Source organism: Pan paniscus, chromosome 12 (assembly GCF_029289425.2).
Source record: "Pan paniscus chromosome 12, NHGRI_mPanPan1-v2.0_pri, whole genome shotgun sequence".
Taxonomy (NCBI): domain Eukaryota; kingdom Metazoa; phylum Chordata; class Mammalia; order Primates; family Hominidae; genus Pan; species Pan paniscus.
In genome coordinates this window covers 24304390-24448568 of record NC_073261.2, presented here as the reverse complement: position 1 = coordinate 24448568, position 144179 = coordinate 24304390, and the positions used below count along the sequence as shown (strand labels likewise).

The 144179-nt window shown below is 36.1% G+C and overlaps 1 long non-coding RNA gene across 1 annotated transcript; it reads left to right on the top strand.

Annotated features, from left to right (window-relative positions):
• Window positions 1-33254: 33254 nt before the first annotated feature.
• LOC129397121 (uncharacterized) lies at window positions 33255-90515 on the top strand. The gene is made up of 3 exons (XR_008624301.1): window positions 33255-34008; window positions 72346-72498; window positions 90137-90515. It is a non-coding gene; the product is annotated as an uncharacterized LOC129397121 (long non-coding RNA).
• The last annotated feature ends 53664 nt before the right edge of the window (window positions 90516-144179 follow it).

Here is a 144179-nt window from a genome sequence, read left to right as displayed (position 1 = left end):
TTCAGCCACTGATGATACAGAAAATGTCTTCTCAGCTGCTCTTGACTTCAGCAATACCATATCTCTCTGAGTACTTAGAATCCACTTTCCAACAGTCATTTAGTCTTAAGAGAAGCTTTACCACTTTTCCTGTAGCTTTATGCTCTCCCTTGAACTATTATTTACCATTAAATACTATTCATGTATTCATTCCTTTTTGCTGTGAACAACATTTGTGGGTTAAAAATTGAAGTTTGAAACCAATAAAGAATCCACTTCATAGTTGTTATAAATAATAACCCTGTTTTACAACCTTGGCTCATGACTGAAATGTACCAGTAGAAAGGGTATTGATTTGTACTGGATTCCTTCTTGTTTCAGTCCCCAGATTAGTGTCAGGTTGTTCTCTATTAAAATATTGTTTTGGTACATCCTCCTGATCCTAACTTACCATACCTGGAGGATCATATAGAGCCTGCCTGGGGAGATGGGCACTGTCATCATGGATCCCAACCAAAGAAGGCAGTGGGGAGGCACTGCACTGGTCCTTGGGATGTGCTCACATTCTCCCGCATCCTTTATTGATTCCCCATAGGCTCAGGGTTCTGCTTTGCTTGTGTCCATAGTGCAATCAGAACACAGTTATTGATGATGGCAGATACCTACAGGTCTTCCTAGCTAAGCTTTAGCAGAGTTGGGGGGCAGGGGGAAAATGGAGGGGAGAAATCTGGCCCTGTCTACCCCAAGATGTATTGCTCTTACTCTCCTGTGTGGTCATTGTAAATCTAATATATCAGATGCTATTTTCAGGGGGCCTCATTAAACTGTCAGGAAAACTTTCAAGGGAATAACCAGTGTCTCAGTAAACAACATCTCATAGTAGTTGTATTTATTTCTTTATTATTAAAAAATGCAGATGAATCCACATTCAGAAACTTTTTTCATTTCTACAATTATTTCTACGACCCCAGTTAGATAATAATTATATTTATTAGCAGTACAGAAAATAATACTTTGGGTTGAAAACAAGTGCTATCCTTTTATAAATTTTGTCTATAATCTGATTTGAAAAGTTTGATGTTTCAGTATTAGGTAAGGAGGTAATGAAAATTTTTATTATTTGGTTTTATTAAAGAACAATAATTAGAGATTCTGTTTTTTAATTTCATTTTTGTTTTATTTTAGTATTACAATGGAAAACAAAATGAATAAACAAAAGTTTAGAGAAAATTATGGTGAAGGAATATAAAGAAAGATGTATTTGTGCAGTCAACAAAGACATAGTTGTAAAATGTATGAAGAATCGGTAATTTGAACATATTTTTAATTGCACTGGGCCTTTTTGAGGTAACAATGTTCTAGATAGAGAACAGAATCTCTGTGAAGAGATTCTAGTAAGTGCTACAAAGTATGTCTCTGAGATGCTGTTGCTTCTGTAAGATAATTGTAAGACTTAGATGATGTTACGTCTAATAAAATGTACAATTATAATATCAGAGGTTGATTTTGTTTAAATGATTATCTGAGTAGGAGAAACAAATATAAAGGTGGAAAATGATGGGAAATGATTGGTTTAATTTTTCCCTACTTTTTAACAAGCTGAGGTTTTGTTTATATGTGACCTTGATTTCTCTGGGGAAGAAATCAGAACCATATGGCAAAATTAATCTAAAGAAGCAACACAAACTAAAACTGTGAGAAGAAATTGCAGCACTCATCAACACAAATAAACACAGAAAAAAAATAAGAGAGTCTGGGCTCACAGCACATCTCCAACTGAACACGAATCCGGACCCTGTTTTAATGATATCAGGTAACTGGTTGCATAGGCAAATTAGATACTTAAGTCTGGAAAATATTTGGGCTTACCATGATTTCTTATTTATTGTCTTAACATAGTTACAATGAATTAGGACTTTGGAAAAAATAATTAAATCTGACTTCATCTCCTACTAAAAGTTCTAGAGCTGGCCTTCTGTGGGAGTCGATGAAATTAGGGAAGAAATTTTGGTGGGAAAGACTCAGTAGAGAGGTAAAGTTAAAATAGAAATGCATGAAAGATACAGTTAATTAACTTTCTATTGTGCATACATTTCTCTTTAACAAGTTCACTATATATTTTTTGAAATTGATACTAAATATGTTGGTGTTTTCACTTTTTCACAAAAGGTTGAATAGAGCTTTATGCCGTAGAATTCATTTTTGGAAACTCACAAATAATAGGGAGTAAAAGGGTGGGAAATTAGCTAGACACTGTTTTATTTATTTGGGATTTATAGGGACCCCTTCTTTAAGCTCATAATCCTGCGTTTCAAATTTGCTACTGAATCATGATTACTAGATGGAATTTACAGGATCCACTCAACATAAAATCTTAGTACTGCTGTGACCAACTGTGGTCATCACTACCTCCCCTACCTCTCCCCAGGCTCCACCCTCGTCCCTAGAGCCTGCCCTCCAGTCATCCTTGTTTATTCAGCCCTGAGACACTGTGCTAAGCTCTGCCCCATGGTATCTTATTTAGTTTCTACAACATTTAAATGAGATAAATACAATTTTTATTCCAATTTTACAGATAAGGGGATGGAGGCTTATGGTGGTTGAGTAACTTATGTGAAGTCACATAGCTAAGAGATGGAAAGCTGGGCTTTGAATCCATGGAGTCTAATTCCAGAGCTTGCATGCTAACCTCCAAACCCTGTGCAGTGCATTCATCATGTCTGATGTGGGGGAGGACGTGCAGCCTGGTGCTTTGGAGCAAAGCAAATGTAAATGGCCCACCTGGGGACTGAACCTATGACCTCAGCATGATTAGCATGGGGCTAACGAACTAACTGAAAAGCAGAAGCATATTATCCAGAATCCTCTCATACGACTTGATTGTTTTCAGGGCATGCTATGAAAGTTGAGAGGGAAATCTATTAATTTTATTTAAACACACACACACACACACACACACACATTTGACCACTTCAATTCTCATTTCTAGACAAAAAACTTCAATGTAGATATATAGACAAGTTTGCATGTGCATATACTTCCATATATATGCAAAAGCATATGTATGTGAATACCTGCAAGCATAAACAACTGTAGATACAAAATGTGGACCTCAACATAACTGTGCATTGATGCAGGCACCTCTATTTTTGTTCTTATATAATTAATGTAGTGCATGTGTGGTCTCTGTACGTATGTGTATAGTGACCAAAGCATCACCAATCTTGCATTTCGACAAAATTCCTGTACTTTACAGGCATTACTATTGTCACTGAAGCTCTAATGACAGAAAGATTGGACACTTTTGAAAGAGAAATTTATTTTTATGCTTTTAAAATGAAAACATAGTGTACCTTTCATTTCGAGCAGATGTGGGAAAATCTGAAGCTCTGAGCTGCTTTCTTCTTTCTGGAACTCTAAGGGTTTCTGCCTTGTGGAATGAAAACATAAAGAAGGTATTATTTGGTGCTAATTATGCACAATGGTTTTATTTATGTTTCAATCACAGAGAAACATGAAAACAGCAAGGTGCTAGAGACAGCCAAACCTAGACCCCTCCCAGGTCTCTAATTTTCATCCCTGATGCTCTCTGAAATGGAGACAATCACATGTCAAGGAGAGAAGGGTAAGAGTCATTGTGACTATTCCTCTGTGATCTCCCCTGAAAAGCAATTGCTTTATCATCGCCAAGAATTTCTGAATCCAAGTTAGAAAGGAAAAAAAAAATAAAAAAACGCTTGCCATGTTCTTAGTACCATTTGCCTTGACAGGAAAAACAACAGCATCTTGCCTCCTCAGCTTATTCCTCATCAGTGAACTCTTCCCCAAACAAGACACTCCACATCAGCCATTTGGGATCGCTTCCATCAGTGTTGTAACGAGCTCTTCTATGCAGTTTGTACTCACTGCAAAATGTACCGAAGCCAAGAGCAAGGAGTTGGTAATCTGGGCACCCACAGTTGTGATGAGGCATCTTCAGTGTAATCGTCCAAATCAAATATTTGGCTGTGCTTCTTCAGATGCGATATCTCATATTGTCACTGTTGAACTGGCAGAGGAGCGGAGCTCGCACTGGAAGAGATGCACCCGAGGGAGCTGGGGGACGGGGTAGACCGGAGGGAGAAGAGTCCTCACAGCGTGCCTCCTCTTCCTGCAACACCTCTCGCCCTTTGTTCATCTCAGTCATTCCTCTAAAGCTGCTGCACCCCTTGGACAAGGGCCAAACCTTTATAAAGCCAAGGAAGAATGGTGGAAAAGCACATACGTCTTTGTGGTCGAATTTTCCTTTAAGCAGCAAAGATTTCAAATAATAGTCCCCGTATTACTAGTATTTCACTATTATCCACTTCTAAGCTGTTATCTGTGATGGTGACATGGCGGCATGCTTTTGAAATGTACCTTCTAGTCAATGTAGCAATTTTCACATATGTTATTTCATTAGATTCTTAAGACAACCCCATAAGCTAACAGTACAGCTCAGGAACCGTTTTCCCCTTTTTTGCAGAAGAGACCCTAAGGCCTAAAAAGGACTAATAGCTCATACAAGGAGCTGGGAAGTTATCCTCAAAATCTGTGTCCACACTTCCCGTCTGCTATGCTACATTTCCAGCAGGACCGTGATTGCTTTTCACAAAAATTTACAGGTATTTTAGGGAATACTCACTCTCATATCAGAAATGTGTCACGCTGGGTGGTAAATTTTTCAGACTAGAAAACCTCTGTGGATTTCTTTAAAATTTGTCACAAACATAATATTGCTATTTATTTTTTTTCTTTTATGGTTGAGAAGGAAAATTGATTATATAAACATAGCTTCTCACTATCATTCCTGTGTTACTACTTTGTTCATGTTATGCCCAGCTTAAATGGACTGGGTTGACTGTACCTATCACTCTCACCTGGCTCCCTTGTGCTTCATCTTCTGGCACTGAGCTCTGGTTTGTTTGTTTTCTCAGGTGCAGTTGATGACTCATGCTTCTAAATCCACAGATGCACTTTCCTGTCGTGGCTATCTACTGGGAGTTCAGAATTTCACCTGTTTTTGGATTGCCTGTTTCTGAGTTTCACTCACCTTTTGATATGTACTGCTACTTTTTCTAGACCTCCTATCACTCTGTTGACTTTGTCTATTTGTTCATTATCAAATTTTTCTGATTGATAGGTTATTCTGCCTCCTGGTCCCCAGAAACTCCCCAGGTCTTCTTCGAGATTATGTCTACCTAAATAATTGGTCAATTTTTACATCCTTGTTTCTCTCAAGACCTCATGGTCTCAGTTTATTTATACAGGTTATTGTTAGTTATTCATATAAGTCAAATGTATCAACTGCCTGCAGTATAATGAACTTTATAGATTCAGATTACGATTTTTCTTGAAACTCAGGAGGGTAATTACAAACAAAAACAAGAGAAAGTAAGCCATGGTAGAGCCTTAAGCAGATAAAGGAGCTGATGTAGAGAGTATTTATGATAGAATAGTCTAACAGTTCTATGAAGAATAGATTGGCAAATATGGCAAAATAGCAGAGATCAATAAAAGCCATTTTAGTAAAACAGTGAAGAAAACAGCATGTGGGATTGAGAAAGAAAGGAAAATATGAGGTATATTTCAAAGGAAAGAGTGATAGCTCTTTATTCATTAATCCTTCATCAGGTAGTCATTCAGTAATTCAACACACATTGAGCATATTTGTTACAGATGGAATTATATGCCCTCACACCTGTGTTGAAGTCTTAACCCCTAGTACCTCAGAAAGTGAACTTATTTGAAAATAGGGTGCTTGCAGATGTAATTAAGATCAGATAAGAAAAATCCTCTTGTTTTTCCTTAAATATTGAGTAAGGTGGACCGCTAATCTTATATGGCTGGTGTTCTTATAAAATGGGGAAACTTGGGCACAGACAGATGTGCATAGACAGAAGATGAGGTGAGAAGACACAAGGAGAAGACAGGCCATCTACAAGCCAAGGTGAGAGGCTTGAAACTGATCCTTCCCTCACATCAATCGCTTGGAATGAGCCAACTCCTTAATCTCAAACTTCTACCCTACAGAACTGTGGGAAAATAAATGGTATTTGAGCCACCCCGTGTGTGGTACTTTGTTAAGGAAGCCCTAGAAAATTAATGTAACATCGAAGGTGAGAAATATTCTTCTAGACACAGGAAACATAATGGGTGGCGATGTCCCTGGCTTGGAGGAACCACTTAATTCATTGCTTAGGCAAATAAATGTGCACACCATGGTGACTGTCACTGCAGAAATATGAAGTAATTGCACCTGGGAAAACAGGCAAGTTCCACTGAAGAGGTGATATTTGATCTGGAATTTAAAGGATGGGCAGAGGCCAGGGGCAGTGGCTCACTCCTGTAATCCCAGCACTTTGGGAGGCCGAGGTGGGCGGATCACCTGAGGTCAGGAGTTTGAGACCAGCCTGGCCAACATGGTGAAACTCCGTCTCTACTGAAAATACAAAAATTAGCCAAGGATGGTGGCGCATGCCTGTAATCCCAGCACTTTGGGAGGCCAAGGAGAGCAGATCCCCTGAGGTCAGGAGTTCGAGACCAGGCTGGCCAACATAGTGAAACCCGGTCTCTACTAAAAACACAAAAATCAGCCAGGCGTGGTGGTGCAAACCTGTAATCCCAGCTACTCAGGAGGCTGAGTAGGAGAATCGCATGAACCCGGGAGGCAGAGGTTGCAATGAGCAGAGACTGTATCACTGCACTCCAGCCTGGGAAACAAGATCAAAACTCCATCTCAAAAAAAAAAAAAAAAAGGATGGGCATAAATTTATGAGGAGGATAAGAAGGTGGAAAGGGTATTCCAAAAGGAGGCAAATACGTGGGACTTGAAATGACTTAGAGAGCTACAAGAATGTGAGGGTGGCAGGAGGGGATGTGTCCTGGGAGGAAACTGAGAAATGACAGACCACTGAAGGCCAGAATGAGTGGTTCAGCTAGAAAGTGTTTATCCTAAAAATGAATATGGAATTAGGATTTAGAATTCAAATTTAGGATTTTTATCCAAAAACTAATTAAGAATAATCAACATTTTAGAATCAGATCAGTGACATGAATGCATTGGATATTTTTGAAGGATAACTTTAAGAGGAATGTAACAGGTAGGAGTAGCGAGGAAAGAAAGCAGCCTGGGCTCAGACAGGAGGCTGGCCAGGTGTCCACCGAGAGAGCCTGAGGCAACGGACTTAGGCAGTGTCAGAGAGGTTAGAAGAAGAAAGGCAAGGACCCAGGGGCATTTATGAGTACAATTAGTTTGAGTTAGAATCCGAGGATGCAGGTGGTGAGAGGGAGGAATGAGATGAAGATAATTTTAAATTAACCTAAAGTTTCAGGACTTAGCATAATGCCTGGCAAAAGCAGGGGCTCTATAAAGGTTAATTATTAACGTTGCTCCCAGTCACCCTGGTAGAAACCTAGGTGTAAACATAAGAGGCAGGATTCATTTAGAGGAAGAATTGGAAGGGGTGAGGTTGGTTTGTTCCTTTACTCATTAAAAGGTACATTGAGTGGCCAGGTGCGATGGCTCACGCCTGTAATCCCAGCACTTTGGGAGGCCGAAGTGGGCGGATCACAAGGTCAGGAGATCGAGACCATCCTAGCTAACGCGGTGAAACCCCATCTCTACTAAAAATACAAAAAAAAAAAAAAATTAACCAGGCGTAGTGGCGGGCGCCTGTTCTCCCAGCTACTTAGGAAGCTGAGGCAGGAGAATGGCGTGAACCCGGGAGGCGGACCTTGCAGTGAGCCATGATCGCACCACTGCACTCCAGCCAAGGTGACAGAGCGAGACTCCATCTCAAAAAAAAAAAAAATGTACATTGAGTATCTGTTCTCTGCTGGAGATTGACAATGGATAGAGAGTCTCTTTTAAAGCAAAGTAGATTACAGCATCAGGAATATTTTGAGAATTAGTAAAAAACACATATTGCTAATGCTAAGAATATTCTGATCTACAGTTGACTTCCACAAAAGCAAGAAACAAACAAAAAACAGAACCAGATAATTTTATGCTACATAATTTATTTCAAAGTAATTTTTTTTAACCACTCAGTTCATCTTAAAAAGCTGTCTGACTCAAATCTTGGATAACGAAACCTAACATAAATACCACACATAAAAAAGAAGACACACAACCAAAGGAGAAAAAAGAAAAACTCCAAAATAATTGGAAAATAATCGGATGGAAGAGAGATATGAAAAATCTTGCCATCAAATTTTCAAATCCAACCCACCTTCCTCCTTTTCTATTGTCACCACAGATGGGCTGTCTGGTATTCTCAGATACCAGTTTCCCCACATCATCCCTGGATGCCATCCCTCATCAAGCCTAGCCCCCTATCACTAACTCCTTTCTCTCAATCTCTTCCCATGAACATCCAAGTCTCTCCCATCTTGTAAAAAGGCTTCCCACTTTGCTGCCACTTTCATATCTCTGGTTACCTTTGCATGACCAGGCTTCTTTGAAGTGTCTACAAGGCTACTTAGTCATTCTCCTCCAACTACCTCCTTCCCTCCTGCTCCATCCCCACCCTTCACTCAGGGCAGTCTGTCTCCTGATTCCCTGATGCCACTGAAACTGCATTTACCAGAGACATACCCACAAAATATCTGAGTCTGACACAATGGCAATTCTTACCTTTCTTACTCAAGCTTTCAATCACATTTGTCATTATTGACCACTGCCTCTTTTTGAAACAGTGTTACCCTCTTGATTTTCCTTAAATTTCCCTAATTCTTCCCTTTAGAACCTTCTCTTGAGTTTTTCCCCTTTAGCAAGCCCTCAGATCACTGGTTCCAAAGCTTTAATATGAATATAAATCGCATGGGCCTCACCATAAGAGACAATGGTTTTATAGATTTAACAAGCATCGAATTTCTTCTAAGTCAGGGGATTTAAGAAAGAATACTCTTTCTTAAAGTTAGTGTTCATCAAGAATCCATCTTAAGCCATGATCTGTCCTGATTCCACTACCACCCCTACTGAAAATTTTCATTTACTCCTATAGCTTTAATGCCTATCTAGACCTTGATGGCTCCTCAAACTCTTCTTTCATGCCGTAACTACTCATGACTTCCAGAGCTGATATGCAGCAATCTACTAATTTCCCAACTTGAATACATTGATCTATATAAATCACAGCCCTCAAACTTCACATGCTCAGACTAGACTCATGATAGTCCCCTCTCAGCATGTCTTCCCTGTTTTTATATCTAAGCAAATAGCTGGTTGCCCAGCATACACGCCAGTGCCTCATCCCAGGGTCTTTGGTCATCAAGTGCTGTTTTCAAATGTGCTGCACTCACCTCACTTCAGTGACTCAGTGTATCCTTTTTCTGTACCTGACATGTTTGTTCCCTTTATCCTTCAAGTCTTTTAGATTTCTATTCCCCTGGGAACCATTTCTCAAATTGTTTAGGACCCAGCTAGATTCTTCCATTAAATTTCATACATTAATATCATAAGATATAATATATTTTATTGTAATTATTTAGCCATCTGCCTCCATCTCTAGATTGTAATATTATTACTGGGAGGGTTTGTCTATGTTTTACTCTTTACCATTAGTATCTTTCACCTATGTCTCATTTGATGGAAAGTCAATAACTTATTGTTGAATAAATGACTAAATAAGCCAACATGACAAACAAAATGTAGGCAAAAGTCCTTGCAGAAGTTTTGGCCTCTCAAGTAAAAAGGCAAACCCTCATCAGAAGAAAGCTGATTACCCTTTGTCCTATGTGGAATATGAATGTGTGCTAACTCACAAGTAATATACTTTCAAAATATTCACAAAGTTTATTTAAAAATTTTGAAGAAATTTATCAAACATTCTAAAATTTCTACATTATCTTCCTTTCTTTTGGAGTCTGGTAATTTATTTTCCTACAGGGTTCAAGGACTTCTCTTTCAAAGGCTTTGTTAGTGACTCTGGAAAGGAGTTAATACGTCTCCTTTCTTCTCATAGGATACAAATGAAAATTTTTCTAACATTTCTACTTTGAAGAAAAGTCTGTTAATCTTAAAAGAGAGAACTAAAGTTCAAATCAAAGAGTTGTTCTTTCTCTTTGTTATCTGTTGAAATCATCGCAACAATTTCTAACTAAGGAGCTATTTCATTTCTTATAGTTTGCTGAAAGGAAATATTACTAATCTTTGGTGTTTTTAATTGCCTGAGCTTCTTAAATGTCTGTGTTCTTTTTTTGTACACATTCTTGAAGACATTCATTATATTTCTTTTTCTTTTGAATTTGATTTTTTCATTTCACCAAAGTCAAATATTTCCACAAGACTTACAATGAAAATTCACCCGGACCTTGTCCTTTCTGTTTTAGTCTCCAGTTACCAGAGGCAATAATTTTCAACAGTTTCAGTTTTGTCTTATGATTTAGACTTCCATAATTTTTACTGGTATTATTATTTTATTTCTTTATTTTTCTATACTGTATTTTTAATTATTCCATTTTAGTATGATCCAGTGATTTTCTAATGTGAAATACTTAGATTTTATGCCAAATATTATTTGTGATTGCATCACTATTAGATAATTAAATTATTATTTTACAAATATGATTGACAGGTAAGCTATGAAGAATCCAACAATGCATTTTATTTCTTTAGTTTTTTACTTATTTTTACTTTTTCTGTTCAAAATAATTTTAGTTGCTATTATAGTTAATAATTTTCTATTTTTGCGTATGTGATATGGTGTGTATTATACAACTATTTTCTTTTTAATAGATTATGTTTCTATTATTTTTGCATATATCCAGCTGTAGGGATTAAATATGCTTTTTGAATTTATTACAATTCAACATAAATTGATATTCCTATCACTTCCCAGACAAAGCAAGAGGCTTAAATTCTTTAAATTGAACTATACTGTCCCTTGTGTTATTTTCATGAATTTTAAATTTACGTATATCTAAACTCCACATGATTTTGTTATTGCTATTATTGTTGTGTACAGTCAATATTCATACAGATTTATGAAAATATTTATCCTTTGTTTTTCTTTTTATTCTTTCTTGCATTTCTGTTTCCACCTAGGTTCATTTTCCTTCTGCCTAAAAAACTACTTTAGTATCACTTTTTCTGTGGGTTTGCTAACAATACATTCTGTTTTCTCTTACAAGAAAATGTCCTTATTTTACTTTTACTTTTTTAAGGACCATTTAGCTGGGTATAGAATGCCAGTTTACCAGTTCATCAGTTATTTTTATTTTCTTTCACCTCATTGCTTTCTGGCTTCCCATTTTTTAAAAGAAGTTAGTTGCCAGTCTTACTATTACTTCTTTGATAATAATGTGCCTTTTGTTTTTTATCCATCCTTGGCCTTGTCTACTGTTTAAGTATTTTTCACTGGTTTCCTGTACTTTGATTCTTACGTGTCTATATATTTTTTCTTTTATATTCTTTTTGAAAGTTGTATTAGTTTGTTTCTGGTATTTATGCTTAGGGTTTATAGTGCTTTTGAAATATGCAATTTGATATCTCTCACTAGTTTTAAAAATTTTCAGTCAGTATCTTTTCAGATATTGCTTCTATCTCATTGTTTCTTAGACTTTTGTGACTACAATAAAAAATGAATTAGATATTTCAGCATAACAAATACACACACACACACACATACACACAAACACATTTCTTATGCCCTTTTCATTATTTTTTATTCTTTTTTGTCTGTGCTTTACTCTAAGTATTTCCTGTGGAATCATCTTCCAGTTCACTGATCCTCTCTTCAGCTATATGCAATCTGCTTCTAAGCACATGTAAGATCTTATTTTTTCTAGACAAATTTTATTTAGCTCTAATTCTGTTTACTTCTAGAATTTTCATTACATTTTATTTTGATTTTGAAAATATCAATACAAATTCTTTATCTGTTTAGTATATAATTTGGTTGCTTTAAAGTCCAAGTCTGTTCACTATAATAGGGATGTGTTTCTTTTTTTTTTCTTCATTTTTTTGTTGTTGTTTGTTTGTTTTTATCTTTATTATTGGTAGGCCTTAGATTTGTCTGAGAACTTCTTTTCCATTCCAAGAGCTGATGGGGTTTGATATTCCATCATGCTTGTAAACCATTATGGGAAATCTCTGTTTAAAAATACAGAAGAGGTCACCAATTATATCAAGTCATTGTACAAATTAGAAAATGGTTAACTTCCTGGAAGGACTCAGACTTGAGGGCTTAGACATGGTGGGTCTTAAATTAGTGAGTTGATGGCTTTCTGTGAAGAATAAAGTAACTTTTCCTCTCTCACCTGATACAGCTTAAAGGCATGAAGCATGGTGAATAGAGAGTGAACTGAATTTCAGCCTGTACTCATTCTGTCAGTGAGGTGTTTTCGTGTAAGGTGCAAACTAAGAAGCATTTCATCATGGTCCCACATGTAGGTTGCCATACATAAAATGTGATCCATAAAGTTTGAATGGAACCAAAGAATTTTTCAAGCCTGTTCTGGGAATATGAGGTCTGAATCTATTTAGTCTATAAAGTTTAAAATCTAATAAACATATATACAGACATACATATATCTATAGAATATAAAATTTGATATTAAATTTTTATATAACTAACATGTAAAAAAAAACCAATGTAATATATCAAGATATTATCAAAAGCACATATAAGACACTTTTAGAAATGTTGGCAGGGGAAACTATGAACTGATACAGGTAGTTAATATCAAAAGCTCTGCCAATTTCTTTCATTCATAGGATAGTCTCTTTTGTTGCACAAATAAACACTTCCACCAAGACAATGATGACAAAAATGACAATTATATAGGAGAGAGAAAATTACTGGAGCAGTTTTGTGGACTGGATCCAGTTATAAGTGCCCATTTATTGAAGCTTAATATAGAGTCTCTACACTGAGCTTTTTAGACAATTTATAAAAGAAAATAATAAATGACCAAAATAAGCAGTAATGCTTCTTTTTAGGGAAATAGCTAAAAATTATCTCAATTTCTTGGTGAGTAGCTCACATATATTTATAACATATATTATGTTTATTCATCTTTTATTTTCTACTTCACTGATGGGGTTGCTTATACTGTCAGGGTATCTGACTGTGAGAGGGTCCTAAGAAAAATCATATAAAGTCAATAGAAGAACAGTTTTTTTGTTGTTGTTTGCTTGTTTTTTGAGACTGAGTCTCGCTCTGTCACCCTGGCTGGAGTGCAGTGGTGCGATCTCGGCTCACTGCAACCTCCCCTCCTGGGTTCACGCCATTCTCCTGCCTCAACCTCCCGAGTAGCTGGGATTACAGGTGCCCACCACCATGCCCGGCTAATTTTGTTTTTGTATTTTAGTAGAGACAGGGTTTCAGTTTTTACACTCCAGTAAGGAGTTTCTTTAAACAGCTATTTCCTTCTATTTCTTGTCATCTTTAAGAGTTGTAAATGGTCACTTCTGATGTCTGTTTAATCAAGGCTATTTAAATGAATAGCTTCTTAACATAATTTTTTAAATGCCATTTTAGAGGCAATGTGTAAGGAGATGCAAGGATTGGCTCTATACTATCATTAACTTAATGGTTTGGGTGACGTTGTTTCTCTCTGCAAGTATCTGTTTCTCCTCAGATTTCACATCAATTGTTTGTCCTTCTTCATTTCTCTGGAAAAGTTCAAGGAAAATTCTTAATTTAGATTTCATCCAGCTATTTTCTTATAAGTGTGGGACATTTTTAGCTTTCCTATATCTTCAAGATGAGCTGGAAGCCCTATATGCTACATATTATTTTTAACTTTTTCTCATTTGAAATATCATAGATTTATTTCTAGTAAAATATATTAATATTTAACTCCATTTATTTAAATAGCTGCATAATATTCTGAGTATGCATATTGCCATAGTTTATTTAATCAGTCTCCTACATATAGGCATTCAGTTTTACTAAATTATTTGTTTTTAACCATTATTACTCTTATTACTTGTTAGTACCTTTATTTTATCTATGAAGCACACACATCAGGGAAATGGAAACCAACTTTCTTTTTTTCTGTTTCAGGCTCCATATGCAAATGGACTGGTGCATGACTCAGTCGTAGAGAGCCAAACCAACTATGGCATGGAACAGATGGCAGGATTTAGAAGATTCCACTCTGTATCTCCAGCACCTAATATGATTGGTAACACCAGAGGCTCATGGTCCAAGAATAATGGAAATGTCTCATGTGACAATTGTGAAATATTTCTGGACCATTATTTCTTACTAAACCAGTTTATTGAAACTTGGAATCTGGACTAAAAGACAGACAAGCTTTAGAAGTTAATTTATGACTGAATAGATAATTTTAGCTTCCTCGAATATTTACATTTTAATGGTGCAGGCAGGAGAAAAACCCAGGAACACAGTGATATTCCTGAATTATAGAGCGGGGGACACGAATCTTGTCTTTCTCCTGATGGAAATATCTTACATTCTAAAGGATTAGAGTAAGAACCTAAGATCCTTTCCATTATGTTTCCAAAAAGGCTGTCTCAGAAGAGGAAGGGTGAGCAGTCATGTTTATCTTATATCTAAACATTCAGATTCACGTTTTAGGGGGTTACTCACCTGCAGCATGAACCCCTTACATGTAAGATGACATCTGTCTTTTATCATGTCACCTCAAGAGAAAAAATTTGGGTGCTAGGGAATTTCATATTTTTTACTACAAATAAATAGCACTGATCTGTTGTCCGCTAGAAAACTTGTGAGTGAATTATAAGTACCATAATAAATATAGGTGTAAAAAATTTAACATACACAAACTTCAAGCTATAGGAGCGGGAGAAAAAATATATAAAGATGTTATGTTGCTGACTTTGAAGATGAAGTTAGGGGTCACAAGTCAAGATATGAAGGAAGCCTCTAGAAGTTGAAAATGGCAAGGAGAATAATTTGGGGTAGCAAAGAACTGTACAATTAAATAATTTAAACTTAACTTAAACTTAAAGCTGTTGGAACTTTAAATTATCCTGAGCCACGAAGGAATGTGTCTATGCAGCCTGAGACATGTGAAATGCAGCTGCCAACTTCTGCTTTTTTTTCATAAATAATTAAGACCAAACACACCAGAGGCAAAACTACCTGGCCTCAGAAAGTAATAAGCTTCCCTGGAGTGTAGCAATCTGTAACCAACCAAACCGCTGTGGCATATTCAGCTGGTCTTGTATGGAAAATGTTGTGATTCTGCTGAAACTTCTTTATTTCTACCTATGTAAGTGAAACCTTAACTCCTCCACTCGTATGGCCATCCTCAAGCTCTGTGCTTGAATAAACTCTGTACTTAATCATATGTTCTAAATCTCGTTATTTAAGGTTGACAAAAGGTAAAAGAAAAATAGAGGGGCTTTGAAAAGCTACGACACGATTCTGGGAATCTAGAAGGCCATGTGCATGCACATTGCCATTCATGTGCATAGGAAAGACCTGAGAAGGCCCTAATCTCTCACTTCTAGCTAACTTTGATGCTCTGTACAAGCAAGATGTAAAGACTAACACAGAGTTTTAAACCACCTGCAGAAGCACTAAAGGCATTCCCCAGCACACAGACCCACCTCAGCAAAGATTGGGGAATACTGAAAAGAATTGAAAAGTGAGTATCATGAACAATTCTGTGCCCATAGATTGGACAACTTAGATAAAATATACTAACCCCTTGACAGACACAAACTACCAAAACTCATTCAACAAAACATAGATAACCTGAATAGTCCTATTCAGGACTATTTAAGAAAATTAAATTTGCAGTTAAAAACATGCCAAAAAAAAAAAAAAAACAGATGGTTTCACTACTGGATTACACTAAACACTTAAGGAAGAAAATAATACCAATTCTCCATACTTCATTCAGAAGGTAGAATGAGAGGGAACACTTCCAATGCATCCCCAAACCAGACAAAGAAATCACACACACAAAAATTACATAATCTCTCATAATTATAATTGCAAAAATCCATCAAAATATCACCAGATTAAATTTGTAATATGTAAAAGGGTTAATACACCACAGCCTAGTTGGATTCACACCAGCCCTATGAAGTCACATTTAGTATTGAAAAAACAATCAATACAATTCACCATATTAATGGATTATTTAAGAGAAAACATATAATCATATCAATAGATGCAAAAAAAGCTTTGAATAAAATTAAAACCCATTCATAATAATAACTAAGTAAACCTCTCAGTAAACTAAGAATAAAAAAGAATTTTTTTTTCACTTCACAAAGGATATCTTCAACAACCTACATTTAACATCATGCTCTATGATAAGAGACTGGATGTTATCATCTGCCATGGAAGAATGTATGTTCTAACCACTCCTATTCAACATTGTACGGGAACCTAGTTAGTGCAATCAGACAAGAACATAGAAAAAGAAAGAAAAGACAAAGCATACAGATTTGAAAAAAAAAAACTGTCTCTATTCACAGACAATACATTTGTCTATGTAAAAATAGTCCCCCAAAATCAACCAAAAAAAGCTCCTAGAACTAATAAGATTAGCAAGTTGGCAAGATGCAAGGATTCTGTATTTGGAATTTAACCATATTCCTATATAACAACAATGAACAATTAAAATTTGAAATACAAAACAGAAACCACTTATAATTGCAGGAAAAATAACAAAATAGGTAAAAGTAAAATAAATGCAGGATCTGTCTGCTAAAAAATACAAAATATTAATGAAAGAAATAAATAGGATTAAATAAATAGAGATATATACCATGCTCACAGACTGGAAGACTCGGTATAATTAAGTTGTTGATTCACAGAAATTTGATCTATAGATTCCATGCAATCCCTTTGAAAAACTCAACAAAAAATTTTTTGTGGCTTTTTTTTTGTTGTTGAGACAGAGTCATACTCCGTCACCCAGGCTGGAGTGCAGTGGTGCAATCCCGGCTCACTGCAAGCTCCGCCTCCCAGGTTCACACCATTCTCCTGCCTCAGCCTCCTGAGTAGCTGGGACTACAGATGCCCGCCACCACACCTGGCTAATTTTGTTTTGTATTTTTAGTAGAGACGGGGTTTCACCATATTAGCCAGGATGGTCTCAATCTCCTGACCTCATGATCCGCCCGCCTCAGCCTCCCAAAGTGCTGGGATTACAGGCGTGAGCTTTTGTAGCTTTTTAGAAGTTAATTTCAACATTATATGGAGAGTCAGGTGACTTACAATATGAAAAAACAACCTGAAAAAGAATAAAGTTGAAGGACTCAAACCATCTAATTTTAAGATGTACTATAAAAATATTGTAATCATTACAGTAAAATATTGATGAAATGATGAATACATAAACTGATGGATGAAATAGAGGACCCCAAAATAGACCCACACTAATACAATTTATTGGTTTTTGATAAAAGTGCAAAGACAATTCAATGAAGAAATAATATTTTCATCAAAAAGTATTGGAACAAATTAGTATACATATGTGGAAAGTAAATTTCAAAAGATACATTACACTTTTTATAAAAATTAACTCAAAATGGATCATAGGCTTAAACATAAACATATAGTAGCATAGGAGAAAAATCTCTCTAATTTGGCATTTGGCAGTGATTTGAGGAATATCACAGTAAAAGCACAAACTAGAAAAGGAAAACCAAAATTTGATTAATTACACTTGCCCCAGATTAACTTTTATTCTGTGAAAGATACTGTTAAGATAATAAAATGATGATTCACAGACTATTAGAAAATATTTACAAATCACTTATCTGATAAAGAATTGAGTTCATAATATAGTAACAGTCCTTAAAGCTGAACCCTGTGAAGCAGTAAAAAGTGAGAAAAAAATTCTGAACAGGCAGTTTACCAAAGAAGATATATGGAGGGCATGTAAGCATATGAAAAGATGTTCAACATCATGAGTCATTAGGAAAATTAAATTAAAACTATAATTTGACACCATTTCACACCTAATAGAATGGCAAAGCTAAACTAAACAATGATAGCAGCAATAAAAACCTGACAATACCAATGATCCAGGCAATAGGAACTCTTATTCATTTTTGAAGGAAATACAAAAGGATACAACCACTTTGGAAAATAGTTTAGCACTTTTCTCATAAAGTTAGACATACTCTAGGACCAAGTACTTTTACTCCTAGTTATTCAAAAGAATTAAAAACTTATATTCACACCAAAATGTGTACATGGATGTTTATAGTAACTTTGTTCGTGATATCTCAAAATGGAAAATCGCCCAGATGTTCTTTAAGAGGCATATGGATAAACACACTGTGACCCATCTATATGATGTAATTCTTCTCAGCAATATAAAGGCATAAGCTATTGACATATGCAACTGCACGGATAAACGTTCAACATATTTTATCAAGTGAAGGAAGCCAGATCCAGAGGCTACATATTGCATAATTCCATTTACAAGTCATACTGGGAAAGGGAAACTATAGAGACGATTACCCTTTCAGTGGTTGTTAGGGTTTAGGGATTGGGAAGGAGCTTACTACTACAGAGCTTCATGGATGATGGAACTGCGCTAGGTGGTATTGGGATGGTAGATACATAACCGATTGGATCCTGAGACAGTCCCATGGGACTCTACGTCTTAGATAATCGCTTTAGAGAGATATGTAATGTGATACCCCAGATTGGATCCTGGAACAGAAAACAAGGAAGTTAGTGAAAAAAAAATTACTGGAAACTAAATAAAGTCTGTGATTTAGTTAATATTATTAAATCGGTGCTAATTCTTAGTTTCGCTAAATGTGCTGTGGTATGAAAGATGTTAGCATCAGGGGACCTGGGTATATGGCATATGAGAATTCCCTGTGAAATCTTTGCAACACACCTGTCAATCAAAAAGTACTTTCAAAATAAAAAGTTAACAAATAATATGTATAACAGAATTCCATTAAAAAAACAAACTAAATCATGAGCATATTTCTATAAGTGCAGACAATGGTGTGAGAAAGCAGGGAAGCACAGGAACATCTCTAGTCTCTATATTGCTTGACTTGATGCGATGCACACAAATGAATTTTCTATGAGCTAATAATCTGTATTCTTAATCTCGAATCTATTAAGATGTAACGGTAAAAATCATAGCTCAGTTATAGCATTTTGTTCAAAATCTCTGCATTAGAATTAGATTTGACCCACCTGACCATTACTCACTCTTACTTGGACAAGTTTTCTAAAAAAACTCCATATTTTAATGACAATATGGTCACAAGAATAGCACATTTCTCATTTAATGTTTACATATTTGCTCTTATAGATACAGTTATGTCACCAAGTGCTTATATAAATAATACGCCAATAAGTAACACATAACCATGACACTAAGAATGCAGTACCTTTGGGTTTCCGTTCTTAGGTGCAACTACCAGAAAAAGGACACAGGGTTTAATTATAATAGCTAAACAGAATATAATGTAGGAATGGAAAAATGATATTAAGCCTGAGAAGAACTGAGTATGCTAGTGAGGAGAGGACAGGTGAAAGAAGGTACTCAGCCTTTGGTATTTCTCATGTTGTATAGCGAGGAGTCAGAAATTGCAGTCCAATTGGCTGGGCACAGTGGCTCATGCCTGTAATCCTAGCACTTCAGGAGGCCGAGGCAGGCAGATCACTTGAAGTCAGGAGTTCGAGACCAGCCTGGCTACCATGGTGAAACCCAGTCTCTACTAAAAATACAAAAATTAGCTGGGCGTGGTGGTGGGTGCCTGTAATCACAGCTACTCAGGAGGCTGAGGCAGGAGAATCGCTTGAACTCAGGAGGTGGAGGTTACAGTGAGGTGAGATCATGCCACTGTACTGCAGCCTGGGTGACAGAGTGAGACTCTGTCTCAAAAAAAAAAAAAGAAAAAAGAAAAAGAAAATGCTGTCCAAGTATAATGGGTGGAAATAAGGCTTAAGCATATTATTTAACATTTCATAGGTGACTACCATCTTAATTAAGAAACATTGAGATGAGAAGGGGATGGTAAAATAGGCCACATTTCTCATTTTTCATGGTAAGCTATTAGTAGATGATCAACTTAAAGTTGATATACCAAGATGATCAACTTAAAGTTGATATACCAAGAATTACAAGTATTAGCTTAATACTATAAGTAACCACTAGAAGAACCTAAAACCAAAGCAGTCCAAAGAGACGGCTCTGAAGAGTGGGTCCGTGGGTGATATGCTTTTATTGTGTGGGCCAGTTATCAGTTTATTGCCTCTCGGCTCTAATTTCCTCCTTTATTGCCTGGTCTGTGAAAATGCATCTGAGCCGTTTAAATGTTTGTTTTTGCCAGCTAGCATAACATTAAGTTTTGTTGGTAGAGGGCTCTGGAGAGACACTACAGGAGAAAAGGGCTATCATTTCTGCTTCCACTGTACTCTCTAGCCAGCTCCTGCAGTGCCCAGAGCTTGGGTCCTGCAGCATGCCAGCTTCTCCAGCACAGTGTCCCTGCAGTGCTTGGTGGCCAGCGGCACTCTATGGCTAACAGCCTTCCCGACACCTCCCTCAGGTGTGTTTGTAGAGAATTTCCTCCAGTGAGACTTGTCCCAGGGAACAGTTTTCCTTAACGCCCTAGTGGGTGGATTTCTAGCAAGTTCCAGATAGACACCTGTTAACACCCAACCAGCAATCCCTACACCACAAATTCAGGACATTGGACATTCTCATTGGATATTTGTGAAATAAGTTATATATTTAAGGTGGGGGCTGGTGGCTCACACCTGTGATCCCAGCTCTTTGGGAGGCCAAAGGGGGAGGATCACTTGAGGTCAGGATTTCGAGACCAGTCTGGCCAACATGGTAAAATCCCATCTCTAAAAAAATACAAAAATTAGCTGGGCGCGGTGGTGGGCGCCTACAGGCCCAGCTACTCAGGTGGCTGAGGCAGGAGAATCACTTGAACTCAGCAGGCAGAGGTTGCAGTGAGCTGAGGTCGTGTCATACTCCAGCTTGGGTGACAGAGCGAGACTCTGTCTCCAAAGAAAAAAATATATATATATTTAAGGTGAAAATATGTTTTGATGTATTGGGTGGTCCTGGTGTACAACTGCTGTCCCTATGTAATTGTTAGGAGCAGCTCTTCACTTCCAAGTATATCCTATTTGGGAAACTTATTATACACTGCCTCTAATTGTACTATTTGATAAGAGTATGTAGTATTTGTCTTTATCTGCAAACCTTTATTACGTCCCCATATAATCTATATACTGGGTTTGTTTTGTTGTTGTTGTTGTTGTTTCTTACTAAGAGCTTAACCCATCAAACATATGAATGACTTTGTCTTTGGTCCCCAATATTTCTCTAAAGCACACGTTAAGCCACCTTGCCCTATATCATGAAACTATTGCAGTGACAGGAACTGCCCTGTGCCCAACATCAGCAAAGTCATGCCTGGTCTCTCTCCAACCAGCTCTCAGATCTTTGTTGCCTTATGTCTGCAGAGCTCTGCACTGGGCATGAACTCAAAGGTTGTTGCCTTGCTGTTCTTCCTGACTTCTAGTACTCAACTAAAGGGCACTTTGGCAACTTTTCATATTCCTGGAAAGAGCTTAAGACTGGTTTAGTGTCCCTTGTCTAACTGAGTAACTCCAAAACCAAGAAAAACAGGCCATAGTGGTAACAACGTATTCTTGGGGACAGAGTAGACCAGAAAGATGACACTGAGATGCTAACTCTAAGGCAAAGAAAACAGAATTGACGGCCAGGCTTATTGGCTCATGCCTATAATCCCAGCACTATGGGAGGCTGAGGCAGGCGGATCACTTGAGCTCAGGAGTTTGAAACCAGTCTGACCATCATAGTGAAAACCCATCTCTACTAAAAATACGAAAATTAGCTGGGCATGGTGGCGGGTGCCTGTAATCCCAGCTACTCTGGAGGTTGAGGCAGGAGAATTGCTTAAACCTGGGAGGCGGAGGTTGCAGTGAGCTGAGATCGTGCCACTGCACTCCAGCCTGGGTAACAGAGCAAGACTCCAACTCAAAAAGGAAAAAAAAAACAAAAACAAAAACAGAGTTGACGAGAAAGAGCAGAGGAAACAGGAGCACAGAATCACTGGGTTAAGGATGGGGAAGGATGGGGCGGGATGGGGACATATTGTGGTTATTGATCAGGTAGCAGGGTTGAAACAAGGGATAATCAGGTAAAAGTCAAGATAAATAACAGAGAAAACAAGTATTGGGAAAGTTAGTTGGTGGCTAGGCAATTACTTTTTGTCATAAAAAGTCCTGCAAATACTATGTAGTACAAAGAATCTAGGAAGCAATGCTATTTTGTTTGTGTTAATGAGCACTGTCCAACAACAGCTGCTGAGAATCTCTCTCAGCAACTGGCCATGAGGGTAGGAGAGTGTCCATGAAGTAGTTACACCACCTGTTGAATAAAGACAGTTGAATCTTCACAGTCAGCTCCCTCTCATTTTAGTCTGAAGAAAGTGCCTCTTCTCTTATCCCTATTGCTTACCTGAAACCTTGAGAACAAGTCAAAGGGGCAAAAAAAGAAGACATTCAATTGCTGTGTGTTATAATTTTCCTTGACAATTTGGTTGAGGAACATTGTTTGTTGCAGATCGTGGGACAACCTTTTGAGACCACTTATATCCAAAGATCGAGTTGAGTGAGTGCTCTTTGGAAAGATGAGTAAGGATGGGAGTGAAGTTAGGACGCTTCACTTGTGACCATTGATGACTTAAGTTGCCAGTTCCCCTCCGTTAATGACAGATCACACTTGACAACATCCTGAGGCACAGAGTTCCATTTTCTGAAATTACCCAGGGCAGAAATTTACCCATTTAGCACTGTCATTCCTACTTTAAGTGGCCAAAAGGAAAGAAAATTTCTTTTTATCAGAAAACACTGAATTCAGTTATGGAAAATGAGTGAGCTTCATTCTGATAATGTATACGTGGTTACTGTTCAGGATCGCCTCTGGTGCCTGGTGTCAGTCAGCCACAGTGATGAGCATGAGGGCAATGAAACCCAGAGCAGTCAAAGAGATCCCTGCTCTTTTGCATTGGTGGCTATTGTGCAGTAGGGGCCAATCTGAGCTCTTGGATTTAGTTTAGAGAGGAGGCACTGCGTGCATAGAGGCCAGAGAATGACACATTCGCTGGGTCAAACTTGCGGCTGGCTCAGGATTTTTAAATGAAATTTCAATTAAAATGTTGGTTTGGTGTTTTCATGCATTCAGGCAGGGAGTAATCGCTTCTGTCCAGTTAAGAGAATAAATGGGGCATTTGTTTACCCAAATCAATAACAGCAACAGTAATTTGAAATCTTTGAAAATATTTATGCTGATAATGTAAGAGACTACATAGGTGTGAGTTGAAAAGTAAATATATAAAAATGGATAACATGCATCAGATACCCATGTTGGGAAAAAATTCCGTGTATTTTTTCTTAACATATTCAATATATCTTAAACAAGGGTTTACAATTAACGGTTCAGAAGCTTCCCCTGCCTTCTTTCCACCCAAAAACTTACAGAAAAGCAAAACTTTACTAACACAAATAAGAGCTCTGAACAGCATTTGAATTCCCATCACACCACACCTGGTAAGAATCAATCTACCAGAGCGTCATCAATCATGCTGAGGCTGTCAGTTTTGACATCCTTTAAGTGTACGTTGTGTGCTTAATGACTACATGACAGAAAATGTAAACAGACACCACAAATACAGGTATTCAGTACATATATGTGTGTGTATGTTTGTATTTGAAATATTTGGTATAAAGAAGTACAAAAAATTACAGCACACAAAACTGTCCATTAAAACACACACATGCACACATGAATGCCTGCCTGCCTCTAAGAACAAGAATGAGAAAACAACAAACAGAACAAAAAAAACAACCAATTTCTCACACAAAATCACAAAGCTCCTTCAAATAATTTACCCAAAGCAAAACGAAGTAGATCAAGTAATTGATATCAGTGTGTGCCCACCGATGAATAGATTATATTCTTATTAGCCATCCCCTTCACCCTTCATGGTGACACATCAAATTGTGACTTACTAATAGGCATTCGGAAATAGCTGGTGAGCCCAGCACAAGCCCTGTATTAATAATTCATCAGGTGCAAAAAACATGATGGTGAAGTACTTGAATATTTGAAAGCCCATGTGCATTTTTGGTTCAAACACCACCACCACCAAATGACAATCAACTCAGTTTCTAATTCTATTATTAGTAGATTGCTCATTTTAATTGATTTCAGGAGAAATGTTATTCTTTTGACAGCTTATTTAATATTATTATAGCATACCCTGATTATTGAGTTCAGCAATTTTTCTCATATTTCAGAAAAAGGTATCATTTGATGTTTTGCAAAGTGCCTATTTTGAGGGCTCGGTTACATATTTATACCTGTAAAAGCCTCCGGTTCCCTTTTCCCATCCTGTACAACATTTCCTCCTCCCAAACAGAGGTACAGATGTAAGAAAATTTGGAATGCTAAATGCAGAACAACAAAAATAAAAAGACTCAGGAATTAAAACTCCAAATTGAACCACTCTCTTCCACAAAAGTCACAGAATCTGTTTTGCTGCCAATACATCGTTTTGGACTTTGAAATATAAGGTAAAGTTCAACTATTTTCTTTTATTTTTGTATTAATTTTCTCATCTCTAACTTAGTAGATTCAACTGTAACAGTTTCTGTAAAACTGAATCATAGCATGAAATGTAGTATTCGAGTTTCTTGAAATATTCTCAGGATGCCAGATTCATTTAATAGTAAAATTATATCAATTTAAAAAGCATTGGAAATGCAAGAGGAAGATTACATATACACACACACTCACACACACACATTTCTGCATGTGTGAAGAAAAGTTTTCATTTCTATGTAATTTTTTGTTACCAAACCAGAATGGTATACTCTGCTATTAATTTTGCATTGTCAAAGAATTTGTCTCAAGCAAGACTTCTCAAAGTTCTGGAATAACCAACATATCTGGCCATCTGCATGACTTTAAGTCTATGCTCTATCAGATCTCCACATGGACATAATATACAGCAACAAATACTTCCTCCCTGAAAGCCTAGTTTCAAGGCATAATTTATATGTATCCAGACAAAAATAATAAAATACTCTCTCAACTCTTTTCATGCTTCAAAAAATTAAGAAAAGAGTAAGCAAAAGTGGTAAAAGGAGAAAGTACGTGAAAAAGAATCTATAGCTAGACATCTTTAGAAACAGTATATTACTTTACATTTCAGATGTGTTTTATGTTAGCAGATGCTTAATTTCTAGAAGGATTATTAGGTATGTGAGAAATCCAGCTTTATAAAGAAATCCTAATGACAACAAAATGTTGCTGTAAAATGATTATCTTGTGTTCCCCCCGAAAATATTATTTTATTTTGCTTTTTCAGAAAATATAGACCTGGCATCTGGTTAGGGGACTATTCAAAACTAAACAATTCCACATGGGGTCTATCTTACTGCTAATGCCCACATTAATTCAAAGTCTAGTTTCTTATTTAGGTTGAATCTTTGTCATTACCTCATTACTTAATCTAACAATAGCAATGGGCCACAGGGACCACCCCCCCCCCCCCACAAAAAGAGACATCTTTCAATTTTCATTTAAAACAACAGAATATATTACAAGTTAAAATTCACAGGGAAACTTCAGTGTAGAAGGGGGAACAGCATGCATCTGGCCCTGCGAGTTGTTTTTTTTTTTTTTTCCTCAAAGGTTATCGGCAATCACTGCTTTCAAAGCCGTTTTCACTGCATTTCAGATGCCAGAATATACTTCATACAGTATTAATAAAGGGTTGCACCAGAATTAATGAAAAGTTTCCATGTTCACATATAATAAAGAAGTACCTAATTAAAGGCATGGTTAAGCCAGAAGTACAGATATTGTCTTTTATATTAATATCTATTATATTTTAGCATTTACTGTGAGCCTCTTCAACTGACTGATGCCTGAAGGGAGAACTAAGAAATCGCTCAGCTGGTGGCTGGCACTGGTCTTGAAGAAAGCTAGTAAGGAACACTTTGCAGCCTTTCAGAGTTTCTCCACCAGCTGTCACCAGCTATGGGTGCTGAAAAGACCCTGTCACTTCATCCAAAGGGATTTACTTGGTCAGAAGGAAAATTTAAATACAAAGCATGCAGCTAAGAAGCCAGTGAAAAGGATTATGAGCGTACAAGCGCACATGTGTATACGACACTAATACATCTTTAGGAAATTTCAGATCCCCAAGGCCAGGATTACTGCCAGGGGCAGGGTGGTGGACCTATGCAGGGACATTTATCTTCTAGTGTTATTATCTTCCAACTATTCAATGCAACTTCATAGGTCTTTCCCTGAGGCCATTAAAGAAGAAGAAAAAGAAAAGAAAAACTGCCATCCCCTCAATGGAGAGCAATAATTCAGGTTTTCTTATTGTTGGGAATCACCTGCATGCAAAATACCCTGTTGCCTTGTGTACTTGGTCTAATTTTCTTGCCCTTGTCCAAATTTACCAATGGGATGCATCTGATTAAGGATGGTAAAAGCAAATCAAAGTATGAGAACTTTTAGGCTCACTACCCTGCACACCAGGAGACTGAGAAGCTCGTCCAAAACAAGACAGCAGGTCACTGAAATGGCCACAGCGAGGATGCTTGGGGAGGAGGTGGTGGTGAAAAGCCAGCCCTCTTTGCAGGATAGTCAAGGACAAGGTTAAAAGTCCCTACGGAGAGTGAGGAAGTGGGAGGAAGAAACCTACGGAATTGAGGGTGCAAAAAAAAGAAAAGCTAAAGGCAAAGGTCATTTTACCCAAAGAAGAAGAAGAGAAACACGGTTCAAATGTGGGCACCCAACATCAAAAGTGCGTATTTCCTTGTGCCAAGTGGCAAGGCAGTTGCATCTAATTCATGATAGCAGCAGGTGGCTGGGACAAAGCCCACCCCTCAGAGGAAATTTATACAGCCTCTGGAGCATATTGTTAGCTCCAGGAACGCAGGAAAGGGAGCATTACATAGCCAGCCAGCTGTGTAATTGCCACCAAGGCAGAATCTTGGCACAGGGGAGTGGAGGTTCCCACCCAAGGTGTGGTTTACATACTTCAGCCTCGTTTGGCCTCAAGATGAGGCCAAATAGTTGTTAAGGGTATTAGTTTCAGAGGAGAAGACAACTTTGCAGCAGCGACAGAAGTGATAGAATATTGTACACGAGAGAGGAATTCGCAGATGGCAAGAAAATTGCCACTCTCAACGATACAGACTGAGAAAAGAGAAGACCTGAGGTAAAGCTGCTTTGTGCAGATTTTGGGAGAAATATGTCAGAAGCTATCATTAGAAGCATTGGTAGAAAGGAGCAAGCTGTCTGGAAGTGCAGCACAAGTTGAAGAGTCTGCCTTTAGATGTCACTACAACCTCGCTACTGCATTTCCAAAATTCCCATGAAGAATCAGAATGGTTTGACTCCAGCCCATGTACACTGTACACAGTTCCAGGAGATACTGCATAAGGGTCTTTAAATTTCTTCACAGAGGCTATCATACAGCGGTCCCAGCAAAGCTGATTAGGGAAGCAGCTTGACTCTGCTATAGCCTTTCTGCCACCTCCAAGCCGTTCCCACAGTCACCTTATTCACTGCGGAGGCAGGCCCCCTAGCAAGACTGGAATACAACAAATGCAGATGAGATGAGCCCTCCCCCACTTAAACCGGATGGCAATACTAAGGAACAGCTTAATGTGCACCCACAGTGATTGATACTTCCTCTCTTTCTCTGAGGGGTTGCATTCTAATACACTCGTCTAAAACTAACATTTCTTATGTAGAAATATGGCTTTGTTTTGTTTTTGCTTTTATCCTAGAGGATATCTATCTGAGGATATTTTACCTATCAGATAGATAGGTAGATGATTGATAGATAGGTAGGTAGGTAGATACATAGATAGATAGATAGATAGGTAGATAGATAGATAGATAGACAGACATATATCCATACTGCACATTTAAGGAATAATAGCATAACACTTCCAGATTTCTACAAATCCAAAAGGGTCATTTTTTTTTTAAACAAATTCACAACAGATTCTTAGGAAAAAAAATAAGCCAGCAGAAATTGAACCGCATCATCTCAGACTTCTTTTGCCTACTTAAAAGAGGTATTTCTTTCTGTGGCAATGTGACATTTGTGCTTGAATTATTTTTTCCACAGGAAGGCATTGCAAATGCTCATAATTTAAGAGCCATGTATCCAAGGAAGTCCAACTAACTATTAGACAAAAAACTCACTCTGATAACTGGCATCCAATCTAAAATCTGGGAAAAACTTAGACAAATCAAATATCCAGTGAAAACATTACCAAATGCTGCACGACGCAACTGCCTATACATTTCTAATCAGTATTCATTTCCTGTCCTTAAAATAAACAGAAAACAGATTTCTCCATTTTCCCTAAAATCAATCTTTTGCAGTATCTGTCAGTTGCTTTCACCCAATTAGTATTCTACATTCATTTATTTTCTTTGTAAGTTAATTTTTTTTAACATACCTTGGCATGGGTGTTTCATTCAATACTTGTAAATGAAATGACAGAAAAGCACTCTGTTCCTTTAGGCCCTCAAACTTGTAACTTTGTTAATGAATTGAGATGAATCAAAGATACCTTATTAATTATTGCTTGCCTGGTAGGTTAAGCTTTGGCTTTTCACCTCACTGGCCCAGAGAACAAGATTGCCTTTGGCCATGTCCGAGGGGCTCATTAAGGCATCTCTGGGGAATGAGAAGAAATTGTTAGTGAAAAGCAATGGTCAGTTTCTCTCCCAGAGACCCAGCAGGGAAAGGAAGCCCTCATCACGGAGAACTAACAAGACTGTGTGTACTACACCTGTAATCAAACTGGCCTGAAAATGCCTGGAGACCACTGTGCTGTCTTTGCGATTTGGGAAGTTATCTGAAAATGCTGAATCCAATCCATAATTGGTATGTGCACGCAATTATAATCCTCCAGATAGCTCAAAAATGTTGCAGTTACAAGCCTCAAGGAGTGGTAAACTTTAACATGCATGGCATAAACTAAGATATTTGATATAATAGAAGAGAAAACTATTCTGGCAGCAGAAAAGTAATTGAATATATGCCTGTTTTTTCTTAATGAGCATAATTATATACAGTTTTTTGACAGCTAGTGGACTACAGTACAGCCAATATTATAGAACATATATTTCAAGTCATTTATATTGTACACATTTCTATATGTCCGTAATTTCTATTCTGCATGAAGTGGAGAGATCTCTGCTAAGTGAGGTGAATCATGGCATTCATTGGAAACAGAGACATGTGTTGCTGCAAGTTTGGAAGGATTGGGGATTGGGAATTCTAGCAATGGAGTCAAAATTACCAGCTACTTCATTCACTCACTCATTGTATTAAAAATATTTGTAAAACTTTCAAAATGGCATGTCCCCCAAGATGGTTCTGTAATGAGGCTGCAGAGTCCATGGGTTGATGTGTTGGGTGCACCAACGGAGGTCAGTCAACAACGTTTATTGATTGCTCACTGTGGGCTGAATGCTAGGCTAGGCCAACCTGCTTGTGCAGCACGAAGTGGTATTGGATGTCAATGAAAAGGAAGCCCTGAAATGTCACCAGTCCTTTTTGCTAAGACTGTCACTCTACTGAATATCTTTCTGAACACATCAGATCAAATACATTGGAAAAGAGAGGACATGGCTCCCTATGCATATTCCCATGTATATAAATTTTTCGTAAAGCAAAGTCTCCAAAACTTCTTTCTCAAGGTCAGTGAAGAATAATACTGTCAATGGTGATGATGGTGAGAAACATGGTGTCTAGCTGCAAGGCAGGCCTAGAAAGGTTTCTGGTTTACTCAGACCAGACTGGGCTTCTTGATTTTCAAACATTCCTTGCCATTATAATGGTAGAAAAATAAAGCATGGTTATAGATTAAAAACGTAGGAACAAGATTTTCTCATTATTAAAGTATATTCCTAAATATTTACACATTTGGTTAAATTAAAATTTTATGTATTTATCTTGGAAGTTGAGTTCAAAATGAAAGCAAAATCCTTGAATTTAAATTAGTAAGAGTTCTAAAACACTCCCATTAGCCAATAAATGTCAAGGTTTTTTTTTTCTATAACTTCTCTCCTTAAATACTGCTTATGATTTGAAATTAATACCTAACTTCATTAGGCTAAGGAAAAAGCATGCCAAGCAAAGTTTGAATGGATTCAATAAATTGTGTTAATAAAACATGTAGACCTACAGATTATTTTTAAAAATCTAAGTTTGGAACTTAGTTTCACAAGGTACTCAAACAATCTGGCAAATTAATTGTGTTATTTTTTCTAAAAAATCAAGTATGCAATCTGAGCCTACAGACAAATTGTAATAGTAAGAAGTAAAATCTATTCAAGTTTTCAATTCAAATATGTGGATCTTCTCAAGCCATCAGTCTGACAAGCCTAACAAAATAATAATGAAAAACTTAATATAAGATTTGGAAGTATTGAGATAGGACCTACTACATATAAAATAAAAATGGGAAATACATATGCTTGAGGTAACTTCTGGTCAATACACAATTCTTATGAAATGAAATTCATACAACTTTTTAGAAATTTGCTTATACCAGTGATCCTCAGGGTTTATTATTTGTTTTTTTATGACCCCTAAAGAGCCTTTGTAGATATTTTATTTCTAATTGTTTCCCTCCCCATGAAATTGTATTAGTTCAGATATATTGTGTATCCGTTGATGTACTGTAGTCCTTTAGACAGCCATAAAAGGTTATAATAGCTAAGATTTTTTTTCAGCCCCCCCCCCACCCCCAAGAATCAATTTCACCCCCTTGGGGGCGATATTGTCCCTGCTGAGAATACATGGCATTCACTAATTCTAATTTCCAGACAGGGGATGGATATGTTTGCTGTAATAATCTCATCCTTTTTTTTCTCTTATCAATACATCGTTGCTAAATGATAAGCAGGGAAACTTCGTAAACTGTTGTTGCAGATCTTAGAAGGGAAAGTGGCATGAAGAAATGAGAGAAATCAATTTGGGGGATCGTGTGGCAGATGTAGGTTCATTCTATAAGTGCGTCCAAGAGCAGAGTCTTAAATCAGCACCTCTAATTTGAGATACGGCACATACATTGTAGCAACAGTGCATGTCTGCAGCGCAAATAAACAAACACCCACCCCCGCCATCCTGGCTGGTCCCTTGACCGGCAAGGCTGCTTTCCAGCCTGTGGGCCCCATTCGGAAGCCAAGCAGGTGAGGAGCAGTGAGAGCGCTTTTGATGTTGCCAGCTCCCTTTGCCACCCAACTTTTTTCCCCTCCAAAACCTCTTAGCAAACTTCAAAGGCCTCCTTGCTTCTTGCCTTAATCCAGTGCACTGAGACCTCCAGTTCAAAGAACTTTCCTTAAACCCTCTTCTTAAACGGCAACCCAAACTTTTTTTCTTTCCTTTCCACAAAGTAGCAATTACAGCTCCGTTGCGTGGCGATTGGGCTCGGCCGATCCGCTCCTGCTATTAATTAATCTCACAAAGGGGGCTCATTTCCTGGCATTCAAATTGACAAGAGACCAGAGAACAGAAAACCCTTTCAAGCAGTTTCAGCTCACCGAGGGGAAGAGGTATCAGAGGAGAGAACCCCACAGTATTTGAGGCGGAGGGCACATTTGATACTCCCTGTACATTCTGCTGATTGAATGATTTTTGTTCACGGAGAGCTCTTTACTAATCTTTTACCTGCAAAGACTTAAACAGAAGGCAATGCAGCAGAAATGTAGCTAAATTTTTGACAGAGGAGATTTACAGGAGCCACTTCCCGATCTCAGCCTACCGAATGCATCTTCTTGAATATCACACTTCACTTTAAACAGAAAGTGTTCACTTTACTCACACAGAAAAGCCCTTGGAAGAGGAGGAGATGAAGAGAGGCAAGAAAGCAGCATAACAGACAAGAGATTAAAGCTTTTTATTCAGTATCTCTTTCGTATTCAAATTGTGCTAAGGGCTCTGTGAAAGTTAGAAGCGAGCTTGTTCAGGAGGGCTTCTAAAGTGTGTACATGGATTTCATGGGAATAGAAAAAAAGCCACAGCCTGGGTAATGAAAGAAAGATAAGATGTCCTATATAAAACAACTCAAGAGTGGTTCAATTACTTCAGCAAACCATCAAGGCAAGCTTTGAAGATTTGAGAAAACACTGTTAAAATTTAACAAAAAACTCATGTTGCAGGTTTTGTACCAATAAATGTTTGTATACTCTGTGAATTGCTTAAGTTATATTCCCCCTGCGTGAATATTGTTTACGTCTTTGGTTTGGGGGTGGAGGGGACCAATGCATTTTGACGACACCAGCTATAGAAAAGGAAAGTCCTTTATCAAAGTAAAAGGAAAAAAAAAATACTCAGAATTATTTAGAGTCAGAGATTCAAAAAACCAGGTGTCTTTGATTAAATGAAAATATGCTGGTGAATCAGAGGTCCCTCAATGCAGTTTTAGTTAACATTGAGTGGCTAGGTTTTAACACAGATTTCATGCATACAATGAAACCAAGTCTTTACTAGAGAAAAGGGCTTTTTTACCTGCCTTCATCTGTGAGGTTGAAAATACTTGTGTTAAACGAAAGCAAAAAAGCTTCTTCTTGTGTGTGGAACAAGATAAGAAGGAGCCTTAAATGTTGTTTACAGAGGAAGCTGAACAGTTATGGTCTTCAAAATTCTTCAAACCTAAGTCACATTTAACAGGGTATTGCCATTCGTTTTGCAATGTGGATGGGTTCTAAGACATCTCTTTTTTTGTTAGCATGGGCAGTTGTCTTATTTGATATTCAACCCCACCATGATCTTATCTGTATCGTGATATTGAATCAACTTGGGACTTTTTTAGGGTTTCTTTCTGTTTCTTTTTCTGGTGGCTTCTTTGTGCCTACATTGACTGTTCGCCATAGCTCCAATCAGAAATGCAATAAAACTTCAGCTGATGGAAAATTCTTGGAGAGAATGTTCAAAAAGCATCTTAAATAATTTTAAACAGTGTGTACTTTAGTGTTTCTTAAAGTTTGGTCCAAAATGTATTAAAAATAAGCTCAAACACTGATCTCATATGCAATTCAAAAATTAATATGGAAATTTTCATTTTTTTAATCAAAGGCTCTCTTAAAAGGTAATTAAAATTTTCTCAAATCATCTATCAAATGTTATGTTTTCAATTATGGTAGGGGAGGGATTGTGACTCCAGTCAAATGCAACACATCTTGTGTAACTAAAGTCAATATTATAGAACCAAATTCATTGTGCAAGCCTGTGAAATGTAGAACGAATTTAAGTTTTACGTTTTACACAATTGCAATTAATTTTTTAACATTTTTTCTAAAGTCTGTATGACCCAGAGTCTGTATACATAAGCTACATTTAGTTTTATGTCTTTAACTGGAAAAAAAAAATGCCATCCTCAAAAGTAGAGCCACATGACCAACTGTTAACTTAAAAAATAAAGATAGCAAATTTAATTTAAAAAAGGAAAACAGTAGCCTTATGATAAAGATACCCTTGTGTAATTGGAAACCTTGGAAACCAGGAAGTCTCTGTGGCCCTTGACCCCAGCTGAGTCCAGCACAGTATTGAAGAGTCACCGGAGCGGGAACAGGTGGTAGTCTGCAGGTGGCAGGGGGCACACAGGTCCTGCACACTGATCTTGGGGCTTCTTAACTCTGAGTTTAGACCGTTAATTCACTACTGCAATTGTGTGAGTGTCTCCCTTGGCCAAAACCTTGGCCTTCCCAAGTGAGCAGAGCATGGGAGGTTCTGAAGACAGATGCAAAGGATGCTGGAGGCAGGAGCAGCAGGCAGAAACAATTAGCACCTCATGTTATTAGGGCCAGTTTCTGTAGTCACACACTTTACAGAGGCCTGTCTCCAAAGCCCTGGAAGTGTGTGTCTGTGTTTGGGTAGGGGAGGTGTAGAAAGAGGAGAGACAGATCAGGCAACAGAGACAGAGAGGTAGTAAGGAAAGACACTGAGATCATAAAAGAGAGAGCGGAAACAGAAAAAAGGTAAGCTTTTACTCTCTGCATTTTCATTCATTTGCTTAGACTTGGTCTCCTCTCTGAGACAAGAACCCCATATCATTCTCTTTGTCAGCATCCACATGAACATTAACCGGTGTTCTTAAGAAGCATAGAAGATTTGTCAAAAAAATAAAAATAAAAAAAAGCAGCCCTCAACAGAGCACAATACTCACAGAGTTTAAACATATACTTTTTGATGATGATTATTATATACGAAAAATATTTTGGAAAAATAATCAGATGCAGAGCAGGTTTTTGTTCCTATAATTGTCATATGGTTGAAAACTCAATGAGTTTTAAATATGAAACCTTCCTGGCAACTCTAATCACTATCAACAACCTACCCACAAAGGTGCATTATTATGAATACATGCTGTGAAATGTATCCACAACAGTCAGGCCTGAATACGACAGTCTGTTGTTCACCAGTTCCATAATCAATATTAAATGCTGTATGATCAAATCGACTGCAATACTCAGTGCTACAGAGAGGACTAAATTGAAAGAAATGACTGGGCTGTAATCCAGGGCTGCAGTAGCCATAGAAGATAATAATCAAAAAGTAACTTGAGAAGATAGGGTAATATATTTTCCCACTGAGAAATCAAGCTGTAATTAGATTGTACAGTGAATTAAGGAATTCACAGAATCTTTTGTGCAACAATAAAATAAAATCAATTTTAAATATTGCTTATCAGAGGCCCATCTTTAAGCTTATGCATTTAGGGAAAAAGCCTAGGCTTGGAGAAAATGAATAATAGTTCTCCTAGACCCAGCAACTCTGGACGTTGAATTCTAAAAAGAAGTTACCCCCTTGCTAAGAAGCATAACCACATATTTCTTTTTCTTGCTTAATTTTGTGCAAAACTCTCACTGCCTGTCTCTTTTGCTGTCTCTATATCCCTTGCACTTTCTCTCTCTCACACACACACACACCACACACACACACACACATACACACTATCATCTGAGAAAGAAACTGCAGTACAGGTATTCTGCCAATTAGAGTATTTCACTATTCCTCTTGTTTAGACTTAAATGTACTTAAATCTGTCCACATATTATTGAAAGAACCTAAAAAGCAGGTAATGTTTAATGTTTAAACCTGCAGGGCATTTCCCTACAAATATGGAAGGATTTAGGCTTGAGAGGCTGCTATCATCTTACTGAATAAGTAAGTGATATCTTGAGTTCATTTTAAAAAGAGATATGTAACTTCATTGTTTGTGAGAAGTCTATTTTAAGAGCTAAATTGATACTCGACTCTGCCCATCAAATCTTTAGAATGTGAAATACCTATTTTTCCGAAGTAAGAATATATGTTGAAATCAATAATTACAAAATTGAGTAGACATTCTCATTATTGTTAGATTAGCATGGATGTATTATAGAGAGGATAAACATTAAAAGGGAGACTACAGTAGGAATTTTTTTCTTAAAAACAAAAATAATTAAATCTTATTCCTTTCTTCAATAAGCAACTATCTAAACCATTAATTGCACAAAACTCTTCTGTGTAGGTATTAAGGCAGTCTTTATGCTTTTGAATGGGAAGTAAAGAAGAGTACTAAAGCATCCTAAGATACCATTAGATCTTTATATTACAGAGACACAATCTTGCTCTTTTTTAGTAAAGGCTTAGTTTTTAAAAGACAAAATAATAATAATCAAGTTTGTTTAAAAAAATCACTCTGAAGGATTTCTAATTTATTTAGCACTTACAAATGGATTAAAAGGGAAACTAAGTCCTTTATTTACGATTGTTAAAAGAATGTAATAGATTCTCTGGCAAATGTCTTGAAATTCTTATCCTTAATTTATTGACGAATCTTGATTCAGCTTGATTGTGTTCTTATAAGCTTGGAATGAATTTAATTTTTATTGGGAAACATTGTTGCAAGGTCTCTAAAACACATGCCAGCGTATCCCCTAATATGAAAGGACACTGGTCCTTTCTACTATTAACCTCAGGATAAAGCTGGAAGTGCAAATTTTTCACTGAAACACAGTAACAATGTAAAAACAACCAGGAAATTTCACTTAAATCTGAGCAAACACTTATGACCGAAAGTACTGGAAGCCCCTCTCACCGCCATTTCCAGAACGGAATCATCATGTAGTCAGGGTCTTCATTCTCTTCACAACAGATTTTCCAGAACATAGAAGAATGCCTGGACTTAGCAAATGCTCATTAACTACTTGATGCATAAAATATAAGGGGTATTTCTACCCATACAAGTAGATTTCTCTGATTCAGTAATGTGACATTAGTAAAATGAGGCTAACATGTTATATTTTTATCTCCTTCCCCGGTAGATTCACTAGACAGGGTGGCTTAAGTCATTTCTTCAAGGAGATACCAACTTAGGAACAACTCAACAATACCTAATCCCCCGACATGGGGGAAATAATTGGCTATAGAAACCAATGATGGCTAGCGTGTTCTTCTTGCTGAAGACATATTATCCTGAAAATGTGCACACTTTGATTTTAAAATGGGAGAATCTGGAGCTTCATTTCAAACCATAGTGCTTTCTACCTTACAAGTAAGTCACAAAAATAACCAGTGTTTGAAGTAAGGTAAATAGAAGCACATTGCGTTTCTTATACTCATGGAACCATGGAAATGCATAGAGGAATTTTTTATACCACACGTAGGGTGGTGGCCAGTTGACACCAACTTCTTAAAGCAATGGCAGTTTTAAATAAGGGCAAACAAAAAAATGTCAATCCTACCCCTGAGATTTGGCATGGGTGGGTCACTTGTATACTCAAACTATATGTTTCAGAAATATAATTTTCCAATACGGTAGGGAAGTATTTGAGTTCAGAAATCTACATGAGATGCTTCTACCTATCTTTATCATATACAAGAATAAAATTGAGTACACAGATATCTCTACAAGTGTTTTGGCCTTTTTCATTTGCAGCAGATTTGTGATTTTGTAGCTATGACAAAGAGAATATAAATAAAATTTTCTTTAACATTTTTACACAGGTCTTATATATCATAAGATCTAGTTGAGTTACTTAGAAAAATAAAAATTGAATAATGCAAAATAGAAAACACTTTAAAAGTTAGTTGTAAATTTTTTAAGAAGCAGACAAGAATGCTGCTTCATAGAAACTTTACCTTTGTATTGAGGGTGTTATTCATGATAGACACGGCTTTTATAGACACTATCTTTTGCATTTAAGTACAAGAAGATGTAGAGTAACCAGAATGATTAAGGTCACTTTAACACCAAAAAACCCATTTATTTGAGATCTCAAATTTGGCTTGTTTGAGTGGTTTTTTTTTATTGCTAATCAAATTTGCTATTTTTTTAAAAATTGCAAACTGTCAAATAAATTTTAATTAACCTTTCACAACATATAGTTGTGAGGCATAGAAATCTTATAGTGTCATTTCCTATCTCAGAAGTAATATAAGAAAATTATGAAATGGAGATTTTCAAGTCAAATTTTTCATACATTTCCAAAGATCATTTATAAAATGTAGATCTGCATGGAATAATGCTCAGTTTCCACTTGGATATAAATGGTTCTGGTTCAGTAAAAGTTAATTTGAAAGTTTAAAAGGGGATATGTTTCAAAGTGCTTGCAAAAGAAAACTGGGAAAAAAGTAAATGTTAAGTTATTCAATAAATTAGTAAAAAGTATCACTATGGAAACCTTTCAGCAGCCAGCAGAGAGAACTGTGTCCTGCACAGTTCCCTTCTGGGCACTCAGCTGTGTGCTGTAAGTTTCAGGTGTGGGGTCTGGTAGTCTCAGGGCCTTTAGCTTTGACTTGATTAACCCATCATTTCTTGTCTCTTTTGCAATACTACCAATCAATGTGTGAAGTCCCCAGCTCCTCTTTCGATGACATTGAAAAGCCATTTATATAGATCACAAAGCTATGCCAGTTCTAAAATAGGTTTCAGCACTTTAGGCCCAATTCAATAGTGTCTCTATTATTATATTTGGTGGTTAAAGGTTACCAAGGAGGCATTGTTTTTTAACTGGTTCAATGACTTTGATACTATTATTCATTACTTGAAAACACATGTTTTTGTTATAGATATGTGTTTTGGAAAAATGACGGCAATTTCATGGTGTTGTGATTTACAGAGTATAATTTCAGCATGAACTTGTATAGTCCCTTAGCTTGGTCAACCATAGCATTTATTTTCTGGTGATTTAAATTATTTGTTTATGGAGAAAATATTTACTGACTTAAACTTTTTTTAATTATACTTTAAGTTCTGGGATATATGTGCAGAAAGTGCAGGTTTGTTACATAGGTATACATGTGCCATGGTGGTTTTCTGCACCCATCAACCCACCATCTACATTAGGTATTTCTCCTAATGCTATCCTTCCCCTAGGCCTCCACCCACCCAACAGGCCCTGATGTGTGATATTCCTCTCCCTGTGTCCACATGTTCTCATTGCTCAACTCCCACTTATGAGTGAGAATATGCCATGTTCGGTTTTCTCTTCCTGTGTTAGTTTGCTGAGAATGATGGTTTCCAGCTTCATACCTGTCCCTGCAAAGAACATGAACTCATCCTTTTTTATGGCTGCATAGTATTCAATGCTGTATATGTACCACATTTTATTTATCCAGTCTATCATTGATGGGCATTTGAGTTGGTTCCAAGTCTTTGCTATTGTGAACAGTGCTGCAATAAACATATGTGTGCCTGTGTCTTTATAGTAGAATGGTTTATAATCCTTTGGGCATATACCCAGTAATGAGATTGCTGGGTCAAATGGTATTTCTGGTTCTAGATCCTTGAGGAATTGCCACACTGTCTTCCACAATGGTTGAACTAATTTACACTCCCACCAACGGTGTAAAAGCATTCCTATTTCTCCACATCCTCTCCAGCATCTGTTGTTTCCTAACTTTTTAATGATCACCATTCTAACTGGCGTGAGATGGTATCTCATTGAGGTTTTGATTTGCATTTCTCTAATGACCAGCGATCATGAGCGTTTTTCATATGTTTTTTGGCCACATAAATGTCTTCTTTTGAGAAGTGTCTGTTCATATCCTTTGCCCACATTTTTTGGGGGTTGTTTTTTTCTTGTAAATTTGTTTAAGTTGCTTGTAGATTCAGGATATTAGCGCTTTGTCAGGTGGATAGATTGCAAACAGTTTCTCCCACTCTGTAGGCTGCCTGTTCACTCTGATGATGGTTTCTTTTGCTCTGCAGAAGCTCTTTAGTTTAATTAGATCCCATTTGTCTATTTTGGCTTTTGTTGCCATTGCTTTTGGTGTTTTAGTCATGAAGTCTTTGCCCATGCCTATGTCCTGAATGTTATTGCCTAGATTTTCTTCTAGAGTTTTTGTGGCTTTAGGTCTTACATTTAAGTCTTTAATTCATCTTGAGTTAATTTTTGTATAAGGTATAAGGAAGGGGTCTAGTTTCAGTTTTCTGCATATGGCTAGACAGTTTTCCCAACATCATTTATTAAATAGGGAATCCTTTCCCCATTGCTTGTTTTTGTAAGGTTTGTCAAAGATCAGATGGTTGTAGATGTGTGGGGTTACTTCTGGGGCCTCTGTTCTGTTCTGTTGGTCTATAAATCTGTTTTGGTACCAGTACCATGCTGTTTTGGTTACTGTAGCCTTATAGTATACTTTGAAATCAGGTAGTGTGATGCCTCCAGCTTTGTTCTTTTCTCTTAGGATTGTCTTGGCTATACAGGCTCTTTTTTGGTTCATATGAAATTTAAAGTAGTTTTTTTCTAATTCTGTGAAGAAAGTCATTGGTAGCTTGATGGGGATAGCACTGAATATATAAATAACTTTGGGCAGTATGGCCATTTGCACAATATTGATTCTTCCTATCCATGAGCATGGAATGTCTTTCTATTTGTTTGTGTCCTCTCTTATTTCCTTGAGCAGTGGTTTGTAGTTCTCTTTGAAGAGGTCCTTCACATCCCTTGTAAGTTGTACTCCGAGGTATTTTATTCTCTTTGTAGCAAATGTGAATGGGAGTTCCCTCATGATTTGGCCCTCTGTTTGTCTGTTAGTAGTGTATAGGAATGCTTGTGATTTTTGTCATTGATTTTTGTATCCTGAGAATTTGCTGAAGTCGCTTATCCACTTAAGGAGATTTGGGGCTCTGACTATGGGGTTTTCTAAATATACAATCATGTCATCTGCCCACAGCCGATATCATACTGAATGGGCAAAAGCTGGGAAGCATTCTCTTTGAAAACCAGCACAAGAAAAGGATGCCCTCTCTCACCATTCCTATTCGACATAGTATTGGAAGTTCTGGCCAGAGCAATCAGGCAAGAGAAAGAAATAATGGGTATTTATATAGGAAGAGAGGAAGTCAAATTTTCTCTGTTCACAGACTTAAACATGTTAAAGCATTCACTCACTCACAATGTGGATATTTATCAGATATAATAGCTTGACACAGGAGAGTGAAAGGAAGGAAAAAGGAAAATGGAGAGCAGAGAAAAAGGAAAAGAGTAAAGAGAAAATAAATGGGCATAATTGATTTTATTGGAAACAAGAATAGTTTGAGGCTGAGAAAAAGGATAAGTCACATTTTCTTTGAAGGACTGACTTATTTGTTTGTACTTACTCCTCATGCCTGTAGACCATTAAGACAATTTACAGTGGAGGCTGTTCTGAACTGCAGACATCCAGCCTTCTGCTTCTTCTTCTTTTTTTTTTTTTTTTTGAGATAGGATTTTGCTCCTGTTGTTCAGGCTGGAGTGCAATAGGATAATCTCTGTTTACTGCAACCTCCGCCTCTGGGCTTCAAGTGATTCTCCTGTCTCAGCCTCCAGAGTAGCTGGGATTACAGGTGTGTGCCACCACGCCCAGCTAACTTTTGTATTTTCAGTAGAGACAAGGGTCTCACATGTTGGACAGGCTGGCCTCAAACTCTTGACCTCAGATGATCCTCCTGCCTCAGCCTCCCAAAGTGCTGGGATTACAGGCGTGAGCTACCGTGTCTGACTGCCTTCTGTTTCTTGAGGTAAGAAGGCCACACAGGGCAGATGTGCCACCCAACTTCCTAGATTCCTTTCTGCCCCCAAGTCAGGATTTGTGCTTCTTATTGTTTTAATCTAAGGGATCCAGTTTTCTGTTTCTATTCTGAAAAATGTACAAAATACATATTATTTATTAAATTTGAATACTTATACTACAGTATCTATAATTTTTATAATTTGAAGATTGCTCAAAATTTTAAATTTACTTTGTGAGCAATTGCCTTCTGATGAAGTAAGGTTAAAGGTTTCTCAGCTTGAAGATGAGCAAAAATGTGGGGTGTCACTGAGTCAATAATGTTCCAGGAGCAGAACTTGACAAAGACCTAGGGCTAAGGACAGGGACAGGGCTGGACTGGACATACAAAGAGACGAATTCAGACGAGCCCATTCTTGTGTTGTTAAAACCAAATGAAGCACAGTAAACCTTTTTTACTTTCTTTTTTTTTTTTTTTTTTTTTTTTGCTTAAAGTCATGCATATCAAATCAGTCTCTTGGTTGATCAGACCAACCCTCCTGTCTCCTTATGCAACTAATGCCCAGGTGCACCATTTCACACAGAATATTTTGTTCTCTAAACATTGAGCTCTGTTGTACATTCTAATAATTTCGTGAAGTATCTTTTCTTTATCAAATATCAAGATTTAAAAAAATCATCTCATCGTTAGCTTATAAAAAACCCTTGCCTTTCTAAAAGAAGCACCAAGACACTCTTTAAAACCTAATAAACGAATGTCCTGATAAAGCAGAATAACAAGTCCATCTTTCTCCAAAGAGCAAGTGCAATTTTGATAAAATAAAATAACTGAACAGCATTATGTTACACAGAAAGCAACTGAGAAAATCTTAGAAATGTATAAGTAGAACTTAAATAGGAAGAGGGGTCACTCTTCCCTTTAATTAAAAAAAAATTAGATTTTGACTATAAGATTTAAAATTATTTCACACTGTTTTTCATTTTTTTAATATAGTGCATTATTTAAACAATGTTATATTTTTGAAATTTGAAATTATTTGTCATCAAAATTGTATTAAAGTATATACACATAGATTCTAAAAAATTGTATTGCCTTAACTCTATTAGGGATCAAAAAAAAAACCCTTATACAAGAAGCAAAGAATTTTTAAAGATAATTAATTTTGAAATTTACTTGTATTATTTTTACATTTTAATAAGATGCCTATTATTATGAGATCAGCAAAGTACCCAGATGGAGCTGTATTTGAACATTGGTGAGCATAGAATACTGTGCATTTTTCCAATGGACTCTGATTGTAGAAACACCTGTGCTATATAAATTTGTGCTGACCCACTGTGAAATTATGTTGTGTTCAACAGGCCTTAAAATTTCTCATTTCTCACCTGTGGGTGAAGTGTTCTACTTGCTATCAGCTTTAGTATCGCATACTTGTACTGACGAAGATAAACCGCATGAAGCTATTTAAAATATTTTGTATTATTCATCTCGCAATATGCATTCTTACTTAAATGTTTCTGTCATTTTAAACTTACTAAATGAATATTTTAAATCTAATACAAAATCATTCCAAAAATCTTAAAGACGACAAATATTTCCATTTTTTTTTTTTAGAACTAGAAATTCTAAGTCTTTATTTGGAAACAGTTAAAGGTAAAATATCAGAGTTCAAAATGCTTCAGTATTTTTTTATTGACATTTCTGTTTAAGAGAGGGGAATATATATGCTGTAAAATTAACAAACCAAGGCTGAGTGAATACAACACAAAGCCTAGATAGATACAAAATAATCCATCATGTTGATACAGTGCCTTCGACACAAAAATACTAACCATGAGAACATTTCTGAGTTTTACGATAATAAACTGAGTTTTTCTGTTTTTATCTTGATATTTAGAGTTGAGTTATTACATCTAGAATTTTTAAGTTGCATAAGAATTTTTGGATTGCATAATGAAATATTGCAGTTTTCATAATTAAAATTTAAGGTGATTTGTTTCCATTTTATTTTAAAAACCTATGTCAATTATATGTATGACAGAATTGTAACAAGAAAATAAGATGCAGGATTTTATCAGATGGACAAATGCACCAAGTATGTGTACCTCAAATCTCTGTTGCATGCTCTCATCTTTAACTTGTAATCACTTCCAGAAGCACATTCAATTGGCTCTGGTTTTCCATGTCAAGTAAAAGATTATCCTGCAGAAATAAATTATTGATATAAAGGAGGTTTCCTGATCAAATTAGTTTAGAAAAGAAATAATAAATGTGTGTAAAGTGATTTTCTGATCTCATTTTATAATTATTTTCTGTAAGTGCAGATTATTTCTGAGTCTTCTGCACCCACAAACAGCAAACCATATGCTGCACTCTGCTAGGTTGTGCAGACCATGTGCAGCTACTTGTTACGACAAGCATAAATCAGTGTGAAACTCATAGACTATAACTTATATCCAATTTATTACTATAGACACATTTATTGGGATAGAATTTTTACAGTCTCATAATATTCTGAGAAGCTCACCATAAACTATTAACGAGAGAGGAACACTATTAATAATGAACATCCCCGAGCAGTTATTTTCAGAAAATTTTTGACCCTGAGAATGAAATTAGTTAAGCTGGGCTTGAGATAATAAACATATACCCTTAATCCGATAAAATACCTGAAAAGAATTGTATTCATCTGATATCATCATCTCAGAAACATCAGTTGCATTAAGAATTTTGTGAAGTATGAACGAAGGCTTTTAAATATTGATACCTTTGTATTACATTATAAAATATTTATTCCCATTCTCATTTTGAATGTGTTGAACAATTCCTGATTTTCTGCCATCATTCTAGGGCAGCTTGGTGTTTTAAAAATCATCTTATAGACAAAAGTGTATTATTCAGATGACTTAATTTAGGTCATTTTGTTTAAATGATTTTTAAAGTATAAACTTTTAATTGCTATTTTTTATTAGTGTTTTTTTAATATTGTCCACATCAGTTAAGTGTATTATCACTGAAGTATCACATGTTATTGCAACCTTAATAAAAGTGACTTAATTAACTTGTCAGGCTTTATCAACTGCTGAGTAAATAGATAAGCCCCATTTCAGTGTTTCTTTTTTTTCTTTTCTTTTTTCTTATGCTGATCCTGACTGCCTAAATTGCACTCAGTTTTACAGACCTTTCACTGATCTATTACCAAAGAATCTGAAGGACAATGCCTTTCTACATGTAATAGGACTATGTCAGTGTGTGTGTGCCCATGTACCTGCTTTCATAAAATATTACGGACTCCCAAGGTTTCTCTTCTGCAATAACATTTAGGTTAAATCATATGAGATTGCCAATATTTGGCTGTTTTGACTTATGATGAATATATGATTTGAAAATTGACATCAGTATGTAGTTCTCAATAAGTTTGTGCATTTATTTTTTCCTTCTTTAAAAACGTGTGTGTGCAAAATATTTATGAATCGACCAATTTTCTAGGAAAAACACCTAAAGTAGAAAATGGAAGTTCCCTCTTGCTCATCCAACTCCAAGTCTTTTCTTTTCTTTTCTTTTCTTTTTTCTTTTTCTTTTTTTTGAGACAGAGTTTCGCTCTGTTGCCCAGGCTGGAGTTCAGTGGTGTGATCTAGGCTCGCTACAGCCTACACCTCTTGGGTTCAAGTGATTCTCCTGCCTCAGCCTGTAGGATTACAGGCACTCACCACGATGCCCAGCTAATTTTTGTATTTTTAGTGGAAACGGTGTTTTGCCATGTTGGCCAGGCTAGTCTTGAACTCCTGACCTCAGGTGATCCGCCTGCCTCAGCCTCCCAAAGTGCTGGGATTACAGGCATCAGCCACCGTGTCTGGCTCCAGGTCCTTTTTTTTGAAGCATATATTTCCCAGGTTCTCTTCCCCTTGAGTTTACACAGGCAGACACACGCATACATACGTTTCACAAAAACAGGATCGTAAGAAGAATGTGTTTGTAAAATTTCATTGTTCAACATTGAAAGAAACTTCCTAAAGTAAGTAAAACTGCCAAATGCAACTAATGATTGGAAAGAAGCAGCAAGAAACTAAGACAGAGACGTGGGACCCAAGAAACCCTGCGCACCTCACAATGACACTGTCACGGAAGGTGAGCGGGAAGCCCATTGATGACTTTTTCAGGCCTTTTGCCACCTCTCCCTGAAGCTTTCTTAAGCCAAGATTGTTTATATGTCTCACGTATTAATTTTTCTATTGCTGCTATAAAAATGACCTCAAACTGAGTGGCTGAGAACAACACAAATTTATCCTCTTCCAGTTCTAGAGGTCAGAAGACCGAAATGGATCTCACTGGGCTAAACTCAAGGTGTAGGTAGAGCTGTGTTACTCCTGGAAGATCTGAAGGCGGGATGCATTTCCTTTTGCTTTTCAACTTTCTCACATTCCTTAGCTCACGGTGCCTTCCTCCACTTCAAAGCCTGCAGTGTACATCTTTATATCTCTCTCTGATTCTCTGCCTCCCTCCTCCATGTATAAGGACCCTTTTTCATTACAATGGGCCCACTCGGATTATCCAGGATAACCTCCTCAAGGTCAGTTTAGTAACAGCCTTAATTCCATCTGCAACTTTAGTTTCCCATTATGTGCAAACTGACACACCCACACGTCTTGGCTTTAGAATGTCGAGCTCTCTGGGGACCGTTATTCTTCCTTCCACTCCTCTCATACAGCACCAGGTCAGGTCATGATGCTCATGAACCCACCTCTTTAAAGCCTTTACCCAAATGCCAGCCTCTCTGTGATGCCCTCCCTGCCAGCCCCCCTAACATGGTAGCAGCCTTATCTCCATCCCATTCCCTGCTTTTTTTTTTTATCATAACACTGATCACCATCTCATACTTTACTCATTTTTCCTCTTCAAGATGGATATTCACCTACCAGAATGTTCATTCTATGGGGGTGAAGATTTTTGTCTTTTGTTTATAGCTATTTCTGGTGCACCTTGAAATGCTCAATATGCATTTATGTAACTAATTTCCTATGGCCCATGCTCTCTTAGGCATCCTCCAGCATGTTAAAGTCCCATATACGTGTATTATAATCTCCATAATCCCTGCATATTAAAAGTTATATCTAACCACTTATGTACTGTAAATTAGGTGCCAAAATTCAACAGTCAACAATTTTAATCAACAAATGCTTACTGAGAACTACTATGTCAGGCACTGTATCTTATCAGAGTTAGCCTTATTTTAAAAAATTGATGTACTGTGGCATATGTACATGCTAAATTTAAGTATTGTTTTGGGACATATTTGTATCACAAGTTTGTGTGCCCATGTGTGCGATTGTGTTTGAGCTCCATCAAGAGTTCATTTCTGCCAGCACATAGGCTGCATGTGCTTTGGAGAAAAAGCTCCTTACTTGTATTGAGTAATAAAGGTCCTAGATTTAAAAATAAATGTTTATTTCTTACTGTGTGGACTGTCCAAACCTTTACAAGACTGCCACGGAGTCAGGGCAAGTACGCAACAGTACCAAAGGGTGTAGAGAGAAAATACTACAATGGCCCTAAACATGAACAGAATTTCCAAAGAGAAGAATGCTCATAGCTGAAAGGAGAATATCAACATTTAAATTCAGCAAAATTATCTAGTATAGCAAAATCACATTTTAATGTGCAAACATAATACCCTCCTCTAATTAGTAACTAAAATGAGATAACATTTGCATTACAACTTTTATGAGAAAACTCTCGGTAATCATATAATCATGGAAAACATTGGTACTATTGGATCATATATGAGCCACTACTTTAAGAAATTGTCAGTACAATCAATCTTTAAGTTTTTACTATTGTGGTTTCTTTAACTATTCCCATGAGATAATTTGTTGATATAAAATTTTGGTCTTCACAGAATCATATATGGGCAATGTTTAAATTCATTCAATCTGTCAAATCCAGGCAAAAATATCTGTAAGATATTCCAACATCAAATCAAATAGCATTTTGTGGCTCTAATAAACTGAAATAAAGAAGGTATTGATGTACAGATATAACCATCCTATAACTAGAATATGCCCAATTGTCCCATGAATGCGTAAGTAGTATTCTCTAATACATAGGTTTGACTGATGCACTGTCAAATTGTTGTGGACTGCAGCTTTTATTTCACTATATTGTTTGTAGAATTCATAGTATTCTTGATAAATAATGCAACTATATTATTTCCATTATATTCTCAACTGTGTCATTTTTCTGTCTTACATTTGGGGTGGAAATGTATTTTGAGGTAGTTTGTACTTGTTGAGTTTAATTGCTGATGAACTCACAGAAAAATAAAGACTTGAGATTAAAGCCCCAGCACAGACAACCTGCAATGAACTGTGTCCACTTTTCCAGATCCCAACTTCCACCAGACAGGAAGAGGCTGCTCCTTGGAGGAATTTCAGTTTAATCAGGGGAAGAGCAGAAAATACATGGAAAACATAATCAATAAAATCGACAACTTAAAATAGGATAAATGCTGTTGGTGAAGAAGATACATTAGAATAAAATGTTACAAGACTGTCTGTGGTTGCTTGGGCTAGGGTAATGAAGCTCCTTTGCCCTTCTGGCAAGAAGAGACATTTGAGCTAAATTTCAGAAATGGATTTTGTCAACCACTTATGTTATTAGAAGGAAGAGGTAACACGGCCGGGCGCGGTGGCTCACGCCTGTAGTCCCAGCACTTTGGTAGGCCGAGGCAGGCGGATCTCGAGGTCAGGGGATGGAAACCATCCTGGCTAACACGGTGAAACCCCGTCTCTACTAAAAATACAAAAAATTAGCTGGGCGTGGTGGCGGGCACCTGTAGTCCCAGCTACTCGGGAGGCTAAGGCAGGAGAATGGCGTGAACCCGGGAGGCGGAGCTTGCAGTGAACCGAGATGGCACCACTGCACTCCAGCCTGGGCGACAGAGCAAGAATCCGCCTCAAAAAAAAAAAAAAAAAATTAAAGAAGGAAGAGGTAACATATTAGAAGTGGATATGTGGGAATCCATCACAACCAATGGAATGTGGTGGGACAACGCAGGAACATGGCCTTCCATGATAGGTGAAAGTGTTTCATTGGATGTTTGAAATTGGATGTGAATTTCATTGGATGTGAATATTGCACATATTCCATTGCTCCCTCTGCAGACTTCCAAATAACTTTGTTCCTCTGTGACCATTAAAGTAGTCACTATTGAGAAAATTATTTGACTCTGTTTCTGCTACTAGAATTGAGCTCCTGCAGAGGAGGAGACAACATAGTCTTAGCACTCTACAATTTACAATGTCTGTGCTCCTCACTCAAAGTCACCATTTAGGAACATTTTCTATTAAATGTTGACACAGGGCTTTTTAATTTTAATTTTAAAATTGTATCGGTTGCAGTATAAATGTAACACATCTGAAAATTATCATTCATAGATAACTGTACACAAATTCTGCCTTCTGCATGTGCTTTCAGTGAATAGAAACTTCTATAGCATTTAAATGGAAGTTTTATGTTTGAGAAGACAACTTAATGAATAAAAATTGGACCAATACATAGAAAGGACCTTGTGGAATACCTGTTGAGCAAATGATTCTTCACCTTCCTGTAATTAAAATGGTTTCATAAGAATGATATTCATCTGTCCCTAGTTTTCTTTTTTTCTCTTCTTGTTTTAAAAATTTTGTTTTATTTTACTTTAAGTTCTGAGATACATGTGCTGAACGTGCAGGTTTGTTACATAGGTATACATGCGCCATGGTGGTTTGCTGCACGTATCAACCTGCCATCCAGGTTTTAAGCCCTGCGTGCATTAGGTATTTGTCCTGATCCTTTCCCTCCCCTTGTCCCCCACCCCACAAGAGGTCCAGGTGTATGATGTTCCCCTCCCTGTGTCCATGCATTCTCATTGTTAAACTCCCACTTACGAGTGAGAACGTGCGGTATTTGGTTTCTGTTCTGTGTCAGTTTGCTGAGAATGATGGCTTCCAGCTTCATCCATGTCGCTGCAAAGGACATCAACTCGTTATTTTTTATGGCTGCATAGTATTCCATGGTGTATATGTGCCACATTTTATTTATCCAGTCTATCATTGAAGGGCATTTGGGTTGGTTCCATGTCTTTGCTATTGTGAACACTGCTGCAATAAACATACGTGTGCATGTCTCCATAGTAGAACGATTTGTAATCCTTTGGGTATACACCCAGTAGTGGGACTGCTGGGTCAAATGGTGTTTCTGGTTCTAGATCCTTGAGGAATCACCACACTGTCTTCCATAATGGTTGAACTAATTCACATTCCCACCAACAGTGTAAAAGCATTCCTATTTCTCCACATCCTCTCCAGCATCTGTTGTTTCCTGACTTTTTAATAATTGTTTTTCCTCTTCTTAAGTCAGAGTCATTAAAGCACAATTGACATACAATAAAATTAATATTTGGGGGTAAAATTGCACATACTTTGATAAATGCATATAACCATGTAATAATGACCGTGGTAAAAAAAAAAAAAAAAAAACCAGGACACCTGAATTCTATCACATCAAAAAGTTACTTCATGCCCTTTTGCAACCAATTCCTTCTCCTCTATAGCCATTTCCCTAGCTGAACTTATTTGTGGCCTTATGGATTTGACTTTTTTCAGAATTTCAAATGCATAAAATAATACAGTGCATATCCTTCTTTGTTTGGATTTATTTATTTATCATAATAGAGTTGAGCTCTATAATTTAAAATATAATAAATTAAAAATAAAAACTTTCTTTTTGAAGATCTGAAGTTACTGGGTTCTGCACTTAGAATCTGTTTTATGTTAAACAGGCTCGACGAAACATGATAGACGACTAAATTAGGAAAAATAATACATGTTAGACAATCCATCTTAAATATCTCTTGCTATGTAGAAATGTAGCATATTTGCCGTGATTTTATGTATGGCAACTCCACAGAAAAGCACACATTTCCTTAGCATTTGATGTTCAAACCCAGAAGCAGTTGGAAAATCTGCCACAGACTTTATTTTTTAGATTTCCCATTTGAGTGCACCACAATGGATAAAGGAGGAGCAAACAGTCTGACATGCTATTTATCCAGCTATAAAATTATCATAATTAGAGAAAGTGAGATATTTTGGTATTTAAAAGAGCTTATTAGTTCTTTGAATAATATTTATAAACAAATATTTGCATTTAAAATATATATAATTATATGAAGCATAATCGAATAAACTAGTTTTAGGGTTGTAAATTAATGGTTATTTATAGTTGCCATGAAATTGATAGGGATTTTAGATATTAAAAAAAGTGTCTGTTTATATATGAGTCATATTTACTCCCATGGGGGCATGAGAGGTATTTAAGGCTTCTCACAGATGTTCCAAGATTGATTTATGTAGTGCAAAGAACTAGCGACATATATATGAACATTATGGAAGGTGAATCAGATTTTTTAAGCCTTAAAAATGAATTCATGCACAACAGCAGCAAAGAGTCTAGGAGATATTCTATATTTGCATATGTCAACCCAGCTGCAAATCTACAGAATTGATGGCTGTCTCTCATTGTTAGATTAGGAATGTTAATAAAGGATGCTGCCCATCCCAAATCAATAAAACTTTGGTATTAAAACAAACCACAAGTTCTGTAGAGGAAGAATTTCAGAATTATATGTAATGGAATCTTCACATCTAATTTTGTTTACGTTAAGGGTTTAGTTTTTAGAGTAGTTTTAGGGTTAAAAGAATTGAGTGGAAAGTACAGAGAATTCCCATATACCTCCCTCTACCACGCACACAGTTCGCCTCTTATTCACATCTTACCTTAGTGCGGTACATTTGTCACAGCTCCTGAGCCAATATTGATACATTATTATTAACTGCAGTACATAGTTTATATTAGGGTTCACTCTATGTGTTATGTCCTACTCTGGGTTTTCACAAATGCATCATGTTATGTGCCTATCATTAATGCCATACAGAATAGTTTCACGGTCCTAAAATTCCCCTGTACTCCACCTATTCATTCTTTCCCCCTTCTGTCTATCCCTCCCTCATACTCCTTGCAACCACTGATCTTTTTATTGTCACTACTTTTTGCCTTTTTCAGAAGGTCATATAGTTGGAATTATACAGACTGGCTTCTTTAGTTTAGCGACGTGCACTTGAGGTTTCCCTGTGTCTTTCTGTGGCTTGATATTCCATCTATTTTTATTACTCAGTGATGTCCCATTGTCTGGATGTACCGCAGTTTATTTACCCATTCACCTATCGAAGGACATAATGGTTGCTTCCTATTTTTGGCATTTCTGAATAATGCTGCTATAAACATTCATGTGTAGGATTGTGTGTGGACATAAATTTTCAATTCATTTGGATAAATATCAAGGGTTGTGATTGCTGGGTGGTAGGGTAAGACTATATTTAGCTTTATAAAAAAACTGCTAAACTCTCTTCCACAATGACTGCAGCACTGTGCATTCCCGTCAGCAATGAATGAGAGCTCCCATTGCTCTACCTTCTTGCCAGCATTTGGTATTGCGCCTGCTTTAGATTTCAGCTTTATAATGGATGTGTAGTGATATCTCATCGTTGTTTTAATTCGCAATTCCCTAATGAGGATTGAGCACCCTTTCATATACTTATTTGCCATCTACATGTCCTTGATGAGATGTCTGTCCAGATCTTTCCCCTACCTCTAAACTGGATTTTTTGTTTTCTTATTGTTGAGCTTTATGAGTTTATTTTATATTTTTCAAATAAGTTCTTTGTCAGATATGTCTTTTGCAAATATGTTCTCCCAGTCTGTGATTCATCTTTTTATTTCGTTTTGAGTAGCTTTTGAAGAGCAACTAAAAAGTCATCAGCAAACCCCCGGTAATCAAAATTATCTTCTATGTATCTTCTAGAAGTTGTATAATTTTGCATTTGATATTTAAGTCTATGATCCATTCTGAATTAATTATTTTGAAAGATATAAAGTTTCTCTCTAGCCTGAATTTTTGGCATTTTTCTTGAAGACAGACTATCAATGCTTTAATTTTTTTCATTGTATTAGCAACTATCCTGGGTCTTTTGCCTTTTCATATACAGTTTACAATCAGTTGGATTATGTTGAATCAATACATCAAATTAAGAAGAACTGACAACTTAACAATATTTGTCCTCTTATCCAAGAATATGGAATATCTCTCCATGTATTTAGATCTTTAATTTCTTTCATCAGTTTTGTATTTTCCTCATAAAAACTTATACATACTTTATTAGATTTATACCTAAGTATTTCCATCTTTTTGGTGCTATTGCAAATGGTATGTCTTAAATTTCAAATTCCAATGGTTCATTGTTGTTATGAAATGAACAGGAAAGCAATTGACTTGTACATATTAGGCTTGTATGCTTGTATCCCGACACATTGTATTTTCCCCATTGATATTTATATTAATTTATTTTATGTTATTTTATTTTTTGGATACAGAGTCTCACTCTGTTGCCCAGGCTGGAGTGCAGTGGCACAATCTTGGCTGTCTACAAACTTCGTTTCCCAGGTTCAAGCAATTCTCCTGCCTCAGCCTCCAGAGTACCTGGGATCACAAGTGTAAACCACCACGCCTGGCTAATTTTTGTATTATTAGTAGAGACGGGATTTCACTATGTTGGCCAGGCTGGTCTCGAACTCCTGACCTCAGTTATTTACATTAATATTATCTGTGAACAAAGAGTTTTATTTCTTCCTTCCCAATCTGCACTTCTGTTATTTTCTTTCCTTGTCTTATTGCATTAGCTAAGACTTCCAGTACAATGTTGAACAAGAGTAGTGAGAACACACTTGGCTTGTTTCCAATCTTAAGAGGAAAGCATCTAATTCTTACTATCAAATCTGATGTTAGCTATAGATTTTTTCTTTCTACTCTTTAGGAAGTTGAGGAAGAACCAGCTCTTGATTTCATTGATTTTTCTATGCTGATTTTCTGTTTTCAATTTTATTGATTACTACTCTAATTTTTATTATTTATTTTCTTCTGCTTATGTTAGATTTAATTGGCTCTTCTTTTTTAATTTTCAAAGGTGGAATCTGGCATTATTGATTTTAGAACTTTCTTCTTTTCTAATATATGTAGTTGATGCTATAAACTTCCTGTTAAGTACTGCTTTTGATGCATCCCACACATTTTGGTAAGTTGTATTTTCAGTCTAATTTAATCCAAATTGTTTTTAAGTTTATCTTGAAAATTCTTCTTTTACCTTTGTGTTATTTAGAAGTATGTTGTATACCCTCCAAATATTTTGGAATTTTGCCACTATCTTTATCTTGTTGTTTTGAGTTTAATTCCACTGTGGTCTGAGAACATATGGTGGATAATTTCTATTATTTAAATGATTTAAAGTTTGTTTTATAGCCAGACTGTGGTCTATCATGGTGAATGTTCCATGTGAGCTTGAGAAAAATGTTTCTTCTACTGTTGTTGGATGAACAACACTACAGATGTTAGATAGTGTTGATTGATGGTGCTGTTCAGTTCAACTATCTCTTACTGATTTTCTTGATCTGTCAATTATAGATAAAGGAGTGTTGAAGTCTCCAGCTATAATAGTGCATTTGTCTATTTCTCCTTGCAATTCTATCCGTTTTTGCCTCATGTATTTTGATGCTCTGTTGTTACCTTCATACACATTAAAAATTGTTACGTCTTCTTGGAGTTTGGAACACTATCTCATTATGTAATACCCCTCTCTATCCCAGATAATCTTACTTGTTCTAAAGTTTGCTTTATTTGCAATTAATATAGCCATTCCATTTTCTTTTGCTGTTGCTAGCATGATGCATCTTTCTCCATTCTTTATCTTTAATCTGTTTTTTTATTTATAAAGTGGGTTTTCTATAGGCAGCATATCATTGGATCTTACTTTTATCATTTGCTTTCATTTGGATTCACTATGACAAACTCTGTATTTTAATTGGTGTATTTAGACCATTCCCATTTAAACTGATTATTGATGTAGTTGAATTAATGTCTACCATATTTGTAAGTGCTTTACATTCATTGATCTTTGTTTCTTCTTTTATTTATTTATTTGTTATCCACTCTTTTTTTTTTTGCCTTTCTGGTTTTAATTGAGTATTTTATATTATTTTACTTTCTCTCCTCCTTTAGCATATAAATTATGCTTACTGAAAATAATTTTAGTGGTATCCAAAGAGTCTGTAGAATGCACTTACTTACTACTAATGTATATTCATTTTTGAATAACACTATTATGCTTCATGAGTAGTGAAGGTACTTTATAAACAAGTATTACGAATGCTTCCCACCCATTTCTTGTAACATTCATGTCATGCATTTTATTTTTCATAAGCTATAATAATCCAATACATAGTTTTTGTTTTTGGAATATGCTGTTACCCTTTAGATAATTAAGAATAGGAAAATTAAAAATTAAAAGATTTTATTTTACTTTCATTTATTTGGTCTCTAACACTTTTCTTTTTGTAGGTCTGAGTTTCTGACCTATATCATTTTCATTTTTTTATTTTTTGGAGGACTCTTGTAATATTTATTGCAAGTTAGGTCTACTGCTGGCAAATGCCAACAATTCTTGTTTATCTGAAAAATCTTTATATCCCCTTCATCTTATTTTTAGGGATGAGGTCTTGCTCTGTGGCCCAGGCTGGAGGGCAGTGGCATGATCATAGCTCACTGCTTGAACTCCTGAGCTCAAGCAATCCTCCCAACTCAGCCTCCTGAGGACATGGAATTACAGGCATGTGCCATCACACCTGCTCCACTTCACATTTGAAGAATAGTTTTTCTGAATAGAGAATTCTGACTTGGTGACTTTTTCCTTTAAAAAAAAAATATGTTTAGGGGTACATGTGCAAGTTTGCTATATAGGTAAACTGTGTGTCCTGGGGGTTTAATGTACAAATTATTTCATCACTCAAGTAATAAACATAGTACCTGATAGGTAGTTTTTCAATCCTTAGCCTCTTCCCACTCTCCATGCTCAGGTAATCCTTGGTGTCTGTAGTTCCTTTCTTTGTGACCATATGCACTCAAAGCTTAGCTTCCACTTATAAGTGAGAATATGTGGTATGTGGTTTTCTGGTCCTGCTTAAGATAAGGCTTCCAGCTTCATCGATGTTGCTGCTGAGAAATCATTATATCCTCTTCATAATTTTTAAAGATGAGGTATTGTTCTGTGACCCAGGCTGGAGGGCAGTGGCATGATCAGAGCTCCCTACAGCCTCAGACTTGAGCTCAACAGAGGACATGATTTCATACTCATTCTTTTTTATGGCTGCAAAGTATTCTATGGTATATATGTACCACATTTTCTTTATCCAGTCTACCATTAATGGGCTTTTAGGTTGGTTCCATGTCTTTGCTGTCACGAACAATGCTGTGATGAACATATGCATGTATGTGTCTATGGTGGAAGAATTTATATTGGGTATATACCCAATAATAGGATTGCTGGGTCAAATGGTAATTCTGTTTTAAGTTCTTTAAGAAATTGCCAGACTGCTTTCCACAATGGCTGAACTAGGTCATATTCCCACCAGCAGTGCATAACCATTCAATTTTCTCCATAACCTGGACAGCATCTGTTTGTTTGTTTGTTTGTTTATTTTTGAGATGAAGTCTTGGTCTGTTGCCCTGGCTGGAGTGCAATGGTGCAATCTTGGCTCACTGCAACCTCCACCTCCTGGGTTCAAACAATTCTCCCGCCTCAGCCTCCCGAGTAGCTGGGACTACAGGCACACATGACCATGCCTGGCTAATTTTTGTACTTTTAGTAGAGACAGGGTTTCACCATGTTGGCCAGGCTGGTCACTGGTCTCTAACTCCTGACCTTGTGATCCACCCGCCTCCCAAAGTGCTGGGATTACAGGCATGAGCCACCGCGCCTGGCCAGCATCTGTTATTTATTTAACTTTTAATAATAGTCATTCTGACTAGTGTGAGATGGTATGTCATTGTGATTTTGATTTGTATTTTTCTAATGATTAGTGATGTTAAGCATTTTTTCATATGCTTGTTGGCAGTGTGTATGTTTTCTTTTGAAAAGTGTCTGTTAAATGTCCCTTGCCCACTTTTTAATGGGGTTGTTTGTTTTTTTGCTGGTTAAATTATTTAAGTTCTTTATATGCTGGATATTAGACCTTTGTCAGATGCAGTTTGCAAATACTTTCTCCCATTGTCTAGGTTGTCTGTTTACTCTACTGAGAGACTCTTTGGCTGTGCAGAATCTCTTTAGTTTAATTAGGTCCCATTTGTCAGTTTTTGTTTTTGTTGCAATTGCTTTTGGTGTCTTTTTCATAAAAATCTTTGCCAGGTCCTGTAACAAGAATGATATTACCTAGGTTGTCTTCTGGGTTTTTTGTAGCTTTTGATTTTAGATTTAAGTTTTTAATCCATCTTGAGTTGATTTTTGCATATAGTATAAGGAGTGGGTCCAGTTTAAACCTTCTGCATATGGCTAGACAGTTATCCCAGCACCATTTATTGAATAGGGAGTCTTTCCCCATTGTTTTTTTTTTTTTTTTGGTGGATTTTTTCGAAAACCAGATGGTTGCAGTTGTACAGCCTTATCTCTGGGTTCTCTATTCTGTTCCATTGGTCTATGTGTCTATTTTTGTAATATTACCATGCTGTTTTGTTTACTGTTGCCCTGTAGTATAGTATAGTGAGCTTCTGTTAATGAGCTGTGATGTTAACAAGTAATTCTCAGTTTTTTCTTTCTGCTATGGACTCAACTGTCTTCTATTAAAATTCATATGGTGAAGCCCTAATCCCAATGTGATGGTATTTGGAGATGAGAGCTTTGAGAGGTAATTAGGCTGATATGAGGTCATGAGGGTGAGGCCCTCATAATGGGATTTGTGCCCTTATAAGAAAAGACACTGCAGAGTTGGCTATGGCTATGGGAGAATGTAGTAAAGAGGTAACTGTCTGCAAGTTGGGAAGTGTGCTCTCACCTTGCCTGCACCCTGATATTGGATTTCCAGTTTCCTGAGAGGAAATGAATTTCTGTTGCTTAAGCCACCCAGTCTATGGTATTTTATGAGAGTGCAAACTGCCTAACACATCTTCCTTGGCTCAGTCAGGAAGGCTGGAGAGGATTGGAATGGAATATTTTATTTCCTTTTCCCCAGGTTAATTAGGCTCTGGTAAAGCCCTTGTCTGTTAGGTTCAAATAGAATAGTTTCCTTTGAGGGCAAGCCTTTGTTAAGGAGAACAAAAAAACTCCAAGTACGTTAGAAAATAGTTACCTTTCTCCTTTCCCTGCCTGAAGCAAGAGGGGATTTTTTTTTTTCTCTGATCTTCACATTTAAAAATGCTTGGAGCTCCTAGAGGTAAGTGAGAAAGTGGGGACCCCTCATAAGGCTGGCTCCCCAGGCACTTTTATCTTTCAATCTAGTCTACATTCAAGCTCAGTTAAGGAAATTAGTCAATTCCCTTTAAATGTTCCTACAAGTTGCTGGCTCCAGCATTTGTTCTGGCCCTGGTAAAATGTCTTTCTCTGTATTTTTTCTCTCTCTCTCTCTGTCAATCTCTCTCCAGTCTTCAGGGGTGTAGTTCGCCCTGCAAATTCTATTTTTTGATAGATCTAAGATCTCAGGTCAGTTTGTTCTGTTTTTCTAGTTGTGATGCTAGGAGTGATAACTTTCAATCTTTTTACATCTAGGACTGCAAACTAGAAGTCCCTCTACATCTAATTTTTAATATTTGTATATGGATGGAATATCTTATTGGAAATCCAAGAATTCATCCCTGAAAATATATTACTTTATATGTCTTTCTATGATGTATTGATTTATATGAAAATATTGAGGAAACTAAATAGGTCAGTTTGGACAATCACTACAGTATACACATAAAGGAGCCAAGAAAACACTAGCCTTGATTCTGAACTTGATTGAGTTTGCTCACAAGAGGAGAGTTTCAACATAAAAATATATCTCCTCCAAGTCACTCTGAGTATTGCCTGAAGCAAAGAAGAAATTGAAGAAAAGCCAGGAGTTCAGGACACTGACATCTTTGCCACAATAATTTTTTTCTTTCTTCTATCTAATGAGCATCAAAAGGGAAGATATTGCTCAGCTACCATAGAGGTATGTGAAAAATTTTTCTCAACAGCCAGTTCTGCTGCTTCAGAGAATCTGGGAGAAAAGGAAGCAGAATTCTACATGGCAAGTAAGGCTATTAGTGTAACCACTGAAATATAAAGGGAGACATGAATCCAGTCTAACATGAAACAACATTTTGGATAAACTTTTAAACCACTTATGATATGAACTTTAAAACTGGAGAATATATAATGATTCACATCATCTGTAAGACAAATATTTGTGTGATCCACTCTAACGCTGTTTAGTAGGTGCCAAATAATTGTACTTTTTCTCACTTTGTCCTCTTGTATGAAGAAATAGTAGAACTGATAGCAGTAAATAAGAATGACATAGTGTATCTACAACTGGGTACATATGTTGCTAAAAACTGTAAGTGTCTAACACATAAAATGTATGAAACTGAAACCAAGGTCTACTTTTTTGTACAATTAATAAAAATAATCTGGATAAAAATAAACCCCAATATGGAGAAAAATGAGTTTAACATAATATCTAGACAGCTGGCTAAGTGAATGCAGCTGAAAAAATGCATAATTACATCTCTAATTGTTATGTTTTTATAAAACACAAGTCACAAGTCAAATGTAAGCATTTGTTTTTATTTTGCCAAATGATCATGTCCAGTACACTATGTAAAGCCAAGCTAAATAAGACTAATGCACAATCCTAATTCACTGTGATTGGAACTTCCTGCTGGCATTTATGTATTGGTTTAAATGCATTAGAAAGCAAGACATCTATTATATTTAGTAGATGATTGAATGAATCCTATTTGTAAATGCTAATAATCAATGTGAGTTTAATGAAAATCATATCATGAAAATGAGGGTATATACTCAAACCTAAAGTTCACATTCTGTTCTTCACCTGAATTAGAATGGCCGTAGTCTCAAAACTTTGCTCTTGTAACTAAATGAATAAAAAACAATAAAAGGTTTAATAATAATCTATATTTATTGAATTTGCAATTGAAATATTTTTAAGAGCAAGTGTGTGGGATGATATGAGAGAATAACTAAACAGCAGTGTGAGGTGATGTAAAGAGCCTCAGAGTGATCTGGATTCTTTCTATTCTCATTTCTGCATTAATTCACTGGGTTAATGGCTGGTGACTTTGCACCAGCCATTTTTATTTTTCTGTATAAATTTATATTTTCTTGTCTTTAAAGTGAATTAATTAAACCAAAATCTTTAAGTTTTGACTGATTGAAAAATTATCTGAGTCTGTGAGATTGCTAACAAATCCGGCGGGACTCCCATTTCCATAAACTATTCATTATAATTGCTATTAAAATGGTCACTCTCTGATACTGGGGCTCTTGTGACAATTATGTAGGATCCTGCACCTGTCACAGAGCAAGGGACTAGAAGAACATTAGTATCCTCAGGTTCACTTTCTACCATTGGTCCATGTTCAGACTTGAGTTGTAATTTCCATATATTCTATGCATGGAACTCTATGATTCCCTATTTCAACTTTCTCAAAACTCAAGGAGTTCATTTTATTCTTATATACATTTTGTAAATATCTGCCTTTATTATTCACCTAACAGTCATCTTTCTTCTATACGACCTGACTCTGACTCTATCTACTCCTAAGTGGATTCTACATGGTAATGGGAGTGGTGTCACACTGCTTGCCTTTTTTGATAAAAATAATGGCATACTTCATTTTACTGTGCTTGACTTTATCATGCTTTGCAGATATTGTGTTTTTTACACATTAAAGTTTTGTGGCAACCCTGCCTCCAAAAAGTCTGTAGGTGCCATTTTCCCAACAACATGTGCTCACTTGGAGTTTTCGTGTCACGTTTGCAATTCTTAGAATATTTCAAACTTTTTCATTATTGTTATATCTGTTATGGTGATCTGTGATCAGTGATCTCTGGTGTTACTGTTGTAATTGCTTCAGGGCACCAGATGCAGCACCCATAGAAGACGACAAACTTAATTGATCAATGTTGTGTGTGTTCTGCCTGCTACACCAACGGATCATTCTGAGACATAAGGATATTGAAATTAGGCAAATTAATAATCTTGTGATGGCTTCTAAGTTTTCAAGTAAAAAGAAGAGTTCCACATTTCTTACTTTAAATCAAAAGCTAGGAATGATTAAGTTTAGTGAGGAAGGCATGTCAAAAATCAAGATAGGCCAAAAGCTAGACCTCTTGCACTATTAAACCAAGTTGTTAATGTCAAAAAAATGTTCTTGAAGGAAATTAAAAGTGCTATTCCAGTGAACACATGAATGGGAAGAAAGTGAAACAACCTTATTAGTTATATGGAGAATGTTTTAATGGTCTTAATAGAAGATGAAACCAGCTACAAAATTCCCTTAAGACAAAGCCTAATCCAGAGAAAGACTCTAACTCTCTTTAATTCTGTGAAGTCTGAGAGAGGCAAGGAAGCTGCAGAAGAAAAGTTTTAAGGTGACAGAAGTCAGTTAATGATGTTTAAGGAAAAATGACATCTCCATAACATAACAGTGCAAAGCAAAACAGCAAGTGCTAATATAGAAGCGGCAGCAAGTTATCCAGAAGGTGAAGGTCTAGGTAAGATAACTGATGAAGGTGGCTATGCTAAACAACATATTTTCAATGTAGATGAAACAATCTTTTATTGGAAGAAGATGCTATCTAGGGCTTTCATAAATAGAGAGCTTGGCTTCAAGTCTTCAAAGAACTGGCTGACTCTCTTATTAGGAGCTAATGCAGCTAGTGACTTTAGGTTGAAGGCAATCTCATTAACCATTCCAAAAATCTTACGGCCTTTAAGAATTATGCTCAATCTACTCTGTCTGTGCTCTATAAATGGGGAAACAAAGCCTGAACATCGTGACAGCACATCTGTGTACAGCATGGGTCACTGAATATTTTAAGCCCACTCTTGAGATCTACTGCTCAGGAAAAAAAGATTCTTTTAAAATATTAAAGCTCATTGACAATGCACCTGGTCCTCCAAGAGCTGTGATGCAGATATACAAGGGGATTTATATTGTTTTCATGCCTGCTAACACAATATCCATCTTTCAACTCATGAATCAAGGAATACTTCCATGTCTTATTATTTAAGAAATGTATTTCATAAGACTATAACTGCCATAGAGAGTGATTCCTCTGATGGATCTGGTCAAAGTAAATTGAAAACCTTCTGGAAAGGAGTCACAATTCTAAATGTCATTCAGAGCATTTGTGATTCATGGGAGGAAGTGAAAATATCAACATTAATGGGAGTTTGAAAGAAGTTTATTCCAATCCTCATGGATGACTTTGAGGATTTCAAGAGATCAGTGGAGAAAAGTAACTGCAGTTGTGGTAGAAATAGCAAGTGAACTAAAATTAGAAGTGGAGCCTGAAGAGAGGACTGAATTGCTGCAATCTCATGATCAAACTTGGTGAACGAGGAGTTGCTTCTCATGGATGAACAACAAACATGGTTTCTTGAGATGGAATCTGTTTCTTATGAAGGTGCTGTGAACACTGTTGAAATGACAACATAGGATTTAGGATATTTCATTAATTGAGTTGCTACAACCTTGGCAAGATTTGAGAGGATTGAATTCAACTCTGAAAGAAGTTCTAATGTGGGAAAAATGCTATCAAGTGGCTTCACATGCTACAGAGAAATATTTCATGAAAGGAAGAGTCAATCAATGAGGCAAACTTCATTGTTATCTTATTTGAGAAATTGCCACAGCCACCCCAGGCTTTAGCAACCACAACCCTGATCAGTCAGCAGTCATCAGCATGGAGGTAAGCCCCTCCACCAGCAAAAAGATTATGACTCCCTGAAGGCCCAGATGATCTTTGGCATTTTTTAGCAATAATGTATGTTAATTATGATATATACATGTATTTTTTAGACAATGCTATAGCACATTTAATAAACTATAATATAGTATGAACATAACTTTTATATGAACTAGAAAGCAAAAAAAATGCACCTGACTAACTTTGTCACCACATTCACTTTCTTCTGGTGGCTTGGAACTGAACATGCAATATCTCCAAAGTATGCCCATAGATTGCTTTATCTAAAATATATTTACTATACACCTACAATAGACTAAGTCCTTTCAAGTTGAGTATGACCTAACAAAAATTACGTGACTCAAAAGCAATTTCACCAGGCTTTTCTATCTAGTGTTTTCTATCTAGTGTTAGTCAATATTTTTCTTTTTCTGGTATGTGTGAATTGCAATATAATCTTAAGGACCTGTTGCTGGATACAAAACAAGATCTCATTAATGTATTCATTGTGAGTTAACAATAAGTTTTCTGAGAAAGTATACATTTTTACTAGATATTTTTCTACCAATGTGCCCAAGAAATATTGAATATTCAATGAAGTATGCAGCAGCTCACAGGAAATCCATACTAATTATCATCTTTATATAAAATAAAGATGGATTTTTAAAAATTTTCTTTTCTCTCCAGAGATACATTGCTTCAGTGGAGGAGTTGATGTTCACAACTGAGGGGTTCATCTTTTTGGATGTAGGCTCTATTCTCTCAAACTAGCAATTATGTCTTAATATATTTTACAGATAGTGTTCAATATCCATTTAGCATATCCTTAGCTACATATGTGATCTATGAGAAAACACATATAAGCATTAGAATACATACAAAGTTAAATGAAACCTACTGAGAAATAAATCTAATATGAGTATGAGCAGAATTAAAGAATGAAGAAATACTGGAATATTCCAATTCGTGTTGCTTTTCTGAGCTGAGGCCGCTTTGGCATTGGACTACACTAAAAAAAAGAAAAAAAAAAAGACTAGCTTGGCTTGCAAAAGTCTTAGGAGATTTTACTGTGTTGGAAGCAGCCTGAAAACAAGAATATAAATATCTGTTGCATAACCTTCAAAATGAACAATGTTTATAAGGTTTACATATAAGAAATTGCTTTCTTGTTTGCCACTGATACTTGCTCTGGGCCCAGAGTTATTTACCCTTGGAAGAGCATTGCTCAGGAGCTCTCGGAACATTATGGCTGCTCAAATTTTGGTCCTTCTCCCATGATCAGCATTGATAGATTTTACTCATTATTTTTATTTACATTTCAAATAGAAGATATTGGAAGAAAATAGGCTGAGATAAAAGCTGCACGCCATCACTGAGTGGTTCATTTAATATAAAAGCCAAGGCAAGATGAAAGTAAAGACACACATTCTGTGTGTGTGTGTGTGTGTGTGTATGTTTGTGTATAAAATATGTATATATGGGACAAATACATATTATATATGTATATATATGTGTGTGTGTATATATATAACATATCTATAAAACACATATATTTATTTATTTGTCCTGGTTAAGAAATAACAACTAAAGCTTCATTTCTGTCATTTATGAGCCAGTTCAAAGTTCCTACCCTCCTCCAGTTCTGAGTGAAGTCATTCTCAGTGGTCTTGACTAAACTCTCACTCTATCCCTTGTCTTTTTCCATCAGCAGCTCTGAGGTTTGGAATAGGGTGTAAGAAGACTAAGAAAAGGAAAATGTAAGTAAACAGAGGAAAGCAAATGCAGAAAAACTGGGAATAGAAAATGTTGAGGAAGCAGCATAATTTTGTTCAGAAATAGAGTAGATACTTGAAAAAGCTAAAAGATCTTTCTTTCAATATTCACTTCCTTTCCATTTGTATGTTTCATTTTGCTAGTATTTTTAATGGACATATTCCTATTTTTTAAAAGGAGTAAAAGAAAATTTCACGAGGCTATAGAAGTAACTATGAAAAACTATACTGTAAAAGTTTCATATTATACTCATTGATACACTTATTCGACTCTTTTACATATGAACGTAAGTCAGTGCAGCGGACAATATAAATTGTACCTGGTCATTTAATGTGTTAAAAGACCCATTTTAAATAGAATATCTTTGATCACCCAGTGATTGAAAACAAAAGATTAAAGGAAAAACTATTTGTGGCCTCAGAATTTTCAAAGAATCATTGTGTCACCTGTTTTCATAAAACGTATTAATTTAGGAAAATTACAAATCATTTCTGAAAGGCCACTCCATCAAAATACAGACAGGCATGTGCCACAGAAGACAGAAAGATCAAGCTGCATACAATATAGCTCGAAAAAGTCCAATGATCTTATTAATAACGAAAAGATGCAAAGTTGTGATTACATGAAAATTTTTCTAACCTGAAATGCTGAAATTAATTTACGACAAGTTTCGTTCTTAGAACTTCAAAGAACACTTTAAAGCTCAGTTTTTTTTTTTTCTCCTCAGGCTGAAAGTATGAAGTCAGGTCTGAATCTTGGCAACAGAGCAATACGCTTGTTAGATTTCATGTGAAATTAGGTTTCTGACAACTTTAAATGTTTTTTTCTAAAGTTTTTTAAAAAACAAGCTTCCTTTAATTGCCACATATTTTTTATGAAATAGAATTGTATAATACATCAATTCATCTTGTTCTCAATGAAAATTTATTCTACCTAATGATAATCATAATAGTTTACACTTATTGAGTGCTTTTCTGTGTCAGGCACTGTTATAAGAGTGTGGAATGTTTAGTTCACTTAATATCACAGCAACCCTATATTATAGGCCCCTGCTGTTAAACCTATTTTGCAGATAAAAATACTGAGGCTCAGAAAGGATCATGTAAGGTGGGGTAGAACTAAAGGAAGATATTTTTCTGGACGCCAAAGTTCAAGGTGGCAGAAATCACAGTGATAAACACAGTAAGCAATTGATCAGCACAATTGTTCAACTGAATATTTAACTAATAAGGATGTCATATGCTGCTCATTTCCTACAAGGTACTTACACCTGTCAGTCTCCTTAAACTGTGTATGTGAGGCACCTTAATAAAGGCTTCACATCAAGTTAAATGCGTAGAATGGTTCCATACGGTATTTCTGCTAACCATGTAACATACACACTGTTGTGAGATTGTAAGAGCAACAAAGACCCACTAAGGTTGAAAATAGAGGGATAATAACAACCTTCACAGTTCATATGCTGTCCTCTTGGCCTTGAGAAATGTTCCAAAATGACGCATGCGGTCTTGCCTTAAGATGTGTTCACCTAAGTTTTTCTGTCACAGTGATTATGGCTAAATCAAAAATCTTTATTTTGGCTTCAGAACTTTTCCTGATCTTGGCTTAGAATCCGAGGTTGTGATGTTCAGATGAATTATTTTCAAACTCCTCCATATCACAGATTAACTAAATGATTAATAGAACGTTGATGTTGCTAGAGTCTTTAAAAGAAAAGGAATGCTGAGATGTATGGAGAGGCAATATTCTCTTGAAAGGTCGCACATGCAGGGGAGAAACCTGGAAAAGCAGAATAAATGTTTTCTTTCAATAAATTTGACAAATGTTCTGTAGTTTTCTATAGTTTCTCCTTAAATGAAATGGGAAATGTGTGACTGGAATGTACACAGTGATTGAACTACTTAAAACATCTGAATGACGTAAGTCTACAAAGACTCAGAGAAGTTGCTGATCTTCTTTCACTCCAAAATATCAGCAGATGTAGCTCTCTTACTTTGGCATAGTGCCACATTTTAAATGAAAAATGTCACTAACATTTTCTTGTACATTGAATACTTTATTTTTAAAAAAAGAAATATAACATATTGGGATTGACTTCAAAAGTGATTTTTTTTTTCCAGGACAATGTTCCATCCTGCTGGGCTTTTCCCCTAACTACATTATAACCATTATACGTGAAATAACTGTAACCCAGACACGAGTGGATGCGTGAAAAAAAAATTCATTGGCATGGGAATTCAGTTCTTTCTCTTATTTTTCCTTGACCTTGAGTAAATCACCTTGGTTTTCTAGCTAATTAAAACAAACAAACAAATAAGAAACAACAAAAAACCCAACAGTGATTTTCATTATACATCTTCTTAGGAATGTCAAGATGTTTATTACAATGAAGAGGCAGTATTTCCATGATCACAAGTTGCACTGGCATGGACAATATCCGATTTGCAACTTTTGGAAAAAAAGAATTTGTTAGGTACTATTTTCTTTTAAGTTTTTAAAAAGAAATATGTTGAGGACAAAATACCTCTCTGAATTATCCTTGAGTTTCCATAGGGTCTGCCAAAATATTGTTCACATACTGAGTTTCCAACAAATATGCTTTGAATCATGCTAGTGAAAGCCATTACTTTCATTGACTGTGAATAGAGTACAGAGACTCTAAAAGGTCTTTAGAAATAAAATTGCAAGACATATGGATTTCAGATTACCATTCAGATACCTACTATCATAAATAATGCGTCTCTCATACTTTTCCACATCAGATTGAAGAACTAAGCATATAGTTTCCAGAACAATATTTGTCACCTTTTAAAAATTTTAATAGGTATGTAAATGCATATTAAATATACATATATATATTTTTTGTTTTAGAAGAGTTTAGATTTTTCGTTTGTTTGTTTTGAGACGGAGTCTCACTCTGTCACCAGGCTGGAGTGCAGTGCCACGATCTCGGCTCACTGCAAACTCTGCCTCCCCAGTTCAAGCGATTCCCCTGCCTCAGCCTCCCATGTAGCTAGGATTACAAGTGCACACCACCACGCCCAGCTATTTTTGTATTTTTAGTAGAGACGAGGTTTCACTATGTTGGCCAGGATGGTCTTGATCTCCTGACCTCGTGATCCACCTGCCAAAGCATCCCAAAGTGCTGGGACTACAGGCATAAGCCACTGTGCCTGGCCTAGAAAAGTTTAGATCTGAATGGTAGGGTAGAGATCCCCATACACCCCATACTCAGCTTCTCTTATTGTTAACACTTTATATTAGTTTGGTACATTTTGTTACAATTAAGGAACCAATATTGATAAATCATTGCTAACTAAAATTTACATATGATTTAGCTTCCTTAGTTTTCGCTGATGTCCATTTTCTGTTCCAGGTCTCCATCCAGGACATCATTACATTTAATTGTGCATTTCCTTAGGCTCCTCTTGACTGTGGTCATTTCTCAGACTTTCTGTTTTTAATGACCTTGAGAGTTTTGAGAAATCCTGGTCAGGCATTTTTCTAGAAAGTCTTTTAATTATAATTTCATTATGGGTTGTTAGGAGGAAGGCTGCAGAGGTAAAGTATGCTTCTCATCACATTTTTCAAGAGTATATATTATCAGTATGACATATCACTGTTGATGTTAACCTTCATCAGTCACTGAGATAGAGTTTAATCTGCTTTCTCCCCTGTAAAGTTACTGTTTTTCCCCTTTTCCATATCCTACTCTTTGAAGGAAATCATTATGTGCGACTCACTTAAAAAGGGGGGACTTAAGCCCCACCTCCTTGAAGACACAGTATCTACATGTGTAAATAAATTAATCGAAATTCTTCTTCACAGGCAGTCTATTCAAACATTTACATATATCAGTTCAGATTCATAGGTACCTATTTTATACTTTGGGCTACAATCCAATACTTCTTTATTTATTTACTTGCTAAAATTGTTTTGTGCCAATTTCTTGGGATAATACAGATAATAATTTATACCTGTGAAAAAAACAGAATTTAATTTTTCCCTTCCTATCCTGTATATTTTTTTCCTGTCTTTTGCACTAGCTAGAAATTCTAGTATGATGCTATATAGGAGTGGGATTAGAAGACATCCTTGCTTTGTTTTTGCTTTTAGATAGAAAGCATCTAGCCTCTCACTATTAAGTACGTTCTTAGCTATAGGTTTTATTAAGATGCTTTTCACCAAGTTGAGAAAGTTCCCTTATATGCTTTGTTTGCTAATAATTTTTTCATGAATGGTGTTGGATTTGTCTTATAAAGCTTTTTCTGTATCTATTGATATGATCACTTGATATTTCTTTATTAGGTCACTGATGTGATGAAATACATGAATGGATTTTTGAATATTGAACTAGCCTTGCATATCTGAAATAAATCCCACTGGGTTGTGCTATGTAATTTTTTGATACATTACTAGATTTCATATCGCTAAGATTTTTACATCCATGCTTTTGAGAAATATTGGCTGGTAATTTTCCTTTACTGTATGTCTTTATCTGTTTTTCATATTAGGGTATTGTTGGCTTTATATAATGAATTAGAAAGTATTCCCCAAGTTTCCACTTTCTGGAAGATATGATGAAGAATTGGTGTCATTTTTATTTCTTAAATATTACATAGAATTTGTCAGTGAAATAATTCACCTTGTCATTTTTTTTTGAAGGTTATTCATTATTGATTTGATTAGTAGGTGTCAGCCTATTTAGCCTAGTTGTTTCTCCTTGTGTGAGTTTTGGTGATTTGTGTCTTTCAAGAAATTGGTCAACTTAATTTAAATTATATTTGTGGACCTAAGCTTGTTAATAATGTTTCTTTATTATATATTTTTAAATTTTATTTTTATTTTTTATTTTTTAATTTAATTTAATTTAATTTAAAGTTCTGGGATACATGTGCAGATATACAGGTTTGTTACATAGGTAAACATGTACCATGGTGGTTTGCTGCACCTATCAACCCATCACCGAGGTATTAAGCCCCACATGCATTTGCTATTTATCTTGATGCTCTCCTTCCCATATTTCTTTATTATATTTTTATGTTCATGGGACCCATAATGCCCACCTTTCTTTCATTTCTGATATTGCCCATTTTTTCAACTCTTTTTTTATGGTTAGCCTGGCAAGAGGTTTGTCAATATTATTTTATTTTATTTATCTCATTCATCTTTTCAAACAATCAGTTTTTCGGTGTTGACTTTTTTCTCTATTGTTTTCCTACGTTCAATTTCATCTCTAATTTTTCTTATTTATTTTATTTTATTTTATGATAAAATAAAGCATGACTCTTCCTTTTCTAGTTTCCTAAGGTGGGAGTTTAAGATGAATATTAAATCTTTCATTTCTAAAATATGCATTTAATCCTTTAAACTTCCCTGTAAGCACTACTTTTTTTCATCCCACAGATTTTGATAAAAGTATTTTCATTTTAATTTTGTTAAAATTATTTTTAGATTTCTGGCTGGGCACAGTGGCTCACACCTGTAATCGCAGCACTTTGGGAGGCCAAAGCAGGAGAATCACTTGAGGTCAGGAGTTTGAGACCAGCCTGGCCAACATGGTGAAACACTGACTCAACTAAAAAAATACCAAAAAAAAAATTAGCCTGGCGTGGTGGCACTTGCCTTTAATCCCAGTTACTCGGGAGGCTGAGGCAGGGGAATTGCTTGAACCTGGCAGGCGGAGGTTACAGTGAGCCAAGATCATACCACTGCACTCCAGCTTGGGTGACAGAGGGAGACTTTGCCTAAAAATAAAATTATATATATTATTTTAAAATTTCTCTCTTGAAATTTCTTTTTGACCAATGTGATACTTACTGATGTGGTTAATCTCCAAATATTTGGATATATTCAAACTATATTTCTGTTATTTCTTTTTAGTTTAATTCTATTGTGGTCTGACAGCATAGATTGTTGGAGTTCCACTATTTTGAATTATGTAAGGCATGTTTTAAGGCCCAGATGCAGTCTATTTTGGTAAATGTTCCACATGAGATAGAGAAGAATATGAATTCTCCTGGTATTGAGTGGAGTACTATACAAATGTCAATTAGATTAAGAAGGTTGATGATAATGTGTATGTCAACTTTAGTCTGACTGATTATCTACCTGCTGGGTGTATCAATTATTGATAGAGGCATGCTGCAGTCTCTAACTATTATAGTGGATTTGTCTATTTCTCCTATCAGTTCTGTCTGCTTTTACTTCACATATTTTGATGCCCTGTTGTTAGATGTGTACATCTAAAATAGACAAATCCACTATTAGAGATGTCAGCATGCCTCTATCAATAATTGACAGACCAAGCAGGCAGATAATCAGTCAGACTAGTGTTAGGATTGTTATGCCTTCTTGGAAAATTGACTCCTTTATCATTGTATAATATCCCCTTTTCCCCAGGATGATTTTCCTGGTCCTGAAATATGTTTTCTCTGAAATTAATGTGTTTGTAATCTTTCTATAATTTTTCTCATAGAGAGTTAATGTCTTGAAACTCTCTTAGCAGTAACCCACTGTTAGTATAGCAGAACCCTATTTGTTATATGGAAAAGTATGGAGGAATGAAAGTTTTGTACAGTTTCCTCAATTTCAGTCTTTTACTTTGCTTATTCTTGACCTGTGACCTTCAAATCTAGTTCTTAGCTTTTGTTTTCCCTTTTACCTGAGACAGGACAGCTCAAGGGAGCTGTGTGGGAGAAATGCCTTTCCCCAGGTAAGACAAGGCTCTGATAAGGGTTTTGTCCCCCTTTGGGGAATGGGCTTTTATTGTTGAGAATGCTTTTCTTGTTTCAATAGGAGTATTCATCTGTTCCCATTGCCAGAGACACAGGAGATTTTTTTTTTTTTTTTTTTTACTGTGACAATCTGATGGGATTCCTGAAAGTAAAACCCATGAAAATCTGAAAACCCCTGAGACTGAAGCTCCAGGAGTTGTTCACTGTCATGCTAGGACATACTCAGCCTTCAGCTATTTGTCAAAATTACCATTTATAAGCTTCTACTAGTTTATGTCTCAAGCAGCTTCTCCTCCAAGTAAATAGATCTTAGCTGCAACTCTAGATTTGCCTGTCTACCCAGATTTCGAGTGATGGTTTGCTCGTGCTTCTCCAATGCATGCAAGAAAAATTGTTGAGTTTCTATGTGTTTTTCCTGTAAGAATTGAAGTGACAATTACCCAGGTCTTTACATTTAGGATTGAAACAGAAAGTCTTGCCACTGTCTTGATATATCTTTTTTCATTCTTACCTACTTTATATTCAAGAGTTAAAAACATAACCTTTCTTCTCTTCTTGGAGGGTGTATACATGCAATCATTTAGTCTGACTTATTTAAATGAATTACTGATTTGGAAGAATTTTTTTGTTAAATTATATTTTTATTAAAATATCCATGTTCTTGAACATTCTGTTAACACTATGTTACAGACTTATGTCCAGACATATTCAACATTTTTATGAAAAAACTATTAGTAAGTTCTGAGTCAACTCTTCATCAGAAATAATTATGTGATAAACCATTTCAAAGACATAAGGTTATTGACAGAAAGGAATATACCTAATTTATTCCCTATATAAGCAGATGTAACCATAGTCTTAAAAAAAAAGCACTTAAATATTCTGATTCTTTTGTGTGCTGGGGCATGAGTTTTCTTCCTCTCTAGGACATAAGAGGAAGCACGTCTTTAAAGACTGATGTACTGGATCCTGCACAAGACTCTCTTTCTTCAAATAAAATTTCTTAGTTTTACATATTGTGTCAAGAGTGATACTTAAGATTTTACTATCATTATACTTTAAGTTTTAGGGTACATTGTGCACATGTACCCTAAAACTTAAAGTATAATAATAATAAAATTTTTTTAAAAAAGATTATGTCTCTGGAAGTTTCATGCTTTGTAAAGTTACAAAACGCAGAATAATCTCATAATGAGTAGACAGCAGTCATAGAGGTTCTATCAGTCTAACTTATGTATGTCTTTTCTCCTGAGGAGACAGTGAATGGAATAAAAAGGAAAAACAATGGTAAGAAAACATCCATTTTTGTTGTTGTTGTTATCATACAATTTTAAAGTTCCTTTCCCTTTCCTGCATAAAAAAAGGAAATTACAAATTAGATACAGCATGAGAAAAGTATTTTATGACATTTACATAGTGTTTTTAATGTCTCTGTTTTACAGAAATATACATAAAAATCATTAATATTTTACAACCGTTTTAGTAAAGCATTGAAGCCAAAGGCAAGTCCTGTTTTCTATATTCACCGACATCAGAGAAAAAAGTATTCCTAAATTGTAGCATGCAACTTAAATTAATTCAAGAGTGAAACTAGACTACCTTTTTCCAGGATATTCTTGAGAGGTTCTCACTTTGTCTCTGTTTCACCCACATTGGCATATTTAACCTGTGTTATAAAAGCTACAAATGGTTACAGTTTGAAAATTTTCTTGCAAAAATTACAACTACTTCTGAGTAGACTTTTAATGTAACTTTTATTTGAAATAGTTTAAGTTTCAGGAGCAGTTGCAAAGTACAAAGAACCTCTCCCAATGTACATATACCATATAGTAGTGTCACAACCAAGATATTGACGTTGATTCTAGTAGACTTTTATAAAAGGAGAATATGTACTTATTCCAGCTCACAAAAATCAATTCATCCATTATGAATCTTTATACTCTATATGTCTAGGTGATGTGGTAGAAATCCTGGATTAAAAATAAGAAGATAAGTAGAGCAACTGAAAACCTAAGGAAGAAAAAAAAGAAGAAGACGATGGTAACTAGACAACTCTCACTGTCTCATAACTCTATATGCCAAGATTGTTTCATATCCCAGGTACAGGTAAGTTCTTTCTTCCTCCTCTCACTTTTCCCTTTCTCAGGGAGCTCTCTTATGGAACATCCAGGAAAATGGGTCAGGCTAATGACTTCTCAGACCTGTGCACTGAGGAGTAAGAACAGCCAGAAGCACGTACCAAACCTGCACATGTACCCTCTGAGTCTATAATACTAATTGTAAAAGATTGCCAGAAGAACAAAGCCATATATGTTTAGTGAGCATAAATAAAGTATTTCATGAGAACTAAGAATATTGATATGGCTCCGATGAGTGGAGGAACACCAGGGCTCTTGTCTTGCACCAAATTGGTTAAAACCACACAGACACACATGGGGTGGGTTTAAGGAGCGGAGAGTTTGATAGGCGACTTGTAAGAAGGAAGAAGATCCCCCATACAGAGACAGAGGGAGGGGACTCCAAAGCTGAGAGAGGAAACCCCTGAGTACCACAGAAACCAGCCAGTTATATGAGGAGGCTGGTGGATGCAGTGTCTGATTTGCATAGCACTCAGGGGATTAGTTTGACCAGGTGTGTCATTCACATAGCCCATGACAAAACTGGCCCTTCCACCTTAGCCTTTTAATATGCAAATGCAGGGTGCCATGATATTACACAAACGTGAGGATGCACCATATGTTGTAATTAAAATTTTCAGATAATTCTTTTTAATAAGTTTTGCCCCTATCAAGTCATACCTTTTTATTACCTCTAAGTATGATTTTTCACTTTTTAACTGATAAAGTAACTACTTCATGAGAAGTAGTCAGATTTATTTTATTGAAGTGAGGGTGCTCAGGATTCTAGGGTAATTTCTTCACTATTTTTTGTGGATCAAATACCAACAATTCCATATGATTAAATGAGTTAAAACTAGAAACATGAATCATGAAATCTAGATTTCTAAGTGGTAACTCATTTCAGAAGAATTTTTGCCCTTTTAATCTCTGGTGACTTTTTATCATTAAAAACACAAAATTAAGATATTATTGGCAATATTGAAAGAAATCACTTTGGTGGTGCTCTGGCAATACATTTTCTGATACTGCTAAATCCTGCTCAGTGTGAGTCACTCTCATGCTATGTTACAGAAGCTACAATGTTCAAATTGGTTCTCTAGGTAATAGCATTTCTGACAAATTAATAATGTGATGCTTTGCTCAGCCCATGAGATTTTTCATTACATATTCCCCAACTGTTATTTACAATACGATGACAACTTGTAATTTGTCAAGAGGTAAAGAACAGCAGGAGTAGCTTTAAGAGATGAACGTAAATGAATCTCCATCATAAGAGGGGTGGTCAATGGTCGTTTGGAAAATTCACAGGTCATTGCTTTTTTCTCCCTTCTCCCTCATGCTTCAGTCCTCGCTTGTTACTTCTCTATACATAGACTAGAGCAAAGGCCAAATATAGGTGTAGGTAAACAAGACTCTTCATGCCTTGGTATAATCACCAAAATCTCTTGAAAAAAGAAATTATGGTAGCTTTCTCAAAGTTAGCCCTCTGTACTATACTACAGAGGAACAACCAGCTGAAACACAGGCTTGCAAATGATCAATTGCCCAAAATACATTTCATGATTTATGTGATTTCTCTCTAGTGAGTAGTCCAAGAAGCCAATTTCATTTTTCTTCCTACTTGGTGCTCCCATTGAGAAGAGGAATAGTATTTTCCAAATAATTTATTTGGAAGGTTGATGATATGAATGACTGGACAGAACTGGAAGCACAGTATTCAAATCTGCCACTACCTGCTGTGGGATCATTAAGGACTTTTCAATATTTCAGTATATATTGTGTAATTAATTAGCCATGATGTGAAACTGGAAATAGAAATGCCAGCAGAAAAGGAGGAAATTCCAAATAGTTATTATGCAGGAAAAGGCAAAAACAAATTGGAATTGAGATAGGAAAAAATTGGAGTTGATATGAAAGAAGATAGGATTAAAAGCAAGGTTAGTCCTGGAATTAGCAGAAAGCAAAGGATATTTGAAAGAAAAGCTAAAATAAAGGCAGAAGTAATGAAAGAAGAATGAGAGCTTTAAAAGATATAAAGAAAAAAATGGAAGCAGCACAGTAGAAATTTATGGTTTACAGCTTATAATAAAAGCTTATGAGTAAAATCAAAGAAAGCAAAGTATTTTGTTTCTGTTTTTGCTTTCAAATAACTTTGAATGCTACTCTAATACAGGTTTTTCAATCCTAGGCCTAGGTATAAAAAGACAATGTAAAAATCAGTTGTCAAAATCTAGGAGATGTTTCTACTAAATGCCAAGCATGTGAAACCACTCGATCTGAAAATGTAAACTGCTAATCCACCCATGCTCTGCTGCCTAAGTCACAGCTAGCTTGCCCATCTCAAAGTAAGAAGGGAGGTATTTTATTGATTCTATGTCTTCTTCCAGGTCTCTTGTTCAAAAAAATCTTGGTCTTACTAGCCAAAGCAATCTACTAAATATTCAGTGCAATCCCTATCAAAATACAGATGACATTTCTCACAGAAATAAAAAATAATTCTAAAATTTATACAGAATCACAGAAGACCCAGAATAGCCAAAACAATCTTGAGCAAAAAGAATAAAGCTGGAGGCATTTTATTATCTGACTTCAAGTTATAATACAAAGCCATAGTAACCAAAACAGCATGTACTGGCATAAAAACAGACACATAGACCAATGGAACAGAATAGACAACCCAGAAACAAATGCATGCATTTATACTGAACTCATTTTTGATGCAGGTACCAAGAACATACAATGGGGAAAGGGCAAACCCTTCAGTAAATCATGCTGAAAGAACTGAATACCCATATGCAGAAAAATGAAACTAGACCCGTATCTCTGGCCATATACAGAAATCAAATCAAAATGGATTAAATACTAAATCTAAAACCTGAAACTTACAGAATGGCTAGGAGAAAACATTGGGGAAACATTCTAAGACATTGGTCTGGGTGAAGATTTTATGCCTAAGACCTCACAAGTACAGACAAACCAAAGCAAAAATGGACAAATGGGGTCACATAAAGCTATGGGTTTCATTTGCTGCATTATTTGTATTTCTAATACAATGCTAAGACCCATAACGTCCTGGAGATTATTGCTGAGGATGAAACTGAACTTCTTTAAGTAAAAAGAGGAAGTTGATTGAAATAAAAAGATTATATGGATGAAAGCTGACAAAACAAATATGATGGTTAATGCCATGGGATGCCCAGTGGTGAAATTAGTATTTGAATCAGTTGACTCTTGTAAAACAAGAGCAGAAATCTGTGAACCGATTTAATTGAAGAGGAAAAGTTAATAATCTGAGATGAAAAGAAGATACCTGAGTAAAAGATCACTAGGAAACTAAAAAGGCAAGATGAACATGAAAATCTATGCTGGAATCATGAGGAGCAGAACTGGCACTGTGGACAGCTGAATCTTAAATGCAGAGGACATGTGAGAATTTTCTACACAAAGCAGATGTAAGCAAGTTAAAGATGTGGGGAAGAGGGAATGAAAGTTTGCATGTGTTCCTAAAGAAAAAAAAAAGTTACAACAGAAGCACAAGCAATTCTCAAAGCAAGAAAGTTTTTCCCAAATTAAAAATATTACCCAAGAATAGCTGTTAAGTAAAATTATATAGACCATACAAACAAAAAAGACAAAATAATTCTCAATGAACTAAATAATTTTTTAATTAACAAAACAAACGTAAAACAGATTACTTGGAATGGCGTAACAGTTATGATAATCTTAGACTTCTCTGAAACATTCTAGTCAGAAGATAATTAAAATAAATCCTTTAAGTTTTTGTAGAAAAATTGTGATATACACTGTTTGATATGCAATTTGTATGGTATATAAACCTAACATTTCATGAGCACAAAAAGTTTATCAGTAAAGAAAACTGAAAATATTTTCAAAAAGTTTGATTGCTCAGAAAGTGTACCATAAACCATCTTTCTTAAAAAATGTTTTCTTTTTCTGTTCTCATGAAATTTACATCTTGAATCCTTCCATATATTTCTACATCAACATTCCATTTTTACCAAGTTATTTCTACAGCATGAACATATACTACAGTCTTTGGTTAAACTATATGGAACTGCTGCTATTCGGCTCTTTTTGACATATAAGAAGGTCAAGCTGAAATTTATACAGAATTGAATATATGAAATTTATTATACCACCTTGATGAATTTTTGTTATATTAGTTTACTCTATCAGTCAGGGTTCTCTGGAGAAACAAAACCAATGGGAGATAACTACATCTCTATCTAGCTGTCTATCTATCTATCATCTATCTATCTATCTATCTATCTATCTATCTATCTATCTATCTATCTATCTATCTATCTGAAGGGATTAGAAGGAATTGGCTCATACAATTATGAGGCTGAGAATTCTTATGATCTGCTGTCTGTGAGCTGGAGACCTGAGAAAAGCCAGTGGCGTAATTCAATCAGATTCTGAAGGCCTAAAGAACCAAGACAGACAATCTGGTGTAGATCTCAGTCAGAGGGCAGGAGAACCCCATGCTTCAGTTCAAATGGTTAGGCCTAAGAAAAGGGGAGGTTTTTCTCCTTTCTCTGCCTTTTGTTCTATTTAGGCCCTCAACAGATTGGATAATGCGCACCCATATTGGGGAGTGACACCATCTTCACTGAGTCAACTGATTCAAATACTAATTTCACCACTGGGCATCCCATGGCATTAACCATCATATTTGTTTTGTCAGCTTTCATCCATATAATCTTTTTATTTCAATCAACTTCCTCTTTTTACTTAAAGAAGTTCAGTTTCATCCTCAGCAATAATCTCCAGGACGTTATGGGTTTCATTTGCTGCTTACGCTATTTTTTTTTCTAATACAGTACCACTTGCCAGCTTCTCAGAATAGCAGCAGACATTCCATACTGGCTCTATGAAAACTGGCAGATGCTGGGGCCTGCTAAGTGCTGGCCGTTGGACTCTCTTGCTGTACAGCCTGCTCTGATGCTAGCCCCAGGTGAGGGAACTCTTATCAATGAGGGGCTGTGTTCCTTTCCAATCTTTCCCAGCTAGTAGTGCTTGTTATTGTCATTTCATTATTTATGTGTTTATTTATTATTAGTTGATTCCATTATAATTATTCATCAAATAAACTTGAATATAAAAATCAAGTGGGTGATTGTTTTTATAAAAATTAAGTTGACTTCTCTGGAAAGATTCAATAAAGGTCCTTCGTAAAATATCCTGGTAAATTTGGTGTGGGTGAGAAAACTGTAAAATCGTGGAGAAAAAATGCAAAAGCTCTAGGATTCTGCCCTCAGATTGCTTGGCATGTGTCTTTCAAGTCTTATCCTTTTTATTTCTTCTTTCTTTCCTTTGCTCTACTGTATTTGAACCTCAGATACAGGTACCATATTTAATCATTCTCTTGATTTAATCATACACATTGAAGATTCCAGGACTGGGTTTGCCCTAGTCTCTCTTAACAGAGAAAACTAGCCCATATATATGTGAATTCCAATCATCGTAAACACATATGTCTATAACTACTTGTAAAATATATATTTATTTGCATCTATATTGAGCAAACGTGAGTTTATACTGATGTTCCCAAATCTAATCTAGTACCACATGGTTCATTCTAGCTTTCTCCCCTGGCTTACCTGTTCTATCCTAGTCTGACAGCGAGGAACTGGCTCCTCGTCATCCATCCCATTTTATTTGTTCAATGCCAGTTTACATGTGCAGTGGTTTTAAAATCGTTAACTCAGATCTTTGTGGGGAACAACTTCATCAACTAAAGTACATTGATTATGTATAGTGTCCTTCGTTTATAGTCTTAGTCTCTACTCATTTCTAAAACTACTTAGGTCTGGCGGGGCACGATGGCTCACGCCTGTAATCCCAGCACTTTGGGAGGCCGAGGCGGGCGGATCATGAGGTCAGGAGATCGAGACCATCCTGGCTAACATAGTGAAACCCCGTCTCTACTAAAAATACAAAAAATTAGCCAGGCATGGTGGTGTGCGCCTGTAGTTCCAGCTACTCGGGAGGCTGAGGCAGGAGAATGGAGTGAACCCGGGAGGCGGAGCTTGCAGTGAGCCCAGACGCACCACTGCACTCCAGCCTGGGAGACAGAGCCAGACTCCGTCTCAAAAAAATAAATAAATAAAAATTAAAAAATAAAATTACTTAGGTCTTTAATTTCTTTTACCAAAGTTTTGTAATTTTTCATGTATATGTATATATTCTGAATGCATTATGTTAGATTTATACATAAGTATTTCTTTAATACTTTTGGAGTTAAAGAAGTGTTTATTGTGTTTTATTTTCAATATCCAAATTCTAATATTCATTGCTGGTATATAGAAAACCAGTTCATACTTGTATATTCACCTTTTATCTTGTGACCTTGCTCCCTTGTTTGTAGCACATTTTTTATTCTTTGGGGTTTTCTACCCAGGCAAACAAATATAGTTTTTTCCTTCTTCTCAAGCTGTGGATTTCTTATGTCTTTATATATTTATTTATTTTGTTTTATTGTCCTCCCTATGACTTCTAGTAAAATGTTGAGTGGAAGTGGTGAAAGAAGACATTCTTGTCTTGTTCCCGATCTTGGAGGAGAAGCAGCCTATTTCTTACTATTATTTATGTTTGCTATAGGAGCTTTTTGTAGATGTCCCTTATCAAGTTGAACAAGATACCCTCTATTCTTAGTATTCTGAGAGTGTTTAATTGTGAATGGGTGTTGGATTTTGTCAAATGTTTTTACTACACCTAGTCATAGGATCATATGATTATTCTTCTTTGGCCTGTTGGTGTGGTAAATTACATACATTGATTTTCAAATGTTGATCTCGGCTCACTGAAACCTCTGCCTCCCGAGTTCAAGCAATTCTCGTGCCTCAGCCTTCTGAGTAGCTGGAATTACAGGCGCAGGCCACCATGACTGGCTAATTTTTGTATTTTTAGTAGAGATGTGGTTTCACCATGTTGGCCAGTCTGGTTTCAAACTCCTTACCTTATCTGCTGTTCTCGGCCTCCCAAAGTGCTGGGATTAAAGGCATGAGCCATTATGCCCAATCAAATGTAGGTCTTTTAAAATGTGCTGGTAAGTATTTCTTCCTCTTTTACTGTTTTTCAAAGATATTGTATAGAATTTATATTATTTCTTTAAGTGTTTGGTAGAATTTACCTGAGAAAACCCCTGGACATGGTGGGTTTTATTTGTTTTGTTTTTAGATTTCGTTTTTGTTGTGGTGGTGGTGGTTTTTTTTTTTTTTTTTTTTTTTTTTGAGACAGAGTCTTGCTTTGTCACCCAGGCTGGAGTGCAGTGGCACGATCTCGGCTCACTGCAACCTCCACCTCCTGGGTTCAAGCAATTCTTTTGCCTCAGCTTCCCAAGTAACTGGGACTACAAGTGCACGTGCCACCACACCCGGCTAAGTTTTGTATTTTTAGTACAGACAGGGTTTCACAATATTGGCCATGCTGGTCTAGGACTCCTGGCATCATGATCCGCCCACCTCGCCCTCCCAAAGTGCTGGGATTACAAGCATAAGCCACCGTGCCTGGTTTTGTCTTTTGTTTTTAACTACTAATTTAAAATCATTAATAGATGTAAGACTACTCATGTTTTCTATTTCCCTTTTAATTAATTTTAGTAGTTAGTATCTTTCAAAAAACTGATCGCTGCATCTAATTTAATAGGTTTGTGGTGCAAAGTTGTCTGTAATAATTCACTGATTATTGAGCCAGGGGATCAATAACCTCTATACTGATTATGAATTCTATGTTTTTTTCTTAGTTAGCCTGGAAAGAAGTTTATCAAATTTATTAATCTTGTCAAAGAAATAGCTTTCAGCTTTGTTGATTTTCACCAGTTTTTTTGTTTGTTTTCAGTTTTATTAGTTCCCACTCTAATATTAATAATTTTCTTCTTTCTGGTTGGCTTAATAAAAATTACCTAATTTTTCTGCTTCATTTAATTAGGCTTTCTATAGGCTTAATTTGTTCTTAATCTAATTTCCTTACAGGGAAACATATGTTATTAATTTCGGATTTTTTTTCTATAATGTGCATTTTAGCACTATGAATTTTCCTCTAAATACTGTTTTCACTTCATCTTCAAACCATAAGTTGTATTTTAATTTTTATTTAGTTAAAATATTTTGTAATTTATCTTAAGACTTCTTTAATCCATAGTTATTTTAAAGTGAATAATTTCCACATATTTTCAAAAATTTAGATATATTTTTTGTTATTAATTTCTAGCTTAATTCTCTTGCAGCCTCATAATATACTTTGTATGATTTTTATTCTTTTAAGTTTATTATAATGCATTTTATGGTCCAGAATGTGATCTATTTTAGTGACTGTTCCATGTGTATTTTACTGTTGTTGGATGGAGCATTCTAAAAAGGTCAATTTGATCACATTGTTTGCTATTGCTGTTCAGGGTATTTGTTCTTACTACCTGCTTGCTCTAGTAATTAATGAGAGATGTTGAAGACTCAAAGTGTATTAGTGGATTTGACTGTTTTTCCTTGTAGTTCTTTCAATTTTCTTTTTATGTGTTGATATTTTATGTTGTTAGGTGTATATGGTAAGTCCATATTTAGTGAAGTCCATGGGTTCTTGGAAACTGCAACACAACATAGAGCAGGTCTCCACATAATATCATTTCCTTCAATGTCATTTTGCTATAACATTGATGAGGGGAAAAATGGTTTTGTTATCTATCATTTCATTTAAAGTAGTGGTTTCCCAGAACCTATGGATGGCATTAACAGAGGACTTATTGTACATGTTTAGGATTGTATGTCATGGAGTATTGACACTTTTGTTATTCTGTAATGCCCCTCTTGATCCCTGATGATTTTTCTTTGTGTGATGTCTACTTGTTGGAATATAGCTATTGATCGATGTCATCATGGTATATTTTTCTCCATCTCTTTACTTTTAACCTATCTGAGTCTTCATATTTAAAGGAGTTTCTTAGAGACAGCATATGGTTGGATTTTATTGTTCTTGTTTTAAATAAATATGATAAGCTCTTTCAAATGTTATCTTAAAACCACTTACACTTCATGGCTTATAATCACTTATAGTGATTATAAATATAACTGGATTAAAATCTACCATCTATGTAAGTATTCTCTATTGATTTCATTTGTTGTTTTCTTTTTTTCTGCCTTTTCTGCTTTTAATTGATTATATAATTCTATATTATCTACTGTGTTACTTATTTTTTTAAAATTGTTCATTGTCCTACCATTTATAATAAATATTTTTAAATGTTAAATATTAAATGTCAAATCCACCTGTCAACTGACACTATAGTGCTGAATGTTTAGTAGTTACCTTATAACAGAATATTCCTAATATTTCTATCCATTCTGGTGATGCTTTCATTTCTCTTACCTAAATTCTATAATTACCCAGTAAATTATTATTGTTTAAAAATTATCTTTTATATCAATTATGAATAATGAAATAAAAATTTTTTATATCTTAACTTATTCCTTCTCAGCTGCCCTTCCTTTTGTGACACACAGCCATGCTTTTGGCCTATATTATTTTGTTTCTGCTTAAATAACTGTTTTTAACATTATTTAAAGAACAAGTCTACTGGCAATTAATTAATTCCTTCAGTTGCATTTGTCTGAGAAAATCTTTACTTCTTCACTTTTGAATATTCATTTTACTGAATATAGAATTCTAGGTTTGTAGGGTTTTTTTTCCTTCTGTTATTTAAATATTTCACATCACTCTCTTCTTGTTTGAATAATTTCTGAAGAAAAGCCTCATGTAAGTCTTATCCCTGTTCTTGTATAGGTAAGTTGTTTTTCTCTCTCTTCAAGATTTTAGCTTTGCCTTTAGTTTTCTGAAGTTTAAATATGATATGCTTAGGTTGGTTTTGTTTTTATGTTTTTCATTTGTTTGTTTCATATTTAACATCTTTGTTTTCTGAGCTTTCTAGCTCTGTGGTTTGCTGCCTGTCATTAAAATTGAAGAGTTTTTTAAACTATCATTACTTCAAATATTTCTTCAGTTTTATTCCCTCTTTCTTTTTCTTCTGGTATGCTTCTCCTCCTTATGGTTTCTGAAGTTTTGATTGACTTATTTTCTATTGCACTGATTCTTTTCCTCAACTGTGTTAACTCTACTAATTAATGCATTGGAGTCATTCTTATCTTCAGCTACCTGGTTTTTAATTTGTAGCACTTTCTTTTGGTTCTTTCTGATAGTTTCCATCTCTGCTGATACTGCCCTTCTAGCCTTGCATATTGCACCCATTTTCCATTAGCACCCTTAAAATAATCATACTTATTTTAAATTTTTTGTGTTCCAACATCTGTGTTTTATGTAAATTTGATCCTTACACTTGTTTTGGCAATTCAGATTGTGTGTGATTTTGTGTTTGCTTTCGTTTTGTCTTTTGATATGCCTTGTACAAATTTTTTGAAAACTGAACAAGTTGTATTAGGTAATGGGTACTGAGTTACAGAGACATTTAATATGAGGATTTATGTTAATATGTATGGAAATTTGGACTGCATTTCATGTTTGTTGTAGCTATAAGTACCAGAGATTTTATAATCTTCTATTGTTTTTATCTCCTCTCATGGTGTTGGGGCATTTTTATTGTTCTCCAGAGAAAGGTTGTGCCTTTTCCAGCTCTTTTAGCTCTCTATTATTATTCTGGAGGCTTGCTGGTGAGGTCATATGCTAATTAAAGTCTCATTCTTTCAGTGGGCCTGTGTCTCAGGGGTGAGTGAGATCTTCGCAACTGTTTCTATCGCTTATACGTGGTCTACCGTCTTCCCCATTTACCCATTTCCTTCCATGGCTGTAGTGGGTTTTTTTTCTTCTTGTTGTTGTTGTTTCTATTTCTTTGAAACCCTCTCCTGGTTGACTATATTTTTGTTCTTGAGTTTTTTTTTTTCCTCCCTTTGGTGAGACAGAAATTCTGGATTTTGCTGGAGTGAGGCAGAATTTATTTCCTCTGGGATGAAGTTTCAGAATTGTCCTCTGAAGGAGTCCTCCTTCTTGGAGATTGGGCTTCTGGTATTGAGAAAAGTTTGAGAGTGCCTCACAATGGTTACTCTTCTCCTCCTCAGTCAGGGCAATGAGGAGATTCTTCTCAGATCTTCATTATGAGACTGTGGTAGGGGTCCTGTGGAGAAAGTCTGTGAAAGTATAGCGCCCCTGCCACCACCACCCCTCCACGTCGGCAGCCCCCTGGAGCTTCTCACTCCCATGCTAGTTCACATGCAACCTCCAGTACTTTTTCACAATTTCATGTGTTTCTACCAGTTCATGAATTCCAGAGGCTTCAGCTCCATACAGGCAAATAATGGATCCTGTATCTCTCAGGATGTGCCTATGGCTCTAGACTTTAGGGTTGTAGTAACCTAAGTTATGTATAAATTTAAAAGAAGTAATTGTTTTTTAGTTTTCTAGCTTTCAATAGTAATAATGGAAGTGATGGTTTCCAAGCTCTTTCCATGCAAGAGCTGATACTAAAATAACCCACTGGTCTTTTACCCACACAATTCTCCTGAATACCTGAGATGACCACAGATGATTCAGAATATTTGATTTTTAAGAGAATAACTAAAATTAAATTTAAAATATTTTTAAATATGTTAAAATATCTTGGAGAATGTATCTGTAGACCTGAATTTGAAAATAACTGATTCAGGTGAATGCTCTTTCTGAAGCACAGGGATATTTACATCAGGATTTTCAAACTGTTTCCTTGACAGGTTAAGTTGCTTTAGGTACTGTGCAAACAAAATACAATCTATCAGACAATGAAGATTTTAACTGCCCGAGGAAAGTATTCACTGCCTCTATATGTTTTATATAGAAGAGTTATAAAAAATGAGTTCTGCTGCTAAAAATGTTTGAAAAACCTAAGTCCTTAATGATCTTTCAGAGCTCTTTGAACAAGGGCCGTGCCTCAAAAGATGAACAAGAGGTTCTTAAACAGCTGTGTAATTAAATAAGCTCAGGAAATGCTGTGTTAAAGTTACACAGATTATTTACTTCAGTAATTTTAATATTCTAGTTTGTGTGGTGAAAATTCAGGAGGGGAACACAGTGTATTAGATGCTTTATGTTTGTTAATTAAGGTAACAGTTGTATGGGTGTTTGTTTTGTTTTGTTTGTTTTTTGTAGGACACCAATCTATATTAGTGAGACAATTAGTTTCTTGCAATGAATGATACAATTTGGGAAACACTGCTCAAATTAATGATATTGTGATACATCTACTGAATGCATTACATTTTTTCAGGCACTGAGTGCTTAGTATGTATTCTATTACTCCATTTTTATAGATGAGGCCTAAAGGCGTGCTATATAACATGCCTAAGGTTATACAGTGAGTGAGTCACCAGAATTTGAACCCAGGTTTGTCTGACCTTCTATTATTGTAAATTCAGGATACAATTTATTTCAAATTCTTCAACTATGTCTTTGGTCTACCAGTTTTCTGACCTCCTGGCCTACCTATTGGCTTTCAGTAATTTTAATTATTAGATAGGTGTTAACATTTCTTGTAAAACAATTCCACAGTTTTGTCCATGTGGGGCCAATGGACTAGATAAACTGGGACACTTACAAATCTGAAATTTTCTCTTCTCTGAATTTTCACAATTATATCCATCTTTTAATTTCCCAAGTTATTTTTCCTTTTGTATTTTATTTCAAAATTTTTATTTGTCTAATTCAATTTATTATCTTTTCTTTAACTTTTGATTCTCCAGCATTTTACTTTCTGATTTCAACATATATGGATTACTTCTATATTTCATGTTGGATGTCCCCACCTTCTTGCAGCTGAATAGATGAAGGGAAAAGTGGTTGGGAGTAGTGAAAACTGATTAATTAGTATAATGAGGACTACTCTTGGAGTGCAGGAGCCTGCTAGGAAGGAAAAATAGCCAAAGTCATGATATTTGTAAAGAAAAAAACATAATTTATGTAGTGTGATTATTTTTAACCTTCTATTTTCAAATACTTGTAGATCCACAGGAAGTAGCAAAGATAGGACAAGACGATCTCTTCTACCCTTCACGTGGTCTTCCCCAGTGCTTACAAAGTAAATAAGTATAGCACAATATAAAACCAGGAAATTCACATTGGTTCAATGTGTGTATATGGTTCTATGACATTTTATCACACGTGTAGATTCATGTAACCACCACTGCAATCAAGACAGAATGATTCCGTTATACTTGGTGTGATTTTTGACTCATTTTATACTATGCTATGGATCCCAGCTGACATTCTTAAACGATCTTTTCCAGGGAATGGAACACAGTGAACTGTGGCTTCTAAAGACCAGTCAATGAAAGAGACAACTATTGACGTTCAAAGAATTTGAAGCAAAACTCTACTCTGAAATAAAGATCTAGAAAAAATTATCAGAGACATCAGATAAAGCATGCAAACACTGAGATTCTTTAAACTCCATGAGAGGAGAATAAAGAAATGAGTTGGGATAAAGAGCCTAATGTCAGAAATTAATCACCTTGTAAGAGTCATGCAGTAGGGTCCTTTTCTCTCTAACACCTAACTTTGAACCATCTGATGCTTTGGAAAGATGCTTATTTCTAGAGGAAAGGCTGCATAGCTACTCTCACAGGGGTCTCTAGCATTGACTATCAACTAGACTTCACAATAAACATTAACCCAGAACTGCACTAAAATTTGAGGCAGATCTTAGCTTGTACATCTACCTGTTACATGCCTCTTTGCTCTAAATCTGGTATAATATATTGCTATTTTTAGTTATCTGGTATTCTTAAACTTACCGTAACACCTTTTTTGTGTGGCATGCACAATTATCGGTTCAATATGTATTTTGTCTCACAGAGATTATAATGACACATATTCTAACTTGTAAATGTTGCTATGATTTCAAAATCATTGCTTTGCTACATTAATTTGTAGTTCTAGTATTATTGGTTCCATTATACTGAAGACTGACAACATTCTTTAGTAAATAATTATTAGCTAACGCTATTTTACCCTGTAAGCACAAACACTTGGTTACAGATTTTCTGATACAACTAATGTAAGGGCTTTTTTATTCAAGCTAAAATATACAATATAAAATGATAGTGCTTATAGATTTCTTATTTATTTATGACTCTTTAATGAGGCATTGTTGGGATTAAATGGCACATGGAATAGACACAGAAAGCATACATTTCAAAGGACATTACACTGAATTATCACAATACATTAAAGGATGAAAATAACTCTGAAATATATTTTGGAAGCCACTGTTTTGTTTTAAGGTGATATTTAATATGTGAATGTAGTTTCCAGCAATACTACATAGGCCATGAAAACATAATTCAAAAAATAATTATTAACTCCAAAACTAATATGATAAAACATGGCTAGAGCTTAAACTATAAGAAATAAAACATTTAACTACAATTCTTCAACTTCAGCAAGTATAAATTATTTTGCCCGTAATCTTTCAGAACTTGTTTTATTCATGCACAATTTTGCATTTATTAATCAAATGCAATTTTGTATTTTGCATTTTCTCATCGCCTATTCCTAAATAAGTATTTTATTTTTGGTTAAATTAGTAGTTTTTAAGAAGTTTATAATATCAATTTAAATATTCTCTAACATTTGAACAATTAGTTTCCAAGTTTTAACTGTTATTAGTACTTTAAAATAAAAAGTCTTCAGAGAGATAAATACCTCCTAGTTTTCTATTACTGACTTAAACACAATCCCTTGATACACAATCATGAATAGTCCTTAAATGTAGCTAGATGAAGAAGATGTTAACAGGGGCCCCTAAAATTTATATAATATTCTCCCTTGGCTTGAGGGGAATATTTTTTTAAATCACACTGTGTATTTCAGTGATGTATGCTACTTCGTATTTAAAGGAAGGCATCCCTTGTGTTCCTAAGTATCACTCATGTTCTTCACGTTTAGTACAGTACAACATTGTAAGATTAAGGGAAAATATTTTCTTGAATGTCAACTTAGTACAGATACTTCAACGTCACTCACAGGGGTATTGTGGTGGCGACTCTGCTTAGTGCTGCTAGGAGGCCACATCAGCCTTGGAAAGGGGACAATTGTGTGGGCTTAGATTTCTAAGGGTTGGGCAACCTCGAGAATGTTAGCTGGAGAATCCATACAGAAATGCACATATTTATCTTGCTGTGACAGAACATGCTGTGATACCGCTTTCTCGTTTTTACAGATTATTATTATTAAGCAGTATCATAATAAATAACAGCTTTGGTAATATTTAATTTCAACATGAAATCAATACTTTTAGTCATTCATTTCAGGTTGTCTTTTCATCCATATGATGTATTTTCAAAAGTTGTATTTTGAAAGTATACAAGTTTTGAAGAAAAAGATTGAAAATAAAAAGAACCATTTATGAATAGGAAATAACCTTAAAAATCTGTCTGTTAAATAGCAAATATATGGGTATAACAAGTTATCAGTAGTTATGTAAATCCAATAAGCTATGGCCTACAAGAATTGGTAGACGGGGCTGTCACATTTTGCAAATATACAGAAAGCCCATTTAAATTTGGAATTCAGATAAACATGGATTTGTTTTTAGAATATCTCATGTAATAAGTATATATTGTATAATGTTTGGGATATGCTTATACAAAAATGTCATGTGTTATCTATCAGAAACTGAAATTTAACTATGTTCTCTCTTTTGTCTGGCAACCTTATTTAAGACAGGAGACTCACTGGAATTCCAGTATTTTGGTAACTAATGCAATAAAGGTTTAGTTAAGATCATATTAAACTCTGACATCATCACTCTACTCACATAAGCACAATACAGCCAAATAATCAGGCAACAAATTTGACTTTATCTCTTTTTAAATTTGAATTTATCTTTTTCAGATTTTTTTCACTCTTCACCCACATATACACACACATATTCATGAAAACTAACCAGTTATTTGCAACATTTTGAATCTAGTTTTAGGAAGAAATGCATCTCTGTGATTGTTATTGCCTAGTTATTTATATCATAGGGTTTATAAAAGGTTCCACTAAGTAATGAAATGTTAGATGGCTTGTCTGATTTAAATAACCAAACTTTAAAAGGAGCTTATTCATTATTATATATAAAGCAATTTTCCAAGAGCACAGCTGTGCAATTTTATTCCATTGAAACCTCCTCCCACTTAGCAAAATATTTAGATATGTAGACATATAGATAGAGAATTATAATAGGGCAGAGAGGAAATAGACAATGATTAAAGGATAAATTCCATTTGCCACAACATATTTTCATGATTTCCCCCCCATGAATCTACTGCCTTTGGGGTGTTTGGTGGCTAAAATAGCAGTGAGAGCTTGTTGTCACTGAAGCATGTTGTTGCAAATGCTTCATGCCCTGCCTTTCTCCCAGTGACTCTCTTGCTTTCTTTCCTAATGGTACCATCTGCCACTCATAGAACTGTCGCAGGAAACACAGAGATCTGATCAAAGGTCATTGGTATTGATAGCGCTTACTTAGCAGGTGCCTCTGCAATCAGTTTTAATGAGTTTGAGCCCTACTTATTTCTCCTCCTGCTACTGGTCTATTGAAAAAAAAAAAATAGTTGGCAGAGGTGTCAATGACACCACAGGCACAAACTTCCTTGATAAGCTTTGATTTAAAGAGCCAAGAGGCAAAACCCAAAGTAACTCCTGATGCGTGTGTTCCTGTGACAGAGGCAGTTAGAAGAGGCTTAGGAAACTCATCTTTGAGTGATAGTGAAGACTCAATACGGCATTGGCCTCATTGTTATTCCACAAGGCTCACCTGCAAAGTGTATCCGCAAGGTGCAATTTGAAGTGATTATTTTAATCACAAAGTTTCAAATGGGAGCAACATGAGAGATCACCACCGAAATTTTCAGATGTTCAATGCCATTTTCAGGCAGGCTCACTTTTTTTTTTTAATCAAACCCTGAATGTCCTGCTCACCATCACTTGTTGGTCTTTTTATTCATTTTCTTTAAAACACCTGGGATTTTTTTAGGTGACCTGGATCAGTAGCAATGGATGATAAATAGAGTTGTGAGTTGCTACCAAGTCTTGGATGGGTAGGCCAAAAAGCACATAGATAAAAAAGCAAAAATTATTTAAAACTTTGCCAAGGAAAGGGCACTCACTATAACTATTATGCCTTATTTAAAAAGCAACAATAGGTCACAACTTGTGTGTTATCCACCTCCTTTAATTTATGCCTTCATCTGATCAGTTATTCTTAAAAATGTTATTAGAACACTCTGTGTATGTTTGTGTGGCAGACATGAAGTTAAGCAGTAGACAGTGCTGGACACGGGCTGTGATCTTTGCCCCAGTGGAGTCTAGTGGTAATTATGTGTTGACTTTTAAGAGTTTCCTAAAACCTAAGTTAATTTCTTTGATTTTATGCCGAACTTATTAACTCTTGATTCGATTTTTAAGAGAAGTCCTGTGGTAGAACCTATTGAGTTTAATGCTTATTTTACATGGATAATTGCTTGGGGCAGGGATAATCTTTTTTGACCACTGGGGTACATTAGTTATCTATTGCTATGTAGCAAATTACGCCAGCTTAGTGACAAAAACCAACAAGTATTTATCTCACTCTGTTTCTGTAGGTCAGGAATCCAAGCGCGGCTCAGCTGCTGGTTCCGGCTCAGCGCCTCTACTCGGCTCGCACTGAAGATGTGGGCCAATGTTGCAGTTATCTGGAGGTCTGGCTAAGCTGGTGATCCACTTTAAGTGCACTTATGTGACCAGTGGCTGGGGACTTCGGTTCCTCACTGCAAAGGTATCTCCATAGGACTGTTCGTAATACAGCAGCTGTCTTCTTTAAGAACAAAGGGAGCAGGAGCGAGAGACAGTCCGTGAAAAAGCTGCATTGCCTTTTATAATCTAATAGTGGAGGTGACACGCCATCATTTCTGCCATGTTTTATTGGTCACACAGACCAACACTGGTACAATGTAGGAAGGGATTAAACAGGGAAGTAACACCAGAATATGGAAACATTGCGGGGGGGGGGGGGGGTCCTCTGAGAGACTGCTACCACCTGTGGTTTTCATAATACCAAATAAGGAAAAGTTTTACTATTTTAATTTGCAACAGCTAACAAAGTCAGTGCATGAAAATAGGGTTTTTCTCTGTCAATGAAATAAAATTGTTTAAAAATTGTTACTGTGCTGCCTTCTTAATTGATTAAATTGCTTTAAGCAGTTATAGGTCACCTTCTGAATCTCATATTGGTGTGCCCTTCTGTGCAGTCCTAGTGAAAGTTTCTCTTTCAGCTTGTTAAAAAACATTTCTTCTTGTTATAAAAATCATACGGGGCTATATTAGTTTTCTGTTCCTGATATGGTTTATTACATAAACTTAGTAGCTTCAAACAATATCATTTTTTCTCACAGTGTCTATGGTTTGGACCTGATGGGGGCCTCACCTTATGCTTTCAGAGGATTGGACTCAAGGTGCTGGCTGAGTTGCATTCCTTACAAGAGACCCTGAAGAGGAATTTTCTTCCACTGATATTCAGGTGTTTGGCTGAATTCTGTTCCTTTTGGTTGTAGGTCTGAGGTCCTCGTTACTTGGTAGCTGTCAGATGGAGAGTTTACTTGAGAGCTGTCAGATGGAGCCTGGTCTTTGCTCCCTGAAGCGCCTGTGTTTCTCTTGTGCTTTCCATATGTCTTAGCCCAGCAATAGCAGGTCAAGTCTCTCTAATGCTTTGAATCTGACTTCTCCTTCTGCCCCCTGTTTGCCTTCAATCAAAAAAATTTGTTTGAATTTAGGGGTTTATGTGATTAGATTTTGCCCACCCAGATAACCCCAGATCATCTATCTTAAGACCCTAATCAGTCCAGTATTTGCAGCTAGGTACTTTTGTCACATTCCACTTCTTGCCACTAGAATTTGAGAGCCTTCCTTCATTTGGTCTTCTCTTTGTCCCATGAAGTTTTTCCTGGCGCACAATTCTTGAGAACCTTGTGGATGTTGTGTGAATTTCAGAGGTTCAATCCATTAGTTAGAAGCACTGTCCATAAATCTCTTTGAGGTAATGTCTTCTCTATCTTTGGCTTCTGCCGAGATGAACTACCTCCTCAATCTTCCTAAAGGCCCTCTGGTTTAAGAGGATCTGCGAGGCACACCCTCAGTCTCTTCAAAGAGCCTTTTGTGTGACTCAACAAGCTGATATTTTGATGTTTCTGAGGTTTCAGTTAAAAAAGAAAAAACAAACAACCTGTAGGCCCGGCATGGTGGCTCATGCCTGTAATCCCAGCACTTTAGGAGGCTGAGGGTGGCAAATTGCTTGAGCCCAGGGGTTCAAGACCAGCCTGGACAACACAGAGAAACTCTGTCTCTACAAAAAAATACAAAAAACTAGCCAGGCATGATGGTGTGCACCTGCAGTCCCAGCTACTCAGGGGGTTGAGGTGGGAGGATGGCTTGAGCCCAGGAGTTTGAAGCTGCAGTGAGGCATGACTGCACCTCTGCACTCCAGCCTGGTTGACAGAGCAAGACACTGCCTCAAATAATAATAATAATAAATAATAATAATAATAATAATACTTTAAATTTTTTGTCTTTTGCCACCTGGATAGCCAAGAATTCCCCAAATCATCAAGTCTTGGTCTCTTTTTATTTAAAAGGTTTTTCTCAATATATCTCTCTTCTTACATTTTCTTACATTTTACTATGAACAGCATGAAGGAACTAGAAGCTTTCAAACATGAATTTTTTTTTTGAAATCTCCTTAACTAATTATCCAAGTTCACCTCTTACAAGTTATGCTTTCCCCATAACTGCAGGACAATTCTGTTCAGCTTTCTGCTGCCATACAGCAAAGCTATCTCTTCCTTCCCTTTCACATAGCATGGAAAACTTCCTTCTGAGCCCTCACCAATAGCACCTTTAATATCTGTATTTCTACTAACAGTGTGTTCAGGACAATTTTGATCTTCTTTAAGATGATGTGCGGTTCCTCTTTAATGCTCCTTCATTGATCTAAAACTACTATGATTTATTTTGATACTGGTATAGCGCAGAAAAGATTTCTTTTCTCACCCATGACTAGCCTTGTAGCTAAGACACCTATGACAAAAGACAGATTAACAAAAGAAAAGCATACACATTTTAATGTAAGTTTTATGTGACACGGGAGCCTTCAGAAATGAAGACCTAAAGAAAGAGGTAAACTCGTGCATTTTTATGCTTAGGTTTGATGAAGAGTAGACAGTTATAAAGTGTGATTGTATGAGTGGTCTTATCTCATTATAATAGACTGGGGGCAACTTAACAAGGCTTGTTTTTTTCCAGATTCTTCTAGGCATCCTGTGCCTTCAGAGATAAGGATATTAATGAGGGCCTGACAACCCTCATTCAGATGAAGGTCAGAGAATTCTTTTCTGGCCTGCTTTAGGTGAGAAGTGTGGGAGAAGGTGAGATTGAGCTTCCTACCTCTGCTGTTTTCTCAAATGCTAAGATGTTATATTTTGGGGTAGCATGCCCTAAACCCCATAACTGGCATACCTCACAAAATATTCTTCAGAACCTTAGAGACTTTATAAATACACATGTAAAATAATCTACATATTCTGTTTCTCAAGTAAATTTATGTGTACTGCCTCTTCTAGTGATGACAGACATCGTAACTGACAAAGACACTCTTTCCTTCTGAGCCAAAACACTGTCTCACCATCATGCTAAGCAATGCTCTCCAGGCATCATTAATAAACCCTAAGTTTTTCATGTGGAAGAAAATTATTTTCCAAATACTACTTCCTCATACTATTATCTAGCATAATCATTGTAATAATATTAAACAGAAACATGCCTAAAAATACAAAACCAAAATAATGAAGATGTCTTATAGGATCACTTGATGAAGCCTCTTATTTTAACTACGTATAATACAAAGAAAAATGTTTCTTATCATTTTTACACTATTACTTTTATCTTAAAAAATGATCATTATGAGAAAACTCAAGCAACACAGAATAATACAAACAATAAATCAAGAACTACCCTCATTTCCCATTACCCAGAAATTGAAACTCAACATTTGCTGGAGATCATTCTGGATATCTCTCTCTTCCTATATTTGCATGGGATGATAGATGAATAGACAGAATTATTCATAAAAATAAAAAATTTCAAAGAGAGAACATAATGCACATGTGTTTCATATAAATGACATTTTGTTTTATTTGAATCACAGAAAAAAAGAATAAAATTGAAATAGTGGTTAAATATCTAGTAAATGTTTATTCACCTATGAGAATTTTTTTAATCATTTTCTAAAAGATATTTATATTTTATTTACTTTTTAGAGATGAGATCTCAGTAGGTTTCCCAGGCTGGAGTGCAGTGGCTATTCACAGGCATGATCACGTGCATAACAGCCTCTAACTCCTCAAGCTCAAGCAGTCCTCTTGCCCCAGTCTCCCAAGTAACCAGACTATTGGCATGTGACATTGTGTCCAGCTCATTTAAGAAATTTTTAAAGGACACTTCTAAAATAAAATAAAAATCATTTGGGTATTAGGAACATTTGTGTTTGTTTGGTAATTATGCATTTCAACTTGAGCAGTAGGTTTGTCTCCCTGCTAAGAAAAATAATAAATTCAGTTAAATATTCTTATACAAGCTGGCCTCATATATTTTTATTTTTGTTAGTTGTAGATGTATTTTTAAATTGTCAGCATGGTTGATAGTATATTAATAGCATATTGTATATTTAGTCTTGATTTTATATTTTAAATAACTCCAGGTTCACTCTCAGCTCTTGTCATAAAGCCTCCAGTGTTCAGTTCTTTATTTCATTTCATGATTGGTTGAATTTCATCTTCAAATAGCACCCTTTTATTTTTTTTTCAAAAAGGATTATTGGTGTCAGTTTGGTGCCTTTGAAGTTAAAGAAAACCTCATCTGATGATAAAATTCTTGAGACATTCTTTCCTTCAGATCTTTGTTGACATTGATCTCCTGTCTACAGGAATTTAGTATTGTGGTGGAGAAGACAAAGCCAAGATAATATTGGTCTTTTTAGGTGATTCGTTTTTCTGCTTAATTGCTCATAGTTTAGCCTTGAAATTAAATGACTTCACCAGAATTGACTTTATCAGTCTTTGTTTTGTTTTTGTTTTTCCAAACTGGAAATGAAAGCTCTTTAGATCTGTAGACTTGCATTGTGAATTCAGAAAACATTTCTTCTAATATATTTGAACAGGTATCTTTTTTCTTCTCCCTTTTCAGCTTTATTCTTCAGAAGAACCCATTTTTGTATGTTGGATCTCTTTTATCTAGTGTCCAATCATTGTAATTTCTATATACCATTGTTTATTTCACTTCATTTTATATAATTTTCTCAAATCTGCCTCTACAACCTAACGATCTAATGTTTTGTTTATTGAAATATATCTTTCACCTCTATAATGGTATTATTTTTCCCTTTTCAATCTTTCTTACATTCTACCAGTTCACTTTTATTTTTTGTGGTATAATTTATATGAAAAAAAGTCAGCCATTACTGTTGTATGAGTGTTAAAAAATGTATAAATGTGTGTTACCACCACTACACACAGCAAAAGACAGAATCATCTTGAGCACATTCAACGTTCCTATGAACCCCTTTGTAGGCAATCTACTTTCCCATCCTAAGGCCTTGGCAACCACTAAACTTTTTTGATTAGATAGTTTTGTTTTTTCCAAAATACCACATAAATGAAATGGTACAGAATATGATGTTGAGTCTTGTTTCTTTTACTTAGCATACTACGTTTTTAATACAACAATATTGCTTTGTTCAGCAATATTGTTCTTCTTTAATATCTGTTCTTCTTTAATGCTGAATAATATTCCATTGCATGAATGTAACAGTTGTTCGTTTAATCCATTCATCAACTGAAGGACATTTAGATTATTTCCATTTGTTGGTGATTATGAATAAAGCCTTAAAAACATGCAGTGCACATACAGCTTTTCGTGTGAATATGACTTTTTATCTTTGTCATATAATGAATAGTGAGATTGTTAAACTCCATGCTAAATGTAACTTTATCTATATATATAAAAATTTTATAAAGTTTTTAAATAAGAGTTAGGAGATATACCTAATGCTAAATGACGAGTTAATGGGTGCAGCACACCAGCATGGCACACGTATACATATGTAACTAACCTGCACATTGTGCACATGTACCCTAAAACTATATAATAATAATAAAATAATTTAAAAAAGAGTTTGTAAAACTTTATACAAACTACTAAACTCTTTTCCTGAGTGGTCAAACCATTCTGCATTTTCACCAGCAATGTATGAGCCCGTCATTTCACATTCTCACCAGCAGCTGGTATTGTCAGTTTTTAGAACTCCATTGTAATTGGTGTATAGTGGTATCTCATTGTAGTTTTAAGTTGTATTTCCTTAATGACTAACCATGTTGATTTTTCTTTTTATGTGTTTATTTGCTCTCTACATACATATCTCATCTTTGGTTAAATGTCTGTTCAAATCCTTTTCCCATTGCTTTTACCTGGATATTTGATTTCGTATCGTTTATGTTTGAGTGTTCTCTGTACAGTCTGAATATATATGCAGAGGTATTTTCCATGAATATTTTCTCAAAATTTATGTATTTACTTTTCCTTCTATTAACAATGTTGTTCAAAGAACAGGTTTTAAGTTTGATGTCTAAATATTATTTTTTCTTCAATTTATCATATTTTTGGTGTCATATCTAAAAACTATTTGCCTTCTTCAATGACAAAAATACCATTTTCTCTGTTTCCTTTTGGATGTTTTATAGTTTTAGGCTTTACGTTTTGGTGTATAATTCCTTGGAGTTAATTTTTGTATTTGATGCGGGTATAGGAAAATGTACTTTGCCTTATTTATTTATTTTTTTAATTTTTTTGAGACGGAGTCTTGCTCTGTCACCCAGGCTGGAGTGCAGTGGCGATCTCCGCTCACTGTAACCTCTGCCTCCTGGGTTCAAGTGATTCTCCTGCCTCAGTCTTTCCAGTAGCTGGGATTACAGGCACGTGCCACCACGCCCTGCTAATTTTTTGTATTTTTAGTAGAGACAGGGTTTTACCGTGTTAGCCAGGATTATCTCGATCTCCTGACCTCGTGATCTGCCTGCCTCGACCTCCCAAAGTGCTGCGATTACAGGAATGAGACACCACGCCCAGCCAGTTATTTGTCTTTAGTTGCATGTAGACGTCCAATTGTTCCAGCTCCTTCTGTTGAAAAGACTCTTTTTACATATAATTACTTTTTTCCACCTTTTTAACCTTTTTCACCTTTGTCTTTTTGAATTTCTTTCATCAGTGTTTTATAGTTTTCACCACAGAGGTCTTGAGCATATTTTGATAGATTTTTTATTTAAATATTTCATTTTGTGTTACTGTCATTAATAATTTTTTTAAATTTTCCATTCTCAACTCTTATCACTGCTGTATAGAAATTCGATTTATTTTTATTCATTTTGTGTTCTGTGATCCTGCTAAACTCATTTATTATTTCTAGTAGCTTTTTTGAGATTGTTATTTTCTAAGTATGCAACAATGTCATCTGTGAATACAGACAGTATTTTAGTCATTCCTTTTCAATTTGTATGGCTTTTATTCTTTTATCTTGCTTTATTTTAGTCTCTGGTCATCTTCAATAAAATGATAGAGTTGCTATATTGATATATCTTCCACATCTCTCTATATATTACACACACGCACACACACACGCGTGCGTGTGTGTGTACGTCAACCAGCTCAATTTGAATTTCAGATAAACAACACATAATTTTTAGTTTTCTTTTTTGAGACGGAGTCTCGCTCTGTCACCCAGGCTGGAGTGCAGTGGCTAGTGATCTCAGCTCTCTGCAACCTCCACCTCCTGGGTTCAGGCAATTCTACTGCCTCAGCCTCCCAAGTAGCTGGGATTACAGGCATGCACCACCATGCCCAGCTAATTTTTGTATTATAGTAGACACGGGATTTCACCATGCTGGCCAGGCTGGTGTGGAACTCCTGACCTCCGGTGATCCGCCCACCTCGGCTCCCAAAGTGCTGGGATTACAGGCATAAGCCACTGCACCCGGCCACACCTAATTTTTATTACAAGTATATCCCAACTATTACATGGGACATACTTTTACTAACTTTTTATTTATGATTAAAATTTAAAGGTATTTTCTGTGTTTTCTATGGCAACCCTAAACAGTGGTGGTGACATAAGCACATCAATATTAGCACCCCTATAAAAAAAGAAAAATTCAGATTTCTCCTGAATCACTGCTTCTCGTGCCTGTATGCTCACAAATGGTAAACTCACTGGCTGAAGTTCATATGAAATATTTTCATGATTCTTTTTTCCCCTCTGTTTCAAAACAGAATATCTGAAAATGTTGTTTAAATCTCAGTCAAGTCCCAAAAGTCAACATTAAACTCGGGCTCATAAAAACAACTTTTCCTCCTCCTCCAGCTCCTCAGTCTCCTCCTCTGCCGCCTCCTCTGCCGCCTCCTCCCGCTCTTCCTCTGCCTCCTCTGCCGCCTGCCCCTCCCCCGCCGCCTCTCCCTCCCCCTCCCCCGCCGCCACTCCCCCCTCTCCCGCCGCCGCCTCCCTCTCTTCCGCCTCCGCCGCCGCCGCCGCCGCCACCTCCACCGCCGCCGCCTCCGCCTCCGCCGCCTCCGCTTCTGGCTCCGCCTCGTCCTTCTTCTCAGGCTCATCACAACAACTTTTACACCTCCTCCTCCTCCTCCTTTTCTTCTTCTTCTTTTTTTTTTATGGCGTCTCGCCCAGGCTGGAGTGCAGAGGCAGTCTTGGCTCACTGCAACCTCCACCTCCGGGGTTCAACTGATTTTCCCGCCTCAGCCTGCTGAGTAGCTGGGATTACAGGCACCCTCATCAAGTCCGGCTAATTTTTGTATTTTTAGTAGAGACAGGGTTTCACCATGTTGGCTAGGCTGGTCTTGACCTCCTGACCTCGGGTGATCCTCCTGCCTCGGCCTCCCAAAATGCTGGGATTACAGGCGTGAGCCACCGCGCACGGCTTCTGTTGTTCTTTGAAATCATCATTTTTCTAATGTCCTCATTCTCTGCTGTCTAGTTTAAGGGCTGATTCAAAAAATAAATTTTCACACTGTGAAATACACGAGATGAAGAGAACATTTATAAAATATCCATACTGTGCATCTCTGAATAATCTTTTTTTCACATCAGCGGCAGTACAAAGTAGGTGGAGTTTTAAAAGATACTTCAGCAAATTACAGATTACAGCATGTTATGTATCTTCAAGGTGAGTATTCAAAACTATCAAGAGAATACTTTATTTCATCTTTAATGAAGTGGGCTGTTTATTCAAAAAGCTCACAGGGCTAAATCCTGTAACCTGAGATAATCCGGGTACTAAATCTTTAGATTTGTTTTAACAGATACATATAGTGGGATCAATCATTTAAGAATGTAATCAGTTTCTCTGCAAATTGTCCTTTGCTTTATTCATTTGCATATATACACTTGTGGTATGGGGATTCAAATTCCTCATTCTCAATTACTATAATGTATTTTACTGCCCTGCTGAAAATGTAACATTTATATTACATTTTTCTTGCATCATTTTAATGATCTTATAATGATATGATTAACGTTTAGATAAACTAAATATTTACTAAGAGTAGGGAAATATAGATGTTAATTTGTTTTGTTCTCTCTTTACTACATTGGAAACTTTGGAGACTTGCTGTTTAATATAAAGATTAGTTCACTCGGTCAAGAACTCTTACTTTTGAAAAAAAATCATGTTTCATTTGTCATTTCCCTCAAACATTGAATAATGGCTTAAATGATGTTAAATTCTCTCAGCAAAGTGGGAACGTGGGGCTTGGAAGCATTATTAGTTTTTATTAGTTCTAGTTTCATTTAATAAAATTTTGGATTATATAAGTATTTTAAAAAGAATAAGATATTCTTTTCTGCACTGGCTGATTTGTGGAGCCAAATGATAATATACTTATGTTTAATTCTGTCCCAAACCTTAAAAAATGTACCCCCAAATCACTTTACAAGTCATGCAAATTGCACTCTTCTGAATGGGTTTCATAGACTTTCCAGAAAAATTTCAAAATGGAGTAGGAATTGAAGAGCACCCTGAATATTCACAATATTTGCATGCTGCCTGTTGGTCGACATATAGATAGGACATCCTGCCACCGGGAAGGGAGAGCACCAAGCGTGGAGCAGTTCTATTCTTCACTTCTTTCTATTATTTTTAAAGCAATTTGAAAATACCTCATTTGTATGCACTTCCTGAATGTCGTATATGTTAAGATTGGCTACATATAAGAGATCAGCCTCAAACTAAATGACAGCTTTGCCAATATAAGAATTGATCCAAATCCTTCTATGAAAAACAAAAATTGCATTTAATGAAAAGTTAAGTGCCTAGTTTTATCCATCTGTAATTGGAAATGGAATTAAAACAAATTGCTACAAACAAGGAGTTGTAGTAAAAATGTCAACTCAGCATTACATTTTTTTTTTTTTTCCCTGAGATACCACCATCCACTCATAAGTGGAATCATCTGTATTGCAGGAGCTGAGGGGAATGACAGAGGAGTGGAGAGGAATGCTTTCTGATAAATCAACTACAGACTCAACATGAATCGTCAAATTTAATAATTTAAAGATTCATGAAGAAATAAGTGATGCCAAATGTGCTTTAAGAAAAATATCTGTTTAAATGATACTAATGGTAAGGCAGAATATAGCAAGGTGAACCACACTGATAATATTAAATTACCCCAAGAGGTTCCCTAGTCAGAATCCCTATGCAGAAATCTGCTTGCCAACTGTCGTTCCTTTTCCCATTAGTTTAGTTAAGGGTTGAAGTTCTTCTTGAAGTTTCTTTTTTAATCATCAGATCCCGACCTTACAGTTTTTGCTGACTACTTTCCTTCAGGCTGTCTTTGCTCCTGTCAATTTAGGATTTCCAGGGAATTATTCTTCTTTGAAATGCATATTCCAGGCTTGCAATGCTGGCATATGTACACTGTAGAGTAATTGTGGAGGCCAAATGTTTAATTACACATGACAGCTGGAGCTGTAGGAGTCCGAGGCTTGCTTGAAAACAACGTATGCCCTATGCAGCCTTAAGAGAAGGAACACAGTTTACACACACACACACACACACACACACATTTCGTTCCACATTTTGTCCACTACATTTTAAAGAAAAATAAAATCAGCTACAGCTTTAATAGAAGTTCAACTATTCACACTTGAATGTATTTAAGTAAGCAATATAAAAGCCTTTTTTCCTCAAATCCAACCATGCATTTTTACCAAAAATGCAGCTAAAAATTCTGGAAGACCTTTTCTTCCCCTGTGAAGGGTTTGAAGATAACATGTGCTTTAGGAAAATAAGTGGTATAAAGACAAACTATAGCTCATGGGAACACACTACCAAAGAGTTATTAATGAAAACCAATTAAAAAGGCTCAATTGAAAATGTTGAGGGTCACAATTTTCATTATATTGTTACCAGTAAAATATACCCATCTTTTTCATAGTTACAAATTAGCATATCTCCAGCACATTTATATACCCACAAGAGGGGAAACAACCTGACATTGTTGCAATGTTATGTTTCACATTTAGGTTAAACATAAATTTTTAAGTTTCCCTTAGATGTGTTGACACTGAAGATTTGGTAATAGCTATTTCTCCCCAAATATCACCCATTGAACATCCGTAGATGATCATGGAGCAGTCCTTGAATGTTTTGATAGTAAGAATACTAATGGCTTTCAGTTTCCAGGATTGTATTGCGAATTTTAAATGCTTATTGAATCCTCGTAACCAATCTTCCCACATGTTCTGACTTTAGGACTTTTTTGGTCCCCATTTTCCTGGTAAGAAAATACATGTCCGGATAGGTTAAGAAATTTGCTGAGGTAACATAAAAATCAGTGGTAGGGCTGTAATCCCAGAGGCCAGGTTTCTCTATACACCTTATTATATTGCCTTCAGTATTTATTTCTGTCTTTTTGCATTTGTCAATGAAATGGAATATTTACAATGTGTGTGTATATAATAATAATAATAATGATAATTTATACTGTTAACTACCCAAAATAAGTGCTTAAATGCCTCTGAATGGGCCCAGCACATGATCCAAAAACAACAAGCCTGGCTTGATTATTTTAACTTTGAGTCTGTAATACAAAAGAAGAAGGGCATCCATACCTTGTTTTACAAAGCTAGAAGAGTCAGAGGAAGGAATAATTTAAGCAGTCAAGCATAAGACTCTTTTTTTTTTTTCTTTTGAGATGGAGTCTAGCTCTGTTGCCCAGGCTGGAGTGCAATGGTGTGATCTCGGCTCATTGCAACCTCCATCTCCTGGGTTCCAGCTATTCTTGTGCCTCAGTCTCCTGAGAAGCCAGGATTACCGGTGTCTGCCACCATACCCTGCTAATTTTTATATTCTTAGTAGAGATGGGGTTTCGCCATGTTGGCTAGGCTAGTCTTGAACTCCTGACCTCAGGTGATCCACCTGCCTCGGCCTCCCAAAGTGCTGGGATTACAGGCGTGAGCCACTGCACCCAGCCGTACAGGACTCTTTCAAACTGAGGTGTAGTTTAGATTATCTATGGCTAGAAGACAAAACACATGTAGAGATTCGGCTAATATGGGCAAGTAAGCGTCATGTCGAATCCACTTTCCACTTCCTTCAGTAGAAATATCTTCTTCTTTTTTAATTCATTTTCCATTTTTAATGTTTTTCTGGGCATATTTTACTTCCAAAGAAATGCTTTACATACATCTAGGAATTTTCTAGATATCTGTGAAGGACCGATGCCTCTTTTCCCCATTGTCACTGTAGCTTTGCTGGGCCACCAAGAGCGGCACCACTTTGTCTTCATTCTGCCATACAGTACTTACCAGTTTGTGTCATACCAAACAAGGCTTTCTTTCTACCTTTGTCAAGAAACAAATAACAACAGCTATCTTTATCAATTTTTAATGAGAATGTATCACCCCTGCAGTTCAAGCTGAAAGAGAACAGGATGAACTATAACAATGAGAGCTTTCAGGGACTAGCTCTGGGTAGAATTGGAAAGACACTTTCTCTCATCGTTTCCTAATTGAGTAAAGGTAAATGACATCCTGGCATTATCCGCAATGCACTTGGCAATCATGGTTTGGCATCAAATTCCAGAGCTTACCTACAAAATGAAGCATTTATTTAATTTTAAAACAGTAGAAAATCTATGACATTTACTCATTTGCCAACTCTAAAATATAAAAATGTGAAATCACATCAAATTGTTCAATATCATTTTAAAATGTATTCCATTTGTGTAATTGTATTGAGGCCACCTGGTATCTCAAAGTTTTTGAGTAATTTCTTTTATTTTTTTGCAACCGGAAATAGCTTTCTTTAATTTTTTTTAAAGAGTCTTCAAATATTTAGTTATTTGCTTTATTTTAAAGTTAGGGTTCAAATGTGTTAATACTAAATTAATAATAGGTCAACAATGGTTTAAACTTTATTGTATACTTTAGATAAGGTCTCATCTGTTTTTTGTGCTGTTAAGAGATGAATCTTTTAGTTACAGCTCTCTCGGTGCCACTTGTGAAGACCTCAACCAGGAATGGTGTTTGGTATTGGAAATAAGAGACTTGAAACCATTTTGTGGGACAAATTTTGATAAAAGGAAATTAATTTTTTAGAAAAAGCTTCATTTATAAGATAATTATTATCACCAAGAAGGGAGAAATTGTCTTTCTAATTGCAGGAATTGAGATTTAAACCTTCAAAGACCATCACCAAATCTAACTTGATTTAGCTCATAGTAGAACAAGCAGCAAAGAAACAAATTTCCCCATCAAAATATTCTTCTACCCTGAGCAGTGTTGGAAAATTAGGCTGATAAGGAAGGAAGGAAGATAAGAAGGGTCATTACCATGATGGGCAGGTTCTTTAAGCTAACGACAAAGCCAAGCTGGGAATTTCTTGGTTTGTTTTAAGAAGGTTGATATTTTGTAGTTAGCGGTGAATTTTTATGACATAGTTGACCAATTTGAGTAATTAAGCCAATCTTCCTTCCCTAATTTTTCTTCCAAATTGTCCAAATGAAACTAAAAATTTTCTGGGTCATGTAGACAAAATACCTAGTTGGGTTTGGTTTTACTTACCCAACCAGCAGAATCAGACAGACCTTCCTGGAAGTTCTCTCCTATTTACTGCATTATTTTTACTGTCTCTATCTCCCCACTCTAGTGCCTTTGTTCATAGCCATACATTCCATGACAAATAACTGTACTTCTGGATAAAAACTTGAAAACGAATACATATTTGATCTGTATATTAAGTAATTGAGTATATAAAAATAAAACTGATTTTGGTGTGCTTTTTAAATTTTATTTTTGAAATTCAGGCAATAAATTTTAATGTCTTCTATTTGAGAAATATAAAATTCATCTTCATAAAAATTTACTTAGTAGAAAACACAGTCAAGTGGTATAGAATCACATGAAGATAATTTAAATTCTGTGACTTAAAATAATGCCTTTGCAATTATAGAATTGGTTTTCAATTGGTTGAGTCATTGAAAATAATTAGGCTGAGAGAGAAATGTTTGGGAAGTTTTTTGTTTGTTTTCTAAACTTCTTTGTAAATTAACTGCACAACGGTAAATTCCACGTATATCCAAAGATTTCTAGTCATGAGACTGAATTGTCAATGTGTAAGGGATATTGCACAATGTGTAAGGGGTATTAGAAAAATTGATAACTGTGGAGTAAAAAATACCTTTTGCCTTTGTTTCAGCAATTTTAAGCTAAGTAAATGCTAAACCTTTGGCAAGTCAGTTAACTTTTCTGTGACATGTTTTGCACATCTGTGAAATGAAAAATATAAGTGCCAATCATTTAGAGTTCCTTCCACTGAAACCCAGGTAGTATTCACTTTTGCCTTTTCCCTCTGAAACTAAATTGCTAAGCTTTGGGAGTAATCAGGAGTCTTAATCCTATTGTTTCTCTAGCATAGCTTAGCATCCTTTTCAGATGGTCTGTTTATGGTCCCACTGAAGGGGGGGGTCTGCTTCCCTTAGTCTGAAGTGATCAGGAAGCGTAATCCCATCCTTTTCCCCGGGCTGCCTTGTTTACTCAGCCTCCAGCATGAGTAAGGTAGTACAGGCAGTGAATTTTAGAATTACTGGAGGCCAATGAAGGGAGGTCTGTGCAAGGAGGCATTTCTTTTGGATACCGCCTTCCATGCTAAGTTAACTCTCCTCCCTTGGTGTCTTAGTCCATCTGAGTGGCTATAACAAAACACCATAAACTAGGTGGCTTATAAACAATTGAAATATATTTCTCTCTCTCACAGTTCTCATAGCTAGAAGTCCAAGACCAAGGTGCTAGCAAATTGGGCGTCTGGTGTGGGCCCTCTTCCTGGTTCATAGACAGCCATCTTATTTCTGGGTCCTCACATGGTAGAAGGTGAGGGAGCTCTCTGGGGTCCCTTTAATAAGGACACTAATCCCATTCATGAAGTCTCCACCATTGTCACCTAATCACTCCCCAAGGGAGCCACCTCCAAATGACGTAACATTGGAGGTGAGGTTTCAACATGTCAATTTTGGAGAAACACAAACATTCAGAGCATAACACTGAGATTCCTACCTAGAAATTCTGTACTCCCCTCTTCAAGTGACTCTCACTGATCAGTCCCCTCATGAAAACTCTAGGCCCTCAACAGAAGGAGATCTCCAGGCTTGGTTCCCTCCTGGGTCCTAGTGCGAGGGAGCCCAGATGCTTGCACCTGTCTAAACACAGCCACTGGGGCAGTCGAGATATTCTAACCCATTGGACTTGGAAACGAGTGTTCCATTTTCAGTTCACCCTTCCAACCAGCAGTAAGTGGCAGGAATATGGGGCTGCTAGTTGCCTTGCTCAGTGACCTGTTAAGAAAACACAACATTTGAAAAACTTAATTTTTCTTTAAGTCAATCAACTCTCATGGACAAATAGGTATCCATGATTGCGGTGATGTACTTTGTCTTATTAACCCTTTGGTGGCCTGATGGCATCAAATGCACACATACAGGAGCAAAACTAAATTGCTCTTATTGTGCCACCAGCTCTTGGTAAATTCTATTTAATTTGCACCTATATCTCATCCTCCCCCTCTACCGGGGGAGGTTGTCGGGCTTTCCAGCCACATTTTCATACTTTGCCATTGTTCATGGGCATAATAAAAGTGTTGCACAAGTGAGACATTATTGCTATAGAAATGAGGGCTAGTTTGCATCTGCATTTCTTCAAATCTATGATGCCATCATTGTAAAATATATAGCATTATTGTGAGCACCAATAAGACACAACAGCAAAACAATGATGCCATTAACTCTGATAAAACAGTGATTTTAAAATACATCCCAATTGCAGAGACGCTCAAATGTGAAAAAGTATGCATCCTAGAATCTATAAAACATAACAAATAGAAAAAATATATATGCATTTACCTAAGGGGTTGTAACAAAGTAGAATTAAAAGGCATATCTGCATTTCTTAACAAGTAACACAAGTAATTATTGCAACACAATATAGCGTAAGTTAGGTTCCAATGTGTCAATCAAGTTCACATAGTCCTTTTAGCTTTCTTTCTGAGGTTGGCTAACTAATTTGCATATAATGTCATTTTGAATTTTTTCCATCTTAACACCATTTGTCTTAACTTCTTTTCCTGAGTTAGTCTCACTTTTGGATTTAAGACCTCTTGAACTTACTTTTTAAAAGTTGCTTTTTAGTGAAAAAAAATGATGTATGGTGTGTATGTGTGTGCTTGTGCATACGTGTGTCTTAGGAGTCAAGGCATAAATAAGGCCACAATTAAGCTATGGCTTTCATGTGTGCCGCTCAATGAGTGCGTTTATACCCTCAGAAAGAGTCCCTTCAGAAGTGCATTCACTTAGTGTCAAATACTAGGATTTGCACTCATTCTGCGTTCTGCATTATTGTGTAGCTCCTTAAGAATAATTCTATTGTGTCATTACTGAGAACAGTAATAAGGTAGAGATACAACTCATAAGTGGTGACATTTTAACAGTATAAGAAAAATGATAGAAAAAGAAAACTGAAGTGTCATGGCTACGAATTTAGAGAATACTAAAAGTCTTTGAAATTGTCAGCATATTTTTCAAAATGGAGACTGTATTTCCACTAGCATCACTTCCTTTATTCAGGAATTGAATGTCTTTTTTGGGTATGAATCAGTGTCTTATGTTTTATTTTTCCTTTCTTAAAAAATAATTTATTTGCATGTCTTTTGAGGTTATCACCCGTCTTGAAGGGCTGGGGGTAAAAATCCTCACTAGCTTCTTTAAAACCATAAAATGATATAATGAAATATTTTTACCTTGAGAAGTTAACACTGGGTGGATGTTTAGGATCATGTGTTTGTGACTATAAGGAATTCTTCCCTGGCTTCTAATTTACTACAGACTCAGAAACCCATGTGTTGACCTACATGTCCAAGCTCAACAGATGAGTGTTTAAGAGCACAGGAAGTGACACAGAGAAACAAAGCAGGACACCTGTCTGGGTCACTGTTGACCCATCATGCTTAACTAATTTTTCAGTGATCTCTGACCCAGATTTCCACAGTTCCACAGGGATTTCTATCTTTCATCTAACAAATCCTACACCTGGATTCAATTAATGAAACAAAATTCAACTTTCTTATCTGATGAACTGAACTCCTAGAGCCATTGAGACAATTGTTTTATTATTGTATTGACAGATTATCCTGTTAACAACTGGCTACTACAAAAATCAATTAAAATCTTGGCTGACATGTTGGAATATAGTTAAATAAGTAGAAATGCGAATTAAAGAGTGAGTTAACAGTTTTTTAAAAGTATAGTTTGTAAATTAATAGCAATTAGATCAAAATCAGAAATATATGTTGAAAATAAGAATGCTAAATTATAACGTGCCATATGGAGCTGCTCTGTATTGAGTTTAATTTTATTTCATGCTGATGTACTTAGGAATATCAATGCTTTATTTCATTTTCTCTAACATATATTCCTAGATATCCTGTTTCTCCTGATTCCTGACTATTACAAGGAATTGGTAGATTCCCTGTAAACCACTCTGGTTTTTTAGTTTACTGGTAAACTACCTTGTAAAATATTTAATATGCGGAGTGAAAAATAATTGAATCTTTGAACCTTTGGCCATAAAAGTATTATTCATAATTTATTTATTTTTATAGTAACTGCTTATGTGTTTAGAATATTGTGATAAAATCCATGGTCAAGGGAATTTAAAGCTGACTAGTATTTTGACTTTAGGAAGTAAAATAACTTGACTTTTATTCCTAAAGTCGAAAATTCGATTTTTCAAATTTTTGGCTCGACGAAAGTTTAACTTTTCTTTTAGCTAGTAATAGAAAAAAACCTGATAATCTCTTGGTATTTACTTCTGCCCCCTGAATAGCCCACTTAAATGATACTTTAAGTAAATGTAAGTAAAATTAGGTGTGTTTATAAAGACCACATTATAGTTAAGATGTTTAAGAATCATATAATTGAACTCTCAAAGCATACTTTCAGAAAGAATAATAAAAAAAACCACCCCTGAGTGAGAGACAATGAAATCGTCAAGGAAAAAACTATACTTCTTCCAAAGTATATTACCTTTAATGGCATAAAAACTGTCTAAAAACCTGGTAAGTGTTGCTTTGGAGGGTGAGGGAAATTAATCTCACCTAGTCACTGATGTATTGCACTAGAAAGTGACTCGGAAATGTATAACTTTAAAATTTGAAAGAGAAGAAAGAATAATTTTACCACTGAGCATGAGCCAAATGTTTCATGGGGTTGTCAGTATGATATCTTTCCCTATAAATAGGTTTGCTGATTGCAGAAAGCACACATTTGTCTAAATGATACCTGATCTCTGTCATTCACTTAAATGATAGATTTTATTTTCTCCTGCAAGATGCCATCAGTCAGTTTTGAAGAGGGAATATTGATAATCAAGTGAAAGAACAATTCACCTCCAGAAGTACAGAGACACAAATGTGAATACAAAAAGTAAAAATAAAATGCAAAGAATAAAAGGAGACCCAGAAACCATAAAGGCTGATGTGCAACCTAAGTTCAGCTTACTGATTGAGAACCTAAAATAATAAAAATGGATTGTTAACACATAGTGTAGACAACGAATTCTTTCTCATATTACTAAGAGTGCTTCTACATATATTCTGTTTTCTGGCTTTTTTAGCTGCTTGCTTCAGTGTCCTCTGTTTCAGAAGTTGCTGAAATAATTATCTAAACAGGTATTTAGATATTAGAGATGTGGTTTCCAAATAATTTTACAGCATTATGAACAACATAAGATATGCATTTTATCTTCTCCTTCTTTGAACTTTGTTCCAGCCCTTGCTTTTTGGCCAAGTGGGGGTTCACTCACTGAGAATTTCAGGGGTTCTCTTTGACATTATGCTGATCTCTACAAATGTCCTCTTCACATTGACATCTATCTAAATGCTACCTACTTTTTAAGACTAGCACCTGTTCCATCTCTACCATGAAACTATCCCTTTGCACTTCTGTGAGAATTGGCTTTCACTCCTCCAATTACTCTAGTATTTGAAATTTGTACAACTCTTAAGAAGTTCACATAGCGATACCATTCAAGGCAAAACAGAGAAATGCATTAGGAAACACACACAACAAACAAACACAGACCTATGCACAGAATTAGAGAAAAGTGCTGTCATAGTTGTCCTTTGCAGGCTCAGAATAAAGTTCAGAGATGCTGCCATTTGCATAGATTTCCTTATCTCAGTAAAGAATAAGGGGCAGGAAAGCTCCCTTCAACCCCCTTAATAAGGACCCTAATCCCATTCACGAGAGTAGAGCCCTCAGAATTGATTGCTTCCCAAAAGATTCCACCTCTTAATACTCTTACTTTTGGGTGTTAGGTTTCAGCACAGGAATTTTGGAGAGACACATTTAGAAAATAGCAGAGAGTCATGGTCTCTTGTTCAATTTAAAACCCTGAGTCTGTTTGTGACTTAGAATCTCTTTAATTAAGGGTGAGCTAGGTACAGTTGAAAAGTGACTCCACGGTAACATCACAAAGATACAAATCCAGTTCCTAGCTCAAAAGGCTTGTAGTCGTGTACCAAATGTACTTGGGAATGGTGATTACAGCGATTATTTCTGATATATTTTGATACTACCTCTAGATTAACAATAATTTCTGGGGACCCGGAACACCTCTGTGCTCCACTGGTCATAGCAGTGATTTATGGGAATTAGGTGATGGAGTTTCAACCAAATTCATCATAAGGTTCAGACCTTATTTCTGTATATGTATATTTGGAATGGACTTTCTAAACTTGGCAAAAAAAAGCCACTTTGGTTCCATAACCCATGGAATGGAGGCCAATTAATGTGGAAAGGGTCAATACAAAGCCTTCTAAATCACCTCTACTAATACAGTACTTTAAAATGAATACTGTATATCTCCGTATATTTATGATTTAGAGTGACAATCATAGATTTGAATGCGGGGATGGGCATTTCCCTAATGTTTGTTTTTATTTTATTTAAAAAAGCGCTTTGTTGAGATATAATTTACATGCAATAAAATTCACCTTTTTAAAGTGTGTACAATTCAGTAGTTTTTAGTATATTCACAATGTTGTGCATCAACACGAAAATTAATTTGAGAACATTTTCATCACCCCCCAAAGAAAGTTTGTACACATCAGCAGTCAGTTGCCATTCCTCCTTCGCTCTAATCCTAGAAACTACTAATCTATTTTCTGTCTCTATGGATGTGACCGTTCTGGACATTTCATAAAAATGGAATCACACAGTATGTGGTCTTTTGTGACTAGCTTCTTTTATTTAGCATAATATTTTCAAAGCTAATCCGTGTTGTAGTATATATTGATATTTCATTATTTTTGAGTAATAGTCTGTTATGTGGATATACCACATTTATTCATCCATTAACTGTTGGACGTTTGAGTTGTTTCTTCTTTGGGTTATTACAAGTAATACTGCTATGAATATCAGTATACAAGTTTTTATGTGGACATATCTTCTCATTTCTCTTGGGTACATACCTAGGGATGAAATTTCTGGATCATATGCTAACTGTATGTTTAGCATTTTGAGGAGCTGCAAGACTGTTTTCTAAAGTGGCTGGAATAGTTTACATTCCTACCAGTAGTGCACAATGGTTCCAATTTCTCCACATCTTCACCAACACTTGTTATTGTCTGCCTTTTTTTTTAATTATAGCCATCCTAGTGAAATAATATTTCATTGTGGTTTGGATTTCCATTTCTAGAATGATTAATGATGTAGGGCGTCTTTTAATGTGTTTATTGGCAACTTGGATATCTCCTCTGGAGAAATTTTATTTTGAAATTATTTGCCCATATGAATTCTCTATATATTCTTGATACATGTCCTTTATAGGTATATGATTGACAAATTTATCTGCTCCCATTTTGTGGGTTGTGTTTTTAGTTTCTTTTTTGGTCAGCTTCACAGAGGCATGATTAACAAGTAAAAATTGTATATATTCAAGGAGTCCAATGTGTTATTTTGATATACATATACACTGTGAAATGATTGCCACAATTAAGCTAATGAACATATCCATCACTTCACATTGCTAACTTTTTTGTGTGTGATGAGAATACTTAAGATCTACTCTTTTAGCAAATTTCAAGTATCCAATTAATTATTAACTATAGTCACTATGCTGTACATTAGTTTCCAGATCTTATTTATCTTATAACTGCAGGTTTGTACCCTTTGACCAACATCTCCCCATTTCCCCAATCCCTCCCCTCTACCCCAACAACCAGTAACCACCTTTCTACTCTGTTTCTATGGATTCTATTTTATGTGGTTCTACACATAAGTGAGATCATTCAGTATTTTTCTTTCTGTTTCTAGGATATTTCACTTATTACTTAACAGAATATCCTCTAGTCTCATTCATGTTGTTCTAAATGTCAGCATTTCCTTGTTTATTAAGGTTGAATAATATTCATTGCATGTATATATATGTGTGTGTGTATATATTATGCATATATGTGTGTATCTATATCAATATATATCATGCTTGCTTTATCCAATCATCCTCTGATAAACACCTACTCTGTTTCTATATTTTATATATAGTACAGTGCTACAATGAACATGGGAGTGCAAGCATTTCGTTGAGATAGTGATTGTATTCCCTTTGGCTCTATACCACTTCTAAACAGAAGTGGGATTGCTAGATTACATGGTAGTTCTGTTTTTACATTTTTGAGGATCCTCCATAGTGTTTTCCATAATGGTAGTAGCAATGTACATTTCCATCAATCAATAACTATATGAGAGTTCCCTTTCTTCACATATTTGCCAACTTTTGTTATTTGATTTTTTTATAATAGTCATCCTAACAGTTGAGAGGTGATATCTTGTTGTAGTTTTGGTGTGTATTTTTTTGACGATTAATGATATTGAGCACCCTTTCATAAACTCTTTGGACATCTATTAATATATATCTTCTTTGGAAAAATGTCTATTTATGTGTTTTTCCCATTTATTAATCCTGCTATTTGTTTTGTTTTGTTATGTTTTGTTTTGCTATTGAGTTGTATGAGGTCCTTGTATTTTTTGGTTATTAATCCCTTATCAAATATAAGGGATTGCAAATATGTCCTCCCATTCTATAGGTTGCATTTTCATAGTGTTGATTATTTTCATTGCTGTAAGAATTTCTTTTTAGTTCCACTTGTCTCTTTCTGCATTTGTTATCTGTTTTTTAGGTATGTCCAAAAACTCATTGCCAAGACCAGTAGAGCTTTCCCTCATGTTTTATTCTAGGAGTTTTACAGCGTCAAGTCTTATGTTTAAGTTTTTAACCTATTTTGAGTTTTTTGTTTGTTTTATTGTGTGTGTGTGTGTATGGTGTAAGATAAGGATCCAATTTCATTTTTTTGTGTGTGGATATCCAGTTTTCCCAAAACCATTTATTGGAGAGACTGTCCTTTCTTCATTGTGTATTCTTTATGACTTTGTCAGAGGTTAGTTGACCTTATACGTATGGGTTTATTTCTGGCATTTCTACTCTGTTCCATTAGCCTATTTATGTTTTATGCCTGTATCATACTGTTTTGATTACTATAGCTTTGTAATATAATTTAAAATCAGAAAATGTGATGCCTCAAGCTTTGTTTTGTTTTTTCCTCAGAATGGCTTTGCTTTTTCCATTACTTCACTTTCTGTCTATGTTTTGAAAGCAAAAGTGAGTCTCTTCTAGGCATCATATAGCTGGGTCTTCGGTGTTTTTTGTTGTTGTCGTTCATTTGTTTTTTGTTTTGTTTTTAAACAGTGGTTTTCTCTCTTTTGATTGAAGAATTTAATCAATTTCTATTCAAGATAACTATTCATAGGTAAGGACTTACAACTGCCATTTTGTTAATTGTTTCCTGGCTGTTTTGTAGATCTTTGTTTTTTTCTTCCTCTCTTGCTATCTTCTTTGTGATTTGATGATTTTCTGTAGTTGCATGCTTTGATTCTTCTCTCATTATCTTTTGTATATCTACCATGTTTTCACTTTGTATCTATTATGATGTTTACCTGAAATAATTTATAGTTATATACTCTATTTTAAGCTGATAACAACTTCAATTGCCTACAAAAATTCTATACTTTTACTTCATTCCCTCCCCAAATTTTATGTTTTTGATGTTACAACTTAAATGTTTTAATATGTATCTATTAACAAATTTTTGCAGCTATTATTATTTTAATAGTTTTATCTTTTAATATTTATACTAGAGCTATAAGTGATTTACACATACAATGTACATACTATGTACACATACTGTAATACCATTACAGTATTAGAGTATCCTGAATTTGACTATCTACTTACTTTTATCAGTAAGTTTTATACTTTTATATATTTTTGTGTTACTAATTAGCATCTTTTTGTTCCAGTTCGAAGAATTCCTTTGAACATTTCTAATAAGGCAGGTCTGATGCAGATGAACTCCTTCAGCTTTTGTTTGTCTGGGAATATCTTTATCCCCTTCATTTCTGAAAGATAGTTTTGCTGGAGAAAGTATTCATGGTGCAGTTTTTTTATTTCTTTCAGCGCTTTGACTATATTATTCTCCTCTCTCTCTCAGCCTGCTAAGTCTCTGCTGAGAAATCCATTGATAGCTTTGTAGGTGATCCCTTGCATGTTAGAAACCCGTTTTCTCTTGCTGCTTTCAAGATTCTCATTTTGTCTTTGATTTTTTTATTGTTTTATGTCTTGGAGTATTCTTCTGTGGGTTGAACTGATTGGAGAGGTTTTGTCGATTTGTTTGTTTGTTTTGTTTTGTTTTTGAGATGGAGTCTCTCTCTGTTGCCCAGGCTGGAGTGCAGTGGTGCAATCTTGTCTCACTGCGACCTCCGCCTCCTGGGTTCAAACAATTCTCCTGCCACAGCCTCTGGAATAGCTGGGATTACAGGCGCATGCCACCAGACCCAGCTAATTATTTTTTTTTGTATTTTTAGTAGAGACAGGGTTTCACCATGTTGACCAGGGTAGTTTTGAACTGCTGACCTCAGTTGATCTACCTGCCTCAGCCTTCTAAAGTGCTGAGATTACAGGTGTGAGCCACCGTGCCCGGCAGATTGGAGAGTTTTAAGCGTTGTGTTCCTAGAAGTGCATCTCTCCCCAGACTTAAAAACTTTTCAGCTCATTTCTTTAAGTTTTCTGTCCCTCTTATTCTCTCTTATCTTTCTGACATGTCTAAATTTAAATATGAGTTATCTTGATGGTGTTCCATAAATTATGAAGGTGCCCTTTATTTTTTCTCATTCTTTTTTCTTCTATTTTCAAATTAACTGTCTTTGAGTTAACAGATTATTTCTGCCAAATCAAGTCTGCTGTTGTTATTCTCTATTGCATTTTGCATTTTATTTACTGTATTTTTCAGATCCAATTTCAGTTTGGTCATTTTTTATTTTGTTGTTCTCTTTATTGAACTTCTCACTTTGTTCTTGCCTTGCTTTTTTCAATTTTATTGACTTGTCTGTCTGTGTTCTCTTGTAGCTAGTTGAGCTTCCTCAAAACAATTACTTTAAATTTTTTGTCAGGCAACTAGCAGGTCTACATTTCTTTTGGACTTGCTATTGCTACTATGCTGGAATGATATTATCTCCCCTTGGTATTGTCATGTTTCCTTGATTTTTTTGTTTTCCTTAAAGGCTTTTATTGTTGTTTTTACATTTGAATAAAAACTCACCTTTTCCAGTTTCTACCGACTGTTTTGGGAGAGAAATAACTCCACCAAAAAGTCTAGCTAGGGATTTGGGGGCTCTCATAACTTTGTTATGGATATACCTTCTCCACGCCTCTTATACTTTCTTAGGGGGTAATTTTTAAGATTACACGCCTTCTGTAGATTTTACAACTCCAGGCTGAGTGTTGAGAGCTTTTCTTGTTTTTCACTGAGTCAGTACCCTGAAATGCTCACATTTGTGTGTTTTCTAAGCCTCCATTGTCAAGCTGGCTGTCTGCACAAAACGGTTACACTCACTGAAAGTTCAGTTTAGTAAGCTGGACTGGCGATAGTAAATGAGGTGCATGGAGTCAATAAAGTGTCCACAAACCAATTGTGAGGGGAAATCAGTAGATGAGACTTCCCAGGTAGCTCATGGATGGGCTTCCTGATGGAGTCTGTTGAGTGATAAGTAGGTTCTGTAGCCTCCTTTTCCTGCTGTCGGACTTTCTTAATCACTCAGACATGCCAGTCAACTCAGTATTCTGGTGTGGAGCAACAAAGATGTGGGCCTCTTAAGCAGCATCTTATATGGGTGCTCACTTATTAGGCTTTAACCTTCTCCTGTGGAAGAAATTGTAGGCCAAGGAGATCTCTCCTGGCACTGAATTGTGACACTTTTGTGGAGTGGTGACCTGAGAAGAGTGAAACTGTTCAAACTGTTCTTCTTACCATTTCCCATGTATTTATTTTCAGATATTTTGCTTCATTGGTGTGCTCGAACATTTCTGGATTCCTAGACTCCCAGAAAGGTACTGTTGTTCATGGGTAGTTGACAAAACTGATAAGTCTTTCAGGGGATGATGGTAGAAATCTCCTATTCTGCCATGTTCCTGAAATCCCTGTCTTCTAACATTGATTTGTAATTTGGCTGCTTGACCAGAGATAATAATGGGTGAGTCTTGTGTAAGAGCAGGTGGTGACTCAAATTTCAGTTATTATTCAAGATATAGTTTTTTTTTGGAGAAAATAAATCATCTCAGAACTACCATTCTTATAATTGGTTTTTATTCCAATAAACTTAGAACATCAGAAACAACTTTCTTTTACCTGAAAATAACAGTTATAAATCTTTTCTGTATTCACTCTGAGCTAAGCCAGTTTTTCATCATTTTATCATAATTAAATCTCTTTAAACAACATGATCACCTTATTCTCTCAGAGAATATCACACTGATCCATTTATTGATGGAATCATGACCATAAATAACAGGACCCTGTGAGGATGAATTACAAGTATTCTAGATGTCATGGTAAGAAACCTAAGTGATCAAGAGTATATAAGAGATAAATCTCCTGAAAATCTACCCAAGTATTTGAGGGTCTAGTGGTCTGGGATGCACAGATAAGTTGTTGCATCACATACTCTTTACCTCTATGCCTAGAGGCTCTCTGAATCTTGGAGACAATTTCACACTGGGTGTGCTCACTGCATGCATTTATGGTGTAATTCCTAAGGATGTCAACTTTATATGAATTCCAAGATACTAACTTCCTTATTTCTTCAGCTAATCTTGCTTCAGATCATTCAGATAATTTGACTTTATTACTAGTAAATCCAGTGTGCTATATGGACCATCTGGTGTTTTGGAACAAAATCCTACCCTTTTTGGGAAATAATCATTTTCCTCTAGAGAAAGGCTCCTGACCTTTGCCCCTGGGCCCTGGCTGAGACTGATTACTTGGTCATCTATGCCAGGAAGCCATGTGACCGGAGCTGTTCTTCATGATTTCATGCTTTGATATTTACCAAGTCCTAGAGGTGGACATCCTTATCCCTACACAATAATCTCCATAATCAAATAGAAGTGATATAAATAAGACTATACTTAAATGGATCCTGAGAACACAAGTAAATTGTCTGAAAAGGTGGCTAACCCTCTTAGAAACTATACTTCTGATTCTTGCCCACACAAAAGGCATCATGGAGGATTTTCCCCTGCAAGCTGCTTAACAAAGAAAAAAAAATGCCTGGTTTAATATGTATTTTGCACACAAGATGTGGATTAGGAGTGGATTATTGCAGTATTCAAGCCATATTTAAAGTGGTTCTACAGTAAAATGAGTAAGAAAAATTTTCCCTGTTGGCAAAATTTTGAGCAGTGTATCTGGTGATATGGTTTGGATTTGTTTCCCTGCCCAAATTTCATGTCAACTTGTAATCCCCGGTGTTGTAGGAGGGGCCTGATGGGAGGTGACTGGATCATGGAGGCAGATATCCCCCTTGCTGTTCTCATGATTATGAGTGAGTTCTCCTGAGATTTGGTTGTTTAAAAGTGTGCAGCACCTCCCCCTTCTCTCTCTTCCTCATTCTCTGGCCTTGTAAGACATTCTTGCTTCCTCCTTGCCTTCCACCATGATTGTAAGTTTCCTGAGGACTCCCCTGCCATGCTTCCTATACAGTCTGTGGAACTGTGACTCAATTAAACCTCTTTTCTTTATAAATTACTCAGTCTCAGGTAGTTCTTTAGAGCAATGCGAGAATAGACTAATACATCTGGTGATCCTACTTTCCCACAGGAGAGGTACAAAACTGTACTATTTGATGCACCTTGCCTAATGTTTTGGCTTAACAATCAGAGACTTGAAAAAAGGTAAGATTGGAGGAATGGTAACAAGGAAGTTTGAGTTTTCTCACCTTGATAGGTGGGCATCTCAAAATAGGACCCAAGTAATGTTTTTATCTCACCTGAATACTCATTGAAAGATCCACTCCACAAAGGAGACTCTACATTAAGGTGGATATGATGACCTAGTTTGTGGAAGTCAGTCATTTTCTGTAGGAATCTCACTGTTTGCTTATGGGCTAGAGGACAAATGGCCATTGTGGCACGTCTAGATTTTATACTTGGGCTCAGCAGCATGGACTTTTTCTCAAAGGGACAATTGTGGATGCAAACTTCTTTTATTCATTTATTTTTATTTAATTAGTTTATTTATTTTTGAAATAGGGTCTTGCTCTGTCATCCAGGCTGGAGTGAAGTAGCAGGATCATTGCTCACTGCAGCCTCAATCTACTGAGCTCAAGTGGTCCTCCCACTTCAGCCTCCCAAGTAGCTGGGGCCACAGCCATGCACCACCATACCCACTTAATTTCTTTCTTTCTTTTTTTTTTGAGAGATCAGGTCTTGCCATGTTGCCTAGGTTGGTCCTGAACTTTTGGACTCAAGCAATCCTCCTGCTTCATCCTCCCAAAGTGGTAGCTCACTTCTGAGTGGCCAGTATACTGACAGCAAAAATAAGCACTGATCTTTAATATAGGGTGGGATGATTCATTTTATTTGTCAACTTGGACAGAATATGGCACCCTGTTGGCTGGTCAGAAACTAGTCTAGATATTGTTGTGAAGTTATTTTTTGATGTAATTAATGTTCACAATCAGTAAACTTCAGTTAAAGCAGATTAACCCTCATAATGTGAGTAGGCCTCCTCCGATCAATTGAAGGCTAAGAACAGTTTCCCAAAGAAGAAGAAATTCTGCCTCAAGACTGCAACATAGAAAGTTTGCCTGAGCTCCTGGCCTGCTGGCGTGCCCTGTGGATTTTAGACTCAAGACTGAAGCATCAAATTTTTTTTTTTTTTTTTTGGTCAGAGAGACAGGGTCTTTCTCTGTCGCCTAGGCTGGAGTGCAGTGGCACAATCTCAGCTCACTGCAACCTCCACCTCTCGGGTTCAAGCGATTCTTCTGCCTCAGCCCCGCAAGTAGCTGGGACTACAGGCATGTGCCACCATGCCCGACTAATTTTTGTATTTTTAATAGAGGCAGGGTTTCTCCACATTGGCCAGGCTGGTCTCGAACTCCTGACCTCAGATGATCCACCCGTCTCGGCCTCCCAAAAAGTGCTGGGATCACAGGCGTGAGTCACCGCGCCCAGCTGCAGCATCAACTCTTACCTGAATTTCTAGCCTATCAGCCTATCTTACAGATCTATACATTTTAGACTCGCCAGCCTCCACAGTTGTAAGAGACAATTCCTTAAAATAATCTCACATTCTCTCTTTCTCATCATATATATCCTATCGATACTGTTGCTCTATAGAATACTAACTGGTATAGATTTTGTTACCATTAGTGCTTAAAGATGATGAGTTTTTCTGAATTGGTTCTGAGGTGTCCAGCATTGGTTCTCTAATCTGATTAGATTTAAAGGCACTAATGTCTCTATTTCCAGTTGTAAAGATAGAATTGGTAGTTCATGGTATGACGTGGCAATAGAGATAGATTACCATTGGATAATCCTATTCAAAATCTATAAAAGGCAAGATTCTGAGTGACCATGTATTTGACACCTTAGAACATTTTTGTCAAACTAATGTGCATAATGAGATTGACCCCTAGTTGTACTAGGCAAAGTGATAATAGTAAAGGATGAGCTCAGGGACTCAAAACCCCAGGTGCTGTATGAAAATTTGTATGTTTGCCCTGAAAGAAATTCTTATCTTCTGTAGCTGCAGAGCTTAGATTGCTAAAAACCAAAGCCAAAGCCTCATTCTGTGAGTGGCTAAATTATCAGCCACAGTGAATTCCCGACTTCATAAGGTGGCTGCTGTGAAAGTAAGGATATTGGCTAAGAGAGGATAAGATTCTAAAAATTGAAATGGGGATATATGAGAAAACCCTGAGAAAACTGGGGACATTGAATCCCTAAATGCTGACGAGACTCATTGGCCAAAAAAAGCAACCTTTCCATTTCCATCTGAGGGATTAACTCTGCTTTGCCTGAGGAATGGTCTCGCTTTATTCTAATTGTCATGCAAGATAATACTGAGTTTCCTCAGGACTTATCCCCATCACCCTTCTTTGTTTGTAGAGCTATAACCAGACTCAGGTTTTAGCAGGCCCCTAGAGAGGATCTACAAAGTGTGACCTATGAGGACGTGCACTAAGCTCCAACTACATTATTTTTCCAATTTATGGAGATAAAACTCCAGGGAATATGTGTGGAAATGAAGTAATAGTGGAAGATATATACAGTGTGAGCAAGATGTATTTATTGGCATGAGCCTACTAAGCAGAGATTCTGAGTTTAATGTTGCCGTTTGAGAAGTTAGAAAGGGATCTGTTTGTTTGATTAGTTGGCTGAAACATGAACCAAAAGATGGCCTACGCTTAGTGAGGTTAAAATGCTAGATTTTCCCTGATACACTGTAAAGGAAGTTATCCAAATGCTCATGGAGATTCGTATGTTAGGGGGGGTTGATCATGTCAGATCTGCTCACTCACCCTAGGAGGAGGGTACGGAGGACATTCTTCACCATGACTGTGAAAAATAAATTTGAGAGTGCAGTCCTGCTAACTGGGAGAGCTCTGTGGTTGCTCTTTTCTGAAAATCAGTAATTACGGTGGGAAATGCTGCCAGAATGATGTTAGCTATGGATTTAATCTCTGTTTATCTAACTAGAGTTGCTACTTATAATTTTGGTTTTCTATTTTTTATTCCACATTCCCTTTGCCCTCAGTCAGCATCTCAGCTGTGAAGATAGTTTTACATGACAGATTTAACTAAACCTGCATTCCAAATAGGTCTGAGCTCTTTATGATTCTAATTTTACTGGAAGTACCATTTACCTAACTAGTATTATACCTAAATATTCAGTGGGCCATTGTGAGAAGGATGAGATACCTGGTGATAACATTGATTCCCATTCAATACAATGCCTTACTTATTTTTAAGTGAAATAATTTTGTGGTCATAAATAATCAGCACTGTGGTAGTGAGCAAGACAGTTAGGAGTCATTGGGTGCTGAAAAGAGGAGAATCTTTAATTGCCTCTTCCAGGCTTTTCTTAGCTTTTGGCTACATAATACCAAACTCCGCCTCTGTTTTCAGATCATCGTCTCCTCTATGCGTCTGTGTCTTCTCTTGGTCTCTCCTAAGGACATCGGTCATAGGATTTAAAATCTACTTGAGTAATGTGAGATGATTTCATCTCAAGCTTCTTAATAATATTTGCAGAGACTTTTTTTCCAATTAAGTTCACGTTTACAGGTTCATGGTCTTAAGACAAAGGCATATCATTTTTTTCAGGGGAACAGCATTAAACTCACTACATTCATCCATTCTTCTTGTTTTAAATCAAGAGTTCACATTAGTGCTGAGTAGTATTCCATTATTCCATTAAGTGGATATGCCATGATCTATTTACCCATTTGTTTTTTCTGTTGTTTGCTTGTTTGTTTGTTTGGAGGTGGAGTCTCGCTCTGTTGCCCAGGCTGGAGTGCAGTGGCACGATCTTGGCTCACTGCAACCTCCACCTCCCAGGTTCAAGCGATTCTCTTGGCTCAGCCTCCCGAGTAGCTGGGATTACAGCCGTGCACCACTACGCTCAGCTAATTTTTATATTTTTATTAGAGACGAAGTTTCTCCATGTTGGCCAGGATGGTCTCGAACTTCTGACCTTGGGTGATCCACTCACCTCGACTTCCCAAAGTGCTGGGATTACAGGCATGAGCCACTGCATCCGGACTACCTATTTGGTTTTTGATCAACACTTAGGTTATTTCTAATTTATGGCTACTGGGGGACAAAGGCTGCACTGAACATTTCTGTGAAGTCTTTTTTGTGGACATGTATTTCTATTGTGTAAACTTCCAGAAGGAGAAACCATCTGGAAATCTCCTCTCTGCACAATTCTCTCCACTTTGGTAATTTGCCCTGCAAATTCTATCAACCTTGCCTTACCTGAAACCTAACCTTTATCTTCAGCTCTTGGGTACCCCATCTCTGCCCTGCATCCTGGAGATGCTCTCCAAGCAGCAGGTGGGTCAATCACAGCGCTCACCCTTTCTGTTTCTTTGCTCTCAGAGATCACTCGCCTATTCTGACTGTTGTCAAATGATTAAAAACTGTTGTTTCATGTATTTTGTTCATGCTTTAGTTGTTTAAGTCAAGAGGTTATCTGTTATTATACCAAACTAGAAGAATGTGTGTTTTCTGTTATTATACCAAAACTAGAAGAATAGCTCTCCTTTTACAATATACTCTTTTGATTTAGAAATTAATTTTTCTTAATGGAAAAGACAAGCAAAATTAGACTTGAGCAGGTATGTCAACTTTTTTGGGTTGCTAAACAACAGGCTATATCTTTTAGAAATAGTTTTCTTCTTCCCTAGTTGGTCTTGCGGCAAACCTATTTAATATTTCTACTATCATGCTTGGATGAGCCCAGTTCATTCTAGGTTTTTGCCTCCCTGCCACAGTTTCTATAGGTTTCTGCTCTCTGTGTTGTGTGTTTGCGTTATGGCTGTTTGTGCATCACCTACATTTGTATATCTATGTTTTTATTGATGGTTTTAAAGGGAAAGGAGATTTATGCTTCACGGGGCCATCTCTTTTCTGAATTATTCGGTACATCATTACTGATTTTCTCACTAAATATGAAACACAAAGCAAGATTGCATTTGAATATATTTCAAACAAAACTGTATGCTCACTGTATTTATACCTCATTATTTGGTTTGATTATATACATTAGCAAATTTCCTGGGTAAAATACCTAAAGCCTCACTGAAATTGGCCCTTATTGTCTCTGGAGATAAACTCTAATGTAATACAATTAGAATGCTCATTAAAAATGAGCATTCTCTTGGGAATCTAAAATCAATTCAGTTTTTTCCATAAACAGTAGTATTTTAAATGAAATTACTTGCATGTATTTATAGAATCTGAAAGAAAAAGTATAAAATCAAATCTTTGGGCTATAATAAATTATTGAGTCAGTTATATATGTATGCCTATGTGTGTCAATGTACACACATGTGCAAGCAAATATATATACACACTTATATAGAGATATTTATAGAAATAAATGATATATGACATAAGTAATTATAAATACTTAAATACTTTATGACATTTATGATCAAAGCTTTATAAAATACATTATCTATACAATGACAGACCACATACGTGAATGTGGTCCCGAAAGATTATAATAGCATTTTTAGCCAGGTGCAGTCACTCACACCTGTAATCCCAGCACTTTTGGAGGCTGAGGCGGGTGGACCGCCTGAGGTCAGGAGTTTGATACCAGCCTGGCCAACATAGTGAAACCCCGTCTCTACTAAAAATACAAAAAATTAGCTGAGCGTGATGGCAGGTGCTTGTAGTCCCAGCTACTAGGGAGGCTGAGGCAGGAGAATCACTTGAACCTGGGAGGCAGAGGTTGCAGTGAGCCAAGATCGCGCCATTTCACTCCAGCCTGGGCAACAAGAGCAAAGCTCTGTCTCAAAAAAAAAAAAAAAAAAAAAAAGATTATAACAGTATTTTTACTGTATGGTCTCTATGTTTTGATACACAAATATTTACTGTTCTGTTACCATTGCCTTCAGTGGTCAGTACAAAAACATGTTGTACAGGTTTGTAGCCCAGGAACAACAGGTTAGGTGCATTTAAGGCCATACCACCTAGATTTGTGTAAATATACTCTATGGTATTCACATAATGACATATTTATCCTAAGATGTCCCCAGTGTTAGCAATTGCATGCCTGTATAGGCAAATCTAGATATAAATAAGATTAATCTAAATAAGAATATAATGATTCGTGTATTCTATTACGTATGAAGATTATGGTTCTTTGATATTCTGTAAGTGTTGCCATTACAACATAAAGTGCCATTACAACAAAGTAAAGTTGCCATTACAACAAAGCAACATAAAGTGTTGCTTTATTAAACAATTGGAAGAATAGGGTTAACCAAAAGAAATTCCCCCATAAATGTCTGCTTAGAACTAGCTTACCACGTTATTTTTATTTTTTAAATAATGAGGCAGGAGAAGTGCTTGAACTCAGGAGGCAGAGGCTGTGGTGAGCCGAGATCATGCCATTGCACTCCAGCCTGGGCTACAAGAGTGAAACTCCGCCTCAAAAAAAAAGAAAAATAAAAATTAATGCTCAGAAAGTCTTATGAGCTCACATATAAGACTACTCAAATGGTAGCATAAACGTGACTCACTCTGACGAACTGAAAATATCACAAATGAACACCAAACTAAGACCCAACATTTCAGTACATTCTTTTTAGCACATTATCAAAAATCTTTGTAAGAGATCACTTACAGATTAGAATTTGCTTATTTGTCTTTAATTTTGAAAATATTTTCTTTGCAAATTTAGTCTTATTTAACAAATTAGTTCTCAGAATTTTAGCATATCCTTTCCTTAAGATTTTTTTTCATGAAAATAATGTATATTTACTACAGACTTTTAAATAATCAGATGCTTTATAGAAATAACATTGCTTTCTTTAACCATGTTGTTCCTGGTTGGTGAATGGAATTCATATTTTTTTTTTGTATTGTACTTCAAACTCAATCAATATCACCTAGTGTGTTAAATGGTATACCTAGTTGTTTAATATTGTGCAATGTTATAGCCATTGGTGCATGGGAGAAATAAAATCAATTTCAACGCCCACCCATTGGATATGTAAGCAGATATAGATTTGAGATTACTGCGAGGGAAGACTATGTAATGAAACGGCTGACTGCCATTTTCAGCAGCTAAGGAGAACTCTTTACGTAGCTCCTGGTTGTGTGCAGGATGAAGAGCTTAACGCTGAGCACAGCATAAAGAACCCTCTACAAAGTAGCCCCTGCCTGCTTCTCCAGCTCATTGTCATCTTCTCCTTCACATACGTGACTGTGGCCACAGTCTGATAATTCACATGTCTGGAACATCCCATATGTCTAGCTCTCTGCTAAGAAAACTCTCTCAATCTCTGTGCCCTTCTCATTTCACCTCACCTGCCTTTCTTGCCCTGGGTGAGAGCAGTTCCCTAACACAGCATTTAGCATAGAATAATTCAGTTTAGTTTAACTGGCTATGCCCTCAATTTTCAGTATAGAAGCCTGGTTCACAGTTAGTACGTGAGAGAATGGGCCCAGCAGCTGGGATCTTTGTCTACCTTTACTTCCATCTAAATCTTCAGAAACTTGTCATCTCTAGGCCTGGCAGCTTCTTCAGCCCCCCACGAAGAACAGATATAAATGATGAAAAAAATGTGTTTCTCTCTGTAACAAGTAGTAAGCTATAATCTAGAATCAAAGTGACCTCATTTCTAATGTTTCACACATTTTTTTTTAAATCATGGAGCTATTTCTACATCTAATAAAGACGAAAATTCCCAATTGAAAGTCTCAGTGGAATTTTATATCCTCACACCTTTGTGATATGTAAAAGCTAATCATTTGCACAATCGTCAAGCCATATGTAGTGGCGTCTTTCTGTTCAGGGCCCCGTGACAGGCACGGCAAAAGAGCAAATTACACAGACATGATCCTGTCGAACAGTTTTCATTCAACTCTCATCAATGGAGAAGTCTGTCCTGGTACCTCTCCTTGCTTTCATTCTTCACCAGAAAAACTCCAAAATGAGGATGTGGTATCCTCATGAACGCCCATGATGTTTACGCTCTTTAACCAGAACCTTCGCGAAAGTTGTCTCTTTCTTTTCTCTTTTTATTTAATTCCTCTTTAATGTATGACTGACCGTCTCTGCCCACTGCAGGACTCTGTTCAGCTCTTTAGTTGTGGAAAATCTTCTTCCCAGAGCCCTGGCTTCACACTTCAGAGGGCACGAATGGGGTCTGCCCTGTCTACCAGCAAAAATGAGCAGTCTTTGCCCCACCCCTTGCCAAAACACCCATTTTAATTTTTCTATATTTCATTATTTATTTATTCTGAGACAGGTTCTTTCTCTGTCACCCAAGCCAGAATGTGGTGGCACTATCACAGCTCACTGCAGCCTCGACATCCTGGGCTCAAGTGATCCTCCCACCTCTGCCTCCTGAGTAGCTGGGACTACAGGCAGGTACTACCACGCCTGGCTAATTTTTGTAGTTTTTGTAAAGACCGGGGCTCACTCTCTTTCCCAGGCTAGTCTTGAACTCCTGGGCTCAAGTGATACTCCTGTCTTGGCCTCCCAATGTGCTAGGATTACATGTGTGAGCCACTGCACACAGCAGAATATCCATTCTGAAACCAAGCAGTCTCAACCTTCTTTTTCCCCTCCATGAAATTGCTTCTGCAGAAGGGCCTCTCGCCCCTTCCTATGTTGCTCAATTTCCATATGGAAGCTGCTGTTTTTCTACTGGGCAAGTGCCCATGGCAGACCTTAGAGTTCTCACCACTCTCCAAAAGCCTAGGGCCCAGAAAATCTCTATCTGGGGGTTTGGGGGTGTAGCCCTGGTGGGAAAAGTGCAGGGTGTGGAATGGAGTAATAGCAAGGCCTAAAGAATGGACTTCCTCTAGGCCCGATATCTAAGGTGAAAGCCTAGATTTTAATCTCCAAGAAAACAGCTTTCTTAAGAAGAGGGCACAGAGACAATCTGTTTATGAGGCCTTAGGTAGCTATCCAGGTGTTTTCCTAAACTGTTCTCTACAGATATTGATGTAGGCTATTTTTGTTGTTTGTTTATTTTGTTTTCTTTCTGGAAAATCAGAATAGATTAAAAAGCAGTTAAATCAAATTTCTACCACTCCCTAAAAGGGCACACTTCATTTTAGGCCTGTGCATTTTCTAATGTCTCTCATAGTTCCCTCTGCCTCTCTACATTTGGCTACTTCTGGTTCATCTGTTCCTACCTTAAAGGTCACCACCTTCAAGAAGCCCTTCAAAATCCCGCTGTTCTAGATTAGGTGCCTGTTCTGTGAAACTTGGCAACACCCAGCTTTTGTCTGTCATGATTGTTTGTTGAACTGCGATACACTCTCCTGTTTGATCGTCAGTCTCCCCATAGGATCTTAAATTGCCTATGATTTTGTTTTTTACCACTGTGTTTCTGTCATCATTAAAAAATTCTGTTCATATTTTATGTTCGATATGTATTTGATAAATTAAAGTGCATAGAACATGTTTGCTACAAATTTGTTTCTTCTTCCTCTGCTCTTATTATTAAGGATATAGAAATGAAAGTTTCTTTCCACTGATATTTTAACAGAAAGATGATATGAAAGTCTCTACTAGTTAAAAGCATGTTATAAAGTATAATTGAGCCAAAATTTTTGACATCTAATGACAGAATTAGATTGCCCATTCAGGGTTAAATTAGAAACAGTAACTTAGAATGATAGAAAAACACAGATGATGAAAAAATAGGAAGCAAACTTTAAGAGCCCAGTTTATGTTGCGTGTGTGTGTGTGTCATAAAGCTACACATATATAAACACACTTACCAAATAAATTCCCTTTCCTTAAATAAATTCCAGCCTTTTTAGCTATAAATACAATAAACAAGAGGTATCCATTGGAGAAAGAAATAACCACTGATTAGGTTAAATTGGAGGATTTTAATATAGTAATTAAAAATATTATTGTTAATATTTTATTTACACAGCCATATAGTTACCCAAACTCCAAATTTCCACACTGCTATGTAGAAAACAGATAGCTTAGCGATTACTGTCATTGTATCATTTTTTTCAAATATAAAGGCTGAAGTAATTTGTGAACATAAAATTTCCAGATATCCAGATGAGAATAAATACAACATATTAATAAACTTACAGTTAAAAGATTATAAAACAAATTAGAGTTCTTAATTTTAAAGATTTGATATTCATCTATAATGTTTGTCAAAATTTGCGTAATTATAATCAATAAATTATTTAATAAAGATGAAAACTATAAGAGTTTTTAAGGATTTGCAATATAATATGGCTTAATTATTTTATTAAATATTTAAATTGAAAAACACCTCAACTTATATTTGTAATTAAAATATTTCTGTTGTTAAAAGTTTGTAACAATTTTATGCAAAAAAAGAATTAAAAAAACATTTTGTTTTAATGTATGTGATAGCTTGACATTTTTCATTTTGCTTATTTTTAAAAGAAATTACAAATTCTACAGTCTGCATTATAATTTATATTTGTCTATTTAATCAGCAACATTATTATTATTTATACAGACAATAAATGTCTAAAAATTTATTTTACATAATCATTAAAAATGACAGCATATAATTTCTAAATTTGTCTTCATTTCTGTAAGATATTTCTCCATATTTATTAGTAATTTGTTTAGCATAATTTAATAATGAGATGTGGACATATATTTACCAAAACTCAAAATTTCCTCAGTTTTTTGTAGAAAACACATAGCTTAGTAATCACCGTCATTGTATCATTTTTTAATATGGAGGCTGAAATAATTTGCAGGTATAAGATATACTGCTTCATGGCCGGGCCCAGTGGCTCACCCCTGTAATCCCAGCACTTTGGGAGGCTAAGGCGAGCAGATCACGAGGTCAAGAGATCAAGACCATCCTGGCTAACATGGTGAATCCCCGTCTCTACTAAAAATACAAAAAATTAGCCAGGCGTGGTGGCGGGTGCCTGTAGTCCCAGCTACTCAGGAGGCTGAGGCAGGAGAATGGCGTGAACCGGGGAGGTGGAGCTTGCAATGAGCCAGATAGCACCATTGCACTCCAGCCTGGACAACCGAGCAAGACTCCGTCTAAAAAATATATGTATATATACACATAAATATATATGTAAATATATACAAAAATATATATAACTATATACATATATAAATATATACATAAATATATATAAATATATACATATATAAATATAGACATAAATATATATAAATATATACATATATAAATATAGACATAAATATATATAAATATATACATATATAAATATAGACATAAATATATAAATATATACATATATACATAAATATATAGAAATATATACATAATATATATAAATATATACATAAATATATAACTATGTATACATATATAAATATATATACATACATATGTATAAATATATATACATAAATATATATGTATAAATATATACATAAATATGTACAAATATATGCATAAATATATATAAATATATACATAAATATTTAAATATATAAATATATAAATATATCTATATAAATATATCTATATAAATATATATAAATATATCTATATAAATATATATAAATATATCTATATAAATATATATAAATATATATAAATACATCTATATAAATATATAAATACATATAAATATATCTATATAAATATATAAATACATAAATATATACATATATAAATATACATATATACATATATAAATATACATATATAAATATATATAAATATACATATGTAAATATATATAAATATATATAAATATACATATGTAAATATATAAATATACATATGTCAATATATAAATATACATATATAAATATATATAAATATACATATGTAAATATATAAATATATATAAATATACATATAAATATATATACACATATAAATATATATAAATATATATACCTATAAATATATATAAATATATATACCTATATATACCTATAAATATATAAACATATATACCTATATATACCTATAAATATATAAACATATATACATATAAATATATTTAAAATATATGAATATAAATATAAATAAACATAAATATACATATGAATATATAAATATATACATAAATATATATATATATACATAAATATATCTAAATATATATAAATATACAAATATATAAATATATAAATATATATACATATATAAATATATATACATATATAAAAATATATACATATATAAAAATATATACATATATACATATATACACATATAGACATATATACATATACATATATACACATATAGACATATATACGTATACATGCATATATGCATATATGCATATATACATATATACACATATACATATATACATATATACACATATATACATATATTAATATATATATACATATATAAATATATAAATAAATATATATAAAGATATAAATATACAAATAAATATATATAAATATATAAATATATATAAATATAAATATATATAAATATACAAATATATAAATATATATAAATATACAAATATATAAATATATATATATACTGCTTCATTTATATCTGCTATATATGAGACTGTTTTTCAAGTTACATGTCAAGGCAAAGTTAAGATCATAATGACGTTTATAAGAAATTTTTAACACGAACTTTAGAATTCAATAAAATAAAGCTTTTTTTCACCACCCTACATAAACACAATCATGTGATTTTTTTTCTATGAAAGTGTTTCACATTTGAGATGAATAAGAAAGTATTAAGAAAGGGAATGAAAATCTGTACAGTCAAGAAAAGAATCGTTTTATTAGCTACGAAATATACAAAATATCATATTCAGAAAAACTTTTATCATTTTTAATTATGTTGGAAACCTAAATGTCATGTTCAGTGATAAAAGTTAGAAAAGCAAAGCAGCTCGCTGTGATTTTGATTTGTATTTCTCTAATGACCAGTGATGATGAGCTTTTTTTCATATGTTTCTTGGCCACATAAATGTCTTCTTTTGAGAAGTGTCTGTTCATATCCTTTGCCCACTTTTTGATGGTTTTTTTTTTCTTGTAAATTTGTTTAAGTTCCTTGTAGATTCTGGATATTAGCCCTTTGTCAGATGGATAGATTGCAAAAATTTTCTTCCCATTCTGTAGGTTGCCCGTTCACTCTGATGATAGTTTCTTTTGCTGTGCAGAAGCTCTTTAGTGCAATTAGATACCATCACATGCCAGTTAGAATGGCAATCATTAAAAAGTCAGGAAACAACAGATGCTGGGGAGAATGTGGAGCAATAGGAACACGTTTATACTGTTGGAGGGAGTATAAATTAGTTCAACCATGTGGAAGACAGTGTGGCGATTCCTCAAGGATCTAGAACCAGAAATACCATTTGACCCAGCAATCTTATTACTGCATATATACCCAAAGGATTATAAATCATTCTACTATAAAGAAACATGCACACGTATGTTTATTGCAGCACTGTTCACAATAGCAAAGACTTGGAACCAACCCAAATGCCCTTCAATAACAGACTGGATAAAGAAAATGTGGCATATATACACCATGGAATACTATGCAGCCATAAAAAATAATGAATTCATGTCCTTTGCAGCAAAATGGATGAAGCTGGAAGCCATCATTCTCAGCAAACTAACAAAAGAACAGAAAACCAAACACCACATGTTCTCACTCATAAGTGGGAGTTGAACAATGAGAATACATGGACACATGTAGGGGAACATCACACACCAGGGCCTGTCAGGGCACTAGGCAAGGGATAGCATTAGGAGAAATACCTAATACAGGTTGATGGGTGCAGCAAACCACCATGGCATGTGTATACCTATGTAACAAACCTGCATGTTCTGCAAATGTATCCCAGAACTTTAAGTATAATAAAAGAAAAAAACAACAACAAAAAGAAAAGCAGCAGGTTACTTGTGCAACGTTTATTATTAAGGCAAGTACATTTTAAAATGTGAGAGGCATAAATGGAAAAAGTAAATCAGCTTGATGACAGAATCCCACATAACCACACCTTCGATCCCAACAGTTTAGGAGGCCAAGGCAGGCTGATCGCCTGAGCTCGGGAGTTCGAGACCAGCCTGACCAACATGGAGAAACCCCGTCTCTACTAAAAATACAAAAATTAGCTGGGAGTGGTGGGGCATGCCTGTAATTCCAGCTACTCCGGAGGCTGAGGCAGGAGAATCGCTTGAACCCAGGAGATAGAGTTTGCGGTGAGCCAAGATCGCGCCACTGCACTTCAGCCTCGGCAACAAGAGCGAAACAAAAACAACAAACAAACAAAACCCAATTTTCTAGATATTATCTAGCTTGCTTCTAAAATACTTTGCAGGTAACTATGTGCTTAGGCCTCTATTATTATAAAAGGCAATTATCCGAAGAAGCACATATGTCTAATAGAATGTAGCTGATTGGGTGAGTGTAAGAGTGTATTTAGGTTCACTTTTATTTAAGAACTTATATTACATTTTTGGAAATTTACATGATTGCATAGCTTTCCTTTATCGAGTATGCGCAACTCAATATCCTTGATGAGATTTATAGTTTGGACCACTTCGATATTCTTTCCTGTAAATTACTTCACCTTCTATTTTGCATCACTCAGGAGACTGCATGTCGAACACAATGCTCTGATAACTGTATGTGACCTGTATTCAACACAGTGGAAATTTGACTGCACAATTACAACACTTTCCCTGTGTGCACATCCTTTGATTGACTTAATCCCAAAACCATAATTTGGTCAACAAGCATTACAGTTCTCTCTCCTTGCATGATCAACATGCAGGCCACCATGATTTGGTAGTAGCTGACATATAGAGTCATAATTTTGATCCCTGAAGGAGGTGTTTTAGACAACCCTTGGCTTGATTCCCTCCCTAGGTCAGCACTCTTGAACTGGGGGCTCTCACTGCTTTGGTGAGATGTGGCAGGTGGCGAAGACAGTGTGATGATGAAGCAATGGCATGTGTGACTCAAGGCAGCTGTGAAGGCAGTGCCATGCGTCTATGCTGAGGAGGCTCAGGCCATCCCAGGATATTTAAGCCTGTGGGCACTTTCTCCGTTTTCTGGCCTCTCAAGGAGAAGCCCCTCCTGAGCCCCATGATTAAAAATGACATAAGCCTGTATTTCCCACTCATGACAAACTTAGTTTCCAAACAGGGGTAATGATTTATCTTACTAATTTTTAATTTCCCTTCTGCTCCTTTGTATTCCTGAGTTTGTTTCTGAATTTAAATATTATGAAATTATTTCATCAAATGCTGAATTATTATTTCTTTAATTATAATAATGTCACTAAACTCTCCAAACACAGTTTTAGACATAAATATACATAATTAGGTATAATATTAGAAAATGTATCTTATAAAATATATTTATGAACCAAACTGTATTCCCAAGTAATGAAGTAGTATAAGATTTTGTTTACAGAGATGACTGGTTAGAAGTAAAACATTATGCAAATGTGTGTATGCATGTCTTGGGTGTGTGGACAGAGAGAGATTGATTTGATTAAAGAGGGCAAAATGCTGATTTCAGAAGGTGCTCTGAAGCACCACTCTCCAAGTTCATGCTCTCATTATCTCTCTCTTCCTCTTTCTATCTTTCCTCTCTCCTTGCTCCAGTTTCTCTTGCATACTTCTGCCACAGTGCCCTTTTTAAATTCAAATTTGATCTTGTTTCTTTCATGCTCAAGGTCTTTCAGGATAAAGTAACACTTTCTCAGCAGGCTTCTGCCTGACTTCAGCCATTCCTGGCTTACACACTCTTTTTCTGGCCAGCCCTGGCTCCCCAGTGTGCCAGAGCACGGATCATCTTGAGCATTTGCCTGTGTGGTCGCTCTGTCCCACCCTTGTCACTGCATTCTTGGTCACTTTGTCCCTGGTGCTGCCATGACACTTGCCTTGCTGAATTGCAGTGATTTGCATCTTGTTCTCATCTGTCTCTTCCTTTAGAGAATGTGCTTCCTGGGCCAAAGTCCTTTGATTTTTATACTTCTGTTCTCAGGGTCTGGGGTTAGTAAGTGCTCATTAATGTAAATAAAATAAAATAAAAAATAAAAAGACTGATTTAAATACTTGGAAAATATGTTCCTGATAAAGAAAATAATATGTTCAATATAAATCAAGAAACAAAAATTTATTCTCAGAAAAATCTTTTTAAAAGTTTTTTCTGAAAACTTGAATCAGTCTTTGACAGAGATGGTCTAAGCTTTATGAGCAACTTTTTCTACAGCTGATTTCCATTTTTGATCTCGAGAATGTTCACTTTGCTCTCTTTGACTTTTTGACTTTTGGGAATGTGACTTTCTGAGGTAAATACTATATTTAGTACTGAGGATATAGAAACTCCATTGTAAAATTACTTAGTAACATGCACAGAAGAAGTTGGTATAGACTGAATGTTTTTGCCCCCCAGGAATTCATATGTTGAAATCTTCACCTCACCGAGGTAATGTATTAGGAAGTGGGGCCTTTGAGAAATAATTAGCTCATGAAAACTGAACTCAGGAATGGGATTAGTGCACTCATAAAAGATATCCTACAGAGCCCTCTCACCCCTTCTACCTGAGAGGACACAAGAAGGCACCACCTATAAACCAGAAAGTGGGCCCTCTCCACACAGTGAATCTGCCAGTGCCTTGATCTTGAACTTTACAGCCTCCAGAACTGAGATAAAAAAATTTCTGTGGTTTATAAGCCATTGACTCTATGGTATTTTGTCTCAGCAGCCTGAACAGACTAAGAAACAGGCTATCAATAAATATTGTTTTACAAAGAAATGGAGGAGTAGACAGAATCCAGAGTGTGGATGCAGCTGATGAGGCAGGCATTTCTACTCAAGGGCAGGACAATGCAAAGCAATGAACCTCTCCTTCCTTCTCTTTCGATGATACTGTTGAAAACCCATCCAGGCTGGCCTGGAAACAAGTGAAACGTAGCAAGGAGGTGAGCTGTGGCACAGAACAATAGGGCTGTAGGGGACAGAGTTGTTTCATAATGTGTCTTCTAGAAGGGCAAGAGTCCTCATGGCCAAGTAAAAGTCATCTGTAATGGGATGTCAATAGTTTGTGGACTTCTTGTTATTGTACTTGAAGAACATTCAAAAGAGGCTTTTGAGTTACTCAAACAGAAGAAGGTCACTTCTGTGATGGATAATCTCATGGCATTAAGAACATCACAGTTTTAGTCTAAGACACTGGCTGAAAAAAATAGGAGGAAGTGGTCAATCCATTCAGAGGCTTTGTGCCATAGGATTTTTAGGACTCGGATCTTATATTTTATAAACTACTTTTTGTTAGTCCTAAAGGACAACCTGATCTAGCCATTCTAAGCTGTATGTGAAATAAAGATAAAAACAGCTCCTGGGAAGAAATGTTCCCTGATGGTTTAGAAGAAGCCAAATTAGAAATCAGAAAGATTATACATAGACCTTTAAAGAACAAGGACTTCTCCCTCTAGTTTCCTCTCTAGTTCATCTAATTCCCAAAAAACAAAAAGATGTCTGCTTCTCCACTTTACCTCAAGCAGATCATTTTCCCTGTAAATATCAGTAAAATCCCAGCATGAAATAAATGAATTTGAATTTACAATAGCTCCGTGAACCGGTGCAGGGTCAGATGCTGACACAATGGTGGAGGGGCGCTGATGCCGAACTTGCGGATAATACTGTCACCTGGTGTATGTGTTGACTTTGAGACTGATGAGAGGGCAGCCTCGGATATGTCAAAGAGGATGGCAATAATAAAAAGTAACAGGAGCACATAAGAGAGTTGAGGAAAAGCTAAAAACACAACTGCTGTACAGTGACATAGGGCATAGGCGTCTTGCATTTTGACCCATTAGAGTTATTGCAATGCTGATCTGAGGCATGTATGCACATAGAGACAAGGAACAAATTGGAGTTGGCAAGAAGTTCACCTTGCTCACCTCTAAAACTCCAACAAAAGGAATTGAAAGGCTGGGGCTCACAACTTATTAAAGACACTATATTGAAAAGGATTTGCCTCAGTCACCCAGGGACTTGCCTGAAAACAGCACCTAGACAGCAGGATCTTAGGACTCAAGACAATGGGAAATGTACAATTAATTTTAGGTTATAAACAAAGGCTTTTGTATTTAATGAGTATCGATTCTTTTGAGCATGGAAAAGTCTCAGTAATTCAAAAAATATATATTTTAGCATTTGAATTATGTAGGAAAGAGATGTGAGCTGAGGTTTACCTTCTAACTCTTTATAAATGAGAGTACAAGGAAAGGGAATACTTGAAATACTTAAAGGAACAAACCATTTCCAAATATCCTAAAGCACTTTGCACTCATTCTCATTTTTAAAAAGTATATGCAAATTGCAAATAACTTTTAACCATATATGCAAATTGCAAATAACTTTTAACCATTTATTACCTAGCATTCTGTAACAATTTCTTTTTTTTTCTTTTCTTTTTTTTTTGAGAGGGAGTCTCGCTCTGTCACCCAGGCTGGAGTGCAGTGGCGCGATCTCGGCTGGCTGCAAACTCCGCCTCCCGGGTTCAGGCCATTCTCCTGACTCAGCCTCCCGAGCAGCTGGGACTACAGGTGCCTGCCACCATGCCCGCCTAATTTTTTTGTATTTTTAGTAGAGACGGGGTTTCACCGTGTTAGCTAGGATGGTCTTGATCCCCTGACCTCGTGATCAGCCTGCCTCAGCCTCCCAAAGTGCTGGGATTACAGGCGTGAGCCACCGCGCCCGGCCAACAATTTCTTTAGGAAAAAAAAATGTTGCCCTATTTTAGGATAGTGCAAATAACTTGAAAATACTACTACTTTAATTCAATTTCATATTAGAACTATTAATTGGCTTAGGTTGGCTTCCTCTAATTGGTTGAAGATACTAATTTTACTATTTAAGAAACAGTTCATACCTTTTTCATAATTTTTGCAAGCTTATACGTGGAGGGAGCTTTTGAAACAGAAAAGGAGTCAGTGGTATTTTCTTCTCTTTCTCTAAAAAAAAGACAAGAGTTATTTCCAAATTTCTAAATACCTCCTGTCTGTTTTTTAGAGAAAGAGAAGAAAACACCATTGTGTTTTTTTGTTTTGTTTTTTTTTTTGAGACGGAGTTTCGCTCTGTCGCCCAGGCTGGAGAGCAGTGGCGCGATCTGGGCTCACTGCAAGCTCTGCCTCCCGGGTTCACAGCCATTCTCCTGCCTCAGCCTCCCGAGTAGCTGGGACTATAGGTGCCCGACACCACGCCTGGCTAAAAAACACCACTGGGTTTTAAAGCATTAAGCATTGAGTTGAATGCTTTAAAATAACTAGCGGGAGGACAAGAGGAATAAAGAATTTTTACTGTTTGTCTGATAAAGGTAGACTTTTCCTAAGTATATGTCCTGGTATATTCAAGCATGTGGGCTTCCCTGGTAGAATGGTTATATTCCGATACTTCAGATAGATACAGAAAATCATGATTAGCTTCCATGAGAAAAAGGTCCATCAAAGTTACAAACCTAACAACAATAACATAAAACTATTTACTTCCCAATTTCTCTTGCACCAGTCAGTACCTCAAACCTTAGCACTTCATGACTGGACTATTAAAATACTCAGTTGATCTTTTGTGCCCTTGAGTCTAGATTATCTTCAAGCATCACCTTCATCACATCCCTGTCCTGTGCAAAGGACTTCCCCAGCCTGAGACCCTCAGCCCCTTACAAATCAGGCCCTGCAGGATCTAAGTCCTGCCCTTTCATGCTCACTGCTCCCAACAGAGTCCTTGTAGTTCAGGACAACTACTCAGGGTTCTTGAATAGACTTCTCTCCATAATTTACACTTGCTCCAGGACAAATACACAATATGCACACTATATATAGAACACTATATGCTTAAAAGGAAGATGGAATGATTTGGGGTAAAGGGAGTATTTTAAAACACATGAGATTTCATAGTATCTCCAATTATTATCTCTATGGCTTTGTTGGGAAAAAGAACAAGCAAACATAAAAAATGTATCTTTGGCTATAAGAAATTGTGTGTGTGTGTGTGTGTGTGTGTGTGTGTGTGTGTGTGTGTTTGATTTCATTTTGTTCATTAAAAGTTTCCTGGAGAAAAACAGTAATATATGTGTTGACAGTTATGAAAAATTCTCATGTTTAGTATTCTTATGCACTATTATGAGGTGGGTTATGGGCATAATGAGGAAAACCTAACTAGTAGGCTGAGCTTATTCTTCTTGTCTAAATTATTAAAGGAGATACTCCTTATGGTTCATTGCCTGCATTATTCTTTCTTTTGTGGCAGGAACTGAATATCTTGAGTTCTCATCTGGTCGGTAATAATCCACATACCCATCATCATCTCTTATCCAGCACATGGCCAAATTTTACATGATTATGTTATGGAGGAAGCTCACAAGAGCATGTATGTTGTACCTACTGAAGCGGGGGTGAAGCCGAGGAGGCACCTCGTTTGGTATAAAAAAGGCTAAGCTGGCGTATTCTTATAAATTATACTAAAATTCTTTATTTCTTGACCCTGACACTAACTAGTTGTATAAAAGAAGGTAAGTTATTTACTGTATCAATCAGATTTTTCTTTGAAGAAGATTATAACCCTTTTGAATTTATGATATTAGAAGGTAGATAGGTCATATAATTTAAAGCTATTAACTTCATACATTCAAAGTAATTCTGAAAATGTCTACATTCTTTAATCTTGTTTAGAACTGATGTTCCCTCAGTTGCACTGAGTATATCAAAGAACTTATTTTTTTTTCCTCCTTTTGACCTGGAGCTCTCTCCTTAAGAAATCTTGATATTGCTGATCTCGGTGAAGAATGTTGTCAGCTTTAAACTCATTCTATATGTTTCAAATAAAATCATTTGAAGTTAAGTGCAATGTAAATTTTTTAACTCCCTGTCACTAATTTAAAAGAAAAACAAAACAAAAAAAAGATTAGAAAAAGAATCTAGAGAAATGCAAGAAATAAAACAGATGTGAGAATCAAGGGCATTTTAAATAGCAAAAAGTAGTCCCAAATGTACGTTACTGGAAGGGGACTAGCTAATGGGTTTTGAAGTGTTTATTTAACAAATGCCATAAATATAAGGACTTAAGTAACAAAAAAGAGAATTTATACTAAAGCAGCCATAACAAGCTGAAGTTAATTCATCACAACTTTCACATAGGCTTTTGTAGGCAGTTGGCCAGGCCCAGCACATTATCTATTTGACTCACTGAGTCACTGCAGCTAATGGAATTTAGCCCCATGTTTGTTGTTGCCATGGTGATGCGATATTCTCAGGCATGTCATGTTCACAGATCAGTAGCAGCAGCACGGTTGCAGACACACAACTGCTCTCAGCCTTTGACCATCAACAGGAATTCACTCTGCAGTTGGTCTGCCAGGAAGGAAGTCAGCTCAGGGGAAGGAGCTCCGGGCTGAGGAGAGGGCCCTTCCTTCTTCCTTTGTCATCGCAGTGCTATTATCATTAAAATAACCTTGAATTTTCATGAATTCGCTCATTCACAAACACTGTCAAAGAAGGTGCAAGAGTTCAAGAGAATCCGGAGGGTCAAAGAGAGGACTACTTTTAAATCTGTGCCTATTGAACCTGGAAATGACATCGTCTGTTACATATAATCTTATTCTTACCATAGCAAATCAAATCGTGCTGACTGGCACCAACGTCCAAGGCGATTCAGCACCATGAAAGGTTACTGGGAGCAAAAGGGTCATATCTTTTGTGGCACCGCTCTGAGAAATAGACACAGACATGTGTGGGAATATTCTACAAAGAATAGATTTCTCCCCAAAGTGAAAAGCAAATCCCGCTAGCAATCTATAAAGGGAGTGGGTATTCTATGCTATAGATGTGTTCAGATTTCAAACCAAAGATATAATTTTGAGCTTTTCAAGATATAAAATGTTTGAGCAAGACACAGGTCTTGTGCAAGATGTTCTAATTTGTATACAAGAAGTGATAAAGAGTAAAAACAAGATGAATTTCCTGGAAAGTATTTTTGCCAGTTGGAAATATGCTTTTATTGCATTATAATTTCCATGAGGGGTGAAATATGCAAGTAAAGCAGGTGAACTTAAAGACACTTCTGTAAATGTTTGTCTATAACTCTAGGCCCTAATGCAGGGTCTGCAGTTGCTGATAACAATACAGTTTCACATTTCCTCAGGATCTTCTTTTATGCTGGGCTTGTACTGCTGGTCTAGAACACCTCAATAACGACTCCCTAAGCTTCATGGGGAATTGCTGAGGAATTTGGTTCTGGATACATACCTCAGAGGTGAAACCTGAAATCCAAACCAAGACTTCCAGAGTTAGTATTTTAGTTTTGCATTTAATTTCTGGGTACATGGGGTAGGAAGATCAGGTTGGGGAGACTGGGGAAGTGAGGGTGGTGGCTCTTAATTATTTTTGCTTTTCTTCTAGCATAGCAGTGAGAGGATATTATGTTGCAGAATTTGGTCAGAATATGAAGTTTGGAAGACCCTATATTCCTGCAGATCCTTGGATTGAGGTTAATTAGAGAGCAAGGCTGTGAGTGAGGTAGCCTTTATTACTCATCATGTGTTTAAGAATGATGCAATGAGGCTTTGTTCTCTGCCTATCTGAATCACGTGGCCCAAGCAAGAGATATCTATTGAAATAGCAGATAGTAGTGTCATTCCATTATAATTACCATTATTTGAGCTTCAGAGAAGTGGCATTGAATAACTCAATTGGAGAATATGCAAGTAAAGTTAACAAAATCGTACATTATTAAAAAATGACTTGGTAGCTTTCTTCCAGAAAACTTAGAAAACAGAATCTCATAGCTCTCTGCATACTTTATGTCAGGCCTCAGCTCAAGCCTGCACGTATACATCCAGATGGCCTGAAGTAACTGAAGAATCACAAAAGAAGTGAAAATGGTCAGTTCCTGCCTTAACTGATGACATTACCTTGTGAAATTCCTTCTCCTGGCTCATCCTGGCTCAAAAGCTCCCCCACTGAGCACCCTGTGACCCCCATCCCTGTCCACCAGAGAACAACTCCCTTTGACTGTAATTTTCCACTACCCACCCAAATCCTATAAAATGGCCCCACCCCTATCTCCCTTCGCAGACTCTCTTTTTGGACTCAGCCCACTGCACCCAGGTGAAATAAACAGCCTTGTTGCTCACACAAAGCCTGTTTGGTGCTCTCTTCACACGGACGCGTGTGACACTTCATGATTACTTTTATTTGGACAAAGAGAAACCCTTGAATAATGAAGGTTCTCACATATAAAATGTGCTTTTAATTTTTAATACCTTACAAAATTATCAGATTAAATGACATGGTAAAAAGTAATATGTAGGTTAACATCAGATGTTATTGTTCACTGCATCTTCTGGTCAGATAATACTGAGGTTATTGAAATATACAATGGCCTCAAATGCATTAAGAGCAAAAATAAAAAATTTCCCACTACAGTTAGCAATTTAAAAAAAGTTGTCAAAATAATTGTTTCCTGATAATATCTACCAGAAGCATTTATGCTCTCATAGACAAATTAATATCAGCCATTGGGGAGGCCTCTCATAGCTGGAGTGTCCTTGCTTGAACGCTACTGCTGAGAGCCACAAAGCAAAGCGAGCATGGCAGGTAGTTAGTCCAAGAATAAATTCAAATAACATAAAATAAAAATAAAATAAAACCTGTTATGGACTACAAGTAAGAGGCAGTGTCTATTTGCTCAAATTCAATCCAATTACTTTATTGTCCCAGGATTTTGTTTTTGAATTTTCATCTCCTTATAAATGTTTCCTCATAGTCATTTGGTAGCAGCATATTTATGTTCACTTTTATCCAATACAAGCTGCAAATATGCCCTTCACTTGACCCAGTCTATTAACTTTGAAATGCCTAAAGCCAAAACTGACAGTGGAAGAAAATCTTTCTGGGTTGTAGTTCCAAACTGTTGGAATAAAGCTACCTGCTTCAGTAAAAATGCATAGGCATATTACTTTTCTTTCAGGAAATGTTAAGTTTTCCTTGAAATTAAAAAAAAAAAAGATTTTAGAATTAAATGTAGGAAAACTCAATTTCTCAATTCTTATTTTCAATATAGGGTCTGCATGTGCTTTATTTGTACTATGTTTAAGAGTCTACAACACTTATGCTAATATAAATGTGGGTCCTAGGAGTCTTAATCATATTAAAAATTTTGGAGTTTCTTGTCCTAGTATATATTTGCTAATAAACTTCCATTGCTTTCAGAGATACAAAAATTTCTCCTGGTTATTTGCTGTTTTTACTTTTAAGAACCAAGTAAAAATTTGAATGGCTACTGTATTTTATAATTAATGTTAATATTCATAGGGTATAAAAATATGTTTTTCTAGCTCTAATCTAGTTATTTAGCTTCTATTATTATTTTTTACTTTCTCCTGTGCATTATAGAAATCTGCCACCAAAACCAAGTCACTGGCCCTACCACATTTGCTACAACTCTGATATTCCACGTTTTGCAAAGGTAAAGGAATTGAGCCTTTATGATTCTCACCCATATGAGGTTTATCCAAAATAAGGGAATCCAGGAGCTGAGCAATTAGCTGTGCACCTTATGTTACTTGCTTTCTTACTTTCTACTTTCCCAAGGTATCAACACCTTTGTCTACCTTCTACCTTTGTAATTTATTCTTTTGACTCTTGAAGACATATGGTCTTCAATAATTTTTATTAAAAAAAAAATAACCAGGCACTTTGAGGGTCTGAGGTGGGCAGATTGTCTGAGGTCAGGAGTTTGAGATCAGCCTGGCCAACATGGCAAAATACTATCTCTATTAAAAATAAAGAAAATTAGCTGGGCATGGCGGCGCATGCCTGTAATCCCAGCTACTCGGGAACCTGAGGCAGGAGAATCGCTTGAGTCTGGAAGGCGGAGGTTGCAGTGAGCTGAGATCACGCCACTGCACTCCAGCCTGGGCAACAGAGTGAAATTTTGCCTCAATAAAACCCCACAAAAAAAGAAACAAAAAGCCAGGCTGGGCAGTGGTGCAAACCGGTTTTCCTGGCTACTTGAGAGGCTGAGTCCTGGGCAAGAAGATCCCTTGAGCCAGGAGTTCAAGTCCAGCCTGGGCAACATGGCAAGGCCCTGTCTCTTAAAAAACAACAACAACAAAAAATAACCATGAGCCCTAAATGCCCAACACAATACTTGCATATTAATATTCTTCAGTTCTCCATATTCTAGACATAGTGCTAGATATTGTTCGTGACTTAGCTGTGACAAAGAATCAAACACAGAATTTGAGGAAGGATGGAGGAGGTTATAGGAGGGGCAAAAATGTCCTTAAGAAAGGAGGAACAAGTGCTTCAAGACAATTTTGCATAGCACAGACACAGCACTTAGTAGTCCTTATACCTCCCGTTTTGGCTTTTTCAAACCCAAATTCCCTACAAAATCCAGAGGATCAACAAAGGCGCTTGTCTCATCATCTCCCTTCTATGCTCAGTTGACTGCACGAGTCCCCATTGCCTGCAGTGTCTGTCCCACAGTGGGTTCTGAAAGACAGTAATAGTCTCATGAAAATGCCGTGGAATTAAAAGATTCAGTGATCCAAAAACTATGGGGGACACTGAAAGCTGTATCTCTCTCTTAGAGATTTACAATACATGCTAGTATTTTAAGGACTCTGGAAAATCCTGGTAAAAAGGACTCTGTATAAAATGTGTTCAGCTGAGTTTCTTAAGGTGACTATGGAGCCGTTGTATTAAGGCCCAACCAGGAAGCACAATTTGGGAAATCCTGACCTTTAGGTGGAAGGGCACACGCATTAGCATGGCCGTCAAAGCCCCCCACTCCACACTAGCCTCCCTCATGCCTCTGCTCCCCAGCTTTGTACCTTGCTCTTCAGCAAGACTGAATTTGCTATCCTCTGACCACAGACGCAGCTGGGTTCCACTGCCAACATTCTTGCAAGCTGCCTTTTCTACCCTGAGTGCTCTGCCCCATGCCATGGGCCTGCCCCTCCTACTTGCAGGCTTACTTCAGCTGGTTTAGGTGTTCTGTGGCCCTTCCTGAGAAGCTCTTGTGAGACTTCTTGTGTGTGAATACTGCCTCTGCCATTCACTCAGTGTGACCTTGGGCGAGTCACTTAACATCTTTGCCTCTCAGCATTATCCACACAGTGAGGGTATAAACAGTACCTACCTCATGGGGTTATGGAGAGGACTGACTTCATCAATACATATAGCGAGCTTAGAGCCAGGCTCCACACATGGTTAAGTACTCATAGGATGTCATGAATGCTGTGGTCCCCTGTGCATGTCTTTACCATTGCACACTGTTGTGTTATCCTTATCTCCTTATGCATCTATATTCCCCATCCAATTATATTCTACTTGAACATTAGGGCTGTGTACTATTTATCTTTTTTTTTTTGATCTTTGGTGTCTAGCACATAGTAGGCAATCAATGAAATCCAATAATGACTTTATCTAATAAAAATTGATCAAACTTAATGAAATATGTTAAACCTATGGTCTGGGTAAACTTGGAATATTTTATAGTGCTAGAAAATCTCAGCTACAGCCACTGAGGTGAGCTATCTGTTTATAATTTGCTTATAGTAATACTAATACCAAAGCACATATTCAGTCCACAACCATCTGTTTCAACATGTTAGTGCACATATGAGGAAGCTAATGTTGCCTTCAGAAATTGCTAGGGGAGATAAAAAAAAAAGTATGAGACAATTTCTCTGGTCTCTTTCATCTAAAAAGTCTGTGGTCCTATGATTGATGAGCCAGCACAGAGCAGATTAGAAAACTGAAGAACAGTCAGAGTCAATTTGTAGATGCCCTTCAATTTCGTGATAAGACAATAGCAGTGATTATTGTCTCTTGCTTATTTGCTCCTTAATTGGAAGTAATACATCGTAAAATAAAAAGC